General features: G+C 40.4%; 6 protein-coding genes across 6 annotated transcripts; 2 read left to right on the top strand and 4 right to left on the bottom strand.

Annotated features, from left to right (window-relative positions):
• Positions 1-6,038: 6,038 nt before the first annotated feature.
• On the bottom strand, positions 6,039-15,696 carry ufm1 (ubiquitin-fold modifier 1). Its single transcript, XM_083889888.1, has 6 exons — positions 15,643-15,696; positions 15,482-15,538; positions 13,641-13,698; positions 11,413-11,452; positions 9,088-9,120; positions 6,039-6,928 (listed from the first exon to the last, which is right to left on the bottom strand). Coding segments are annotated over exons 1-6 (264 nt in total). The 5' UTR covers positions 15,645-15,696; the 3' UTR covers positions 6,039-6,854.
• Positions 15,697-59,123: 43,427 nt separating this feature from the next.
• LOC310927361 (short transient receptor potential channel 4-like) lies at positions 59,124-82,679 on the top strand (the record flags this gene model as incomplete). Its single annotated transcript, XM_083889656.1, has 14 exons — positions 59,124-59,282; positions 60,992-61,210; positions 67,059-67,199; positions 67,741-67,917; positions 68,912-69,112; positions 77,222-77,567; positions 78,300-78,439; positions 78,517-78,717; positions 78,801-78,922; positions 79,811-80,006; positions 80,096-80,290; positions 80,794-80,835; positions 81,101-81,190; positions 82,089-82,679. 14 exons carry the CDS (start codon positions 59,124-59,126, stop codon positions 82,677-82,679), a joined length of 2,820 nt encoding a protein of 939 aa, XP_083745782.1.
• Positions 82,680-87,099: 4,420 nt separating this feature from the next.
• Positions 87,100-108,666, top strand: postna (periostin, osteoblast specific factor a; the record flags this gene model as incomplete). Its single annotated transcript, XM_083890426.1, has 23 exons — positions 87,100-87,218; positions 88,329-88,427; positions 95,529-95,593; positions 95,734-95,891; positions 95,988-96,152; positions 96,241-96,387; positions 96,511-96,652; positions 97,581-97,793; positions 97,884-98,018; positions 98,213-98,361; positions 98,701-98,837; positions 99,432-99,562; positions 99,749-99,879; positions 100,498-100,600; positions 100,688-100,755; positions 100,844-100,889; positions 100,969-101,004; positions 102,269-102,730; positions 102,825-102,860; positions 105,478-105,522; positions 105,769-105,855; positions 105,936-105,965; positions 108,096-108,666. 23 exons carry the CDS (start codon positions 87,100-87,102, stop codon positions 108,146-108,148), a joined length of 2,757 nt encoding a protein of 918 aa, XP_083746552.1. The 3' UTR covers positions 108,149-108,666.
• A 9,909-nt stretch (positions 108,667-118,575) lies between these two features.
• LOC310927595 (UDP-glucuronosyltransferase 2C1-like) lies at positions 118,576-120,813 on the bottom strand (the record flags this gene model as incomplete). Its single annotated transcript, XM_083889916.1, has 3 exons — positions 118,576-119,160; positions 119,704-120,417; positions 120,520-120,813. The coding sequence occupies 3 exons, from the start codon at positions 120,811-120,813 to the stop codon at positions 118,576-118,578; spliced, it is 1,593 nt and encodes a 530-aa protein (XP_083746042.1).
• Positions 120,814-123,358: 2,545 nt separating this feature from the next.
• LOC310927594 (UDP-glucuronosyltransferase 2C1-like) lies at positions 123,359-125,606 on the bottom strand (the record flags this gene model as incomplete). The annotated part of the gene is made up of 3 exons (XM_083889915.1): positions 123,359-123,943; positions 124,502-125,215; positions 125,313-125,606. 3 exons carry the CDS (start codon positions 125,604-125,606, stop codon positions 123,359-123,361), a joined length of 1,593 nt encoding a protein of 530 aa, XP_083746041.1.
• A 1,196-nt stretch (positions 125,607-126,802) lies between these two features.
• On the bottom strand, positions 126,803-128,852 carry LOC310927783 (UDP-glucuronosyltransferase 2C1-like; the record flags this gene model as incomplete). Its single annotated transcript, XM_083890175.1, has 3 exons — positions 126,803-127,387; positions 127,747-128,460; positions 128,559-128,852. The coding sequence occupies 3 exons, from the start codon at positions 128,850-128,852 to the stop codon at positions 126,803-126,805; spliced, it is 1,593 nt and encodes a 530-aa protein (XP_083746301.1).
• Between the last annotated feature and the right edge of the window lie 15,327 nt (positions 128,853-144,179).

Below are 144,179 nucleotides of genomic sequence, written 5' to 3'. Positions count from 1 at the left end.
AGTTTTCCAAACTTCACCACGTATACTGCAAACAAGCTGCACTCAGCCTGTGGCTGTTGTCTTCTTCAGACTCACTCTGCGAGCACTTTAGCAAAACTCCTCCAAGTCCAGGTTTAAGCACACTTGGTGCAGGCAGAGAACAGATACGAAGAAAGAAGGGATTAAAGAAAGATTAGCTCGAGGACCGCTTCAACAGATTTAAGAGAGCACTTACTGTAACTTGAGGGAATGAGGCAATTTTTTGGAGATGTTTCTTCTGAGCACAGATGCTTTAAATCTCAGCCCATTCTGGTCATCGACTGAAAAGGCATTTAATGAATCAGTCGATAAGAGGCTCATACTGTACATCTCCACAATGATGGACTCACTAATCATAATCTGAGGCTTACTGGTTAAAAACACCGGGGGAATTTTCAAACGATATCAGTGCTGCTTATTTCCTCCAACACAGCAGGTTATGTCTTCAATTGTTTTGTTCTTTTTGTGTGTGTTTGGAAGCAAGATTAGACAAAAACACAAGGGAAAAATGCAGTAGATTTTTAAAAATGAGCCAATTAAGGCCATGGATATGGAAAGTTTTAGTGAATTTCTCAAGAAATAACAGGCCTTTGCATAATATATATGAACAATACTTGTTTTAGTGTTGGTGGAATTTGAGCTCTGACTTCAGTTCCACAGGCTTATTTTGTACTTCACTGCAGGCCACGAGACTGTGATAGTACAATATCTGTTATAAATGTCCAGGTCTGAAGGGTTAGGAACTTTAAAATCCAGGCGTTACAAAGAGTTGAGCACCAGGGGCTTGGAACAAGGTGAACAACCGCACCACAGAAGGAGGTTTTCCACTCTACTGTTGTAAAAAAAAGTGTTTCTGTAACATTTGCAGCCACACAGCTACAGATAAAATAATATGCTGATGACACTTTTACAGACAAATATCACACACAGACCAATAATGATAAACACATGTCAATTCACTCCACTAAGCAGGTTATGTTTGAGCCAGTTTTTTGAGTTTTTGAGCAACATAACGTAATAAAAAGTCACAAACACGCTTTGATTCAATATTCAGATTTTGGCCCAAGGTAGAAATGTGAATGTTGTGCCTATCCAGAAACTGAAAGGAGTATTTTCTCTAGTTTCATATCACATATTTAATGTTTGTTGGTTAACTTCTCCACATTCAAATCAATGTTGCATTGCCTTACCTTGAGCTGTTCTTTGGATTCTTCTTTGCTTCACTGCAACTGGAAGGGTTCAGTGCTGCAAGGACAGGATTGGACCAAAATGAGAAACACCAGGAAACAATTGTCCTAAATACAGGAAGTGACAACAATGCTGCACCAACTCCTTGCCACTTATTATTATTATAATTGTGTCTTTCGTTTGACTTAAATGTTGTAAAAAGTTCCTGTTGTGACCTCTGAATTAAACATTACAATGGTAATTTTCCACTTTTCTGCTCAGTTAAGACGTTTTATGTAATCTCCTTTTTATGTGAACGGTCTTAATGAGTAATTTGTGTATATCAGGTCACTCCAGTTTCTTTGTATCCAAAGGGTCGTGCAGTTATTGTAATATCAGGACCTCACTTTAGTTCGAGGCACTTATTTCCTTCCTTCTTCTTTATGAAAATGGATTAGTTCATTTCACAAAGAAAAGATAACATTGTATAGAGAGAGAAATGTGAAAGTAGAGGGAACATTTCCCTCTTCAGCTCTAATGTCATGTTTTATTCTAAAGGCTTTAAGAAAATACAGCAGTGTCCATGCAGGAGTGTGGGTTTAAGGGGCGGATATCATCAAATGAATTTACCTGTGAGAAGAGAACTGCAAATGCTAAATGAAAACAATGGGAAAACTGGGTTTCTGTGCATTTACAAAGACGTATGCAACCCCTGCTTAATCTCACTTTAGCCCATTTTAGGTTCTCAGATTAGCAATAAAGAAATGTCTTCCCTCTGGCAGAGATTGTGTTTTCCATTTCCTGTGTCATTACTGAATTAGAGAAAAAGGCAGCACGTCTAAAAGACTTGCCTTGATATCTGTGCTCTGTCGAGATGAATTAACTGTCATTCTGCAGAGGGAGAGACAAAAGGACATAAATCAAAGCAGCCAAACAAATGTCTGCACTCCTCCATGGGATTTCCCCCACAGCTGCCATGCTTATTTCAAAACAGAAGGGGGCAGAATTAGGTCATTATTATGATTAAATAATCTCAATGTGGAGCCTCAAATGGCTTTTACACACACACACACCTGTGTTTGAGTGACAGATGTGAGGGAAAGAAGTCAAAATGAGCTGTTTCCACTCGCTGCTTTTTGCCATTCCTTTATATGGCTCACTGAGTTGTTGCCAAAGTGCTGGGTGTTATCTATGCTGTGTCTGTGGAGGAGCAGGAGATCTCATTTTAGATTCGCTGCCTTTAATGGGCACACACTCACCATGTCATTTGTAAAACAGTAGGGGCACAGAGGAATCGGAGCAAATGTCGGTAAATACTTTGAGATATCAGTGTCAGTATCCTGCTCCTCTGCATGTGAACCATATTTCAAATCTGAGTCACTTAAACCGTTGTTGAACAAGTTACATCTGAAAACATAAAATGTGCACAATCTGCACTGGATCGAAGATAATTTGCCAAATTGGCATAAGGTGCCAATTTGCCACCTTCTGTTAAGTCAGGCCTACAGATGCAACTCAAAACTATGTGTTACCCCAACATTCCACTTGGGGTTTTCCCCTCCTCATCTGTAGTGCCAGTGGCAGCAGGTTTTTAATAGCCCGATGCATGGCTTATCCATAGATTCCATGGTCTTTGAGCAACCTGATGGTGGATGAAGCAATAAAGTCCCTGCAGCACAACCTCCACTGGGCGGAGAACTGCTCTCCAGCGGCATTTGCCTGTTCTGGTTCTGATGCCAACTCTGCACTGCAGCCTCTTCCCCTCATGTTCTCTAAAAGTTTTGATGCAACAAGCACATTTAATATAATACCAAGAAACCCAAATGAACAGTTAAATGTACGATCTCTGACTATCAGAGAACTGCTGCTTGCTGGATATTTGATCATTTCCTGACCATTCTCTGCAAACATGGACCAGCCCATTTGTCACCATCAAAACTCCATGTATAAAATCCATTAAAACACATTTCTTCCCGATTCTGATGCTCTGTTTGAACTTCAGCAACTCGTCTTGACCGTGTCCACGTGTCTAAATACGCTGGGTATCTGCGTACGAATGCAAGCTGAACAGAGCAGAAGACAATGAACCACCCACAGTGCAGCACTTCGAGGACAAACCAGGTTCTGAATTTGGATAAAAACCATATGGGTGGTCTACCTCAAGTCTCCCATCTTGATGCCACCTTCCCTTTGAGCTTAGAATGGCCCAGACTGGACATGTCAAAGTGCGGAAGTCAGACGAGGCGAGAGTTCATGTCTTGAGGACGGGGTTTGAGCACAGGGCTAATAAATCAGTCCCATAAAGTAAAAAGAAAGCCTTGTTATACAAATGGCAACAAAAGAAGAAGTCAACAGTGTCAGCTGTGTGTGGTTTGGCAGGAGGAGAATAGCTTTTGTTGCTGCTCTGCATTTGCTGCCTGTCATAACAGGCAGTAGGGGGACATTAAAGGTGCTACATGTAAGACATTAAGACATAAAGTGACTGTGAATGCTACCAGAGAGAACTATGATGCAATGGAGCTGCTCAACGATATTGAACAGCCTTGTTACCCTTCTCAAAAATGTCTCGACCAGAGAAGAAAACTGCACATCTGAATCTGCATAAAATGTAGCTTCTGACTTCCGTATTGTTGGAAAATCTGGCAACCACAACCCTGTTGTTTAAATTTTAATTTTAGTCCGACTAAGACAATAATTGGATTTTCCTAATGTGACGTAAACACATTAGTCCTACTAAAATTGAGCTACTCTAAATCAGACTAACATACCTGGATAATGCGATTCATAGTCCAATTACTCCTGCATGCATACGCTTAGTCGGACTTGGCGTTCTGCACATGCGCCACAATTTCCCCGCCGGGATTTGACCTGGAAGTAGAAGGAGACGACATATAAACTGCAGCATTGTGGCCCGGAAAACAACAAACAACGCGATGGCATCTGTGAGATCTACGGATTTGGACTTTTCACGATTGTACGATGCACAGCAGGTGCGAAACACGAAAGCATCCACAGATCCGTTCACTGTTTGTTTTTCTGTGACCGAAAGGTCAACAGGAAACTCATATCACACTACCTTATAGAGCGATACAGTGCCACCTATGGAGGCGGAGTCAGAAGTGCATGGCCAGTAAACTGTCTTTCTCCTCCTTGTGTATACTTCGACTAGACAAGTTTTCCGGTTGCATCTCTTAGTCGGACTATGTCCTTAGCTTGATTAAACTGTGGACAGTGGTGGAGGGCAGAGCTGCAGGCATCATGTTGTACTTGCTGGAGACTGGAAATGTTTGGAGTGTGTGAGGGAGCTGATGCAGCAGTGGATCTTTTTGTGAGCTTCTCTGTGCAGCAGTTCACCCCGAAACTTGGCTCAGGAGTCAGGACAGAGAGCTCAAACTGAAAGGTGATTTGAGAGCATCTTTCTCCTCTGTTGCTCATTACGATTTTACTGCGGCATCCCTTTTGTTTAAGGGGGGAATTTTAATTTCACGCCTGGAGGAGCACAAAATCAAGGATGATGACACAAACCCTTTTTGTTCAAATAAATCCATGTTATCTTTAGCCTTGCGCACACTAAGCCTATAAAACAATCAAATATCTACGATAATTAGAGAACAATCAACCTGCAAATGATTTTAAATATATAACTTGGTGTCATTTAAAGGCACAGTGTGTAAAATATCAATATCCGACACCTCACCCTTCCCTTCCAAGTGCGTTGGAGAAACTAGAAAACAAAAAAACAATGCATTCTTTCAAGAAATGCCTTGATCCACACGAACCCCACCAAAATGACTCTATATGCTGTAGTATATATTACAGGCCTGCACGTGGCGCTGTAACGCTGCTACATTAATACGTCAAAACTACTTTTTTATACATTGAAATGAACAGAGACAAAATGACCCAAAACCAGAGTGACTAAGAAAATAAAAGTGATTGTGTCCATAAAGAAATCCAAAATATAGTTCCTCAAGTTTTGCCGAACGAGTAAGTTTCGGCAATAAGTGCGGTAATTAAAGATTTCTCCCGCAGCCACAGAGCCAGGACTCTGCTGTGATGACACTGCTGACATTTGTTCTTTCAGAGGAGAATATCTGCTGAAAGTGTCCAGCAGTGACTCTGATTAAAACAAATGAGAAAATGGAGTGAGACTCCTGCTCCTCCTCACCATCTGAGCCTGCATTCTAATGGATGATGATGAGACACAAATATGTGTATTGAAGCGGGCAAGCTCCATTATTCTCTTCTGCCCATTTTTCTTTCTTAAGTATGCTTTTTTTTTTTTTTTTTCAAACGACTCAGACCTTCTCAGATAATGAATAATGTGAAAGGGGTAATCAACTGCCCTCCCTCATTAATCAGTCAGCTGAACAACAACGCAGCCTCCTGCAGCTCTACCTGTCTGTCATGCTCTTGTACCGGAGAATTAATGGGAATTTATTTTCGATTTTGAGCTGTTTTTTTTTCTTCAAATTTGAAGATCCCAGGATCATACACGTTATCTAAGGTCACGTTCAAGCACAGCTTTTTTCAGCTCCTCTAAATGACATATTTATACAGTTGTATAAGGTCCATAATCTACATTGAGATGAGAAAAACACAAACAAATAGTCTTACATGTCTCCATTTAAGCAAACTATTCAGATACCGTCGCTATTTGTGAAAGAACTGCAGTTAGAATTTCAAGCATTTTCAAGCACTTGATCCAAAATTCACGGAAAAAACAATCCTTGATAACGCAACATTAAAATTCAAGCACTTTTCAAGGATTTGAAGCACCTGAAGAAGATGCCAATAGAGGACATAGGGGTAAAAACTGCACTGCAGATTTTTTATTTATTTCCAAAGTGAACACCAGTTGGATGAGCCGAGACGTGCTATGGATATCAGGTTATTAATCAGTGACTGATGTGATTTCCTCAGCTCCCACTTAAGTATATACTTAAAAAAGTAACATGTTGACACAAGATGATTTTTGGATGCAGAGACAAGGCATTGGGGTGAGTAAATACTGTTGCTGATGTGTAACCTGACAGAGGGCAGCAAAGATCCATTTGGCTGCACAGTGTGCGACAGCTGTCTTGCACAGAAATATGTTATATGTACATATGCAGAATAATCTGGTTTATAACTGGTTTGTAACAAAGATTCAAGTCCATTTAAAAAAAAAAAACAATTTCAGCTCACAGTTAGCGAGAAGAGCCGACACCGACAGAAACATTATGCAGAGATAATGGCCCATAAAAAGAATCTCGTACTCAGGAAGACATAATCTTTTACATTACAATATTCACAATGCTATAAAAACAAAAGTAAACATTGCAAATAGGCATAAACTGTTAGTCATACCGGTGTTTATTGTCATTTACAATTAAAAAAAAAAAAAAAAAAAAAGGCTAGAACTCTTGATTTTAATTTGTTAAAATGGATGCAGCCGCTGTGTCCGTCTGTATTAATTATTATAATGTGTTATGTCCTGATATTTTGAAGTAATTACACTAACAGATTCCAAAGAAGCAGGCAGGCATGCCAGAGTCATCATCAAATTTAAATATATATATATATTCATGTGAGTCACCGTCAGTTGTGGGCCCAAAAAATATAATTATGACCCACGCTGAGGAGTTTCCCGGGTCTCGAGTGTCCCGCGAGTCATTTCGCTGCCTGCGTCAGTCTTCACGTCCTCCCACTCGGTCTCTGGGAATGATGCGGAGCTCTGAGCCGTGTTTTAGAAACACGTTTCCTGCAACACAAGACAGAGCAGCACTTCGAGATTAGACAGTTTATAATCTGGCCTTTTGTTGGGAGGCTTTTATACACACAAAACAACATGTCAGAGACAAAAACACTTCAGAACACTGATACTGTGGATCATTAATAGTTAATACAAGGATTTAATATATATTTCTTGCCGTTCTTGCCTTTAATCTATAATTTTAAAGCACTTTTAATCTACATTTGAAAGCTTTTTCAGCTGTGGTATACAGTATAAAACATTCATACAAAGAAATGTTTCTAACTGAGGGAAAATATATTAAAGGAAAACGTGATGTCACCTGTCTGTAAGTGCTTTCTACATCGAATCTAATCTCCATCCAATTATTATGCGAGTCGTCTCTGGTATCGACTGAGGGATCTTCCGATGTTTGAAATTCTAGCGAGCCGACGTCCCTGCTAAGGATTTCAAAAAGAGCAGACGCACTTAAATTAAAGGGTAAAATCATTTTCTGGTGCATAATTTCCAGCCTGTTTGTGTGTCTATGGTAACCATTTTTTGTAAAAAAAAATCAAATAAATAATTGATAGTGATTTGGCAATTTGATTCATTAGTTAGTTCAGCCAGCTGTCAATCACGCTGGAGAAGTGCACCTCTGCTGCTCAACAGGAAGCGTGTGATATTAGCTGTGTAAAGATGTGGGAAGAGAGAGAAAAAATGTGTTGTAAGATTACGTCTGGGTTTCCGCCGTCTAAAAAAAAAAAAGAAAAAGGAAGCTGCTGTGAACGCAGAAGAGACGCAAACTGGTCTTCGGTCAAATCGTCTCATTCTGATCTTAGTTGCGTCGTTAAGTAGCGTCATTCAGCTGAAAATGAGGACTTACATAAGAAGCAGTGGGCTACACTCAATCCTCGGGGAAAGACTGAGGAGGCTGACGCGGAGAGAAAAACAGTGATTCACTGAGGCTCAGCAGTAAAGTGTTGATCTGAAGACAAGTTATCTCTGACTCGAGCGCTCAGCGCAAGGACTGTACTTCGCCTCCAGTCAGAGAGCACTTTTTAATTTCGTTTAAATGCTACTGCGCCTCTCCATTCACGACTGAGTAAACACAAATTTCATAGAAACAGCCGTGGACTGGGCTGAGCAATTAAACAGCTTCAAATATGAAACAAGGCAATTAATGAACTGCAATTGAATTGTTCTATAGTTGATTGTTAAAATGCTTTATACAAATAATAATAAAAAGACAGCACATACATGAAGGAAAACAAATGCATCTTTTAGTTCTCATGACTCAACATTGCATTAAAGGCTCATTGTGTAGAATTTTGGTGAGGCATCGTGCAGTTGGGCTGAAACATGTCATCAATTATTCATTGATTTTGATAACTGATTAATCGGTTTTAGTGTTTTTTCAAAGGTTTAAAGCAAGTTCTCAGATTTTTCCGCTTCTTAATTGTGAATATTTTTTTGGATTCTTTGCGCCATCATCATTTCCTGGTTTGAGAAACCCATTCTTTCAACACACTTTATGGACCAAACGATGGAAGGGTTAATCGACAGATTAATCATTGATGAAAAATAGCCATTAGTTGCAGCTCTGAAACAAAATGCTATTTTGTTTTATCCAGATAGAATTTCCTATAATGACATATTCTATTGGAGAAAAGCTGGAACTCGGGATTGAGACTATAAACCTAACCCTAACCCTTTTATTCAAGTTCTTTATGCAAACTGAGGAGTCGCCCCCTGGTGGCTGACTGCTAATTCCATCCCATTTCTTGGCATCACTTTTCAAAGTAGGATACTCCAATCTTTTTTTTAATGTGCAGTCTGTGGTTAAGCTAATGGCACATGTTGGATTTATCACACAAACCCGACTTGAATAAACTCGATCATCATCCCAGACTGATTTGTTACTTCAAGCAAAGCTTATGCCACAGCCTCTGGGAACTTTTATCAAAATAACGCCATTAACTTTATTATTAACGCACTGTCACCAGCATTACCACAGCACATTTTGATGCAGGCTTTATTTAAGCGTCTTTATGAATGCCTCAGGTTATTAAATTGATGAAAGCACAATGACACGTCACAGGGAGCTTAGCATCATCTAGCTTTGGTGTGATAGCACAGCAACAGTGTATTATTGTCTAGGAACTATCTTAAGAACCACAACAACTCACCTGCTGTCTGGGCAGGGTTGATTCCTATTCCATCTGCATGAAAGGAATGAAAGGAAAAAACAACAACACAATGTAAAATGAATTTACTGCCATGCAAATGAGAGGCACCGAAAGACAGGAGACAATTTACAGTATCACCATAATGATGTTGCATGCTAGGCAACAAAAGGGGAGAGCGTGCCTCAGCAGCAGGCAATTGCATTTGAATAAATAACCGGCAACCAGTTATTATTTCTGCACTGATAAAACTAAAGTTAGTACTTAACATGGCAGCTGTACGTCAGTCAAATTCAACACGAGTCCACTTTGGTACTATAACATAATGTCAAAAATATGAAAACTTCCTTCAAGTGATAAATGTGGATGTGGTTTTAATCTCATATCATTTTAAAAATGCACACATTGGTTACTTGAAAGAAATCTTTTACTGCATTCATTCATTTGAGCTGCAGCAAAGTTTTTCCTATTGATCATCATTCAAACATAATTAAGTCAATTATGGAAATAATATGGGGAGCAGTAATTTAAGTTCAATGGGTGACATATTTTTAAACGTCGTCATTGATTTTATGTTTGATTGAGGCTCTAATTTGAACTGAGCTAGCAAAAAACTCTAATTATAGACAAAGGCTTGTTAGTGCGCCGACTGTGATGAGCAGCATCAGCACTTATTTGATTCCCGCTGGTCGCCAGCACAGATCAATAAAAGGTGAAGCAGAATTAATAGCAGAAAATGAGCCGCTATTACTTAAATCTGTGACTCGTACTTGGGAGACTGGGTGGTAGAATCTCCCCAAGACAAAAAAAATATTTGAATTTTTTCCCTTTTAAAACCTCATGAACTGACATATTTTCATAATGTAGTACTTGAGAAACGTCATAAATATTCCTGAGATAGGCACAGCACCCGCTGCGACCCTCTGGTGGAGGATAAAGCAGTAGTTGATGGATGGATGGATTGATGTTTTTCTTTGGTGAGCTTATTTCTTGTCTTTTTCCACGGCATGGCAGGGTTTAGGTTGTTTTTTTTTAGTAGTTTTTAACTACTGTGATTTGAATCAGCTAATTAAGAATATGTGTTCAGTAGTTAACTAGGTTAACACATATTAACGCATGACCCGTTTCCATGAAGACTGACCAGAAAAAGACACATCTGACGTCATGTTTACGTGCCGCGACACCGGAGTCCAGGCACTGTTTACCAGTTAGCTCCGCCGTCAAACTGGAGCGCTCTGGTTATTAAACGAAAAGAGCAGCGCAACAAATACCCAGCGTACCTGAGTACTGCGTATGTGTGCCTCTGTTTTTAAAGTTTAACGTTACTTTAGAGACTCATTTTAACAATCTGTAGTCACATAAACATGACGCCAAGCGCGTCTTTTTCCGGTCAGTCGTCATGGAAACGTGTCATGCGTTAACATTGACGCCGTTAACCGCTGTTAACCGATGTTAACCCTTTAAGGTACGCACCAAGAAAAAAGCAAAGGAAACATTATTTATTTGTATTTTTTATTATTTTATTTTATTTCCTTGATAACCCTTTGGTCCCTACAGTATTTCAGATACAGGCCTCTACCAAACGGTTGAGACGTCTGTTCATAATAAACCTGGTTTTCATAATTCATAAAGTACAACATTCACAAGTCACATTAAGTGTTAGTGAGTTCAGATTGATGTATTTTTCAATGAAATATAGTGACTTAAAGTGTGGTCGACCAAATGGTTGAGTAGTAGGTTAACTATATTATTACTAAATTAATTGTCAACTATTTTGATAATCAATTAGATTTCTGATTGTTTCAGCTATTTAATTATGAATATTTTATGGATTCTTTGCTCCATATAACAAATCAATCATTTAAACTGCATGATTTTGGTTTGTGGACAAAACAAGATATTTGAGAATATCATCATTTTCCAGGTTTGACAAACACTGATCAACATTTGTGAAAATTTTCTGACATTTTAAGGACCAAACGATTACTTGATTAATCGATTCAGGAAATAATCGTTAGTTGCAGCTCTAGTACCATGTGCCGTCGCGACCATGTCACTAACATGCATAGTGTAACAGGCAGGAGGAGCTTTCAATGATCACTCCAATCAGTATATGATCAAATGTATTGATTATTTACCCAATTACACCCCCTGCTTCCCTGACATTAACATAGTATTTCTGCTCAGTCTTCCTGCAGTTGAGACATTTCATGACTGAGGTTTTCTCTGGAATAGGATCAATCCTAATACTGTATCTAGCTATTTACAACAGCATTTTTATACTTTTTGCTTCAGAAACACACACACTTCCCCTTCCCCAGAACTCACCATTAGTTATAATTGCACTGGTTGCTGCTGGCACTTTGAACTGTCAACAGAAAAATAAATAAGAAAACAACTGTTACACTCAAATCCACAATAGGAGGCATGGTTTTACTTTTTTTCGCGATAACTCGACAGCTCGCAGATATTTTGGGTTAAATAATCAAAGACATGCTGGAGCCAGATTTAACTTCTAAGTATGAATAAATCATCAAGGCACAGTGTTTTTGGGTGACAACTAAAAAAATAAGAGTTGCAGTTATAAAGTCTTCAAAAAAGAAGAAAAAAAAACTTGGCAAAAAAAGGGAAAAGAGAATGCTGTGTAGGGTTTTGTATTCAGGCTTTTTGTCTGCCAACGTTCACGCTCATCAGACACACAGTGTTGGAGACAGCCTGAGGGAAAGATGGCCACGCATGAAATTCTGGAGGAAAATCACTCAACACGGTCACAATGCACATCCCGCTTCAGTGTTCGACTGAGGTGTTTGAGGTCCGCTGAGATTTGAGGTGAAAAGATAGAGGGATCGGCCTCTCACCAGGGAGACAGAGTGAGAGAATGCCAGAGACCAAGAGCAGCACAAGTGCGATAAACAGTTTATATCAAGAGTAAAAAGCTTTTCATGGACTTTTGTTTGAGGAAGCATTCAACTCATGGATAAAGTACAGCTCAAAAAAAGGTTACTAAGGATGCATACATTCACTGGCTGTGCTGCTGCATCTGGAGTGCAATGATTAATCAATTAATGGATTTTGATAACTGATTTTTTAGTTTTCTACTTTCAGCTATTTAAAAGTGATTTTTTACTACGTCCTTGCTTATATGTGGCAATAAAACTGAATATCTTTGGTTTGTGGACCAAAAAAAAAAACACAGACTGTTAATTTTCCACCATTAATTGATTATAATGTAAAACTAATCTGTATTCGTCAAAAATCGCCGTGTTGAATGTCAACAGCCTACAGCCGAATAAGATGGGATTCAATGACACGGATACTGATGTTTATCTAGAATATGATTACTGAAAAATAAACAGCTGAATAAGAGATTTAAAGATAATGTGATAGTATAGAGTGCCGTCTTTTCAAAACATGTTTCAAACTGGTTTTTTTTGTAATGAACAGTGTTTGCTTAACAAAAATGACAAAAATACAACAAACTAAGAAACAAAACATTGGTATCAGTATCAGCTGTTAAATTATTATTATTATATATAACATATATAGCCATATTGTTTATTTTAAACACTGGTATTGATAGCGGCATAAACTTTCACACCAAGTGCATCATTTATGACGATTTCAAAATCATAATTAATGTGCGGTTTTAATGCAAAGAGGCTATTTTGCAAATGTCAGCTGTTCCTCCATGTCTTCATCTGGCACATTAGCCACCGTTATAATGACCAAAACAGTATTAAATTTAAAACATCTGCGAATAAAAGGTCAAATTGGCACCAGCTATTCACACACAATTTTACAAACCACTTTGGGAAGAGATCTATCTCCAAAAAACCAAATTAAAAACCCGGCTGCATCACAGTGACTGGCTTGACGCAGATGGAGCCTCCAACATTAGACGCAGCAAAGCCAGACACCAAAGGTGAAAATGAGGTTCCATCAGCGTGCAACAGAAGCACATTAACACCCTGTCTCCACCGTGGAAAATCATCAGCCTGCCGCACAGTGCTCTTACAGTGAACTCTGTATTTATGTGCATACAACATAACAGATGACAACAGTTGTGTGGTTTGGGCCTGCGGTCGCTCATGTAAAGTGCGCAACACATTGGACATTAAACATGCAGACAGCTGTATTGATTTATGTACGAACAAAGTGAGAAAGATGACCATAGAATGTGGCTGAAAAGCTTGCAATGAGATTTTATTTTAATTTCGGAAAAGGTCATGCTTGATTACTGACACCCCAGTCTGCCAATTAGCAAGCTTTGTTGGCCACATAGAAATCAGAAGCTGATGGATACAATTTATCATACTGAAATATTCAGGAGTAAAATACGACCATGAGTATGTATTTATTCCTGTTTTAATTTGCCATCTTAGATTTCAATTACAGGGAATGTGAGAACACACTGCATCGAAACATAATGATAATTGTGACAAAGTTATCTGTACTGTTTACTCATACACCGTACAAAACAATTTCAAATAGACATCTGTCCACATTTCACTTCCTGTTAGTCACTGGTTAGACAAGTAAACAAATCATAAGCTTACCTCCTCAGCCGCAAACTTCAACACTGCTGTGAATGGTGTGCTATCTGGTACACTGAGTCTGTAACAAAATAACACGTAAATATTTGTCTTATGAAAGCAGGAATTAACCTATTGAACCAGGTTTTGACCAGCAAACATCTGCTTAATCAGCCGTCTGACTATATATGGACCAAATGCTTTTTAGTTCCATGCTTCTCCAATAAATCCTGCTGAAACTCTCAGCAGGGAGTGAACGACTGTGTATAAAATTGGACATAGGCTTCTGTTCGCAGAAAGAAACTCCCAGTTTGAAGCTTCCAGATTAACACCGACGCCATCTGCATGTATTTCAAAAGCTTTATCATCTGGTTATTTACCTCCAAATGTGAACATACTTTACAAAACAGACATCATGTGCCATTGAAGAAGACATGGAAATAGTGATTGTGGCCATTAAAGCTAAAGTGTGTAACTTCTTTCTCCAAGACATTTCTCGTGTTTCTACCCCCAAACTTTATCCCACATCTAAAGTGAGACTGCAGAGCTTTCTGAAAGGAACGACACTGGTTTCAATATCTCGCTGCCTCACTCACGTTTCAGAGAACCAGTGATAATTCCTTAAGCTAAAGTTCACTGCTGCCTCACTTTAATATTATAACTGTTATGATTCAGCCTTTCTGTTAGCTGCAGTGTAAGACACATAACTCTGTGTCTCCACAGACATGAAAACACGGAGAGGGTCGCGTGGAGTGGGCTTAATCAGCATTGTCTGAACTCATTTGACAGTGGCTTGAATATAGCGGATATTTGTTGATATTTAAAAGTCGCACAGTACAGCTTTAACTCCACAAGAAAAAGTTTACTGATGTTATAAATCAAGTGACGACTAGGCTCATTTCCCATAGACTTCCAGTCAAAGTAAGTTATATTTGTACGCTGCAGAGTAGGCCCCTGGTGACTGCTACTTGTTTCTAAATGTTTCTTTTCAAACCAGAAAGCTACGTCCATTTTAATAAACAGTATGTCTGTGACTGACAGGTTGTAGTGAGTATTGGGAACGTGATTAGTGATTATAAAAACAAAACCCTGCACAGACGCTTAGTCCTCTGGCAGAATTAATATGATACCTCATTAGCCATCATTGTAATGCCTCGATCCATGCTGACATTCACAGCTTCACTGAAACCTTGTCGCGTCTCATTAGAGAATCAACTAACTGAGCATTTTAAAGTTAGAATAATCAGCATGGTGCCATCATTACTCAACTAAGAGAAAAAAATGGCTGTGGAAAAAAGCGACACACGATTTTTGTCGTTTGTGTCAATATTGTTTGACCTATTATGTTTTTCTGGAATGTGTCAAATTAAGGAAACAATATATATAAATAATATTACAAGATCTACCACACATGATGTTCAGTCATGTCTGTGATTTGATTTAACAACAGGTTTACCTCAGCTAGTTCTTTATATTTCCACATACAGTTTTTCTAGAGCTGCACAATATATCAAAAATGTATTTCAACATGCTCAATATATTATAGCCCACTTTGTACTACTTAGCTCAACGGCACACGTGTAAGTATAGGTCCATTTAATGCAACTGTGATCAAGCTTTAGCCATTAGAACATAACATAAAAACGTTCTCATGTTAGTTGTTGACATCTGTTAGTGAACTCCACTAACAGATGTTCTCTCTTTTCCCATAGTTTTTGTAGCGCTCGTCAAAACACGTCACAGTAGGTTTACACAGCGGAAAAAAATAGGACTTTGTGATTAGTGTCCAGTAAATCATTTAATAAAGAATAAAAACGTGTAACGGTATAAAGCAGTGTCTGCTGCTGAGCTGTCAGTGTACTCACACTTTGTATGGGAGCCGGGGATCCGACGTCAGCGTGATTTTAAACGTTACTTTCGACCTAAAGACCAACACGAAACGAATTCAACATCAACGTCGTTATGCTCAACAATTCATGTAAAATATATTCGGGGACATTGAACACGAAACAGGGTTAATACTCACATTTTTATGAAGCGGCTCCGTTAGCTCACTGTTTATCCAAACCCGGAAGTCCGAAGGACCCACAATATACACGTCATCCACTTAGTGTTATTATGTTTGCCTTATTTGTACGCGCTTGCTGCTTTTATATATATTTTTTTTTGTTATTTACGAAGATACATCGCTTATGGACAAAAATAATGTATTAAAAATAATAAATAAAAAAGCAGTCATGACTAAAATGGACAGGCATTCACGCCAAACCACTAACATTTACCGTAATTGACAACGGTAAGGCGCACTCACATTGACAGCCTTTTCAAATCATGGAAGATGAACTGAACCTGCGCCAGTGGAGCATAAAATTAGGATGTGTCCTTATATGTATACTTTATAATTGTATACGGTATAAGTATACAAAAGTAAATAAGTATAAAAATCATCAAACATCTGATATTGTACTGATAATGTTGTAGCTGAACATGATAGTGATATGAGAAATGTTGAAATTGGCCAAAAAATGTAGGAGGCGAAGATGCTGTATTTGCCATTTATCTGTGTATCCTTGTCTGTCAGCCGGTGTCCAAGTCACTTTGATGTGAGAGAAGTGCAACACATATATTGATGAATTTGACCTGATATAACCCACTGGTCTGTGATCATCTTAGATTATTAAAATTCCTTTGGTGGAAAATGGACATCACAGATGACATCACATATGTCTATTTTGATAAGTTAGACTCACACGTATATCTGCAAGTCATATGTCTTGTGAAATACTAAGGAACGAATCATGCGAATTGCAGTCCAGTTTAAAAGCAAGATGGATGCACATGACAGGAACCTCCCAGTGGATCTCCGTTTTCACATCAAGCGAGAGATTACGTCAGATTGCACAAAGAGTGATGTCTCACATCTCGTGCAAGAACCGTGAGGACAATAAATACACTGAATATACTCTCGTGATTCACATGAAAAGATCATATTATGCAGTGGAATCCTTTGAAAAGTTAGTGATTGAGCCTTTTAACCTAGATGATTAAGATAATAAATTAGCAATTTACATCCACATCAAAAGATGACAAGTTTGTTTAATTTGCTTTAGAGATACTTGAGATTAACTGCTTTAACAGGGAGAGAGATGTGCTGTATAATGATGACTCAGAGTTACAATGTAGACTCTCAAGACACACAAACACCCCTGGGATTTAAGTGTTGAATGAAGTACAAACACAGATTAAGGCGTGGTGTGACTCAAAATGATCAAAGTGAAACAACTTTTTATGGCAAAGATGTGTGGAGAAACTGGAGTGAGTAAGAATTACTACTGTGTCCTCTCAAATGTTTTATTGAATTGGATTCCTCCATTGAAAATATAAAAAGTAGAAATTGGCACAAAAACAGCTGCTTAATTGCAGTCACAGCAGAACTTTTTAATGAAGAACTCAGTTTGAAGTTTCTCACTGAATCTCCTTCTTCTTCTCTGTAAGGAGAATTAGACAACTGGAATGAGCCTGGCAACATGTTTTGTTTTGTTTTTCCCCAACAGAGACCGTCTGAATTCTTCGTCGTAGAAGAGCAGGAATATTTGCTTTGAAGTATAAACTACAGATTGAAATGTGGCTGTCCCATCATTCTGGTGGAAGAGGTCTGAGAGCGCGTTCTAAATGCAAAACGCAGCCGATGCATTGAGTGCACTCTGCAGCCTCCACTGGAGCTGTATATTAACATACCAAAAGCAGGTCTTGTGTGTGTGTGTGTGGAGAGAAAGAGAGAGAAATGCCAATTACCTGCAGAGATATAACAGTAATCAATGCTAATACAGCTGATTATGCAGGCAAACATGAGCAGGCATGCACATATCACACGTGTTGGTGTGCATACAACTCACATCATTTTCCGAGTGGAACAGGCCACTGACAAACCATCTGTATTATCCTTTCACTGGCTCAGCGCTACAATTGGCATTATTGCATAGACATGCATCAACGGAAGAAGTAAAGCAGCATGACTGGTTAAGTGTGTGCAAATATAATGTATTGTCTCGTGGCTGCAGAAGAAATCAGTCACTTACAAATGTACATAATGCTCTATTCATATGTGGGACATTCTGTTGTTGCAAATACTCTGCAATCTCTCCTCAATCGTCGTTTCATACTGTATTTTAAAAGACATAAGGAGAAACATTAATACTAGAATTAACTAAACACAACAAAGTTGCTGAGAGTTCTGTGTCTCTGATCAGATTTACTTTTTACAGTTCATCGCAATTAATAATATGCTGTAACCCGAATAAATAATAGTGTGCTCTCTGATGAACAGCCTTTGATGAGCGTTCACAAAAGACGCTATTAGTCTCCCATTGTCATTCTTTGGCAGGGAAATAAATCTGCAGCGACAATGTGACGAACACGTTCAGTGAAAAAAAAGCTCAATATATGACTCGAGCCCATAGAACCAACATAATAGTCAATAAATCTAGTGAATACATTTGACACTGCCCTCAGTTTCCTACCACACAGTGCAAGTTCAGCTCAGCTCAAAACAGTGTGGTTTGGAATGAAAATGGGTGGAGGTGAGGGTTAGGATAAATATTCAGGTTGGCTCACAATCAGACAGACTTGTATTTTATTCATATTTCCATTTCCATGACCAATAATACATCATAAATACCTAAACTATACCATAATATATATGATTTATTATACCATAAAATCTAATATAACATATTTTCCATTTGAATGACTGCTTAGTACCTGGCTTAATGCTCACAGTGACACAATTGAACAGTGTTTACTGTGAAACAAATAAGACACAAGTGCAGTAAATCATAATAAACCTGGTTTGCATAATTCAGTACATTCAGAACAAGTCAAATTCATTTAGTGTTAGTGAGTTCAGCTTGATGCATTTTTCAATGAGATATAGTGACTTAAAGGTGAAGTAAGTAGTTTATAGTGCCATCTAGAGGAGAGGCTGAAACTTACAACAAAGAACTGCTCCTCTGCTCACCCCCTCCCTTCCCTGAACGCTACGGTATCCTCAGCTGCTCAAATGTCGTCCTCGTCGTCTTTCTCCGTGTCAGCAGATGAGGTTCGTGAGGCGAGGGAGAGGGCGAGCTACCACGGCCGTAGCAGACGAAGCGGAGAGAGTTGAGCAAGACTTCCGCTACAAGTAAAGCGCAATTGATTTGTTCCCTCGCGTTTGTCCTTACAGGCTCCGGTAGAAACATGGCGTCTCGCTGTGAACAGTGGCTATGCAACCACGGCCCGCGACCATGTTATTTTACATGACTTTTTGAAACACTATGAAAATAAAACAAAAACTATTATACAGCGACTAGACAATGCAGGAGCACATAATATGTATAAAAAAGTGGATTTTGGGTCATATAAACCCATAAATACTACACTGTGTCCCTTGGGTTAGGGTTAGGGTTAAAGTGTGGTCGAAGTGTGGTTGAGTAGTACCTTAAAGGTTAAAGGGGGAATGCTCCAGAATGCTACTAGAATGCTCCAACAGTATAGACGTGTCTCTTTACAAGCTGTTTTCATTCAAAAAAAAGTGAAGATGGTGGGTAGGTTTTGCTCTTCGGGGCTGACAGTCGAGGAGAGCAGTTAACAGAATTCCAAAAGCTCCCGGGAGATGGCAAAACTGAATCACTGCCATGATACACACTCACAATGGGATATGCCAGCATTCCCTATAGAGTAGAATGAGGGAAAGTTTATCAGAAAGTTGAAGATGTGATGCTGCAGATCTGGAATAATGTCCACTCCACAAACTGTTCCCATGCTGAGATAAACAGAGATATTGTAAGGATCAGATAACGGGCAAACTGAGGCAAACCAAAAAACACCAGTAACAAATAACACAACAGCAAGTGTTCGTCTATACTGAACTGCTGCCCGGATTGGTCGCCAATTTATGCAAAACATGAATAAAAAGCCGTGACAACGCTTGCACAGAGACTTTAGAGTCGACCCCCATGTCGCAATGTTTACTCACATTGCATAATCCCCGGCAGAGTGAGCTGTAATTAAATTTGAGCAGGGGAGTAAGTTGTCTGGACTGCGTTAAAACACGTCGAGGGGCAGCGTGAGCAGAGCTGCTTTCCTCAACCTTTTAAGGAGAAATAACACAGTTACATGAATTGTTGCTTATTTACTATGAATATGGAGATGCTCGGCACAATACTGCTCCTGTCTCACCTTCCTGCTCATGAGATGCTCTGCAGCAGACATCATTATCCTGGTGGTAAACCAGAGCCCAAACAAAATGAATCATAGATGCAAACACACACTTGTTTGCACAGCGATTCTCCTTTGGACACCGTACTGACTTCCACTCATTTGGACCGAGTGTTGTTGACTGACTCAGCCTCCTATTTTTAAGCTCCAGGTTGTTATTTTAGGTATTAATTCACAATCTTTCACACATCCTCAGGGAGCTCTTATTAGCAGCCTCCAATCCATTTTGAATGAAGCATGTAATTCTAATCTTGCCTTCTCTCCACTGTTGCCCTTTAATGCCTCCATTTATATTTACTCACATCACCACCTGAACACCAGTTTGCTGACAGACATATGCTGCTGTTGCTGTCAGGAGGCCTATGGATCACTCTGAGACATAAAAACAAATGTTTAACGTTGCATAATTAACCATCGAGTGTAAAACACTGCATTATGTCAAATGATTATTACTGTAAAATACACATTTCCTAAACACACACCGTTATTATTATTCTGTCACGTGTCATTACATTTCCGTGTGTGTGCTTGTATTTGATACCTCTTTAGGACCTTTTAAGACCATTTCTGAGGGTTTAGAACTAAAATTTTAATTGTGGTTAGGGTTAGATATTTACTTTAAAGGTGCATTATGTAATAAATCTAAAGCAACTGACCATAAAATCCTGCTAATATGTCACAGAGACTCAGGAATAATGTTCATATCACATACTGAAATGTAGTAACCGTTTTTATAATAATAATAATAATAATAATAATAATAATAATGCATTATATTTGAAGGCGCCTTTCAAGACACTCAAGGTCGCCACATTCTTACGGCACCTATAACGTTATTGGTTCAACTTTATCAGTGAATGAAAGTCATAAAAAAACAGTGGTGTCCTTCCTTCTCCTTCTCTTCCCATTTACTGTGAGTCTTTTCAAAAGTCTCTTCTGCATCTCCTCCTCTGCCTCTGATCATCCTCAGAATTCTGCATCCAATTTGTCATTGCCCGTCTCTCTGTCGCCCTTATTTTTTTCCTCTCAAAGATGGAGACCGGCTGTGGCTCCAACAGTCCTCGCAGTCGTAATAGCATTAAGGAAGCTGTAATGATGGCTTCCTCCTCCTTAGACTCTCCAAAGGTCATACAGAGGCATCGGCAATTGAAGAATCAATACCAATAAGACCATTATATGTGACAGGAAGCTCTCAGAGGTGAAGATAAGCAGCAGCATCATAAACCATTTTACAAACCATAAACTCCTCTGGTACTTTTGAGCAACTGTCACGGATATTACCCCCCGAAATATGTAAATAGGTGACACATTTCTCAGAGTTTGCGAGATAAGCATCAGCAGTGCATCTATTTGTGTCCCATCTGCCTATACCACTGCAGACGTGGCCTAAAGCACTAATTAGAGTGTCAGTGATTGTAACTCAGTCCCTCTTCTCTCATCACGCTCACGCTTCCAGAGATAGTCAGCTACAGTATATTTAGAGGAGGAATATCAGACTTTCTGCCAGAAAACACTTTAGTCTTGGATGTGCATCTTTCTCAGGCTTTCTTCAGACTGACGCATTTAGATCTTGCTTTGCTTTGAAACGTGATTCAAATCAGTCTGAACCCTCCGGCTGCTCAAATAGGATTTGAAATTGTCTTTTGTGTAACTCATAATACAACACCCAGGGGTGTCAGGTGCTGCACCACCTGCTGCCAGGCAAAGCCAGTTGTGATGATACAGCACAGCACAAAAACTCTTTAAAAGCCGTGCCACAAACATGGCTACACCAGTATCGTTACCAAAGCAACCCAATGTGGATCGATTGGTTATGTCTGAGCACACAAATTAATTACAGTCTACCTGACCAGATCTGGTTTGAGAAAAAAAACACGACAAGCCTGCAGTCTGAGCATAGCCTGTCAAGATATCGCTGAAGATTATGCAAACAGACCAATTTTACTGTTTAGTTTGCATCAAATTAAGTCAAAGCATGACAACGTTGTGAAATCAATACTGACCAAATACAGTAAGCTCTTGCCAGAAAATTTGTAATGACTGTGACTTTAAAAGAAGGGAGCAGTCTCCTGTGCAGCACGTCAGACAAATCACCCGCTTTTAACAAATCTCTTTTCAACTCGCAAGGACGTTTTTGTTCATCTGCACAATACTGACTCGTTTGCCTGATGAATGGAGCGTTCTGCAGGTTTTCATTAAAGCCAAAAATAGAAGAAAAATACAACCCTTTTCAAATGACACGGCAAATCTCATTATACATGGAAAACAACGCGATTCGCCCTGTGGCCATTTACGCTCTTCACTGTTCTGCATGTTGGGTTTGCAAATGTCAAGTGACTTAATGAAACTGCAGCCGATGTGTACAGTACATTTACTGTGTATGATTCTGCAAGCTCAACCATCCGTGGAGGACTAGTGATTTATTCACACTGGGTGACATATTATGCCTATTTGGTAGATTATATGTTTATTGCAGGGGCCATTAAGGGGATGAAATACCCACATCAGCTAAAACAATGTAAATATCTGCACAGCGTATAGACACTTAAGTAAAATCATAGACATGCAAATAGACAGACATGTTACAACAGCAGCAAAAGCTTATTTCTCCGTAATTATTTTCCTGAAGTTTAGTTTGAGGTCTTCTTCAACAGAGAATGATGTCAGTTTTGTAAATAATGTTCTAATTTAGAGGAAAATAGATGGCAAGGCATGGCGCATATGAGCACCTATATGGCTAAGGTAACGTCTGTGAATTTCCAGTTAGAAAAACTCACATGGCAAATCTTGAATCTTCAAAATGGGATTTCGTGTCAGAACCAACCGTAAGGTTATGTCCATTCCTGTCTATGACCTTACTGTAAAACACATTGAAACATCGATTCAATACGTGCGGATGACAGAAGACATGATAATAGAAGACTTGGTTATTTATCAATCAATCAAATTCGATTCATATCGAGCAATATTAAATTGGACACATAGGCCTGCAGGGAAACGTTATAGGCGTCTCATGCTCACTGTGAGACTCTCAGCTGTGTTTAATGGTGATGGAGCGGTCACCGCGTTATGATTAATTCTCTGTGTTTAGTTTCAATCTGTCTGGCGGTAATATCTCATCCGTCGCTCCGCCATGTAAACAGTGGCCAGTCATTGCAGATGGCCAGTGTTCTGTCTGGCACGTTGAAAATATCCCACTTACGTGCGCGCACACGCGCACACCACATGCTTTCCTGCCACTCATTAGCTTGATAAATCGTCGCCATGTTCCTGTCACGCTCATAATTAGTTTCACGGATGTCATTTTCTTCAGCTGACTCTTGGTTGATCACCTGCCGCGGCATTGTCACGTCATGCCTGAATGTACATATGTATGACGCATGCTAATGTGCATGGAACGTGGGCTACACACTGCACGTTTTCATTATTTTATATGACTTCCTGTTTCTCTCTCGTTTAATTTGTGCCACTGTGGCGCCATGTGGTTCGTTAATATGTTTCTGCGCCAGTTGATATGTTTCCTGCAGGACACCAAATTGATGTTGGGGACACATCAGAGTCTGTCATGAAATTTTAACACTTGACAGTGGTTAACCTGGGGCACAGATAGAGATTTCCAGATGAGGGGATCTTAAATTGAAACCCTGTCAGTAATAGTGATGAATAGTGATGCTGCAGAGAGACGGGACACACAAATGAGGCTGAGAGGGGAATCATCTCTATGCCTGTAAAAGAGCCACACAGGCTGTGCTTGCTGAATTCAGTATTGCGAATTGCACTTCAATGAATTTTAATAAAACAGCCAGAATTTAAAAGGTAATAAAAGCTCACAAGAGCTCTTTTTCTCTGGCTCTTATTGCAGAAGAAACCAAGATACAGCTACTTCCTGTTGAAACAACTTATATTATAAAATAAGTAATGTTATATTTAATTTTAGTTATTCTTATAAAAATACATAGGCGTGATAGTTAAGGTTGGAGTAAGAGTTTCTTTTTTCATTTTACTGGCAACAACAACAATAGTGGAGACAGGAAGTAGCGACACTTTTGCAAATGCATAGAACAAATCAGGTTCCTGGTAAAGATCAGGGAGTGACAGGTAAAGATTGGATGCAGCAGCACAAGGGAATAAGGCATGACGGAGGCAGATGTTCCGCTGTGGCGCCCCCTAAAGGGAAAAAAACGACAGAATAATAAATTGCATGTCTTATTTATTGCATGCGTGGGAATATATCTTTTTGTGCACCTGATTTCAAAACAATCCTCCACTAATTCCATTGTCTTCTATGGTGAGACTTTATATTCTATTCTATTCTATTGTGTTTTGTGGGTGCATTAGAAGGGCAGCGCTAACAAATGATGAGATGCAGCAGCTTAACCCAATAATAAAGCGAGGAAGAGCGAGAGATATGGGGAGAGAATGAAAAACAGTTCGGGCTGTGAAGCTGGTGATGATCCGCCTGCTGTTTTTGACACCAGGGTGTCAGTACAGAATGTACCCAGGGCCTCCTTCAGCAATCAGAGGCTTAATGGATGAACGGCTGGGAAACTGCAGGCACTATAGAGAAGTGATGGAGCTCTGACTCAGGTCGTGCTATTTTCACAAACTCTCACTCTCTCTCACACACACACACACACAAGCACACAAGCACACAGGGGTGTGGTGGGATTCTTAAATGGCTTTCCACAGGAAAATGACTGGGCACAGCTGGGCATTGGGTTCTCACACCAGCTGGTGCGTGTCTGCAGTTTGCACTGCCAAAGTGCCATTTTGGTCGAATCCAGTCCCCTTTTTGTTAATCGTCAGTTTATATCTGCTCATCGCGCCTCATCTCAAATAGAAGTCAGGGTTGGAGCAAAAACCCTGACTTCACAACCTCTATAAGTTTTTATATATTTGCTTTGAATAAGAGATAATAATTGCTTAGTTTAACCCTGAGAACACAGAGCATTTCAGCTGCTATTTTCCATTACTATGTTTAAACATACAGTACAGGGAGTATAAGAATGTGCACTGTAGAGTGTCTTATATCCTTTTTTTAAAAAACACAATCTAGATAAGATGAAAAATTTATGAAAATTTCATTTTCACCTTTAAAAACACACCTGGCCCAAAAAGTACTCAGTTCAAGGTTCACTTGGCTCGTTTTCATGAACAAAAGTAAAGAAAAGGTCTTGAAAGGATTGTGGCAACTTTATATCAAAACTAAAAATGCAATATAAAATGAATCATAACTTTGACTCAACACATAAGAAGACATTTGTTAAAGCCTGTATGTGAGGGGTGTGTGTTTACCCCCAGGATGTCCATATAAGGAGTTGTGCACATTACATTGCACGTTGCATTTATTGCACAAAGTCAAAATTGCTAGCTCGCTTTCAGATACTTAATAACAGAGACATTGCTCGTGCAGAAAAAAAACACTGTATTTCTTTGACGTTAATTTAAACATAGCCTTTCTTTGTCTGGGCTACTGTTCTCCTTGGAGGAACTCAGTAAATAATTGTGTTATTCTGTACTCCTACCCCCTAAACTAATTTAATTTTGGATGTAGAACATAAGCCCATGGAATTTTTCCCACTCTCTAAGGACCAGGATGTCAGTTTTATTGCAGAGTAAGCTTTAGTAAGCTTCCTTTTAAATGGACGTAGAGAGTCATGATACAAAATTCCTAAAAAAAAATGTGTTCCTCTTGATCCAGATTCTGCCCTGAAAGCACCAAAACCCAACACGGTGATGAAGATGAAAAAAGCCTTGAGAGTCTATGGGAATATATTTTTTATGAATCTGTAACATGAATAGAATTTTAAATAGGCCCATGTTGTCAGTTCTCAAAAACAAAAACTTTAATAACTACTTTAATAGCTGCATTTATTTCCTCTCTAAACTTTACAGCTGGCTTGTTAGGAAACTCAATTTCTGAGAGCTGCGGTCAATTATTACAATAACATGGCCTTAATTATGACAAATTGTTCCTATTTCTCTTTCCCAGTGATATGCAGGGAGGCACAATACTGGATTACCTTATCAAGCAGAAAAGACACGAGGTGTTTTGTTCTCAATGGGAAATTGTGCTGATTTAATTTTAGCCCTCTGGTCTTCGATGATGAGTCACAACACTGTGTTGGTTGAGATTAAGGAGCCATCTGTGCGCGCTTCTTTTGGAGCTGTTGAGTCACATTATGTACAAGTTTCTAATGTTTAGGCAAGACCCTGTTGCTGCCTCATGCACCTGCCTGTCAAGATCACTGTGCATATTCATCACAGCAGCAGTGTATGATGTTACCACAAACATAGCTGTAGTATTTTTTGTTTCTGTGTTTGTCTTTGTCTCATTATAACGTAACAAGTATTACAGCCAAACAACAAAGAGAAAAACAATCTAATCTTTGGGGAATAAAGTTGTAATATTATGAGAATAAAGTTGTAATATCACAAGAATAAAGTTGTAACATTATGAGAAAAAGTCCTAATATGAGAATAAAGTAATGATATTACAAGAATAAAGTCGCACTATGAGATTAAGTTGTAATATCACAAGAATAAAGTTGTAATATCACAAGAATAAAGTCATAAAATTTCAAGAATAAAGTCATCATAATAAAAGAATAAAGTCATAAGATTACGAGAATAAAGTCTTAATATTACAAAATTTTGTATAATATATACAAATGTATATAGAATGTTGTATAAAGTTGTAATATGAGAATAAAGTTATGATTTTACAAGAATAAAGTAATATGAGATTAAGTTGTATTACAAGAATAAAGTCATAAGATTATGAGAATAAAGTCTCAATATTACGAGATTATTGTATAAAACAAATGTACATAATATGAGAAAAAAGTTGTAATATTACAAGAATAAAGTCATTATATTACAAGAATAAAGTCATATGATTACAAGAATAAAGTCTTAATATTACGAGATATTGTATAATATAAACAAATGTATATATTATGTTGTGATATGAGAATAAAGTTATGAAATTACAAGAATAAAGTCGGAATATGACATTAAATTGGAATACTACGAGAATAAAGTCATTATATTATGATAATAGTCGAAAGATTACGAGAATAAAGTCTTTTATTCTGAGATTTTGTATCATTTAATTGTATTTTAAAATGTAATTGCGCCACGTTTGCAGCTGATCGTCTTTGCTTGATTAATTACGACTTTATTCTCATAATATTAGGACTTTATTCTCAAAAGATTAACTACTTTTTTCTTTTCAGTTTGGCCCAAATACTCAATTGTAACACTGATTAAATTCCAGAACTCAACAAAATACTGCATATGACATTAGCCTCATTGAGTTAAGATGCCCAAATGTTACATAATCTTTAAAGCCAGTAACTGTTTATTTTTAATTCAGTATTCTGCATGTTTGTGCACTGCCATGTCCTCCTAAAATTCTCCGTAAACATGTTTTGATTCTTTGGCGAGCCACATGCAGAGAGCCTGCGACGACGACTAAACTAAAGCGATTTATAAAAAAAACCCTGCGGCCGTGGGAGCTTTGCAGTGGCTGAGTTCAGCGTTTCTGCCGTTTCTCAATTCAAGCAAATCTCTAATGGCGCAGACAGTAATGAGCGTCCTGATATAATGCGTTTCCTCTATATGTCGTGTGCCCTGTGGGGGAAAATAAAAACCACTTGAGAGAAACCGGAAATTGAGGAGTGTGTGTATGAGAATGCTTGCATTAATGCATGTGTGTGTCTGTGTTTGTGCACAATAGGCTGGAGTAGAAGTTGATGGATATTGCTGTAGATAATGCAGATATAGAGAGACGAGGGGGTCTGGTATAGATTGTGAACAAAGCTCATTTGCCATATTTAATCACTTATGGACAGACTCCCTTCATCTCCATAAAGTAATAAGTCATCGTTTAACCGATTTGCCTGGTTATACTGCGGTGAGGTCAAACCCAGTCGATACCACAGTGTACTGTAAATCAAGCGGAGCATAGCTGAGTTTTAATTAGCCTTTATGTGTAGGTTTTTGATTGTAAATGGAAATCTAACTCTTTTTTTCTAGCTTTAGAGCTAGTAGGCAATGGAAAAGTTGGCATATCAATAAAAGTTGCAATGCTGCAATGGACAAGAACATGAAAGGATGAGGAAATGTGCAAGAAGCACATTATTCAAACCTCTTTTTAACCATTATTTCAACCTCTTTTTAACCTCTTCATCCCTGACCCTCTTTTTGAAGCCCCTGCTCGGAAATGCCATGCCCAAGCTAAATAGAGTATGGGCCAATTCCAATTCCTATCTTAACCCTCAATCTTAACCCTCAAGCTCAACCCTTAATCTTAACTGGCCCTCAAAACCAAGTGTTGAGGGTTATTTTGTCACTTAGAAATGGGACACTCCTTAAATGCAGATACGTCTTCAGACTGTAGGGGGCAGAATAACGCGAAAGCTGCGTCCAGTCTGTCAACCCCTTAAAAAAGAAGAAGAAGAACACATTTTCCGTCACGATTATTTATTTATTATTTTATTTCAGTCACGGGACTTCACAGGGTTGGTAACACCATCTGTCCTTAGACCTTCCACCAGGGTAAGGAAAAACTACCCTGGAAAAAAACCCTTATAACAAGGAAAAAAGGTAGAAACCTTAGGGAGAACCACAGGTGAGGGATCCACTCCCTGGACGGACAGATTCCATCAAAAGTGTAATCATCACTGTAGATGCCACTAACCTCATCCATACAACTTCATCACCTTAAAATTTTTCTTTTACATTATGGGGACTCCATAATGAAGACAAGTCCCCTTAATGTGACAGTGTCAACAGAACACCCCCCCCCCCCCAAAAAAAAAAGAGAACCAGTAATTAATTAAATTATTGACACATCAGCTTCTCCTGCTGTGGCATGTCCACAAAACATCTGCTGTGGGAAACAGGCCAATTAAGACAGCTCAGAGATATCCGTCACACACACACCTGATAACCATGAAAACTATTTTTAGGACGAACAATGAGGGGATTAAAGGAAACAGGGCAGGAGGAAAAAAGAAAAGGGAGAGGTGGAATAAGCGCCTCTGAAAATTATCATTCTAACCTTTATTTAACCAGGAAATGACTTACTGGCACTGGAAATCTCTTTAGCATGTGGGTTCTGGCAACGCAATCACACAATTAGTTTGACCAGGTCAAGAGGAAACACCCGTACAGTATATAGTGAAGGACACTCTCCTCTCAGTGGAATGGGAGGATGTGGAATGTCAAGCACACTAATGAGAGTGGGTAACTTCAAGCATCATCCACAGACATCACTGGGGGGAACATTAATTGCTTTTTTGTGTGAAGTCGGGAGCTTTTATCTTTGAGGGGGAAACAAGGTTTCACATTAAGGTCACGAGTGGCAAAAAGTGAAGAGAACGTGATAGTTGCAATAAAACAATATTGGACAACTGGAGGTACTGAATTTCAAGTCGTCGTGATACATGGAGCGGTAATGTACACATACAGATGTCCACATTTGATCATGCTTTCATGCAAGTAAAGATGAATTTGACTGAATATAGCCTGAAGAAATGTAATATTTCTGTAGAAAATCTCATCAAAAAGTATGGCATGCACAAAAATGGGACACTGTATTAACTCCAATTTATCACATTAATCTCCCCTTTGACACCTCAGCCTCAAAATGTCATCTAGACCTTTTTTTTTTGCTTATTTTAACCATGAAGGAACAGAAAATGTGCGAGATGAGGAGCAGCTGTGATCACAGGTGAGTCGTGTTGCCTTGATTAGGAGGTGTGTCCAGTCAGGTCAAGTGGGGTGGAGTCAGGTGAGTGGAAAACTGCCTGAATGAAGTGATTTTTGCCCATTTTTCCAGAATAACTTTCAATATCTGGCATTTATTTACAATTTTACGAGGGTATTAACAATTGAAAATGGGGCAGTGCCCCCCTCTGGAACGGTGGATGCACTGCTCCTCATTATCAAAACATTGTTTTAACAGTGTTTAAAAATAGCTTCGTCACGACTCCCCGCCACGGTCCCTTTTATGACTTTAAACCGGAGTCAGACCCAGAGTCAGAAGACACTGTTGCTTGTGAAACACCTCCACAACGGACGTTATTCTTCTTCTGCGGTTCAATGTACGCAACTGGATGTGCCGGACTACCGCCCGGAGCAGGACGATGGGTTGTTCAGGAGAACCGCTGCTTACGCAACTATTACGGGATTTTCGGTGATCTCGTTGAGCCCCGAGATTACAATAAAACACAACGTTCTCAGCAGTGGCTGAACTGTTTGTTTCGAACCGTCAGGGCTTCATAAACAAGGTAATGACGCAGATACACACCAAAAAAAACAGCGTTAATAGGAACTTCCGGTCTAGTTCCGCTTTAAGTTAATCAAAACCACAGGTTTGAATGTGACTTGAATGAAATCAAGAGCAATGCACATGCAGGGATTTTCAATCAGCTGCAGCTTCTGATGAAGGTTCGTGCAGAGCAGCAAAATGTATGTAAGCCACTTCATATCAAGGAGCAGGTTGTAGCTGAAAGGGCAGAATTATACATATGGATGTCCAAAGAAAATGAAGTGTCTGGATTGACCTCCTTTGAAGGTTTTGACATTTCCATATCAGATACATGGAGCTAAAATGCAGATTCGGTGAATCAAGGATCAGTTTCGCTTGTGCTCGATGTGAAATAATATTTGATGTAAAGTGAGATTGCAAAGGTTGAAGGCAGTGCAGACTGAAAGTCTGTGCTGTGTTACCATATCGGGCCTCACCCACTGGAGTTGGCAACACGTCTGGTGAGTCAGACGTTTGGAAGGTAGATGAGGTATTTTGACGCGCTGTCAAACTTCATGGCGAAACACGCATATGCTTGAATTTTATTCGTACTAGTTGGAAGAATAAATAAAGGAACATACAGTTTACAAAGTAAAGCAAACAAATGTACCTCCTTGTTTTACACGGAGTGCAATGATTCTCAAAATGCACAACTTGCCTGCTGACTTGAATATACACAGATGGTAATATGCAACCTCAGGCTCAATCAGCACCTTGAGTTAATTAAACCAGTTTGTGTGATGGCTCATTTTAGGACTGAACCAAATTAGGGGGCATGTGCAGCAGAAGCAGTGGGATGAAGGTTCTGGAGGTCGTCGTCAGTCAGTTTCAAAATACAGTTTGATGGATCAGTGAGGATGTCAGAAAACCAGCGGCTGCAGCAGTGACTTCTGCCCTTATCGCTACGTTTCAACTGCCTGATGACACATCCATCCATCCATCCACCAAACATCAATTTTCCAATTAACCTAACACAAAAGTCTCTGGTTCTGAACCAAGAACCTGCTTACTGTGAAGCAGCAATGGTAGAAGATCTAGGATCGAAGCAAATTATTACGATGAAGAAAATTCATCAAGCTTTGATGCACAACAGAAAGAACTTTTCTTCCTCTAAAATCGATGGTTTCTTTTTATAGCGTCTGACGCTGATGTTGTCTGCAGGTTTCTCCGCTCAGGGCCCCTCTACATTGACTCACCTTTATGTTTTATACCGAGTGGTAATTTACCCAGCCGTATTGGGTGTTGTCTGGTGGCAGCTGTGAGATGTCAGCAGCGGAATATTTATCAGAGCAAGGCATTTCAAAAACTCTATCAAAGAAAACACAACACCAGTCTTCCAATAAGCTCGGTTGGACGTTTAATAAAAATGAACCAATGCCATCGTAAGCTTTAACAGATTGTTGCATGAGATTGTAGATGAATAACGGAAACGTCATCATAACTGATGCTCCCTTTAGCCCAATGCTTCACCATCCATTGAGGACTCAGTATATCAACCACATTCACTTCCTGACTGGTTCTTATTGGCCAAATTGGTACATTGGTGAAGCCATATGTGTGTTTTTTGTGATGTAAGTTTGGAACCAGTACAAAATGTACAATTCTTATTCAAATTAAAGTTAATCTTTGTGCTGGAGTACCTGGTGAGAACCCACAGAGATGCAGCGAGACACCACACAGACAGCAGAGCCTGACTAGTAACAGCTAAAAGCAGAAAAGAAAACACTTAAAAACAAAACTCCCTATGAATTACAACCTTATGCCTCTCAAAGGACAAGTTTCCATAACAAACCACAGCACAGCAGAACCTGGAGAGGACGCACACAGGCTCTATTCTCGTTGATGAAATGCCAGCTGAGGCAAAAACCTCTGTATATATATATAGTCGATTCATTATTGAGAGAAGTCTTCTATCCTTATAGCAGTTAAATTCAGTCATGAAGCCCAAAGAGACTAAAGAGAGTTTGAATGCAGCAGGTCAAAGAGTAAAATGACAAAAAAAATCCACCATACTGGAACGGTATTTAATATGATTAAATAATTCATATAAATAATAACAAAAAAACCCATAATTTTGGGATATTTATGTTCACTTATACAACCAACACACACCTTTGGAAAAACAATAATTTTGTGTAGCATGCAAAGCTTTTTATGAACAAAAATCAAAGGTTTGCATGGGTAAAGTTCTGTTTCTGTGTGGATAAGCCCTGAGAGAGTTTATGCCCAAACTCTAATCCCGGTGTAAGTGCATTGCAACAGAAAGCGAAATTGTTCATTTCACTTCTGCAGGGTAAACCAATTAAGCTCAGTGGTGGCTTGACATTTCTCCTGACAATATAGGGCTTGTAGTGTCAGAATGGCTCCGCTGAATGCTTCCTCTGGAAGAAGCTCATATCCAAAATTATGGGCACTTTCTAAAGCAATTACAACCACTGCGATGGCTTTAAAGTGTTGTGCCTCGGTGTGTCTGAGCAGCACTGGGACAGAAAAGCTCCCTGCGTGATTTGACATTTCTTTGACCACAGTGCAACACAGATTTCTGCTTCACTGTGTTTATTCATTAGGAATAAAGATGTGCCAGAACAATGTGATTAGTGCAAATGGGAGCCATATTTTCACGGACATCTTACGCGCACAAAGACACACAAAACCCCACATAATGATCTCCGGTGACAAATGTAATGGTGACATCGATTTCCTGCTGTTTGGAGCAATAGGTTTTAGTGGTGTTGAGTTAAAAGATGATGCGGCCAGATGGGGAGCAAATTTAATTCAAGGCATGACTCCCCCCCCCTCAAGGTTTTTATTCCTTCAGAGCAAGTGGGGCATGCTTTTCCATACGCTCGGACTCAGGTTACACAATGATTTGTGATTCTTTAACAATGTTAGAGACAACACAATGGGAGAGATCATGTGTGTCCAGCCTCCTTCAGCTTATTTAAAAACCAGAGCCATGAACAAACCAACATGATAATCTTACACTGCAGCTGTCGTCTAATTTCTCTCTCTACAGTTCTGCCCTATTCTCCAACACACTATTGTCTTCACCCTGATCTTAGAAGTATTGTTTTCTTTGTAATTACACAGCTGAGGTTGGACCCTAGACAGAACAGGGTCTTTTGGTGCCACGTCCATTTTTCCCATCAGCCGACCTATTGATTGTCAACTCTGGGAGAAGACTGCGGTTTATAACTCACTATCCAGAGTTATAAAGTTTGCGTTATTGGTGTTTTTCTCTCTTTAATTACATTTTCTATGAGTTGGTACATACAATTTACAATGAATTCAGTTTGAATTAAATCCGGCTATATGATGCAGGAAAGGCGGACATCGTCACACATTTTTCTTAATCAGTGTTTAGTGATGCAATGTGTCTGTGGTGACACACAAACTTCATTTAAAGACAGTTTGACATTTCGATTGAATTATTTGTCCCACAGTTAGCCAAATGTTGCTGTGCCATTAGTAACACACAGAGGGACTTCAGTGCTCAGCGAGTTAGCCTTTAGTGCTCACGCAGCACAGATCTGTGCTAGGGAATAATACACAACTCCTTATATGGACATCCTGGGCGTGTTTTTTTAGGCCACATATTCAGGCTTTAAAAATGTTCTTAGTTATGATATAAAGCAGTGGTAAGTGTGCAGAAGTTCAAATTCAAATTTTTGACATTTTGAGTACTTTTCACGAACAATAAGTTTGAGTTATTGGTGTTTTTCTCTCTTTAATTCCATTTTCTGCGTACAATTTACTAAGAATTCAGTTTGGATTCATTCTGGCTATGATGCATGAAAGGTGGACCAAAAAATAGGAAGATTACATTTCTTCTTCATCAGATTGCCTATAGGTTGTGCTGAAAAAAAGGACATAAGACACATTCTTATAGCCTCTGTATATACTGTATGTTTAACCATAGTAATGGAAAAAAGCTACCAAAATGCTCTGTGTTCTAAGGGTTAATTGCAAGACTAAACTCTGCTGATATCACTGGAGTAAAACGGTGACCTTTAAGAGCCGAAATATGCAAATCAGACACGATCATATAGAAACAAAACGATGGGGAATATTTATGGATTAATTTATGAGAATCAAATGTGAATGTGACCTATGGCTATTTTTTCTTATTCACCCATGCTATTAAAGTAACTGCAAACAATAGGTGAGTGAAAACAGTTTGTCTATTTCTTTATTATTTTATTCTATCCTTGTATCGACTCTCCTTTATGCACAAGTAAAAAAAAAAATCCAGGTTTCATTCTATTAGATGATGGGACAATTATGTTATTTATCGTTTGAATTATGCCTCAGTAAATAAAGCTGTCATGTAAAACCCTGTAGAGTCAGTGTCTGACACCATATGGCACAATATCCTCAAGGATATGAGATACAGATGATCATGTACAGCATGTGTGACATTACACCTTTCCCCCCCCCATGCATCCTTCTAATGTGTTTTCACAACCCAGCAGAAAAACAGAGCCGCAGTTAGTTCAAGACCTGAGGTCAAATAATGCAGCAGGAGGTCGTTCAAAGATTGGATCGTCAGCGGTTTGAGTCGACACTGGACCTCAAACTCACCCTGAAGGCTCTGCCGCAAATGTGTGAGTGTCTGAATGTGTTAATGAACGCTTATGACCTGTAAGTGCTACACAAACTCACCCTATACGTTCTGTTCAAATACAGTTTCTCGATGTGTTGTGTACGAGTGTGTAGAGGTCAAATCTATTTATACAGCACGTTTAAAAACGAGCCCTGTTGCATACAAGTGCTTTACATAAATCCAATAAGGAAAGTCATAAAGTGAGTGGAAACAGGATACGAAATGATACGAGCTATTAATAATAAATAAGAAAAAAAACAAGTGGTAATAAAAGCCAAAGCAAATATCAGAGACTTAAAACTTCCAAGGGACAGTTCCACACTGTCACAGAAAAGGCTCCGTCTCCTCAACTTTTTTAGTCTGGAGCTACAAATGTGCCAGTGAAACTTACTGGACTGCACTGAAATTGTCCCTCTGAGATTAATTAAGTGTTCTGTATCTTAATCACCATTCAGCATCTCCTGTCTCTGGGTGTTTGAGTTAAAATTCTAACATGTAAATTGACAGTTTTTATGAATATTTGCGTCTCTGTGGTGCTTCTATCATTTGTATGATTAAAATGCATTAAGCCTTAATGGATCTGATGGAAACTCTGAATATCCCCTTCTTTCTATTTCTTTGTGTGTCTGCCTTGATACAACACACACACTGTAAATAAAACTCACATAAGACTTGAAAGCACATACTGTATTATATTCTATAATCAGAAGACAAGACGACAAAACTTTCTGTTTTTGCACCTTAAATGTGACCGTAATACCTCTACGTATTCTTTCAGTAGTCCTTAAGATTGATGCCAAGAGCGTTTACTCTCTATACAATCAATGCTATTCAGTTTTTTTTGTGAACGCCGGCCAACTGCCCTCATGTGCTGCACCATATTTAATCTGTTGTATTCCATTTAACTTCACCACGCACCATATGGTTCAGCGAGCACAGCGGGGGCGCTCTCTCTCACACACACACACACACACACACGCTACACCGAGAAAACAACAACAACAACAACGACACCACGTGCTAATGTGGCACGTGAAAGTCATGGAAACGTTGGCAATAACAAAATAGATTTTTATTGATTATTTCATCAATTCATTGACATGTGGTTTTTGTGGCCATATAATCTTAAATGTCTTGTTTTGTCCAAAAACCAACAAATATTCATTTTCTTTGTTTTAATATGGCACAAAGAAATCATACAATGCTCACATTTAAGATGGTGAACAGTCAGAGAACTTGTTGTAATTGTTAAAGGTGCCATATGTAAGAATGTGGCCAAAAACGGTTACTACTTTCTACGGTTACTAATTCAAAATTTCTAGGTATTTTAGGTTTCGTTTTTTGATGTAACTGGCAATCCGTGGTTGCTCGGCAGCTAAGACTCTACTGACTGCAATGATTGGTAGATGGTGGCGCCACATGCCAAAACATGATTTGCAGTCTGCAAAATATTTTTTTTAATGCAAATATTTTGTCTGTACTGTTGTTGTTGGTGAGTTCAGTTTGTTATATGAACATTATTCCTGAGTCTCTGTGACATATTAGGAGAATTTTATGGCCAGATGCTTTATATTTATTACATAATGCACCTTTAAATTAACACTCAATGAACAGAATAGTTGATTCATTCAACGACTAATAATCCCTTGATCGCTGCTGCACAAGAAAGTGGACTCATTCAAACTAAACCAAGTTCGACTGCTTCATTTATAGGTGTTACCAAATGAACTATTTTCTGTAACGCTTCTCAACCAAACCTTTTGTTGAGTGGAAAAAGACATGGGGATATCGACCTGTGCGTGAAGCTAAATGCTGTGACATTCACAGACTAAGCCTCCAGGGCTTAAGAGTTCTTTTACTCCTTCTTAAAGCTGAAGAATTAGGAGCCTTGGAGACATTTTCGTCCGACCTCGCTCAGCTGGTGTCTTTTCACAACCACTTTCCCTCTGTCTGGCTTTTCTCCCATTCCTCTTGGCGTCCTTTAGTCGAGGCTGTTGACTTGATGTTTATAGCAGATCGGAGCGACATCTCTGCTAATGTTCCGGGGTCATTTTCAGATTTCAATAATCAGATGGCGATCAAATCTTAATTTTCCCTCAGGATCATTTTCAGTGGCCTATCATCAGCTTCTGCTTCACATTTTGTTTCTGTAATCAGCTTAAGTCAGTTTATGTTTGCAGGTATAAACTTCACCAGTGAAAGACTGACCTTTTACATATTGCCCGTGAGTCATGAGTCAAGCCTCACTGATCCCACTGGTCACTGTGTTTAAAGGCATTGGAACACAGGGTTATAACATCCAATATTTTCATGATTATATATGGACAATCAGGTACACATGACTTTCTATAGGTTTCTAAGTATTTAGATTGTGTGTTGGCTGCAGAATACAGGAAGGTGTTTGGAGGAAAGGGCAACATTGTGGTCATAAAGAGACGCCTGAAAACCGGTCAAAATATGAAGTGCAAAAGAACACACCGAAAGTGGTGCACTGCAGCTTTAAATGAATGATTTATAGATTTTTTTGTGTGTGGAAGTAAAGACATATTGAATACACACTGGAAAAATAACTAGTAAAAGTACTGACTCTTATGCAGAGTCAAAAAGCATCCTTTCAGATTCAGATGGTTTTCTCATTTTGTCATCCAACCAGATTAATTTTCACCCGCTTGATTCCTTCAAACGTCACCAACATGGATCGGTTTCTAAATATGGATAAGGATAAAACCTTGACTTCTGGAAAACGGGACAATAGAGGGTTTCCAAATCGCACTAATGTCTCTTTCACAATAAAAATCAGTGAGTATATTCGGGATTTTTGAGCCAGGCAGGTCAAGGAGAGGAAGGGTCAGCAATCAGAATTCAGCACAGAAATAAACACTGGAGAGTCTTGCATGAGGGCTAAGAACAATCTGGCAAACGAGCGAGTGAGTGAGGAGCTGGAGTATGTAAGGAGGGCTGATTGCAGGAGACGAGGAGCAGCTGCGATCACAGGTGAGTGGTGTCGGCATGATGAGGAGGTGTGTCCTGGCAGGTAGAGTGGGGCGGAGTCGGGCGAGTGGGAAACCGCTGATTGAAACGGGACACGTGACCAACAAAACAATGGAAAAACACACCAAAATTTGTGCACTGAAGCTTTAAATGAATGATTAATAGCAAAAAAAAAAAATGTGTGCAAGTAAAGACATTTTGAACTTTTTTGCATGCATACTGAAAAAATTCAGGATAAAGTCATGATTTTTAGGAAAACATATATACATATACTGCTGCTTAAGAATTGAGGGGTTCCACTAAAGTCTCTAAAGTCTCTTTCACACTAAAATCAGTGGGTATACTTGATTTGTGAACCTGTGTGAACCCATTGCCAGTGGCTGGTCTGCCCTGTCATGTTTTTTTTATTCACTCCTGCATCACAAGTGCCTAAACAAACAAGTTATGATGCACTTCCAGAAGACATGCTCCATATGGTGTTTGCTTAATAATTGATATAAAGCAGAAGCATCCAAAAGCAGTGCCGAATGATGTTATAAATATAAAATGAATCTTGCATTGACACTCCACAACATACTTTATATAAAATTCAAATAATATGCCACATTGTTTTCATGCTGTTCTTGTGGATGATGCATAAAAACCAGCAGCTCATATCACGATGTTTCCTTTGACGACTCACAGTCTCTTCAAGAAGCTGAATACAGAGACAAATAAATTATGGAGTGCATGTTTTTAACACCTATAATTAGAGTGCATTGATAACTTTGGTTATTCTGTCATTTCCATGGTGACAGTGTCCTTTGAGGGGCTTTACACAACACTTTCTCCTCCCAGGATCCTAAATATACACATTTTGAGGATTTTGCTTTTGTTTCATTTGCGCAGTAATTACACAGTACATCCAGCTTCCTATCAAACAAAAGGGGAAGATAGAAGCAGAACACATGCATTGTTATTTCTCCAGTACCTAAACTCAGTGACTTAGCAAGAGAAGTGTGCAGCCATAAGTGAAAAGAGAATGTTGTAATGGTAATCTTTTTCTTTTAATGCTGGCTATAATGAATCGGTGCAAATGTCAAATTGCTTTGAATGTGTCTTGGCTCCATTTCAGGTGATCTAAAAATGTGGTTCCGGACACCAAAGAGCTTAAATCACTGGCACAAGAGCAGATATCCTGCGTGCACTATGGCCATTTATGGACTCCTGAATTCTTCATTACGGTCATTATTTTTGAATCATTCTCCTTCCCAGCTGCTCTTATGCCATCAGTAGTGCACTTTAATACTCATAACCTCCTTCAACAATTATTGTGCTGTCAAACGAACCACTTAACCCCCCTGACACAATCTCATAAGTCTATGACATGTTAATCTCAATAAACACATTCTGGATATGAACAAGCAATTATGTGAGGGGTAAAATTTCTGGTTTCTCTTAGTTGATCAGACTGTGGTAACTTTATAGGCTATTAGATTTTTAAATGATCGTACTCGAAATCCAAACACCCGCTAGTTGTGGCTTGTTCCATCTCATCCCAAAAGGTGGGACATGATGGCACCCTCTAAATGTACATTTAGAACAGTCCAAAACCTTGGTCAGACAAATTCTATTTTATATTAGAGATATTAAAATATGGACAAAATATGAAATTTCCCTGACTCAAATGGGGAACAGAAAAGGATACCAAAAAAAATATGTCATCTACATAAATGCCCATATGTTGCCCTATGATGTATAAGCTGGCTTCTGTCACAGACAAAATACATCATCTATATTGTGGACATGAGTAATTTGAAGATCATATTCTCAAATATGGGTGGGTTTGCACTTTGTCTTTATCTAAAATGAACAAGTTAATTACTCAGATGTTCCTCTGTGTGACATCTCAACTTGTGTTTGTATCAGTACAGAGTGCCTTAACAGTAATCAGTGCAACAATATAAAAATAAATACAATATGTCAGCAACATACCTTTTCCCCTGCATGCAATAAGACATTGTTATAAAGTTATTAATATTCAACGGATGGGGGTTTCTGCTGTCGCGCTCTAAACGCAGACCTACGAGATCCGAAGCCGCTTTCACTGATGTCTCCTTTTTCCACTCACTTAGCCAAGAACTCCAGGCTTTGCTGCATAATTTATAATCTCAGGGAAACTCATAACTATATAAGTGTAAATACAAGTCTGTTAACTCCATAATGCCACAGTGTCAACTCCTGTTATCTGACTGCAGAGGTCTTTTTTATTGCTCCTTGTGGAGCAACAGCTATTGTCTCGCACCAGAGGAGATAATAATAAACCATCATTATGTGCACTGATGACAATACACCTGTATTGTCATCAGTGCACATAATGATGCATAATAAACAGTAAAACTGCATGTACATGTATGTTAATCCATAACAGCAGGTTTATGTTTGAATGGATTGATGTATAGCTAATGTGTCGCTGAATGTGCTGTAAATCAGGGAATTAACCTTTTCGACTGTCGTTACCTGAATGCTTCAGGAACGACGTCATCTTACAACGGCGTGTTTTGTCTGTGTGTTTTCCTGCCATGGACTCAACTGCATTTGTAATGTTTTGATAATGTGTGGCCTCTATCCTGGTCATATATGATAAAGTACATGTAACAACTGGGCTGTGTAAGATTGGCGTATAGGGCATTGTGCAGGCCCTTGCAGATGCCGCCCTGCCAGCAGGTGTCGCTATGCCCTCGACTCAGTTTTCATGTGCTGATGTTTTGTGGCTCGGGTCTCTTAAATCACAGGTGAAGTTTCGAGCAGATCGTTCAATATACGGGAACGTTACAGGCCACTTCCTGTTTCGTGACAAAATTGAGGCTAAATTCAAAATGCTGACTTCCTGTTGCGCCAAGTTCAGTCTCTCGTATCACATACTGTATGACTTTTCGAACAGATTGGTCACTGTAGCCACGGCAAAGTTACAGGCCACTTCCTGTTTTGTGGCATGGTAATGGTAACATAAGGTATATAAATGAACAAACAAGTGTACTATTCAAAATGGACAACTTCCTGTTGGGCCAAGTTCACGTTTGTAGACATGTTCAGGGTCAGTCTCTCGTGTCACGTACTGTATGACGTTTCGAGCAAATCGGTCACTTTACAGTAAAGTTCCAGGTCACTTCCTGTGTTGTGGCAAATGGTAAAATGAACAAACGTCAAATTCAAAATGGACGACTTCCTGTTGAGGTGAGGCCATGGTCCCAATATACTTTTTTGTTTGTTTCTGGCTGTTACATGGTTCCACCAATTTTTGTGAAATTTGGTGCAATTTAGTTTAGGCTTTGTCCTACTGGGTTTCACCTTTAGGGGAGCTACTTTTGAGCCATTATTTTAAAATCTGATTTGCCTGGCAATTTCCATCCGTTTTTCACCAGCATTTAATGTCTAAAAAATGCAATCCCTTGGAGAGAAGAAAAAAAAAATCCAGTCAACACGGATCCTAAATCATTAAATCTTGCAACGGATTTTCACGAGTCATGTGTTTGATGTGGGTGGGTGTTTGCAAACAAACCGCTATCAAATGCCTGCATGTCACACAACCTCATCATAACAGCCATTACTTTGTGTTGCCCATGTTTGACATTCACTGAATGTCTGATATACAGTACGCAGTGTGTATATGTGACAAATTGGCACATGTAGCAGGTATAATTGCACAACTGGTTCAAACACTGAATGATAATCAAAGGAGCAGGACCAGCGAAATACGGGAGGATGCAGAGTGTCTGATTGGATGTTTTGTCCCATAAAAGTCTTTCCTCTTTGCCTCCTCACAACAGGCTATTATTTTGAGGGAGACACTGCCAGCACTTTTCCCCTTAGGTTTTTCTTAATACCCTATTAGGGGAGGACACAATCAATGCAGGTTGAGCTAATAATTGGATTTCTCTGTTGTTGTTTTTTTCACCTCAGGCAAAGACGGAGAAGGAATCAAATACGAGACATGACTCCCGTCAGTCTGCTCGACTTATCTGTATTTGCATTGTGATTGGATTCTTTGTCTGATAACCAAGGACTCCGATACCTGTGGAGAGGTCGATCAGGCTAATTACCGCAAGCCTCCCGAGGCATTAGCCCGAGCAGGAGTGGAGGTAGCGTCTAGTAAATGTATACGACGGTGTTTGTGTGTTTGACCGACAGATCGCAATCACACCCGCAATTAGATTACGAGAGCGTAGGATTAATGTATTATGTTGAAAAGCTGAAAAGACAGTGATGAGTAATGTGTCAAAGTACATGAGGAGACAAATACAGGCATTTATTTATTTACTGCAAACACAGACACAATAAAACTGTGTATTAAGCGATTTAAGTCCCACTGGAAATCAAAATTAAAGCCTTACCCTCTAAATCTGCTTTTGTAAAAGCACTTTGGCTCAACTCTGCTTGGTTTTAGTGCGCTATACATTAGCAAAACTTGATTAGATTTCTTCAATACAGCACGATGTGCATTAAGTTATGGCCCCAATTAGAGTGAAATAAAGCAGCGTACGCGTCGCGGCATCCCCATGGAGTGATTTGCAGCACGACGACTTGCGAGTCATCGCGATCTCATTCCCTTTCAAGCGCAAACCATTCGTTCAGATAGTGGTTGTCTCGGTTGATTTAAAAAAAATAAAATAAAAAATAAAACTGGCTTGGCAGGGGACAAACTGCAAAACTGCATTTCACACACTAATGAGAGATGTCCCAGTGGGTCACCTCTTGGTTTAAAGCAGTGGCACAGAGAGAAGAGGCCTCGAGTGCAGAGAAGGTTTCACATCATATTTCAGTCGTTGTTAAAGGTGAAGTAAGTAGTTTATAGTGCCATCTAGAGGAGAGGCTGAAATTTACAACAAAGAACTGCTCCTCTGCTCACGCCCTCCCTTCCCTGAGCACTACGGTATTCTCAGCCGGTCAAATGTCGTCCTCGTCGTCTTTCTCCGTGTCAGCAGATGAGGTTCGTGAGGCGAGGGAGAGGGCGAGCTAACGAAGCTGTAGCAGACGAAGCGGAGAGAGAGGAGGCGGGACTTCAGCTACAAGTAAAGCGACGATTGATTTGTTCTCTCGCGTTTGTCCTTACAGGCTCCGGTAGAAACATGGCGTCTCGCTGCTAACAGTGTCAATGCAACCGTGGCCCGCGACCATGTTATTTTACATGACTTTTTGAAACACTACGAAAATAAAACAAAAACTATTATACAGCGACTAGACAATGCAGGAGCACATAATATGTATAAAAAAGTGGATTTTGGGTCATATAAACCCATAAATACTACACAGTGTCCCTTTAAGACATACATTAGAGCATTTACATATTGTGCCGTTGTATAGTCCCTAAGGTTTAATATGGTCCTTTCACCATCACTTCCATCAAACTTTCTCCCTCACAAAGTTTGGAAAAGTTCCGGAAGAATAACTCAGAACTAAACGCTGCGTCTCTGAACAAATTAAATTCATAAGCTCCTTAACTACGCGCAGCAGACGCTCCCTGAAATCATCCATTATGAAAAACCCACTGCATTGAACACTGTGTTCTTGCGACAACAAATTCAATTTCCTCTCAAAAGAGGAAACAAAAAGCCTCATCATGAAGAACAGTTTGGGAAAAACCCCTCTTGATATAATAAGATGTAATAACTCAACATCAAACTAGAGCCTGACTCAGCATTTATGTCGTAAACCGGACTGATTTGTGAAAACACAACAAAATGTATCGTTCTGCAATAGTAAATTGGACTTATGTCGGATAAAGTCGTTTCACTTAACCGATTTATGTTGCCTCTTTCCTTCAGTTTGCAATGGCTGCTGTTATCATGGCCTGCTTTCCATATAAAAAGGTAAAATTAAAGGTGCCATAATATGGCACCTTTAATTTTGGGTCATGTAGTGAGTAAACGGTGACTCCAGTGACTGGAAAATGATTTCTGAGATGGATGAGAGGGTGGAGAGAGGGGACAGTCACAAAAAAAAAAAAATCAATAACTATAGTGTTAGTTGGAAGAAGGTGACAAGAAAACTGTATGTCTGTCTGTACAAAAGCCCAGGAATATTTTTATCAGCCTGGCCCCTTACGTATGGTGAAGAAGATGAAAAATAGGGTCCCTTTTTCATGATTTCCCTTCAGATATGTCAACACTCTCACTCTCTGTCATCTCTGTTTGGGCATGGAGTGGCTCCAGGACATTGTTCAATATTATTTCTCCCGCAGAAGCCTTTTAGACTTCTCGTCTGGTTTCCTCCCCCCGCTTTGATAGAGTGGCTCGGTCACAGAGGAACACCTGGTTTTCCAGCAGTTCCCCTCAGGGACGTGAGGGCTCACACTGCGACTCGCTGGAGTGAGAAGATCTGTCGTCAAATCAAATCCACACACTGTGATGTAAAAGCACACATATGGGCAGCTCCCTCACTGCTGCACTCGGACACACTGAGCTGCATCGCTGGGGGATGACGGTAACCTTAGCAACAAGAGTTACGCCTGTTATTTCTCCCCTCAGTTTTACACTGCCCTGTCATTGCTCTCACAATTGATACTCAAAACAATCATGTTAACATTTGTTTTTGGGAATTCAGAACTTCGACATGCATTCCTACATGTTGGGGTGTGTGGATGCTTCCTCTTCCCAACTCCCAAGAAACCACCAGTAACACAATAGCTAAACAATTGTAAAGGTTTGTTAAAAACAAGCATGGTTTGTATGCAACGGTTCAAAGGAAAGCCACTGCAGTTGTGAGGATCAGGCTTCTTATACTGTGCAGGAGCAATCAGCTCATCACCTCACACACATGTTCAATCAAACACCTGAAACCAATCACACACTCACATGCAGACACACCGTATGTGTTTATACCCAGTAAGACTTGTGCTTGTGCTGCTTATACTTTGAATTATGGCATCTGAATATGTCTGATTTTAGCAGACTGAGGACTCAGAATGTAGACAAAAAGGCTTTACGTTCCACATAAGGCTTGTACAGGGCTGGAGTCAATCCCAGCCAACATCGAGGGTCCAGTCCATCACAGGACCAGCGTGTAAAGATGAACAACCACTCACTCTCACACTCACACCTACGGTCAATTCAGGGCGCTTTCACACCAACAGCAGTTGGTGCGCACCAAACGATCCATTCCAACCAAAAACTCTAGTTCGTTTCGTTTTCGTTGGTGTGAAAGCATCAATCGCACTCGGGTCCGCACCAAATCAAGCAGACCGAGACCGCCAAAAAGAGGTGGTCTCGGCCACATGACCACATTCATGAAAGTAGCGCGTCTCCTCTACCTGAAATGACGCGCTATACGTCTACGCCGACTCCAGCGCATCAGCAGATTGTTCTCCAGACGCAGCCGCGACTCATTCTCAAATTGGATATTTTGCCAAAAATGGCCAATACGGAGAATGTAATAAACGAAGATCAGAGCAAGTAGCAATGTGCGAACGTGTTGCTCCATAGTGAGTCAAAATTGGCGCTTTTCTACCGGAAGATATATACACATTGATGAAACGTCAATAGGGCCAATTTTGGTTTGTTTGCTGGTGTGAAAGCAGACCACACTGGAGTCATATGTTACATAATAACAATTGTATTGCCTGGTGCGGATCAAATAATCAAACTAGTGGTGTGAAAGCACCCTTAGTGTCCAATCAACCTTATCTTCCTTGCACTTCCATATTTAAAAAAAAAAAAAAAAATATTCAAAGGAATTATTGCATCACACACCCGTCCAAATATAAACTCATGCACACATACAACATATTTTGAGATCTATTCTGTATTTGACTCAGAGCCAATGAAGAGATCGGAGTGTTGGGAGTAATATTATGTTCCGTGTCTCTTGTCCCAGTTAATAGTCTGGCTGCAGTGTTTCGGGTGAGCGGAGGCGTCCCGCAGTCTGTTTTTTTGGAAACCCAGCAAAGAGGGCATTGTAGTAAAAGTCTAATCATGGAAATGACTGTTTGAAGTAGCTTTTCAGCAGCTGACTGGTAGATGATAGGTCTAACTTAAGACATGTTTTTCAATGGTATCTCAAACATATGGAAAACTGGTATTAAAACAGACTGTCTTGTCTTGAACAATGCTTTTTGTCATCCAAATATGAATTTTAAAGGATTTATAGGATTTAGAAAACAGAATTATACAGTTATGTTGTGTATAAAGATTTATTGTACTTTTGTATGATGGAACCAAGTTGCACCATAAATTGATTGGAACCTAAAATTGAGCCCAGTAGCAGATGTTGAAGAAACCAGCTTAAGCAAGAGTTACTCGCTCAAATACGGACAATGTGGCTAAGATGGTGTGAATAGCTGTCTAGTTATATACTGAGGGAGCAGATGAATATGATGGGATGAGTTCAGGCAGGTGTGCTGCTGCTGATCAGGTGGTGTTAAGGTTCCAGAGCTCCAGTATAGAAGGAAACAGACAAGGGACCTTGGCCTGTGCTCAATACACCGAGAAAACACGCAGGAGAGAAAAGAGCAGAGAACACAAAGAATCTGCTTTGAAAAGTAAAAACTCCTTCAGTCCGTTTTGTCCTTGAAGCTTCATTGAATGGTTAGGAAAACAGTTGTTGGATGACACATGCATATAATTATAGACGAGTGCTTTTCAGGCCTCCAGCCCTGCTGATTTGCATGTGTTTGAGATAAAGGGTGGATATTGGAAAGGAAAAATATATTTTTCTAAATGAAAAATAGACGAGCCACACATCTAGAGTAGTTTAGTTTAGTTAGGCAAGTGCATTGGTTGTTTCCTTTTTATAATGTAGCCTGACCTCTATTAGATGATAAAGAGAAGGAAAGACTACCGACACTGTTGATTATAAACACTAAATAAACTGAGAAACAGCTACATTGGAGCTGAAATGCAACAATTAAGAATAAGGAAACTGATCTGATGCTTCTAGAGTTGGGATGATTACTCTGCCCCTGGGGTCACGCAGCCTGCCACAGTAAATTGGTTAATTTCTGGTGCCGCAGCACAGAAATGAAAACAACTCAGACAAAATTCGATGTCACTTCCTGTTCCATCCAAACGACTGGCACAATTTTAGAGTCTGTGCTGTGTGATAGCTTTGCCAATGAACTGCTGACAGCCTGACAAATGGGTGCAACATATTGGAAACAACAACTGTGACAAGTTTTTTCTTCAGGTTCTTCGGGGTTTTTGAAGTTGTGTATTATTGGAGAAAGATGGGGTTAAAACAGTACACTCTTAGAAGGGTTCCAAAAGGGTTCTTCTACAAGGGCTGAGGTTCTACCTGGAGCCATTTGCTTCTGAAAAACCCTTTCACGAAGAAATGGGTTCTTGGTAACACTAATGGTTCCAGTAAGAACCATTTTGATCCAGAGAACCCTTTTAAAACCCTTTCCTGAATAAAGGGTTGTAAAAGGGTTTTTGGTATCACTAAGGGTTCCAGGTTGAAGATGCTACCTGGAACCAAAAAGGGTTCTTCTATGAGGACAAGCCGAAGAACCTTACATGGTTCTACTTAGCACTTTTATTTCTAAGAGTGTATCGTTACTAATTAGGTACTTACTACTTACTTTAATTAATCTCTTTACTGTCACTTCCTGGCTGTCACATCCCTTCATTCTTCACCAACCACCAGTGTCTGGTTTCTTCGTTGCTGCTCAGACGCAGGTGTCCTCAGCTTGGATACCTTCCCCTTGTGTCCACTGTTAAAGACTCAGTTTTTCTTCATTGCAATGTCTATGTTTACGTTTGTTTTGTACACAGGGCTCTCTTGAAAGAGAGATGTTGATCCCAATGAGACTCCCCACTGTAAATAACGGACGAATAAATGTAATCTTTGCCTGGTGACTAAAAGCCAGGATGTCTCATCCGCTGCTTTATCAAGTGACCATATACGAAATTGTCACTCATATCTCCCCAACAAAGTGGATCTGTAATAAAATGCTGTAATAATAGTACCTCGTATTTCTATTAGAGGGCAGACCAGCGAGGCCAGTACTAGTGCATTTTTAATGTGTAACTTAGCAGCATTTTGCACTGTGTCCTCATGAGCTTCTGTCTTTCTTATTTATCCTGACACACTCAGATCTGTTATGCTGCACTCACAGTGTCACTGGGACGCTTGGTGCTTGCGGGAACTATCAACATTAAGCAGAGGAGTGTTGTTTTTTTTTTGTCAGAGAACAACTTGTCTACAAGATCCCCAACAAGTTTTGTGATGTTTGAGGTAAAAGCATAAATGTGATTTGATTGACTCGCACCCGTGTTGGAATATCTGAATGAGTCCACAAGAGGAGTGAGGTTAGGCTGGTGAAAACCTTATTGGGCGACGGTTGCTCAGTGGTAGAGCGAGTCGTCTTTCAGCGTAGGTTGTGGGTAAGGGCTTGTGTGTCCACAGCAGGATGTGTGGGCCAGATACATTAATTGCATATCAACATAATAGGCTTTGACTTTGTAAATAGCATAGCATCATACCAGCTTGACAGTGCAGCTCGCCAACAATTTCCACAAAGAAAAAGAGGGCAACAGAGTAAGCAAAAAGCAATAATGGAAGACATCCAGCAGTACTTTCTTCTTGCCATGTGGCTGTTTATCACAAGAAGAAAAAAACGCTTTTTTTGAGAGAGAGAAGAGAATGCTGCAGGCTGCATGGAAAAAAAAAACACAGCTCTTTCGCTTACTGTTGCACGTATAAGTGATGATTCTCTGTATTCAGATCTATGGACTGCAATGTGTCTTAGGTTCTGCGATACCCCCGCTCTTCCACACCCCATAGTTGTGTGTGGGGGGGAGATGGCTTTTGATTTGTGACAGATTATGGCCATAAAGAGATGCACATGGTCAGCAATGCAACCGGCTGTGGAATCAAATAATGATTGACTGTTGATGCCAAACACTGACCATCTGCACTCTCAGCAAAAAAAAAAGGATTCAGAAAATCAGGCTAGGTTTTTTTAGTCTGGTATTGTCCAGGTTTAATGGGCCTGCAGCCTCTACCTAAAAAAAAAAATCTAAAATATTAACTTTAATTTTACACTTCTTTATCTTACTTGCTCATGCCAATTCACAAAGGAAAGAATGCGATGAAAAGAACAAGCATTCATCAAATTGTATGACACGGTATTATCTTTTATTCCTTGTGTGATGTGAAGTGATGCACTCATGTGCTTCTATGTGTGAAATGAAAGTCCTCCACAAACTTCAGAGTGAAAGCTGCTGTTTATTATTTTTTTATATATATATTCACCATCTGTAAAGTTATTATAATGTCATCTGCATGAAAGGCTTGAAAACTGATTTTCCTTCATCTGTCGTCTTTTTCTTTTTTGTGCAAATTAGCCTAAAAGCAGAGAGTAGATATAGCAGCAGGCCATTTCAGTGAGTCAAAGGTGCTCCTGAGGGTGATAGACAAAGGAGAAAGTTGACATATAGACACACGGTATTGTGGTTTGAAAGCAGGTGACATTTCAGCGGCAGCCGCTTTAATTTGCATTCTGATGATAATAGCGTCGTTATTGCAAAAAAGGGAACATAATTAAAAGATAATCACAAGTATATTTTTAAAGGATTCCGACACTGAGCGTTTTATAATCATCCAAATGAACCCATCATTGATCTTTAATGAGCAAAAAGAAAATTAATCTCGGATTTGCACTGAATGTTCTATAAGCCAAAGATAACTGCAGATAACTGCCAAGTGGCTGACAAATCACCACTGCTGAGTCAAAGCCTCTTTTTCAAACAGAGTATCGGTGGAGAGACTCCTGCACAGTAGCACAGAGCTTCGGGGCGTATTTACAGAGCGCACGTGTGCACTCTGTTTATTCTCTCCGGGGTCTGGACAAGCAAAGCCCTGCTACTGTTGCTGAGTCTGCTGCAACCTGTGGTTCCTCACAAAAGAAGTGTTTACCCTTTGAGTCACTCACAAGGTGAGATATTCAGCGACAGTGTTTTAGCAGAATGAAAACTCCTGTCAAAATAGCTGGAATGCATATTCGCTCACTGTATTTATGTCTGGGAGGAAGTGTCCATTAATTATAGGACGTGAACTTGGCGTGTGACTACAATAGTGATCAGTTGTTGTGATGAAACAAACTAGACAACACATACAAGAATGTTCAATAGACTGTATATAAATAATATTCATTTGTGTATTAGTAATAGTGGACATACTGATCAATCCAGTTTGTATTTTTTGGACTTTCTGTTTTATATTTGGGGTTGTAAATAATGCGGGTTATGTGTTATTCATGTTCCGTCAACCTGCCTGGGACAACAGTTGGAAACTACACTCTTAGAAATAAAGGTTCCAAAAAGGTTCTTCTTCAAGGGCTGGAACCATTTGCTTCTGAAAAGGGGTTTTTCAAGGGTTCTTGGTCACACTAATGGTTGCAGTAAGAACCATTTTGAACCCTTTAAAGCCCCTTTTCTGAATAAAGGGTTTTAAAAGGGTTATTGGTGGAACCCCCCAAAAGGATCCACCTGGATCCAAAACGGGTTCTCCTATGAGGACAAGCCGAAGAACCGTATATGGTTTTACTTAGCACGTTTATTTCTAAGAGTTAATGGCCAATGGCTACACTTTGGCACATTAACATGTACATTTTGCATTATTTTCTAAATAAGCATTTCAGTGCGGCTGTGTGTCCTAAAGACGTTGTTCATAGACAGACGCCGGTCACCGCTCAAACTCCCGGTTTCACTGAGGGTCGTTCTGTGCACATGCAGAGAGTAATTGGACACTCAAAATTGCCCGTAGGTGTGAGTGGATGATTGTTTGTCTCTATGTGGCCTTGTGATGGACTGGCGACCCCGCGTTTCACTCAATATCGGCTGGATTTGGCTCCAAACAGACAAGAGTGTATTATTATCATTTAATTCAAGGAATTTGTTGGAACATCCATGTGTGTTTATGCATATGATGGGAAACCTGGCTGCTCTCCAATTATTATGTATGGATGTATCAACGTATTCTATGATAAACTTTAATAACTCTGTTATTGTCCTGGCTGATCTTTGTGTTTTGTTGAAAAAAGGATGTAATATATTTAAAATAAAATACACACTTCAGATATCCAGCAGGTTCCTTCCCAATTGTTGTTCACATACAGATATGAACTGTGTCTAGAAGACTCTGTGGCCATCACTGCCTCTGTGCATCTCCGGGGAGGACAGAGAAAGATCAATTTTAATTACCCTGTAGCCTCACGGAGAGCATGGGAGCAATGGGGATTTAAAAAGCTGAGGTGGCCTCAATAACCTCAGGAAACCCACAGATACAAAATATAGCTCGACGCCCACGGATGCATCAAGAAGAAGACAAAAGGAATGTGAAAACCTGCGAGTTATTGTGATGTTGACTGTGCAGCTGCCTTTTGAATAAAAGGAAAAAATGATTCCGTATATGACATGGGGCGACTTTACAAAAGGTGGACGAGTCTCCAAAGCTCAGGACAGCATGGGGAAACTGTGTTTCCATGGAGATGAAAGAGAAACTCTGGGTTCAGTTTAGATTTCGGAGAACACAGAAAGCACTCCAACTCTTTGTCAAGCGCTCGACAAAACGGGTTCAACCTGCAGCTGTGTGAGGGAGAGATTGGCGAGGGGAAAGGGACGAAGGTTGAGGAGTCACGTGGACAGAGGTGATTATGCAAAGGGTGACGTCACTGCCAGCTGGATGTGAGTTTTGGACAAGACGGCATGTTACATTTCACTGATGCACTTTGAAGCCGCACTGACATCCTGTGACACAGTCTCTTGAGTCTTCCTTTAGCTTCATGACAACCTTATCAACTGGCTCTCTCAGCACTTCAAATATGGATGTTTTTACTCTGACAAGTTTCTGCACAACAATATAGTACCGAGGGTAACAAATCACACTCCTACAACGTTGCAAAGGTGCAACAGCAGCAGAAGCAAAGATGGTGAAATAAATTCACTGCATTATGCTCACTCTTCTGTTGTTTCCACTATTTTGATGAGTTGGGGGGCAAAAATTTTCCCTCGCTCAACTTGTGACCAACACATACGTTCTGCACCTGTATAAAATACCGTATGAGACAATTACTGTTTTGGTCAAAGGAGACAACAACGAAGATTATGACCTAGAAACTTGTTGAAGGATACAAGGATGCCTGTTATATCTAACCCTAACCCATATGCAAATGTATCACTTTAAGAATACATGGATGAATAAAGGATGAACCCCAGGTAAGAAATCAATAGAGAACTGTCAAATGACATGGAAGACAAGTTAGGGTTTCCTCCAGCTTTCTTAAAGTTCAATTGACACAAGCACATGGTTCCCTTCTGCCTTGGGCTGCCAAAAACTCCTGAAAACAGCCCTGCTTGGTTGAATTGTGTTAATTATTAAATATTGAGTATTTAGAAATGTCCTTGCTAAGTTGGCGATTAATGCAAGTTTTCAGGATTTTTAAAGCTCCCATATTATTTTTTTTTGTAATCATTTAAATACTAATATTTGGAACTCTGGAGGCCCTACCTGTCAGAACGATGTCGTGACGACCCAGGATAGGACACAAGCGCGGAGACTCAAGGTTCAGGCAGGTACAAAAACGTTTATTCAGTCCAGGTCATAAACACGGGAGATCAGTCCAAACAGGCAGAGATATCAGAATCGCTAGGCAGAAGGCAAGGTCGGACAAAACAGGCAGGCAATAGTCGAAACACGGGAAGACAAAAACTATGACAAGGATCGTGGGAATTAAGCGCTGGAACGCGAGACAAGGCTACAAATGAACTGGCAACGAGACAAGACACAGAGGGGGTTTTTGAGCAGGGCTGATTAGGGGACAAGTGCATTCAGGTGAGCAGGAACAATCAGGAAGCAGGTGGACACAGACGAGAAGGGGGCGGGGCGAACAGAGACAGGGGTGAGTGGTCACAAAATAAAACAGGAAGACAAGACATGAAACATGGAGGAGAAAACAAAACCATAATCAAAACATGACAGACAAACCAAACCATGACACTACCAGTCGCCAAAGTGTGAAAAAAGATGAGTCACTCACAATGTTGTTGTGGTCCAAGAGTGCTGGCGAGGGCAACGGCATCCGAAAACCGGAAGTTCGCGAAAAGTTCTATTCTTGGCTCCACATCGCAGCACAGAGTTCTACACAAGCTTCCAGCCTCAGAGGATTTATCTGTCCAGTGGATACATGTTATATATGACTGCAATGTGCCTGAGTAGAGTCTTGCCGAGTTGTGCTGAAACTGTGTATTGGAAAAGCGGCATATGGCCACTGGTTCCAAACTGCTCCGAGAAACCATGTATTTGATTCCTGGAAAACATCACCAACATAAACATACACTGATTGATTATCTGCTGCTTTGCATGTCCATGAGTATGCATGTTCTTAAATCAGTCCAATTAGATTAACTGATATCGATCCGCAAAATGGCAGATGAAAAAGAGGTGCCCTTATGATAATAGATGACAACATGCTCTAAAAGAGTCAGAGTCAGACTTGAGAGACAGAGAGTGGGGTTTGTTCATGCACACATTCAGGGAACCTCATTATTACACTGGTGTGACCATTTAATTTGAGTCTGCGGAGAACATGAAAGGAAGAACAGCAGCTGCAGGGATGTGATGCTTTTAAATGACTTTTAATTAAGAAATCAAGAGGCAGCCAAAAGTAGAAACGCAGATTTTGTTTCCTGTATTTGCTTCTGTAATGAGAAAACAGTGTTTGAAATCTATAGGTTTAAAGCACAGTCATACTGAGTGACGGTAAAGTGAGTAGAACTTGGAATTAATATCCTGATTAAGTAAAAAATATATAATAGAACAAGTAAAGGTTAAGTGAGAGTTCAAACTTATAAATCCATCTTCTGTCCTATAAATAAAACAAATCCATCAAACAATCATTATCATTACATATACAGTCAGAGGCGCTGTGCATCCAAAAATGTGTCCCCAGCGACATTACACTGCAACTGGACCTGCAGATGAAATGCAAACACTGCCAGCGTGACCTCTTCGAAAGAGTCTGGCCATGGAGACTATATAAACACGTCAGTGGATATTCAGCAGCGTTACACACTATTAGGAAGAATTTACAACATCAACAGGGAAAGTCAGCAAACCAGAGAGCGAGAGAGAGTTGTGTTCACACTGAGTTTCTCTCAAATAAGGGTCTTAACACAGAGGTCATGCTTTAATCCTGATAAAGTTGATCTGTTCTGAGACAACCTATTGTTTCTGTTGTTTTTTTTTAGCAACATAATATATTATTTTATTGTATTATGTCTTATTTTCTTTCTAAATTAGTATTAAGTTAAGTTGGCCTTCCTTAAATGTGTATGATTAAAAAAAACACTGATTTTTATAACGACGTTGTTATTAAAATGGCACAGACAACAGGAATTCTGTTTTGTGTGATATTTCTGTTTGAAAATAGACTCTACACGTCTGAGGCTGAGTTATTTTGTTTAGACGCCTGTTCCTCCTCTTGCAGTGCCACGGCGTCCAATGCGTCTCCAAATGCGCACGACCAATCTGCAGCAGCAGCAACAGCAGCGCGCCGCAGACCGCCTGCTGCCAGGCATCTGGCTGCTCTCCGTTTATTCCCGCAGGCACCGCTTCTCGCTCAGTCTCCCTCCCCAACAGGTGGATAAGTCGGACATTGGTGAAAACACACGCCGGGGGAAACTGGACCTGCAGCCGCGGAACCAGGAGTGATCCAGCAAAGAAACTTCATCGCTGCTTATCTTGGATTTTTTTGTGCGGTGAGCTGAATACAGTGTGCGCCGGTCTGCGTTTTTTTTCTTCTTCTTTTTCTTCCTATCCAAATTTGACCTGATGGAAGTCGTGATCTCAACTCATGCAATCTGGATCTACGGGATGCAAACTGCAAAGTGCAAAACATGATGAGAAGAAGGGAATCAGACTAAAAAAAACAAAAAGGACAAAACGCAACATTAACGCGCAGAGTCCTTGTGCAGAACCACTGCAGTTTCCACATCTGGGGGATGCCACGTTCAAGAAGTTTAAATCCTCTTATATGGCATTAGTCCTCCTGTGCTCTCGGGATATTTTCTAAAGGAAGAGCAGCACTGATCTCCCTGAGCGAAGTTCCAATGTCCAACATCCCAAAGGTTAGTTTTCCGCTCCATTGTGCTTGAAAATTCACGTTTCTTTCGTTTTAATGCCACAGATGAGTGGAGCGCAAAGATGGATACATAAATGATATAACTGTCCCTCAGTTTGTAAAGGGTATAAAAGAGGACTCATTTCTTATCTCCACTAAGCATTTTTATTTTTATCCACGCGGCTCCCTGGCGCATTTCTCGCCCACAAACACAGAGATAAACATGTCCAAATGCTCACCTGTGAGTTTACGCAGACGACACTCGCCACACATGGCGCTGCTGCTGCCAATTTACATAGACCTGTTGTCTGCTCGTGAGTGATAGTGACAATTTTATGACTGTTTTCCTCTCACAGTGCAGGGCAAGATGTTCTCTAACTGTGCTGCATGTCTGCAGGAGCAGAGCTCCTCTATGAAGGGCGCACAACTTTCAAAATAAAAGACCGATCAGACATATTTACTGCCATAGAACATGTGTGATGCTGGAGCTCTCTGCTCAAAATCACCCCCCACCCTTGTTGTGTGTTTCAGTAATAGCACATATCAGCAGACTAACCACACATCTTCTACTACTGTTGTTTCTGCAACCAACAATTAACTCAGTGTGGATTTAAAGGTGATTATTATGCAATACTATAAGAACAGAGAAACAAAAACGTGTCTGAATAAAGTGTGGGGATCATGACACTAAAACCACACATTTAATTGATTTTAATTCCAATTCAAATGCTTAAGACTCATCTAACCTATCATCTTAAGTCCATTATTTCTTAATAATATGTTTGCAGCTTTATCTTGATATTATATGGCCAGTCTGTGTCAATTTTGTAGACCACTTATTCCTCACACCAAACTCCATTGGAAAAATCATCTATTTTACATCACAGCACACAGAAGTCGTTGATCCACTGCTGCCTCCATCAGTAAGTTTGACTGTGCTATTCTGCGACTCCAGTGTTTGAAAGCCTTTGTTGAGATTTACTAAGTGACATGAACTTAACCAGATGAGGCAGCAGTAGACCGGCAGCCCACTTGTTCCCTTGAGCTAAAAAGGATGATTTTCTGTATTGCAATTTGGTGAAAGAGTGAGTGTCATTTAAATGTTGGTGCGATGAAACATATTCTTAACATATTTTAGATATGAAGAGGTGTACATTTTATGATGCAGGTCTTTTCTTAATTGGCTAAAATAATTTTTTTTGTTGTGTTTTTGCTGGCAGCCATGTTTTCACTGAAAATGTCTGTCATATGCCGCAGAGGGCATCAGGGGCCAAGCACAGCTCAGACGGTGCTGACTATTATGTCACTACCTCATACAGCAACACTTCAAAAAATCCTGATCTATTACCTTTAACAATCTGGGGACGGTGGGGTGTGAATTTAAACATCCACTCCTGTATTTGCACAAAAAAGTCCATACATGGGCTTTCTCTGCAGAGTGGATGATGTTTACTCATGTTATTCAGTGGCGAAAAACACATGTAATCATTAACTTAAAGGAACTTAAAGAAAAAATGAGTGCGAGCATTGTCTACTTGTGCAGAGTTTGCATGTTCTCCTCATGTGTATGTGGGTTCTCTGTGGGTTCTCCAGCTTCCCCCCACTGTCCAAAAACATGCAGACTGGGGAATAGGTAAATTAAACACTCCCCAACTTTGACAGTAAGAGTGAATTGTTGTTAGTCTTTATTGAGGCTTATCCACTACATGGTCCTGGCATGACTCCACTCGATTCTGCAGTACCTGGAACCTGGTACTTTTTTTTTAGTACCTGCTCTTGTTCCAAGCGTGCTGAGCTAATACTATATGTGACGTCATGACATACTGCCATCCACTGATTGGTCAGATAATGCCGTCACTGGAAGAGTCATGAGCGCCGAGGTCCGACGCAAGAATCAAACCTAACAATGCCAAACTGTAGATCAGTTAAAAAGACTCCCATAGAGTGGTCTTGTTGCACATATATGTGAGTTATGGAGGTCTACTTACATACATTAACTTGTTTTTATGGTCAAAAACCTCAGAGTTCCTGGAAACTAGCCAATAGAAATCTCTCCTCACTGAAGCTCTCCTCAGCCAGGGTGTTTCAGACTGAAATCTCACCCCCAGAAGACAGACTGTGTTGTGATTGGCCAGTCAACGACAGCTTTCCCAACTGTCAACAATGTGTTTTTGCACTTTAAATTCACAAGAGATTGCGCGCTAATTAGTGCGATTTGGAAGATTCCACCTGCTTCTCGTAGAGATTAGCAGTTTTTCCTTGTTCTCTCTTCTTGTTCGTAAACTAACTGGGCTGCCATGAGTCCATTAACCCGCTCATTTATCGTATCGAGATACAGAGCAGTAATGAGTTCTCCTGAGACAGTGGTAGGAGATGGATGGGAACATTAGATGCTAACCACTTGAACTTTTCCACTTTATTTTGTTTTGTGTTATTAAACGCATCTTTTACTCTTCCCCCGTCCTCTTGCCCTCTTCTTGTTATCTTGTCCTCACTTGTATTCAATGGCTCTTGAAGCAACCAAGCAATTTTGTGAGTACATTGTTTCAGTGAAGATTGTCAAACCCTTACATCCTTTTGAAAACAGTCGTGCAAAGAAGTCCTGTTGGCCCGTTGATACGAGGATGTAGGAGGATGTCGCTTGCGCTTGTGACTACTACTGTATTTCACATGGTTGCCACACATGATGTGGAGAAGAATATTTCTGTCACCAGGCAACCACAAAGTCAAGTGCTGTCAATCAATTATGGAGCATCACTGATGGCATTAGGCAAATATATTGAGACAGTTCAGAATTATAATTATCCAGTGAAGCTGTCGTCGTTGTATATTAAGACATATCGTTAGGTTGAGGTTTCAGGTTTAGTTTAAACACACACAACAGCTTTTTCTCTTTGTTGGGCAATAAATGCTCCAAGGTCATGTATGTTAGTGTAGTAGCATCATGATGGTGGACTCTTGTGCTGTGGGTGGACACTTGGGAGTTGGAGGCAGAATTGCAGTCAGCGGTCTCACTGTAATTTCGTAATATGGAAGTATTATGGTAAATCATCTTATTTATGTTGCAAGCACCATGTTTTATGTGATACTATATCGTACACTTTAGCCGAGACAAATTCTCATTATCCAGCTATTATCAGGATGTGGACTCAAAAGCACGACGTCTCAGTTTGAACGGAACAATACTTTTTACTGGTCTTGAACAAAAACAGGTTTCCCAAAAAGCACAAGGCAACAAAAGATATACAAATAATGATCTTCAACATGGGCAAGGACTCGCAGGCTAAATACACAGGTGGAAACACATCACGTGATCACAGAGGAGGGAAAGCAGACACTGAAACGAGAGGCAATGGCAATGATTTCAAAATAAAACAGGAAACAGAACATAAGACTACTCAGGTAATAACAATAGCTATTACCTGGAAATAATGCAGAATTATTGTCATATCTCCGCATTTTACCATTGTTGCTACCGAGCTGAACATTATATTAGAAATTAAACATGATTACCTTGATATAACGGTGGCCCACGGTTGTGGTTAGCACTCTTGCCTTTGCAGCAAGAAGACCCGGGTTCCTGGGTTCGAGCCCCGTTTGGAACAACTTCGGAACAAGGGCCTTTCTGCAAGGAGTTTGCATGTTCTCCCCGTATGTGCGTGGGTTTCCTCCGGGTTCTCCGGCTTCCTCCCACAGTCCAAAAACATGCGATATGGGGATTAGTTGAATTGGTCACTCTAAATTGACCGTAGGTGTGAGAGTGAGTGTGAGTGAATGGTTGTTTGTCTCTAAATGTGGCCCTGTGATGGACTGGCGAAGTGTCCAGGACGTACCCCGCCTATCGCCAAATCAGCTGAGATAGGCCCTCTGGTGGAGGATAAAGCGGTAGATAATGGATGGATGGATGGATACCTTGATATTACTTCCTTATTTTGAAATTATTACCATACAAATGAACATGTTGTTACTGTATTTAAGTGATAACTGGGTCACACTGAAACTTTTATGCAAACTATGACCAGTAAACACAAAGTTTTCTTACACTTATGTCCAATTTACAAATTGGACACATTCTCCTTCACCCACTGCTCTTGTGTTTCTTTGTAAAAGTCACCACTAACAACAACAGGTACCTTCTTCCCTGGTATAATGCCATCATCTCTGTCCCCTCCAGTGTGAAGTCCCCGTACCTGGCAGCAGCTGTAGCAGTGTGAGCACTGTGCTGGTGAGCTGAAGCCCGGGGAGATGTCACAGCTTTACTATCGGCGCACTGACAGCTCCTCGTATCGGGACCGCATCCCACTAAGGATTGTGCGGGCCGAGTCGGAGCTGTCGCCTTTGGAGAAAGCCTATCTCGGAGCTGTGGAGAAGGGCGACTATGCCAGTGTCAAACACGCCCTGGAGGTGTGTATGCAAGACAGTGTGTTTGTGTGAGAGAGAGAGAGCAGCTATAAATATGGAAAATTGATAATTCGATTGGTGAGTGGATGAATGAATGCAGCCACTGAAACACTAAATTATGGATGGATATTAAATCCTTAATCTAATTGCTTTGATTTAAAAAGGATTAGGAGATTGATTGGCTCCATGTGCAGCCACAACGTTTCTCATTCTCCTCATTTTCAGAAACATCTGGTACTTCTATTTACCTTGATAAGCGTTAGTTCTTCAGCACACACACACACACACACACTATACTGTGCACTTTGGGTGCCTACAATGTTAAATGAAGTTAACAAGTCAATACAGCAAAGCACGGGCAATGTTCTGTGACAATGACAGATGACACTTAGGGACTGAATTAGCCTGTCGATATGAAGACGGACGGTGCTGCAAATAATATATCACAGCTCCTGATTTGTCTGACAGAAATGGTATATGCCAAATATATGTCAAAGATGCACGGAGAGGTGATTCAGTGATGTGGGGAAAAATAGTTGTTTTAAAGTCAAGCTACAGTGATTTATGCCTTTAATAAATGACACACAATCAAACTATTCTACTGTATATTATAGTTGTATCCAGTGTATGAATGAGAACTTAAATAATACACTGTTTCCAACATCTTGTATGTCACATCACACAATCCTCAGATCACTACACTGTCTCTCTTGGTCTACAAAGCACTGAATGGTCTTGGACCAAAATACATCCTAGACTTATGAGTTCCCTATGAAGCATCCAGAGCGCTAAGATCACCAGGGACAGGTTTACTGTGTCTGTCCCAGATGCAGAACCAGACAAAATCACCTGTGGAACAACAACAAATGTCCTGAATACCTGAATCTGCTCATTTAAATCAGGCCTGAAAACATTATTATTTACTGCAGCTTTTTTCTCTGAGTTATCAATTCATTCTTGTCTTTTAAATGCACTTTGTATCGGCAAATCACACCTTTAGCTCTCGTGATTTGAATGATGATTTTCATATTAATGTCATTTTAATGTCTTGCTTTTATTCTGTGATTTTCTTAATGTATTTCTGTGCCCGTAGCACATTTAGTTGCCCTGTATGAACAGTGCTATACAAAGGACAATGAAGAAAACATCAAATAAATTGCAGCCTTGCGATTTGCTAATTGCTTTGTCTCAAATTTCCATCTGAAAATGCTTAATTGTTTAGCCATCACGGCCCGGGCCATTAAATAAAACAATATAATCAGAGTCTAAGCAACTACACCAGATATTGTCCCATTGATTTTACCCTACGCTGCCTCCTCATCTGAATCAGACCCATTTGAGAGAGATTAGCTGAATATTCAGGTGCATGTCGGCAGCAGCCTCAAGTAGAAATAGGGAAAATTGGGCAGTCCCCATGCAGATTTATTTAATTCCAGCGTGAGGTCTTCAGGCTCAGTTGACGATTACTCAAGTGACATAATTGGGTACAATTTGGCACATTCTGCACAGATAAGCAGCAGCACTCACTCTGATCTGCACGCTTCGATGTGTAAAACTGGTCGCATCGCTATCATCGTTGCTGAGATCTCAAAACAACGTGTGGAGAAAAAAAATCAATGTGGTTATTTTTTCTTCTTATCAGTAATGTTGTTGTTGTGGCTCTTTAAAAAAAACAAACCCTTGCCATCCAATCACGGCCTTATTTTCCTCAGGAAGCGGAGATCTACTTCAAGATCAACATCAACTGCATCGACCCTCTGGGCCGCACCGCTCTGCTGATTGCCATAGAGAACGAGAACCTTGAAATTATCGAACTCTTGCTGAGCTTCTGCGTCTATGTCGGCGATGCCCTGCTGCACGCAATCCGCAAGGAAGTGGTGGGAGCTGTGGAGCTGCTGCTCAACCACAAGAAACCCAGTGGTGGAATGCAGGTGAGGAAGCAGCGGAGGGGAATGGAAGTACTTTCAATTTAGGAGTGCTTTATTCATGAGGCTGTGGGGCATCAGTGAGCTGCTGACAAGGCTCGGGTAATAGAAGGGGACAGGAAACAAAAGAAGAACATTCAGTTTCTTTCACTTTTCCCACACAACTAAATTGCATCAGCCTGTTTTTTTTTTGTACTTTTTTTGTTAAAGGAATTCCGTCTTTTGTCCAACAAACATGGTGCTGTACAGACACAAGTAATAAACCTCATATATTGTTATGCTTCCACACCAGTGACAGCAGTGGCCAGAGGCGCTATTATGTCTTCAGCTTGTCTGTCCGTCCAGCTGTCCCAATCTTGTCAATCCGAGAAGGTCTCGTGGGAGTTTGGCAATTGGCACAAAATGTTCCCTTCAGCTCAAAGACGTGATGAAATTTTGCCGGGCGCAAAAACACGTTTCTTGGCCTCTTAACCCAACACGCTCATGTTCTGCATCAGAAAAACTCTCCTGTAGATTGAAAATGTGAGCCAGCGAACAACCAAGCAAACAACCACCCGTGTTAACAAATGACAGTGTTCACTATAAATGCGTCCATACAGTTTTGAGTTCATGCGTCACGGCTCAGCATGATTTTGACAGTCTACAAGCATGATTACATAAAACTGACACCTCTTACTGCAGTGTTAGTGTTTAGTCTCATCCAAGTACATGAAAAACATCAATATTATATTATTGAAACTCTTTTAGGCCTGGTTACATGGCGTATTCCATGTGTGTTTTCTTTTAGCGGCCATATTAACAACTGAGAGTCTTCATGCTCCTTGAAATATGGGTTCCAAAAGTGTTATTCTACAAGGGCTGTGGTTCTACCTGGAACCATTTGTTTTTCAAGCGTTCTTGGTAACACTAATGGTTCCAGTAAGAACCATTTTGATCCAGAGAACCCTTTAAAACCCCTTTCCTGAATAAAGGGTTTTAAAACGGTTCTTGGTAACACTCAGGGTTCCAGGTGGAATGTTTATAAAAAGGTTCTACCCGGAACCAAAAAGGGTTCTCCTATGAGGACAAGCCAAAGAACCCTATATGGTTCTACTTTGCACTTTTATTTCTATTTCTATTTCTATTACAGTTCATACTTGAATGATTGAAATTGTAGATGCCACAGATGTTCCTGACCTTTAATCCAAACAAAAATAAAGCTTGTACGCCACCTTTCGCCATACGTCTGCTGGGATTGGCACCAGCAGCCTCGCGGCCCTCATGTGGTCGATGAAGTTCACAAACAAACCCCTCTAGAGGTGCTTGTTATATTGCTTTAATTACTGGAATTGGAAACAAACAGTCTCATTTATTTCCAACTGGCGCTCTCTGCACTGATTGTGTTCCACTCCAGGAGAGTTTTCTTTGCATCTACTCTCTCCTGTCACACATGTTCTGCGCACGCACCGGAACACGTGTTCATCCTCTTTTCTGCCCATCAACAGTAATGCTCGAATGTTTTTTGGGGGAAAGATGGTGTTATTGCTGCTCGTGTTGCTGCTTTGAAGTGAATGATGGAACAAAAAAAAAAACAAGCTCAAGAGATAGTTTGGGATTTGACATATCAGCTGCTGCATTGCCTCTTTACCTAATGTCCTTCTAAGATAGTGCCTTTCCCCATCACATGGGTAGATTGTGAAAATAGCTCAGTCCAGTGTTACCAAGTCTCCCCAAGAGAAGCTCAATGATTGTATTAAAAACGCTGCCTGGGAAAAGTGTGTTTTAATGAGTTCCATTTTATGCTTTGCTGGAATTGTTTGTATTATTATTTTTTCTATTTCTCCAGCTGTCTGAATGATGTGTTTGTAAGAATCTTGCAACTGTAGTGGATTATTTGTTTTCCACCCAGGAGTGCTGGCATTTGTAAGTAGCTTAATGCATTATCTGCAGAGTCTAGATATGCATCCTGCACAAACACTGGAGCTCAGTTTTTCTTAATTAGAAAAAGCCTGTGGGTGCGTTTGTGTCTCCTCCTTTTTCGTCTTTCTGTCTTTTTCATAGTCCATATTTTTCCATATTGGTTTTAGGTTACTGTGCAACCTACATACGGATAGTTATGTAAGGGAATCCCTCATCTTCCCACATGTAACGCTGCAGAGCATAAACAGGCGTTATCACGTCTGCAGTGAATCCACAAGGACCTGGAGCTTCTTTTTTTCGCAGTGTCATTCAAAAAAAAAAAAAAATGGCTTTGCTGTCACATTTTGTAGCTGCTTCATCCAGATGTGTTTGATGTAAAACCAGAGGGGAGGCTTTAAAACGGGGGCACGGTGAAAACAAAAGCAATAGCAAACACTGCGGAGTCTCACCCGCAGCAGATGCTAATGTTGTATATTTAATCAATATGCTGATGGCGAACGCATCAGAACAGACATGCATTACACCAGGAAGAGGGACACAATTCCGTTTTCCTTTCTCCGCTATTATCATAGCTGCACATCTAGCAGCCGAGTAGCACTCATGCTCCATTGCTTGGGCACGGGCCAAGGCTGTTTGATGTCGACCATTTGATGCCCCTCCTCCTCCCACACGGAGAACAGAGCATATAGCTTATTAGATCACCCTCCTCTGCAAAATATGACAACGCTCACACTCTCTGCTCCCTGACACTGTTTTGGTTCCTGCAGCACTGCGATGCCTCTGGGAGTAGGAGCTAATGTCCACATGATGAAATGACTTCGGGGTGCAGTAAATACATGATGAAACATTTTTGAGAAAATGAATCAGGGTCCTTGATAACAATTGTTGAGGCACTTTGTTCCCTGGAGAGCCTCGCTGATTCTATTTCTGTTTGTACCTATAATAGACGCCTTTGAAGCCAAGTCGTTTTTAGAACAAGCGACAGCTTGAACTGTCACTTGTGATGTTTGGGGCGATTTGGCGTTTCCAGATAAGATGAATGAATTATCCACATATTGATGGCACAGCTTGTTCTCATTAAAGCTGCTCTCACGCGCAGAAAGAGACGAGTCTGTTTTCAAATGATGTAACTATCTCGGCCCACATGCTGACATGCATCTTGCACATCGCCATGGTTTTTATGCAATAAAGTTTTTTAAAAAATGGCAACGGTGGAGGAGGTTGTGATAATGTTCCTCTTAAAAGGAAACGTTTTTTTTCTCTTCTCATTTACCCAAGATTTTGAAAAAGCTCATCGTGTTTCCACAGAAATAACTTTCACTCACAGAAGTACCTACTCGCGACCAGGGACTTTTCAGATTACCAGGAACTCTGGAGAGACGGGGCTATGTACTGAAGGGCGCTGATTGGTGGAACACATTTTGCAGCGGTTTAAGCCAGTAACTCACCTTTAACCCTCTTAACTTAATGACTTTCTGTATTTATTACTTATTCAAGTTACAAATACGATGCATTATAGATGTAACGCGGTCCACAATGATGTTTCTTGACAAACTAACAGTTTTAAGAGTCTGTATCTGGTCGGGGCAGACCTGGTCACACACCTGCAGCATGCACTGCTTCAAAAACGTACCCGCGATTTCTTCAGCCACAATAAAGCGAGCTTTCACTGCCTCACCGTTTTTGGTTGTGGCTTTTCTGAACACATTCTGCTGCGATCGGAGGCTCAATCTCAATTTCTCTCGTCGCGTGATACATATACAATGATACACTGCCATCTAGTGGTGGAATGCTGTCACTTTGCGGGCAACGCAATCGCCATGCAATATGGGAAATGTAGTTTACGGTCAACGCACGCCTTAAAGCAGCATAGACATAGATACATAGTATGTATGACAGGCGGACAGTGACGATTGACAGTGACAGATTACACCAGGAAGTTTTTCCCCAACTAAATCATTTCTCTGTGATAAAAGTTCATGGACATGTTAGTGGAAAAGGAGCTCATAAGTATTGACTAAAAGTTCGAGATGAGCTCGGAACATGGGTCCAGGTTGAAAAAAGAAATTAAGAGGTGCACATTGTTTTGTTGAATTATCCTCCTCGTTTTCTGTCAACCTGCTTGAAATATTGCTTATGTTACGCTCCTAGAAATGGAAATCATCTTTGCATTATCTTTCAATTTGTCACCGCTACACTGCTCCCCATCCCATGACTGGTATTACCCCATTAAGTATTTCTGCACGCTTCAAGAAGGATGTGCTATATATATATAAATACATACATATATATATATATATATATATATATATATGGATGAAATTAAACCAGAATACAGACTGCAAGGTCCGTGCATTTCCTTTTGTAAAAGTGGTCAGTCCACTTTTTTTGGTTCAGACTTAAACATTTGAAGAAAGTACAATAAATTCCATTGATCACCACTCAATGTTGTACAGACATACTGCAGGTGCTCTCTGGAGAATTGGTCCTACTTGACTTTTTTAAAGGACTGTTTACTTCGAATAAGCCGAGAGTAGGTATGGGTTTGTGTGCTTTCCCCCTACAAGGCCAATACTACTCGTTGTTTTTAAATCCTCCACAGTATCTGTTGCACAGCTACTATCCTTCAACCTTTAGATTCTATTTCCTCAGCTTCCTTGGTTGTGCAGTTTCGGAGAGTTCCTTCTCTTTCACACCTCTAGTCCACCCACACCAGTGATTTCTTTTTTTTTTCCTGATTAGACCTCAAGACTGTGTGGGTGAGGATAAAACAGACTTAGCTGACATCTCTACTCTCCCAAGGTTTGTGTCATCAGCATTTCCCAGTCACTTTAAATCTGACCCGCTCTCGTCAGCCAGAGTGTGTGTTCATGTTCAGAGGCTAAAAGAGCCTCTTGTTCCCAAAGGATTTCATATGATTTATTTATTTGGATCAACTTTACACTTTTAAAGCACTTTCAACATCCATTTTCCAGCACCTTACAGCTGTCGTAAAGCTAAAATCATACATACGCAGAATGATTATGATTTCTATGACAAAAAAAGATATATTATTGCACTTGGATTTGTATTCCTCCATCTAATGAGTTCAACATATCGCAAAGTACAGTCACTATTTTTAAGCTTTTCAAGCATTTAATCGAAAGCTCAATTAGGCTACTTTTTAAACACATCATTAAATTTCAAGCACCGACAGAAATCCAGCTTTTAGCTCAACAGCTAACTTACCAAGAGTTATTATACACCTATGGTTTTAACACACACATAACGTAGATATAACCGTACATACACAAGTCCTAAAATATGGCAAAAAAAAAACAGAATTGCAACTATAACGTGAATCGAAATACCAAAATAATTTGCCTGACCTCTCCCTCCGTTCACTAGTTATCCTTCAGCCCTTCTTTGAGCGTCCTGTCTTTCTTGTCTCTCGCGCCCACAGCACAGAATCAGATAATGTGCTTTCAATTAAAAAATAAAAAAAAATGTTAAGCTCATCTCTCTGCCGCCTGTAGCCGCCTCTGAAAGACATGGGATGAGTTAAAGGGCCGAGCTGGAGGAGGTGATAAGAGGATCAGGTGCAAGGAGCTTCGTTTGTAATGATTTGCTCTGTAATGTGTTCAATATTTTTACCACACTGACACCTGTTTACTGTGGTCTGGGTATGGATGCCATTTTGTCTGCAACTTTGATCTGTTTTCACTCCCCCAAACTGCACAAGCGTTTCCTGTCCTCCTGCGTCTTCCTTTTAAAGTCACTGTAAAAGCTCTCTGAGCTGCACTCTGAAGTGAGCAGAGACTTTTTCAGGCTCCGAGTGCAGAGAACGAACACTCAGATGAGTGTAAATTGGCAATACTTACAGCACCATACCAAGGTCAGACGTTGTGCATCGAGGGCTTCATTGAGTGCAAAGTACGTGTGATTCAAGCGTTTCTTTGCTCCTCTGCTTTCACAGGTTCCTCCTATCTTATTGGACAAGCAGTTCTCTGACTTCACCCCTGACATCACTCCCATCATTCTGGCTGCACACACCAACAACTATGAAATTATCAAGCTTCTGGTGCAGAAAGGTGTGTCTGTACCACAGCCACATGAGGTCGGTAAACCAAGCGCCCATAATTGGTTTTGTGTTTGTATTTTGTGGCAGCATGAAAACAGTGTATCACCAAAATGTCAGCAACTGTTCAGGGAATAAATGTGTACACTCTTAGAAACAAGGGTTCCAAAAGTGTCCTTCTACAAGGGCGGAGGTTCTATCTGGAACCATTTGCTTCTGAAGGGTTCTTGGTAACACTAATGGTTCCAGTAAGAACCATTTTGATCCAGAGAAAACCCCTTTCCTGATAAAAGGGTTTAAAAAGGGTTCTTGGTGGAACCTTGATAAAAAGGTTCTACCTGGAGCCAAAAAGGGTTCTCCTATGAGGACAAGCCGAAGAACCTTATATGGTTCAACTTATCCCTTTTATTTCTAAGAGTGTACTACTTATATGATGCTTAATTTTGAGTGAACACTATTCTCGCCTTATTGTAAGATCCATATCATACAATATTTGACATTGGGTCTCATTTGTTGAGTATATATTGAAATATCAAAATGCTAAAGGTGGATAAAGCTCATGCTGTGTTTGATGTCGCAGGTGCGCTGCAACTGTGTGGAGTGCGTGTCCAGCTCGGACGTGGACAGTTTGCGGCACTCGCGCTCTCGCCTCAACATCTACAAGGCGCTGTCGAGTCCCTCGCTGATCGCGCTCTCCAGCGAGGACCCGTTCCTCACCGCGTTCAGGCTCAGCTGGGAGCTGCAGGAGCTCAGCAAGGTGAGGCAGCACAGAGTGGAGGTCAGCCACTTGTTTGGCAGTTTTTTAGGTAGCTAGATTAGGATTTTATATAGAAGGCATGGAAACTAAGGGCCAATTCCAATTCCTATCTTAACCCTCAAAGCTCAACCCTTAATCTTAACTGGCCCTCAAAACCAAGTGTTGAGGGTTATTTTGTCACTTAGAAATGGGACACCCCTTAACTGTAGATACGTCTTCAGACTGTAGGGGGCAGAATAACGCCAAAGCTGCGTCCAGTCCGTCAACTCCAAAAAAGAAGAAGAAGAACACATTTACGTCACGATTATTTATTACGATCTGTTTGTCAGTCAAGTTATTAGGTTGTCAGTTAGTTATAAGATGATACTCATACAAATACCACAACCACGGACATATTCAGCTGACAGTTACCACACACCACGGCTTATTGAAAAGTAAACCATAGCAAACGATCGCTAGTCCGCACCGGCCGGCTATTGACAAAATATCGTAAAATAAAAATAAATGTTACGCAACAATGACGTCAGTAATCCATAATATGGGCCTAAACTAAGATAATACAATGGTTTTCATCATTTTTATATCTCTATTAACAAAGAAAATACTACATTTGTAGCGTACTCGCTTTGCTGCCTTCGGCGCCATCTTTGTTATTTGAAAACACGCAAAGCATTCTGGGTAGCCCTTGCTCCCAAGGCTGGCGATACAGCCCTTAAACTTGCCCCTCAACTTCATTTCTGAGAATCGGGACAGCACTAGAGGGAGCGCGCATTTTTGAGATTAAGCAAATAATTGGAATTCACCCTAACTCATGCAGGTGGTGGGTTTGTAAAAAGCCTCTTGGCACAAAACAGTTCCAAGCTGAGGTTTGATTTAGGAACATTGCTTTCAAGACAAACCTGCACTCTGAGATTCTCATGGTTTATGTCTCAGCTGCCAAGTTCTTCTTGCTGTTTAGGGACTTCTGTGCTCCGTGTCTTTTTTTTTTTTCAAGGTGGAGAATGAGTTTAAATCAGAGTACGAGGAGCTGTCACAGCAGTGTAAGCAGTTCGCCAAGGACCTCCTGGACCAGACGCGGAGCTCCAGAGAGCTGGAGATGATCCTCAACTACAGAGACGATACCAACATATTGGAGGAGGAGAGCAACAATGACCTGGCGAGACTCAAGCTGGCTATCAAGTACCACCAAAAAGAGGTAAATATGAAACAGTGCATGAAATTGAAGCAATACAATATAACTTAACTTTTAAATCATTCTGGGCTCAGCTCATTGACCCATAGGAGCGAGAATGATGCCTCTTTATGTCCTATGCTCTATGGAAGTTTGGTGAATGGGTAGGAACAGAATGCCAGAAGTAGATATATTTGTTTTCAAAGAACCTCGGGCGCCACAAACAATACTTTCCCCCACCACTGTCTCATTTTATGACGAGACACTGAAATAGTGAAGCTTTTGATAGCAAGGTAATGACGTCAGGTCTTGTTAGGCGTCACTGCAGTTCTCTATATCTGGCTATTTATAGGATCTTTTCATAAGATTGTCATTGCTGTTGACTAATGTAATCAGCTGTTCTTAATACAAACCTTTCAGCCTGGTGCCCCGGGGAAATGCTGTGTTTCAGGAACGGTCATTTATCAGCCTTGTGTTAACCACTTTAAATTTTTACAACCACTTTAGTGCCGTTGGATCATACATCAATACGGATGAAAACAGTGGAAAAGACAAGTGAGGTCGGACAGAGTCAGTCAGATATCACCTTTTTAGCAGCACTTTTTAGTTAGCATTTAAAGGTGCATTATGTAACAAATCTAAAGCAACTGGCCATAAAATCCTCCTAATATGTCACAGAGACTCAGGAATAATGTTCATATAACAAACTGAACTCACCAACAACAACAGTACAGACAAAATATTTGCATTAAAAAAAATATTTTGCAGACTGCAAATCATGTTTTTGTTTTGAAATCATGTGTTGGCATGTGGCGCCACCTACAGCCGTCTACCAATCATTGCAGTCAGTGAAGTCTCAGCTGCCGAGCAACCATGGGTTGCCAGTTAGGTCAGAAAACGAAACCTAAAAGACCTCGGTATTTTGAATTTGGATGTAGTAACCGTTTTTGGCCACATTCTTACATATGGCACCTTTAAACATTGTTTTCTTTATTATTATTATTGCATTCTGCAGTTTTAGCTGTCGTATCACCATCAGATTCCAACGTTTCACACCAACATCAAAACCTTCGGCTTATTCTCCTGTTACTTTCACATTTCTTCTGTTTTTAATGGAGTTTTAAATATTCTGCAACATCTTTCTCCACAAATTCACAATTATTGACTCATTTTGTTGCGGTGTGTGCTTTTTGTTGTTGTCATGATTCACGCTGCCTTCACTTTTCATTTTATAATAACACAATTTCAGAAATGTAATGGATTGGTTTTGTTTAATGCTGTTTCAATACTCTTTTTTTTTTTCCCGTCTGCATTGTTTACTACTTTAGCGACTTTAGAGCCACATGACTTCATTCTTTGTGTGTTTGCCTGGCAAGGAAACCTTTGCAACATCAAGCTCAGCACTTATGGATCTGTTTAACAACATTTAGATGTGTGTCAGGATCTCCTCTTTTTGTTGCCAGGCACTCGTTTGGGGAAGGATTTTTTTCTGCATTTGCTTTGGCAGCTTTGACAGATTATGCACAGAGGGAAGCTTGAATTCCAAAATCTGCGAGCAACATAAAATAGTGATCTTTCCGCTAAAAATTGCAAAATGCAAGGGACGTCTGTCTGGCCTTTAATCGCATAACTGTCCAAGGAGTGACTTGACAGGCGTCAAACTTAACAGGTGACTGGCCAAGGGCAACAGTGTGTGCAGTGTTAAGTTTGAAGTTCTCTGGATAAGAAATATAAGAGATATCAGGAGAAATGTGATAGGTATATCACTAAACCAGGCACTTCCATTCCTTTACACACTGCTGTTGTGTAATAGTAACAATGACCATTTAAAGACAACAAAAACACACACAAAAACAGGCACATATTGAATGAGTTCTGCACTAGTCATGCACTTCAATCAGATTGAAACAAACTGAACAAAAATGTGTGTTTGTTGAGCTGAATAATTTATTGAAAATCTGGAAAGAGACAGTAAATAAAACAGAAATAAATCCTTTATTTCGTGCTTCGTCGGGTTGAAGTGACATTGCAACACTCAGTTGTGCTGAATTCAAAGGTAAAGGATGAGAAAGCAGTCACTTATGTCTCCGGAGACTTTTGCAGTGAGCTCTGACTGTCTGTCTCTTCATCCAGTCCTTACGCCTGACGTGACGTGGTTTTGCAGATGTTGAGTCATTAAAGAGCAGGCGAACATGTTGTCAATCAACCTTTTCTGCTCTTGGGAATAAAAAAAAAAAAAGTTGATCTTTCAGTGCGCGCACACTGTCAAACATCAAACATCCCCTTCTATCGCCACCACTGTCCCTTCTGCACATCGCATCTCCCCGGGTGCGTTTAAATTATACAGCCGATGTCCCAGCATGCTCCTCTGCAGCATCTATAACACCCATCGATTGCCTGCGGACTTTGATGGAGGACGGTGTCCCGTGATGTGGGTAACAATCCTCCCAGCTGCCCTTTCCAAATGATAAATGTCCGACTCAGCTAATTTGACTAGTTAGCGGTGATTTCAAGGTAAAGTTATTCTGCTGGAAATGCTCTGTCTTTCAGCCTGTGTGTGTATTAGTCATCATTATAGTGTGAAAAAAACCCTCTTCTAAAAACCATTGCTCTTTGTCACTAATGCGGAAGCTTTTTTCAATTAGATAACCTCCTAGAAGATCTTTTTTTTATCCTCTCATTTACTTTTCTAATGCTTGTAAAGTGACTCTTTAAACACCATCTCACAAGAGAAGAGGTTGATGTTTTTTTGAAAAGAGTTAAATAATAATCATCTCTCTGCATTCATTGATTTTAGTTATTAAGCAGAGAAATAGGATTGTATATAAATGTTACATAAAGGCATAAACCGGCATTTATACTTTAAATTTCTCCATCTGGTAACATTTACTCTGCATTCAAATTGTATATATTTAAAATGTGTGTTAGTTAGTATATTTATTGTCTTATTGCTCTATTGTCGAACACATATTGTTAGATAACACCTAAGCCTCATATTTTTTTTTTCTTATTTTAACCATAAAAGGGGCAGAAAAAATCCCACAATAGGTGCTTTTGCACATTTTTCCAGAATAACTGTCAGTTATTTGCAATGTACTGCATGTTAAAATAGTGTATTAACAATTTAACAAAAAAATTTAGCTGTACATGAACACCAGATTTCGAACAGTATGCGTTGAATGGAAACTATGTACAGGCGTTTTTCCAGCCCTCTCTTCCCCTGGTAACACAGACACTGAGTGATTGGGCAGCTTTCTGCAACAGCGCGAGTGGAATTACCGTAATAACCAACATGTTAGCTTTGACGTGCGACTTCTCAGCCTCCAGAAACAGTTGGAATAATTTATCCCATGGCACAAACCGTTGTGTCATTACGGTAATGCAAAAAGTGGCCGTCTGTGCTCGGTGTTAAAGGTTTAACTCTGAAATAAAGACAATGGATTAGTAGTAGTAGTAGAAGTACTAGTATTTGTTACTTTAAATGAGAATTTGCTTTGGACATGTTTGAACACTCCAACACCGTTTCATGTCGTCCCCGCAGAATTGAGAAAAATCTGTTCTGTGCAAATTGACACACATACACGCACACACACACACTGAGGTAGTTACACAGATTGCTTTGTGCAGATGTGACAGATGATCTTTAAACCAGACGAGCTTTTTACTCCTGGTGTGGCTGATGGTTAAGTGGGCGCTTTGATGGTCTGGAAAGGCTAATGTATTTTTCGCAAAGTGAAGGGCTTGTTATGTTCAGCACATGGTGTGATCACCTCTCATCGCTTTCTTCAGAATCGCAGACAAACACTAAAGCTGTAATTTGTTTGCCACTCATATGTGTGTGTGTGTGTGTTAAGGTCATGGCTATTGATTGAGTGTTCCAGTGAGTAATGTCGAACCGGTTTGTGTCCCTGTTCACTGCGTATGTGTGCGTACCTGTGTTTGTTACCCATTTTAGACATGTTCTGGCCAATAGTCCTCATGGAGACCAAAACCTGGTCTAAGGATATCGCTTTGGTTCGGCTGTCCAAATTGATGGAAGTCAATGCAGTGTCTGTGCTGTGCAAACCCTGTGAGAGAAAGAGTGGGTGGGTTGCACATGCCTGTTGGTGTTTCTGTCTTTATCCTTTCATCTGTATGTGTGTTCCAGTTTGGCTGATGCTGTGCTCTCAGGGTTTATAAAGCCAATTTAAAACGGGCTGAGGAGAAATCTCCACAGGCTCGAGCATCTGAAGAGCTTAGCGAACAGAGCAGTCGCTGCTTTTGATGCAGTGGGAGGTCAAAATCAGATAAATATGATCAGTAGCATCATTTGCAGTTTAGCCCCTTCATCATCCTGAGGGTTTAACAGTGGCTTACCCTCATTTCACTAACAAAAAAAAAAAAAACAGACTGTCTCTTTAGTATTTGAAATGATTACAGGCGCCTAGGGAAACGATCAGTTTTACATGCTGTAGTTTGACGTTGCCCCCTTGTGATATCACATAAAAACTGCAGTAAAATATATTTCATTTAAACGGAGATGGAATCGGCCTAGCATGAGTAAGTGTTATGTAGTGAAAGACCATTAGCACCTCAGTGGTTTTCTGCATTTGCGGCCAATATCTGTCTCCATAAGTGAGTCTCCAGTGTTCACAATTGCAGATTTCTTAAACAACACCATTCATTCCCAGCTCAGTGGATTAAATATGCATTCATAAGTGTATTTGCATTTAAATCATTAAAATAATAACTGGTTCCATTTACTACCAAAGTTAGACCTCAGGCTGTGTTGATAGAAGTTGCACCGATTCTGACTCACTTTGAAAATAGACATTTCAGCACCACCTCGTCACATTAACTCCGTTTTTTTGTTTGTTTTTTTAAATCGATGTTAGATGAAAGGTGACAGACAGGCGACAGAGAGTGAGACCTGAATTGATCGTAGTTGCGAATGTGTGTGTGTGAAAGTGTGTCTTGTGTGATCACACTCACTGTCAGCTGGGATTGACGCCATCTTCCCTCATGACTTGCAGTGTAGATAATAGATGGATGAATGAATTCACTATAGAGACACTCTTTCTTTCTATTCTACAAAGGCTGTCGACTAATTCTTACATGCATGCATGGTAAACTCTTATGATCTCAGAAAGTGAAACGATGTTCAGATAGATGACCCCACAGAAATCAAGACCACACAGTTTTATTCATAGAACACGTTGCGTACACAACGGCAGACTTAAAGGCGATTAAAAGTATTAAAAGAGGTCAAATGAACCAAATAAAATAAGAGTCAAATCTAAGGAAAAATCACCACTTGAATGCATAATGAACGAGTCAAAATAATATGGCTGGACAAAATTGTGAGATAAAAAAATAAATAAATTAGGGTATCTAAAAAAAATTTTTTTTGTTTTTTTGAAAAAAGAACATCAGATCGTGTCAAATAGTTTTTAAAAAATGACCAAAAATCTGTACATGTGTATAAATGATTGGCTTTTATTTTTGAAGCACAGACTTTATTGTTGTTGGTCTTACACCAGTAAAGAGTTTTACAAAGCAGCTGCATGTATTGGGTTGTCAGTGTATGTGTGTGAGTGAGAGTAGACTTTTATTTTGGTCAAAACATCAGCTCTTGCTCTCGCTTTCCCGCTTTCTTGGCTTTATTTTGTTTTAGCAGCCGAAAGAAAGGTGAGAGACACTTTCACAAATGGACTTGAGACCTGGAATGATTTGTTTCCACACTGCTGGAACAAGTCACTTAACTGCTGCTGAGCAGAAGTGACTTGTAATTTGTGTCAAAGAGAAAGGGAGGATGCGTCACAAGAGCCCGTGTCGGGCATGTTTGGGCAGAGGTTTTTAAAATGGGAATTCGTATGATGAGCAGAGGATGAAACATTGATTTAAAACTTGAGCCAGGCAATTTATCCTCAATAACAGTGATTCACAGAGTGTGTGCTGCACACCTTGGTTGGCTGTGATTACTGTTCTTGGGCCATGAGGTTAATAATAATAAGATTGTGGGATTTTAGAGTGCAGGGGGTCGCTCCTCGAGACTTTCTCTGGGGTGGCATGAGCCATCTTTTTGTTGGAGTGGTTTGCCGGGGCAGTGGTATGTCAACAGCAGACAGGAAGAGGCTGATAAGAAAAGAAAGCTCAGTCCTGGGATGCTCCCATTGAGCTGGTGGGGGAGAGAGGAGAATGAGTTATGTCCATCCATTGTCTGCTGCTTTACCCTCCACATGAGCTGATATAGGGTTCAAAGCTACACCTTCTTGGAAATTGCTGAAATATTTGCATCACTCATTCTAACCTTTGACGGTGTCCAAAGCACAACACTGCATGTTGTGTAGAATTTGCAGACGATTTATTACCACAACTTCATTTCATAATGTTAATTGTTCTAATTTGTGACCTCACTGGCATCAGTGTCAGTTTTTAATGTGCCGCAGTGATTAAGGTAAAACATTAGGCAGCTTGTGTACCTTTTGTTTGGCATCATTAGTTTGACATAATGTCCCGACAAGGCTTTTTATTTGAAAGCGTGACGATGAATGCATCATTTACAGCAAGTTAAAATGCCTGTGGGCAATTCCTTCCATGTAGCTGCTGTTGATTTTTAAAACAATAGCTTTCAGTGTAAGACTAAACCTGGACCGACTGTTCTGCTTCAAACTTCGGATGCAACTTAATGACATTTGATGTTTTCTTTATTCTTAAGTAGTGAAATGAAAGGAGAAAATCAGCAGTTCTTTTATTTCCTTCCCTCTTCATTCTTTAATCCATCATCACAGTTTGCTGGTGACACAAAGTCCTTTATCGTCCCGAATATCTTAATTCCCTCTGTTTCATTTGGAGAAAGGAAAGGAAGGTGTGCTCTTCTTCTCCACTCATCCATATGGAAATATGAGCCATTCTGCTCCGGTCCTGGATGCACATAGGGATCTCTGGTTCCCATGGTAACACGGCTGCAGAGTTTTTTTTTTTGTTTTTTTTTTTAAATCGGCACCCTCTGGAGCCGGTCAACACTTTGACTCCGATATCACTCCGATAAAATGACGTGAAATTTTTACAGCACCGTGCATGATTGCGTCAAAAAAAAGCAGTGCGACACAGATTTTTCATTATCACCACGGGTTGAGAGTATCTCGTTACACAGCTGCAGTGTCAGAGCATCGATGTTGTGTCATCCCTGCTCGCTTGGTTTCAAAAAGGCATCGACATCACCACAGAACAACAGAGCGTCAATGTTTTACGCATGCTATGCTTGAAGCTTTTTTAAAACATCTGCTTTCGATGAAGCGCCATATTCACACAGGGAGAGGATCTGATTTATTCACTGCAAATGCAAAGCTGTCATCTGAAGTGGACGGACATCCTGGTCGAAACAAACAAACGGGATTTCCCCACTTAACTGAATATAAAACAATCTAAACCGAAATCAAACAAAACACCTCGAAAATAGAGCCTCTGCAGATGTCTGACACACTCCTAAATAGCAAAGTGAAATAGGGAAAAAGCCCGACATGAGCCATTTAACAAGAAAAGTCTGTGCTGTGGCCTCAAGAGACGAGACGCAGCCCCATTTTCTTTTGCCTCCACGGGTTTGACGTACATTAGAATGAGACAGAAGGAAGGCAGAGCCATGGTGTTCTCCAGCTTTTACGGCCAGGTAGCAGGTCACAAGTCTGTAGTAGCCTCGATTAAAATAAATTAATAAATAATCAACCCAGCACTTTTTCTGTTTGGATGATCGGACCTGGAATTTACCACTGATGCTAATTGCTGTGCGTAATCAGAGCGTTTATTATATTATTAAACTACTACACAGCCTCAGGCAGAGGATGCTGTCTCAGCAGGCTTACACGCTGCAGCCATGCCTTAAATTAGACCATCAAAGCTTCTCTTTAGTCATCTATTTTAATCTCCAGGAGTTCAAACTGTACTGTGTCCATTGTGAAAATCTGGTTAGTCAGCAGTCTGCCACTGTGTACACACAAACGCTCCCTTAGGTCTGATAGTATTGCTTGACAGAGTCCATTTTCAGATGGAGGACGCAGCAAAAAAAAGAATTTCTGTTCTCAAAAACATCAGCAGCAAAAATTCCTCATGACAGCTTTAAGTACAACTCTTTCCTCCTTCTATTTCCTTTTCTAGTTTGTTGCTCAGCCAAACTGCCAGCAGCTGTTGGCGTCGCGGTGGTACGACGAGTTCCCCGGCTGGAGGCGGCGACACTGGGCAGGGAAGTTCTTCACCTGCGTCTTCATCGGCCTCCTCTACCCCATGTTTGCCATCTGCTACCTCGTCGCCCCGAAGAGCCGCTACGGCCTCTTCATCCGTAAGCCCTTCATCAAGTTCATCTGCCACACGTCGTCATATTTGACTTTCCTGTTCCTGCTGCTCCTCGCCTCCCAGCACATCGTCACCACAGAGCAGGACAGACAGGACAGGCAGGGCCCTGCGCCGACGACAGTGGAGTGGATGATCCTGCCCTGGGTTCTGGGTGAGTAAAGTGCATGAAAATGACACCAAGGTCAAGGAAGATAATTTAAAAATCTTCGCTTTTGCAGGATCACGCTATTCATCACTGTTTTGCAGTGAGCGGATTTATTTAAAATGATACTCATGAGTCTCAAGTGACCTTGAAGAAGACAAATCAGCCCTGCAAACAGAGCTGTAGCAATTTTAAAACACCTCTATGGCCTCAAGTTTGAGTTTATTATATTTTTAACCTTCAAAAGTATTATATGAGGGCATCACGCACAACACAATTAAGAGAATAAATCATCAAGGATGCAAAAGATGGAGTCACCATCTTGCAATGACGGGCAGAAAAATGATACAGCCAACAGTGAAGAAGACTCGATTCTGGAGCAGAAACTGTATTACCTCATATCAGGACAGACTTTAGGGTGTTTTCAAACTGTCTTACACACACATACATATCGCCTGAAGCTACATGTCAGTATGACAAGACAGAAAAAGTGTGTCTGGAGTGCAAAGGCATTTATTCCTCTAAATAAAGCAACCATTGCAGAGATCTGATCTGTCGAAGTGATGACTCAGTCTGGGGAGTTTCAGCGCTCATCTTCATCTCCCACTCACCTTAAATGTGTCGATACAGTAAATAATCTAAATGCCCGGAATAACAAAAGACCTATTATTCTGCTGAACCTGCCAGAAGCATTGTTCTGTTCTTGGCAGACGATGAAAACAAATCCCTGTCTGTTTCTAGGATTCATCTGGGCAGAAATCAAGCAAATGTGGGACGGCGGTTTCCAAGACTATGTCCATGACTGGTGGAACCTCATGGACTTTGTCATGAATTCGTTATACCTGGCCACCATTTCCCTCAAGATTGTAGCCTACACAAAGGTAACCACTTATCTATGAATGGCGGCAGGATCATCAGGGCGAGTGTGTTCTCATGTTGTCCGTCTTCCCCCGTTCAGTACAGCGGCAGTAAACCGAGAAACCAGTGGGAAATGTGGCACCCAACACTGGTGGCTGAGGCAGTGTTCGCCATCGCAAACATTTTCAGTTCCCTGCGTCTGATCTCGCTCTTCACCGCCAACTCTCATCTGGGGCCACTGCAGATCTCGCTCGGGCGAATGCTGCTGGACATCCTCAAGTTCCTCTTCATCTACTGTTTGGTAAGCACGCGCAGTGTTTGCACGTGAAGCTGGAGCTCGGGGAAGACACATGCGTACTTGATCCCATATTTGCTTATCCGCAGGTCTTGTTAGCCTTCGCTAATGGACTGAACCAGTTGTACTTCTACTATGAGACCAAGGCTTCAGATGAGAAGGGAAAATGCAAGGGCATCCGCTGTGTGGAGCAGAATAACGCTTTCTCTACGTGAGTTCACACCATTAGAAACCCGCTTGAACATGTTGAGTAGATGTGTGCTGTTGTTCAAATTAAGTGGCAAAGAGAATCTGATTTATCAGCAGCCTATTATAAACCCATGGGTAAGAGGAAGGTTTGTATTCCTCTGCGCTGGCAGCAGCCATGGCCAGAGGCAGTGAATTGTCTGGTTGTCCATCTGTCCTTCCATCCGTCATAATGAGATAACTCAGGAGCGCCATGAGGGGATTTTCTCCAATTTGGCACAAACACTCGCATTCACTCAAGGATGAACTGATGAGATTTTGGGTGTTCAAAAATCTTAACGTTATCCTCAAAAGACAAATATTTTGCCTTGTGAATGTTACATCTCGGAATAGGCCATGATGGAATTCATTCAAATTAGAGGAATGGATGAACTGGTTTTATTTTAGTAATCAGGTGTTGTAGTTAAATGTCAAGGTCATGTATTTGGCCTTTTGAATGTTAAATTCACTCACAGGAGAATGCCGATTTCCAAGCCCCTAAAGGCTTGTTTTTAGTTTTCATTTTCCTTCATATTATCATGGAGTCCCTCGGTTCGAGCCCCGGTTGGAACAAGGGCCTTGGCCTGGGTTTTCTCCGGGTTCTCCGGCTTCCTCCCACAGTCCAAAAGCATGCAGATTTGGGGATTAGGTGAATTGGTCACTCTAAATTCACCGTAGGTGTGAGAGTGTGAGTGAATGGTTGTTTGTCTCTATGTGTGGCCCTGAGATGGACTGGCGAGCTGTCCAGGGCGTACCACACCTATGTCAGCACCCCCCACAACCCTCCGATTGAGGATAAAGCGGTAGATAATGGATGGATGGATGGATTATCATGGAGGTATATTGTACCTTTTGTTTTCTTTCCTTCCTTCAGGTTATTCGAGACACTTCAGTCTCTCTTCTGGTCAATCTTTGGCCTGATCAGCTTGTACGTGACCAACGTGGACGCGGACCACCAGTTCACGGAGTTCGTCGGCGCCACCATGTTCGGCACCTACAACATCATCTCGCTGGTCGTCCTCCTGAACATGCTCATCGCCATGATGAACAACTCCTACCAGCACATCGCTGTGAGCGCAGACGCAAACCAAAAATAAACACACGTGTGTGCGTGTGTGTGTGTACAGTATAACATGTTCTCTGCCGTCCCTGTTTTCAGGACCACGCCGACATCGAGTGGAAATTTGCCAGAACGAAGCTGTGGATGAGCTACTTTGAAGAGGGAGCCACTCTGCCAGCCCCGTTCAACATCATCCCCAGCCCCAAATCATTCTTGTACCTCGTGTGTTGGATTAAGAAGCAAGTGTGCAAGAGGACGAATTCCAAGCGGCCGGAAAGCTTCGGATCTCTCGGAGTAAGTCTGCTGTCAGACACTTCTCAGTAATGAGGTTTGCAGTGAAACATGATGAGTGGTTTGGTTGGAGAGGAAAAATATATGGTATATTTTATGATCCGTGATTAATATGTGATATGTTTTGCAATGGTAGAGCTGAAACAATCAGTCATGAGTCAATGATTCTGTGACTAAGCAAATATTAAGGACTTTTCAAATGTCAGGGTTTTCCCATTTGTCTGAAAAATAAATAATATACAGTTTGTTTTCAACTGCTGCTGAGATAAATCAGTAAAAGTTTGAAACATTTTCCATTGACATTACATAGAGACAATGATTGATCTGTTCAAAAGAGTAATGCTTTCTTTGTAGCCCTAACTGGTGGAATTAGGTTTGTGTTTTTCCAGATAATAAAAGCGTTGAGAAAGTTTTGAGCCGCAGACAGAAAAGAACAGGTTGCTAAAAGACATGTTCTTGTCTTTTCTTTCATCTCAAACTCTTCTTCTAACTCACTCACCGTGCAGAGGCGAGCGGCGGAGAATCTGAGAGTAAACCATCAGTATCAGGTAAATGTAGTCTCTTTCAAAGCAACATGAGCTTGTGTGTGTGTTCTTTTCCAGTCAGTCAATAGTGTTTTGTCTAACACAAAAATTCAGTGGGCTGCTCATCACTATTCCCTGTACGGTGTTTTGTCCTCATCTGCAGGGGGTTATTGTTGTGCTCCTCATTATTGTAACTCTCGCCGGAAACAACTTCTTCGTGACTGACTGTGAGCACAATTTGAATAAAACTGTCATTTTTAATTTTTGCCATTTTGTGCAAATGTTGTAGGAGGTGCTGAGGAACCTGGTGAAGCGTTACGTGGCTGCCATGATCAGAGATGCCAAGACAGAGGAAGGTCTGACTGAAGAGAACTTCAAGGTAAAATCGCGTTCTACATGGAAATATGAATCAATATCTGTGTTTTGACAATAGATCGCATACATAGATGTATTCACAGGGTTCTCTCCACAAGGAATGTGTATCATTTTTGGTACCTTATATGAGCAGGTGAACACATTGGAGCATTTAAAAGCGATAACTCTTCCCTCCTAATGTAATTGGATTCATACATTTCAAACAACAGTCTGGCTAAAAATTACTTATATTGAATTATAATGTTGCACATCCCAGTGGACATGTAACTAGGCAACTGTAGTGACAGTAATTTAAAAAAGAGTGTTGTGTTTCCACTGTGTTCCTTGGTTTATTCATGATTAAGTTGTGTTAATACCTGATTGTTTTTAACAAACACAAGTATAGAACCTTTGGCTTCGATTCTGTCTCATTTATCAGCTGTGGTTTGGAGATCAGGTCCAGAATGTAAGAATTAGTGCCATCTAGTGGTGGAGACTGCAGATTGTCACGGATGGACGAATCGCAGCTGCCTTTCTCAAGCACATCAGGGAACTGTGGTGGCCGTCACATCATCAAAAAGGATGCTTGTGTAGCCTGAAAGCATAAAACACTGCTGTAGAAACATGGCGGTGCAAGATGGTGACCTGGGTAAAGCAAAGTGAGCCCTTGCCTCAAGGACATATAAATGGTTTAGCGTGAGACTATGAAAACAAATTATTTGACACACTTTTCCAGACATACTAATTGGTGACTTAATTGTATGTTATTGAAGAAAAGTGTCATCATTCTATCATCTAATGAGTCTCTCTTTATCCATTTAGCACAGACAATGAATTGACTCTCTATGCAAAGCTCCACAGATACCAATAAAAGACTGGTGAGAGCAATCATATGAAAATCATTTATTATTTCTTTTTCACAGGAGCTGAAACAAGACATCTCCAGTTTCCGTTATGAGGTGATGGGCATGATGAAGACAGGGAAGCCCGCCCTCCAGGCGGCAAAGGCCAGCGGCAGCGGCGTGGACTCCAGTCTTGCCCTCCTGAATCCCCCTTGTCCTCAGAGCAGCCAGGCAAAAGGCAAACTCAACAGATTCAAGATCGCCGCCTCCATCCTGAAGCTGGGCACTTCTACAGCTTCACCCAGACCGCCTGAGGCCTCCAACGGTCTCCCCAACGGACTGCTGTCCCTGGTCCCAGACAAAAGCCCCGGTGAAAAGTCAAACCAGAGGAGAAGCTTCCCCAAAGATATCGCTGACTTTGTTCCAATTTTCCAGAAACATCACTGGAGTGGCAGTGAAGCCACATCAGGTGAGGAAGACATATCCAGAAGGATGTACTCTTTGTCAGAGGAAGCGGTGGAGTCTGGAGGCTCGGACGCGGAGGAGCAGGACAAACGGGCTGTGGCTGCAGACGAGGGTCAGAGAGGGCTTGAAATGGGAGAAGAAGCTGCGGCGATTGAGATGAAAGTCTCAAATACCAACTGCTGCTTGGAGGAAAAGGAGGAACAGTAAAGGACAAAGATCCGGCATTGACCCAGTAGCTGAGAAATGTTCAGTGACAATCAACGTGAGATAAGTCAGGAAATGTTGCTGAAATAGAGTCAGACTTTTTCCAATAATTACTACACGAATGAGCAGCTTTGATGTTTTGGAGACTCAGGGAAGTCTTTGGTTGAAGAGTTTTAAAACGCAGCAAAGGTGAATGGAGCTGTGTGGTAACGTCACAAGGATTTAGATTTCAGGATAATCTCATCTTATCTCTTCCCCTGCAGACGATTAAACAGCAATTATGGCCTGAAAATTAAACCTTTTTTTCCCCTCCCCTCTCCTTTCCTGACACGTGAACTGCATTTAAACTTTAACCTATAACCATCACTCGGATTATTATACGAGTGCCCTCTCCTTCATCACTGTTCTCTCTCTACCTCTTTTTAATTTCCATTTATCTCAATGCCGCTTTATCTCCCTCCCTCCGTCCTTATCTCACCACAGCAATAGATAACGTTCTGTTTTAGACCCAATTCTCTGCCTTATTCTGTCCGTTTCTGCACTTTGCACACTTTACACCGGCTTTCAGTACGTCAAAGATGTGTCGAGCTCTGATCATGCAACAATTCTTTCGATATTTTTCTATGCAAAACACTTGGGATGGTGATGAGCCAGAGACGCGTGTACATTTAGCTGTGACAGGAAGGGTAAAGTGTGGTCGACTGCCAGGGGAAGAATAATGAGGTATATGATATAAACACAGCCTATCAACCATATAAAGCCACATATTATTCAAGTTTTATCACTTCTACAAAAAAAACGAGCTGTTTATTTTGAAAAGTGTTGCTGTTTTTAAAAAGGTACCTTTAGACGTAACGTTAGTTTGTATGAATGATGTTCTAGAGACTGAAATAAACCTTACATTTCACTCTTTATTCTGCATTCTTCCATGCGTGATCTTATGTGTCTTCAAAATCTGCCATTAACTCACGGACAACGCAGATTATTTCGTTTCCATGACTCGTTTCTGTCTCTCGTGGCCTGTATTTATTAACAAGTCACAGAGCGGAGATGAAATATTCAGCGGGTGATGAAACTGCTCCATGTGGGATCAAACAGAGGTGAAGAGCTTCAGGGTTTCTGATGGATTTTCCAACTGGATTGAACAGAGATGTCACAGGTCCAGAAACACATAAAAATGTAAGCTCTCAACCTGTTTTTTTACATATTTATACATGCTTACACTGATATTTTCAATGTTAAAATGCATGTTTTTATTCAGTAATATTAGTATTATGTTGTATATGATAATTATATTTGAACTAAAATCATATTTTTAATGTTAAAATATAATTAGTATTGTTATATATGAATTAAAAAAATTTGAAAATAAAAGTAAAAATGACAAATAGTTTTTTTTGATGAAAATTTGTTTAAAGCATAACTTCGCAAATGTCTTTAAAAAATCAATGAAGAAATGCATAAAAAACTCTTGAAGGCTGCACTGACATGTCTCATACACTAGGTGGAGGTGTCACCATAGGAATGATACCTTTGTTTCCACACAACAAGGCTCTATCAGCAGAATGTGAGTACTTTAGTCTGAATAAGACACATAAGATACTCATTATATGCAGTTTGTGCGTCTGCTTGTGTACAATTACTGTGTTGTCATTTGCACACTGTATGTTTTCAGGGTCTGTTTTCGAAAGGTCACGCAAAAGGTCACTTAGAGACGCGTGAATCTGTGTTATTAAATGTGCTTTTTCATGTCGTTATTTAACAAAACAAGCTGATTTTATTCTCCTGATCATAGCATGTCATGTTTAATGTTTTTGCACAAGGTTAATACAGGGGAACTTGGATTAAATTAGATTATAGATGACTATTGGTTCCACGTTGAGAAGATTAACTTGTTACAGCAGCAAGAAAACAATAAACTAAACAGTGATGTACAAATTAATGTAAAACTATTGCATAAATGCGACAGATTGTTAATAAAAGTATCTATAGAAGAAATATGAGAACATAATACATGACTGTAAATAATGTTTAAATGTACAGTGTGTGGGAAATAGCGACATCTACTGGTAAAGTTGCACATTGCTGCATGTCTCACACCTGTGGTAGCCTCCACTCTGGAGTTTAAAAGTGACAAATATGAAGGTATCATTTTAATCACATGTAATCTATATATAACAGGAATATAATAAGACTATATGAGAAAGTAGTAGAACTATTTCAATGTACAGCCTTCACTGCATACAATGAAACATAAAAGAGTGCAGCGGCTCAGGATTATTGCACAGATAATCTGCCTGTGGTCACATTTTGTGGAGTAAATCAAAGGAAATCACCTAATGAGAAATTCCTGAATCCTGACCTGCACGTCTCCAGTTTGGAAATCTACCTTTTAATGCTCACAAGTCAGAACACAGGACGGGGGGTGGGGGGGGCGACGTCTGGGTGATGGAAGCCTGCTGCTTCATGATGAATTCTCCTTTGAAGCTGTATCAGATTTGGCTGCACATTAAGGAGACGGAGGCAACAGTTGAAGGGGGGGGGGGGGGAGAAGCTGAGGTGATGAACGATGAACAAGACAGCAGAAGGGATGAGGAGAGAGGAGAGCAGCTGCAGCATGAACAGGAGTTTAGTGGAGGGTGAATCCACATCGCAGGATTAATGAGGGGGGGAAAGTCGTCACCCATGGGGACGGATGAGAGAAAATAAAGTCAGGCTACTGTCAAGGAAACTTATCTCTCGTCTGAACAGATCCATCATCCTGTGTTGCAGCACTTGAAAAACCCACGACTCAGCTCTATTTACAGCTGAGTCGTCCAATATCATTATACAGCAGGAATATTTGATTTGATTATAAAAAAAAGTTTGCCCAGTTAATGTAACTATATGTGATTATATCAAAAAGTTGTACCAATGATTGCAAACATTTCCCCTCCATCTATTACCACAAGGTGGCAGCAGCAGCAAGCATTAGTTGGTGAACTGTTTGCAGAAGTGATGACATTTACCAGGGTCACTGAATGCATCTCATTGGCTGCAAAAACTGCATTCCTCACATTTCTTTGAGGATGTTTTTTTTTTCGTTCCTTTTGATTAGATATCTTTTTTGTCCACAAGGGAAGTACATTTTCCATAAGTCGGTAACACAAACAACAAATAAAATAAACATATATGGACAAAAAGATGACTTCGCAGTTCACTACGCAATTTAAATTCTCAGAGATCGAGCGATTTACCGCTGAAGTTTTCCAGACTGAACACAAATGACTTTTGGATTGGACATTATTCCAGACTTGGTGGTTTTCCCGTCATCTCCATCTTTATCATAAACTTTCCCTCATCCTGCTCCAGAGAATGCTTAAAATAAAAGCACGCATAACTAGAAAAGGCAGTACACGTTAACGCTAAGCTCGGAAAAAGTCCAAAAACTTGATAAAACCAACTTGGTTGGTTGAAGTTGATCAATTTCAATAATGTTGAAATGTGAGGCATTTACATGCATGAACATGTGTGAAAGTTTGAAAAACTTTTATTCATTCATTCCAATGGGGGAAAAAAATTAGTGGAAAATGTTGAATAATTTGAATAATATTCAATATTTCGGAAAACTGAATACCTCCGATAATGTTTTTATTGAGCTGAATGTGTTGAAGTTGAATGGTTTGAATATCTAGTCAAAAAAGGGCGAGAAAAAATAAAGAATCCGTAGACCTGATATCAAGTGATCACTACACCTATGGATTCCTATTGATCCCTCTTCTACACACATTTTGAGCACATTTTATTGCAGTGATCCAACTCTGCTGTCTTTGAGGATTTTTTTATGGATGTGGTACAACACTTTCCTCTAATGTTTTCAGCATCCCAGGACTCAGTTGCCTGGTATATATATGCTGCTGCTTATACACATATATGAATTTAAACAGTGGTTCCTCCCTGGAAAAATCGTGTTGCATGACAAGACTGATGTGGAATATTCAACTTGTCATTTATTTCATCATCAAGGACCATGTCGTATTGTTGTCTTTGGTCTGAATATTCCTATGAAATAGTGTGTATATTGCACAGGACAATCCACAGTCACAAGACAAGCTGCCATGACTCAGTGCAGATTTACAAGGGTGTCCTCGGTGCTCTGGGATGTGATGGTGGTAAAGAAAGTCGTGTGTGAGAATGGGAGTGAGGGAGGGGTTAGAGGGAGGATTCAGAGAAGGGCGTGAGTGAGTGAGACCAAGACATAATGGTATGGAAAAGACAGTGAGGGAGTGGGTGTGTGTGGGAGACTTGTAGGTATAAAAGCCTCTCTTTTTCATGTGCACTGCCATTTGTCCTGGTGTATTTTTGGGGAAATTTCTACATATATATATATACACATATGTATGTGTGAGTGTTTGTGCAGCAAAGAGGATCATAACCGTCCAGGATGCATCAGCTGCTCATCGTGACCTCAGTGCTGGTGGCACTCTGCTGCCTCGGGAGTGTGGATTCATCAGCGTACGACAAGATAGTGAGCCACAGTCGCATACGCGCCAGGAAGGAAGGGTGAGTGAGAAAGTGGGGATGAAAGAATGAAAGTGTGTGAGGGAGGAAAAAGACAGATGACAGTGTAGTTTAAAAAAAAAAAGAGAAAAAGAAAGATGTTTTGAGGCACTGAATTAATCCAGGCCTGGTTTTAGACTCTTTTGGATGGGGTGACATTAAAAACTTGACGACTTTGTTTTTGGTGTGATAGAAACAATTGACCCAAGTCTAAAAGCTAAAATCATATAATCTTTCAAATAGTTTGCACCTTTAAAGATACAAAATTACATAATAATTTAATCTGCTTTTTTTAAAACACTACATTGTGATTTTAGAAATAGCTCAGTCTGCAATGGCCTTGGTGAACATATTCATTCAAACCAAAACTTGAATATTGTCTTCTTTTTTTTTCTTAATTTGAAATTAATAAATAAAGAAATTAAGAAAACAAAGAAAAGTGTTTTTTATTTTTATTTTTCAGCACTAGCACTATTCACTTCATCAGTGAATTAAAGATGCTGTTGCTCTTTAATATTTATTTATTATTCTGCATTGAAAATCATTTTAAAAGGAAGATAATTTTGACTTTGGAATTAGGCGTCATAGAAAGTGTAGTTTGCCAACTGATAATCTGAAAGGGTTTTAACAGTATTTAAATCTATATTATTTTTAAAAAGAACAGAATTTTCACTGGTTGTAATGTGAAACGTTTTAAAAGAATGGAGATAATATAAGGAGAGTTTATTGAAGCTGGAGAGAAACTTTATTGAGGGTTAATATAACCGTTAACAGTTGAGTCTTGTGTTGGTGATTATTGCTTGTTCCATTTTTATTGTGTATTAAAAAAGGGAGGAAAGAAAAATCCTATTTGATGGAATCATTTTTGTTTGCTTCTCCAAACAAAGTGATTGTGTACATAAGCAGTGACATGTATAAATGACAGATTTGTCTTTCCCTGCATGCACCCCCTCCCTCCCTCTCTCATACCCTCACTCAACAACTAATCCCCCGCTCTTCTTACCTGTCTTTCTCTCTCACCCACTTCCCCTCTTTGTCCTTTCTTTCTTCATGTATCTCCTTCATCACCATCCCCCAATCCCCCCCCCCCCCCCTCCTCCCAAATCTTCACAGACCCAACGTGTGCGCTCTGCAGCAGGTCCTGGGGACCAAGAAGAAATACTTCAGCACATGTAGGAACTGGTACAAAGGCTCCATCTGTGGCAGGAAGGCGTAAGTCTATTTTCCCGTCATTTATGTCACTCCCAGCTTCCACACAGCCCCCCCACACAGTTGCGGTAACACATTAAATTGCAGCGACAGCAACAACATGAAGTAGTTTCCAGCTTGGTAAAAAAGTTACTGGAGGAAACCTTCACATGTGGGTTTTTTTGTGGATCAATTATCAAGTTTGAGAAGATTCTCAGATTTTCCAGTTTCCATTTGAATCTTCGGTAATTAGCTGAAAGCAACTGCTTTTGTGGAGTGGAAGATTGATTGGTTTTATGTCCCAAAGAGACATGTTGCTACTACAGGGATACGATGATATTATTCATTCCCTAATATTAAATGACCTGTTATGCATAGTTATTGTAGGACATAGGTTTTGCAGACTGTGGGTCAGACCATTCCAAAGAAGCCAGATAAACATCAGAAGCTCAGTTTTCACTCACCTCCTCAACTTCCCCCCCTCCCCCCTCAGCGTGTCCCATCACGTCTCGTGTTGCTCTCAGAGACATCTTTCAATCTCGGTTGAAGCCCAGTTTTGATTAATTTAATCTCTTTTTAATTTATAATTTTGTAGAGGACTCAACTTTGTGCTGCATTTTAGTTTAAAATCTCCATCATCATTTATATCTGCTTCCGTGGATACATCAACCCCCTCCTCCCTTTAAAATAAACCTATGTATGGGCTTGCTTTGCGTTGCCTCCGGCTAAGTTCATTCTCTATTGTATTGTATGTATGATATTGTAAACCGCGCTCAGCAGTGATTGATGCCTCACATCCTCTCCGGCAGATTTCAGGTGCTCAGGGAAAAAAAGTCAGTCTCTATGCTTTTAAAAAAAAAACACTACTTCCTTTTTAAATAAATAAATAAAATCTAATTATATAATAGAATAGAGTAGAATAGTGTCCCAAATGGTAAAATATTTGTTTAACACCAACAGACTAACAAATAAATAGACGTAAAATACAAATACAAGATAAACTAGCACTTTTTTTTGCGTCACGCTTTAGCCCCTCCCAATTTTCCACCGAACCTTGTAAATACGCAGATTTTCACCAGGATTAATGTGGTCGCAAACATCTGTTCAGGCCAAATGCGATTCATTTGGTGGAAAAAATAATACTAATTCCTTGCATTTCAATATTCCTTAATATATATATATATATAAAAAGACAAATAAAAACATACATCAAATATGAATTCAGTGATCGTGATGATTTGGAAACAGTTCATTCAATTTTCTATTAAATTACATTTTTTGTCATTTTTTCACACTTTAACTTTACTTTTGAACTTTACTTCTCTATTATTGTACTGTGCTGTATGTGACAATTCAACCACTTTAATAGGCTTAAAAGGGAGGCTTTTTTGTTCCATTGTTGGTGTGATGGAAGATTTGCATCAGATGTAAAATGACAGTAAGTCCGTGATGTGCAGATGACGTCAGTGTGGAGTTTGTGGAATACAGCTGCTGCTGTTGTGTTGATGGAGTGTAAGGCTCGGCTGGTGCCGCCCTACCTTGTAGGTGTGTAGTGTGCAGAGAGGTCGGAAAGAATCACCTTTTTTTCCCCTCCTCCCCCCACTTACGCTCAATATTCCACAGACACTCGCACACGAGAACACACACAGTTGCTTTGTGTCATGCAGTCAGCTCAAGGATGAAGGCTCCAAACATTTGAAATAAGTCTTTGCTATTGTAAGATGAGATTTATTTTTCTGAGATTATTTTTTTATTTGACAGAAATTCACATTACCATTCAAACGTTTGGGGTCACCTATACAATTCTTTAGTGTTTTCCATTAAAAGTCACACTTTTATTCATCAAAAGAGTTGTAAAATTAATAGAAAATATAGTCAAGACATTGACAAGATTAGAAATAATAATAATAATAAAAAAAATATTTTTGCTTTCGTCAAAGAACCAGCTGTCAGCTGTGCTAACATCATTGCACAAGGGTTTTCAAGGGTTTTCTAATCATCCAATAGCCTTCTAACACGATTAGCAAACACAATGTACCATTAGAACAGTGGAAATGGGCCTCTACACACCTATGTACATATTCCATTAAAAACCAGACTAGAATAGTCATTCTATACATTAACAATGTATAGATTGTATTTCTGATTTAATGTTATATTCATTGAAAAAAAAGAGTGCTTTTACTTCAAAAATAAGGACATTTTTAAGTGACCCCAAACTTTTGAACGGTAGTGTATATGGTGTGATTCTGAAACTTCCAAAATTGCAATTTAGTCCGCTCCTTGTCAATATTGGACGATACCAAGTGTCAATCACACTGGTGTCCACTCTTACAGTATGTGATGTATTTTATTGTCTGTTTCTCCCTAAAAAAGGAACATAATTGACACAAAAGAAGACTTGAAAGTTGTGATGGAAAACTTTAGCCCCTCAGTAAAATGTTTAGGGGCGTTATAAATCAGGTTTTACCATAGAATTCCATTCAAATGGAGTTCTTTTTGTCATCAGAGGAGTCGCCCTCTTGTGGCTACTCAATATAACGTAATTTCCTGGTTGGCCTCATAATGGACTCAAAGTCAAAAGAGTCTATGAGACGGACTTTAAAGTAAAATAAAAAAACGCTTGTTTTAAATAATAGGTTATCACAGTAGTCAGGGTTATACTACTTTTTAGAGGGAGAAATAAATACTAAAACATGTTAAAATGGGAATGTTCAGCCTTAAAAACCTGAATGTAACGAAAACGGGACATTCTCAATTCATCTCCACGATGCACGGACCACACATAATCACCAAAAATGGACGAAACAGACACCCAGCTATGAGAACACTTGCTTCCCTCTATGGTCACAGTGAGACATTGTTTGGCAGCAGTGGAGGAAATCCACCCAGCTGTGATTCTGACTTGGATTTAGAGTTGTTGAGTGATTAGGAAAGGGCGTTCGAGTGAGTCTGTGTGCAGCATTTGAAGAAATACCTGCAGTCCTGTTTCCGAAGGTCCAAAAAAAAAAAAAGCAACAGTGCGCTTTGTTCCGCTAATTATCCACCGCGGAGTTTAAGTGAAACCATTTCTTAACGCCTCAACTCCCACAACGATGTTTTGACGTGAGCTGCTGGAGATGCAGGTGGAAACAATCTTCCGCGGTGTTTTGATTTGCACGAGGTGACGGACACAATATGAAGGGAGCAGAGGCTAAACGCTTATGTGTGGTTATTATAATAACAAGGAGAAGACGAATAGACGAGACGTGGAAAGGCTGCACCATAGTTGAGTTGTTCGTCTGGTCATTGTTCTTGTGTAATCCGCACGTCTCTTTACACTCTGCACATTAGAGTATCTCTATTTATTTAAGTTCATTTTTATAGCTTCATTTAATCCTGCAGCATAAGCCCTATAAAATACATTTACATAGTCTTCTGGTTTGCAGAAAGAAGCCTTGGAAGTAAGATGGAGTTGCTACCTCCGTCATTTGATTTCTAACATCAGAAAAAACATTTTCCTCATGAGTTTATGGTCTATATGTACTTTCAGGTCCTCTTCAATAAAATAGGAGGTCAATTTTTACAAAATAACGTTGCCATTTAGAGGAAACAGACTGTTTTGTCCAATAGGTGCCTGCTTGCAGTGTTGTAATGTACTGTACTTAAGTACAAAATGCACGTTTCTGTACTTTACTTTGTTATTTGTATTTCTAGCAACTTTTACTTTTACTCCAGTACTGTTCCTCGAACTCATGAATACCAAATAAAAGTAGAAGAGTTAAAAAAAAAATTACTTCAACTTCTACCAAAGTCATTTTCCAGTAAGATACTTGTACTTTTACTAAAGTATCCCTTTTAGCTACTTTATTCAACACTTCCTGGTTGCAGGTGATCTCTGTGGACTTCTGGTTGCACAACCTGACATGACACTGGTCAATTTGTGACAACAAACCACTCAGTTTTGGCATCAGGAGGTGAAAAATACACTTTATAGGAACGAAAGAAAGAGATATATTTAACTGTTGATCACAGAATAGAAAAAAAAGGACTGATGTTTGCACCAGATGCCGCTGTTTCTGTGTGTACAGTATGTGTGTGTTTGTGCACTCACGTCTGCACATCTGCTCATCTTTTAGCCCCCACTGCGTTTGCTAAATGCAGTGACACTGTCAGACGCCTGTGCATTGCCTTGTTTCTGTTTTTGGTTTAAACTGCATCCATTATCCTGTCAGAGCGCAGCTGGGAGTGCAATGACTTCATCCCCCCCTAGACGTCCAGCTCTGCGTGGATTCTTCATGTGCGTTACACGATACCAATTAGTGTCAAAACACATCACGATTGTTCTGTAAGCAACGCAGCTGCTAAAATAGAAAAATTCACATCATTTATTATCACGCGGAACATTTTCAAACACTGATTTAAGTGGATTAGAGCGGGTCCATATTACTCGTGAGTCATTTCAGGGAGTTGACGGGAGAAAGTGAAGTGATGTTTGAAGTGGGCTATGAAAGGAGTGATCCACTCTTGAAGAACATACCACTACTGTTCATCTCTGAAGTGGCTATTTGTTTTGGATATGTATGTTGCAGAGGAAGAGAAAACATGTAAATGACCCCATATGCAGTGAAAAGTGGAATAAGCTGTGAGCGAAACCTCTTTAACAAACCCACTGAATGATCCAACTGGAATCTATGAAGTGTTTTTGGTTGAAAACCAATAAAATGTATTCCAGCATTGAGTGAATTTGTGGCTCATACTCTGGTGAATCATTGTTGAGCGTCCTGTGTTGACTCACTACTGTATTTATATTTGGAAGATGTGCGGTAAACTTTGGAGTAACTCCGAAACAAAAGTCTGCTTGTAGTTTTACAAAAAGGATTTTATTGTAAACCATAATTTAATCCTCTATTAAAAGTTGCAGTGACTGGCATTTTGTAATATTATATTTGACGTTGGTGATGTTATTATTCTGCCTCTGTTTGGTTTTAGCCAACAGTCTTTCAACTGAAAACAGGCTTTGTCAAGGTCAAAGTGTCTTTGAATCTTTTCATGGGCGTAGTCATTTTTGCACACACACCAATAAGTGATTGTGAATTTGGCGACCTTGAGTGTCTTGAAAGGCGCCTTCAAATATAATGCATTATTATTAGTATTATTATTATTATTATTCATTTGACCTCTGCATTGACGCCATCCTTTTAATACACCAGTAGTAAACACACACACAAGCTGGTTCCGAGCCCAATTCCTGTCCTCTTGGCCATGGGCTGCGAAGTTATATAAAAGTGATATAAAAACTAAATGAACTCCTGTTTTGAAGCTTTAAGATTCTCTATTTGTCAGCCTCACCTGCAACTGGTCATGTGTTGCACAATAGCTTTAATTTATCAGTGAGAAATCGGCAAATTTTCACATCTATCTATTAAGCAAGTGGTGTCCGTGTGTCTGTCTGTCTGTCTGTGACGGGCATATCTTGCTGGCTGTTAGCCAGAGCGCCCTAGGACTTTGGATATAGGTTGAGCATGGCCCGATGGTGTGCATCCCTGATTATCAATATTTTTGGGGTTAGGGTTAGTAAACTAGCATAAGGAGTAAATTAGCATTAGCATGTTACTATTTTCAGCTAACTTGGCGAACCTGTTTCCAAATGTAAACTAGCGAGGCACCAATTAGCATTAGTGTAAGGCTAACATAATACAAACACTGTGCAACCTCATTAGGTATTTTTGATTACCATTAGCATAGTTAGCTGTTGTGACTGTCAGCCATGCCACTGGTAATACAGTCACACTGTATTATGTTAGCATTAACGTTCCTTATCATGCATTATCATAACTGACAAATCTTCTTCAGCTCCCACTATTGGAATACATACTTCCTACAGGCACTGCACTAGTACATCTTAATTTAAACCGAGTTCTTTTCCAGCAGGGTCGCCTCCTGGTGGCTATTCAATATATTTTTACTTCCGAGTTGGCCGCAGCAGAGAGACTATTTACTGTCGAAGTCAAATTAATTTGCAGTGCTTAATCTAACACACACGTGTGAACTCATTCGACAGCGGTTTACATGTAACAGACATTTGTTTATAGAGTACTGAGAAGTTGTAAGTGGAATTCATATGGACTATTTAATTATAGGCCTCCATACTTTATTGTGTTATTTATAACACAAACTGAGGAGGGTCTGCTCGTGCAGCTCCGCTTCTGTGAGCGTGTTCCTCTCGGCTTCCTGCCTTAGTGTTTCTATTACTATCTCCAACATAATTTCCATAAACTGTCTCTTCCGCTCGCCACCCAACCCCCTGAAATGTTTTAAATGGCCACAAGAAGGCAATTGTACATCAAGAGCTCCATGGAAATGAGATTAAATCACACAGACACGCCTGTCTGCTTCTCTTGTGAGTATAAAATACACAAGCGGCCATTCCTCATCTGCACTGTGAGTTTACATCAAAGTATATTTGTTCATATTTTACTGAACATTAATTGCAAAGTAAGGTATTTATTTGGAGCTGCTGGACCAAAGGTTACGCTTCCTGATCCTGTCATAGTTTATTCATACAGCTTGGAAAATTGGGGGATTTTGACAGCATGTGTAATGAATGAAAACATCCAGGCCTACTTTGAAATGAAACGTCTGTCAGCCAAGTTTAATACAAATGCTGCATCCGACAACACACACACTGCATTGCATCGCTGAGCTCATAAATCTCATGAACAAATAAATCTGTTCTTGAAACCTTTCTTCTTCTGTCAACCTGATGAGGCTTGTGCTTTCATTCATTATGATGTTTATCTTATCTTATTTTTTCCATCCTCCCTCAACTACCTTGCTTTTTTTGGATGTCCTCACACCATAACGTCTTCTGCCCTACGCTTTCAAATGCACTTTGCCCAATTATGGTTTTGTAATTTTTAGAATAAGAATCTGTTTCATTTCACGTCTTCACTGCTCTCAGTCCAAACACAACGTCATCCTCTCCCTGCACAGATCCACACATTCGTCTTGTTCCTCTCATTTGTCAGTTCTGCTTTGTGGACCTGAGGGATTTCCTTGCTGGGATGAAGGTAATTCATGTCTTTCATGACCAGCTATTTCACTGAATCACTCACGGTGTGTTCATGTTCTTTATTTTGGCAGAATGAATCTGTACGAGTGCTGCCCTGGCTACATGAAGCTGGAGGGTATGAGAGGATGTCCTGCAGGTGCGTACCTCAAACCACACTCTCAACTAGGGTTAGGGTTAGGGGTTAGGGTTAGGGTTAGCTGTGTGGGCTTCAAAGTCAATTCAAAGTTTCAGCTCATTGGTAATATTGACTGAGCTTGAACTGTCTCCCTCCCATAGTGGCTCCCATTGACCATGTCTATGGCACACTGGGGCTCATCAAGGCTACAACCACACAGCAGTATGCCGACATGTCCAAGCTGAGAGAGGAAATTGAAGGAAAAGGCTCCTTCACCATGTTCGCCCCCAGCAATGAAGCCTGGGATCAGCTTGATTCCGTGAGTAGAGGCGATGTTTACTTCCAGGAGGGAAACATATACAACGATACAGGCTTTTTTTTTTTTTTTTTAAACTAATGCTCTGATTTTTCCCAGAGTATGCGCTCAGCGCTGGAGAGCAATGTGAATATCGAGCTGTACAATGCCCTCCACTTCCACATGGTGAACAACCGTCTTCTAACCAAAGACATGAAGGATGGTATGCATGTCAAATCCATGTACAATGACCTGGGCCTCTACATAAACCACTACTCAAATGGGGTCAGTGAATCCAAAGTCTGAAAATACTACCTATGATGGAATTAAATGTGGGAAAAAAAGGTTATATTCTTCTTATTCTTTGTTAAAGATTGTGACAGTAAACTGTGCCAGAATCATCCACGGTAACCAGGTGGCCACAAACGGCGTGGTGCATGTGGTTGATCGAGTCATCACCTCTGTGAGCAACACAATCAAAGAAGTCCTGGACGTCGACGATGATCTCTCCTCCTTCAGTGTATGTTTAAAACGCACAATGTTACGTTTGTCAAACGGAATTTAAGAAAATAAAGGATCAAGCTAAATGTTATGAATAAAAACCACATTAATGTGAGCACCACTGTCCTGTCTTGTTTCCCAGGCTGCAGCGTTGACTTCTGGTATGATGGACAAGTTGGACAAGCCTGGACAGTACACTCTGTTTGCCCCCACCGACGACGCCTTTGCCAAATTGAGCCCCGGCTACCTGGAGCGTATCATGGGCGATAAGGCTGTTATTGCAGGTACTGTATATTGTGTATATTGTACAACACATGATAATAATGACATTTAACATATGTGTGTATGTGTTCTTTGGATGACTTGTGTGCACAAGCAGTTGCCGACTCTTCAAGGGTTGGACGTTTATCGCAGCAATTTGGAAACATCTCAACAGCTGTTGGATTAACTGCTAAAGAACATAGGAATCCTACAAGTTTTGGCTTTTGTAACATGATAGATGGATTGGCACATACGTTTGTAGAGGTTTTAGAATTGACAGGATGATGTATGTGAGTTTAATGATTCAGGATAATGTGGCAGAGCTCCTTACTGTAGTAAGTATACAGTATTATGGTGCATAACTGCACCATCGTGTATACTTCCCCTGATACTGCATTCTCATTATTTACTGTAGATTTTATAGTTCACCATTTTGACCTAAAGTTAAATTAAATCCAACTGATACTTTCACACTACATATCTGCCATATTTCAAGGGATAAAAGACACCATCTCACTAAGTCCTCATACCATGCAGTGAATGCAGGAACCTCATGTCTCCACAGTAGCAGCTTATCTGCTTATTTGCTGAATCACTGTCCAGGAATGTCTCTAAACACACACACACACATCCACAGTCAGTTAGCTGCATCCTCAGTGAGCGGCTTCCTCTGGGAGCGCGATATAACCCCGGATACATTCTCAGACACTTGACAAACAAGATTTACTGACGACCCATCTTATACCAGCCACCACAGTAAAGATAATGTAGAACCCAGTGTCTTATTTCTACAAGAGAATGTAATTCGGACTGCACTGTGGACAATAATGGCTTTAAATTGGAATTTTAGTGGGTTTCCACTTTGACATGCCTGTGTAGTTACAAAACAGAAATTTGAGTGTAATTTCATCAGGTTTATTGGCAAACCCTCTACCGCTTGTTCTCCATCAGCCCTGGTGAACTACCACCTGCTGAACAGTGTTCAGTGTTCTGAGGCGATCATGTCAGGGTCAGTGTACGAGACCGCAGAGGGCAGCACCATAGCGATCGGCTGCGATGGTGACAGCCTGACAGTCAACGGCATCAAGATGGTGCTGAAGAAGGACATCGTCACCACCAATGGCGTCATCCACCTCATTGACCAGGTGCTCCTCCCCGACTCAGGTATGAACACAATCAGGATTTTATTAAGTCCTCACTATGTCATTGTTTTGTCCTGTTTAAGTCACGTTTATGTGATTTTTTTTTACACAGCCAAGGAGGTGATTGAGATGATGGGAGAGTCCCAGAGCACTTTCACCGACATGGTGTCTGAACTGGGCTTAGCCGCCGCCATGCGTCCAAAGACGGACTACACGATTCTCGCTCCTCACAACAGCGCCTTCACCAGTGAGTTGATTTCCAAAAAGAGTTTTAAAAGAGCGCCTTTCTATTTGTCTAAGATTTTCCAGAAAATCCAAAAGACATCATTCACCACACACTGATAGGACTACTAGTTTATTTTTGTCTTTGTTTGTTTGAGTTCTGACCATGAGTAAGATGATAACCTGTCACTCTACATCTGTAACTTCTGTGTTTGTCAGCTGAGGTGATGTCGACGGATCAGAACCTGCTGAGGATCCTTTTGGAAAACCACTTCCTGAAGCTCAAAGTTACACTGAGCGAGCTCTACAATGGACAGATGCTGGAAACACTGACCGGCAAACTGCTCAGAGTCTTCATTTACCGCACTGTGAGAACTTTGAGCGTTTGTTGCGTCAATGTCAAACCAAGTGAATAAAGACCAGGATAGAGAAATAAAGAGTTGGCTTCCATGCTGTAGATTTGAAAAGCTAGGCGCTGTATCAAGACCTTACATGATTTGGTTGTTGCTCTGAACAAAAACTAGCAAATTAGTTCAGCTTTTGGCAGGTGAAGTATGATTCTGCTTAAGTGGTTCAAATATTAGAATCAGATGGGTTTGGATCCTGAAGCAAATGTATTGTAGTGTCTAGTGTAATTCATGCAAAGCTCCCTCTTACTTTAAAAACTTATTAGAAACTCTCCACTCTTTATGTTTCTCTTTTGTTAGGCTGTGTGCATAGAAAATGCTTGTATGATGCGCGGCAGTAAGGAGGGAAGCAATGGAGCCCTCCATCTCATGAGTTCCCTCATCAAACCAGCTGAGAAATCGATGTATGAGCTCCTGATTGCTGACGGACGTTTCAAGTAAGAGCTACAACGTTTTTCATATTATTAATCTAACAGACATAAGGTTCCTGGAGTGATGCCAAGAGTTTGCCGAAGTAACATAAGGAAATAGAGAAAACAGTTCCTTCTCCCCAGCAAAATTACCAAATGTTGGTGGAAGTGCTTCACCATATAGATTTCACATTTTATAGCTCTGTGACAAATACTGCCTCCGGGAGAGAAGCTCTTGGTGCATAACTGAGGAAGCAGATGTGTGAACAAGTGACCACAGAAGCCCACATGTCTCACACAAATCCCAACATACACAACTTCACCATGTCCCACTGCCAAATCCACAAATCCCCCTGTTGATAAATGAGCAACACATGACCTGGTTTGTATCCAAATGTGACTTAAAGTATAATTTATTCTCAACAACAGTCCTGTTATTGTAGTTATTCTCTTTTTTAAAAATTGGGAAAGGTGCAGAGTTCATGGTGAGGACATTGACAACAGAGAACTGTTGTTAAAAACACATAGTTGGCCACATAGTTACAAAACAAGATAAGGTTTCACAAATCACGATGTCTGTCTTCTCTCCTCATTTTCTATTGTATTTGAATAAATATGTAGGATTTTCCTGACACTGATGGAGGTCGCGGGTCTGACTGACCTGCTGAAGCAGGAAGGCTCCTACACCATATTTGCACCAACTGACGATGCCTTTGCTGGCCTCAGTCGAGAGGACTTGACTCTGCTCAAAAGTAAGTGCACAATGTCATACATTTTCTATGTTATGACTCTTATATGCCACTTTATTAGGTACACATTATCACAGTATCAGGAGTAGCCCCTCCAAAGTGGTGAATTGAGTTCCTGTTGCAATAGGCTGGACAGGCCATCATTTGCACAGGCAGTAAATATCGTTCTCTTTTCGTTGACATTGACAGAAGATCTAAACGCCCTGAGAACCATCCTGCTTTACCACTTCAGTAATGGCGTCTTCATCAATGGAGGTTTGGAGGGAGGAGTCACCAACCTGCTCAAAACCCTCCAGGGCAACAACCTGCAAGTTATGTCTGTAAGTACAAACAGCCTTGTATTATATGGAAAGGTAATACATTTCTGTCAACACCTCTTAATTTTCTTCAGTATTCATAGCAGTTTTCTTCTAATTTCACCCATTCCTTCACTTTTGCCCTCATTCGTATTTCCTATTATATTAGCCAAAGTCACAGTTTAGGCCTAAAGGACATAGGAAAACGTGTTTGGGATAATACACTCATGTAATTCAAGCCTAGAGTCAGTAAGAAGGACGGGACAATGAATCATTCCATTATTTCCAGTGAAATGGAAATGTGTTTTTAGTCTAACAAAACAGATTCAGGCTAAAGGAAATGTGGTTCAGTTGGGTGAGTGAAAGGGAGTCAGAGGAAGCAGAGGGGAGCTTGTCCACCCATGTGCTCAACTGTGGAGATAATTAAATCGCAGGAAATCAAAAAAAAACGGAACGCCCCCAGTTCTCACTTCCAACAATGGAGCACACTGCCTGGGATTTATATCACGTCCCGCATGTGGAACCCTTCTGAAAAAGTGCTTATTCAGATGTCTTAGTGTGTGGGGGAAAAAAGACAAAAAACACTTCAGTAAACTGTTTTTTTAAGACAGAAGTTGATGTGGTTGTTTGTTTTTTCCTCAGGTGAACAACTCTATCCATGTCAACTCCGTGGACGTTCCCAACAGTGACCTGATGGCAACAAACGGCGTGATCCACATCGTGAAGAACGTTCTCTATCCTGCAGGTATGAGAACAATGAGCGTTGCAGTGATGAGTCTGTGCTCGACTGCAGTACGTTTGCTTACTTTCTGATTTCCTGTTTTCCTCACAGACCTTCCCGTGGGCCGTCAGGACCTCCTGGTCCTTCTGAAGAAGCTGATTAGGTACATCCAGATAAAGGTAAGGCAAGAGAAAACACCTTTGTGTGTGAGCTCAAATTTTCTTGTGTCAACGTTTCCCTTACACCTTCCATTTTGTCGTCCTTTAGTACGTTTCTGGATATTCATACTCCGAGATCCCTCTTACCTTCCTCAGTAAGTTTCCTTCGTGTCGCCATCACTCGATTATTTCTGTCTCTGCAGTAAATGAAAACCTAATGTTGTTGCTTCACAGAGAGGACCATCACAACTACGCATTATTTCGAAACAGGTAAGATCACTCTTTTCAAAACTTTTGAATAGATTTATCATTAGTAGTGTTTATTATAATAATAATAAAAATGTGGCTGGTCTGGAAAAGAACAGATGTCCTTTGTTTAAAAATCCGCCGATAAGTAGGATAACGAAATCCAATCTGCAGCTACCTGAGTACATAACTATTATTATTTCTCCATGCTGGCGTCTTACACGGCCACTCTTTCTTTGTTCCTCTAATGTGTATTTAGTCTCTCTCCGGCTTGAACCTCTTGGCGTATTTAATCTGATCTTTTCGAGATGAGGTAATTAGGCTGTCGAGGCAGAACAGGGTCCAAGACTGTGCAGAACTCTTGGACACCGTTTCTCCTGTTTGGCATTTTTGAATGCATTTCCACACGGATGGAAACTAGCCTCAATGTATTATGCAACATAGGACACGTACAGTTTGATTATTCAAAGGTCATCCAGCATGTACAGAGCTATTTTTCTATATTTTCCTCATATACCTTACTATTTGTTTACAGTTTCATTTATTCTAAAGGTTTGGCTCATTAGCAGATCCCCTGCATGCAAATACTATCTTTGGTATCTGTGATACCTTCTGATATATGTGGTTGCAAGGTCATGGTATGCAATTGACTCTTTTACACATACGGACACAATGTAAACATACTATATTATCTCAAAGTGAGATAATGCCTGGAATGGTTCATCGCCCATTCAACATTTTTAAACATAAATTGACCAAACACTGCTAATTAAGCTGTTGGTGCTTATCAGTCTGATCGAGATGTTTTGACCTGAAGCAGCAACAGTTTGTTATAATGACTTGAACAAGTTTGTGTCCTTATATTATAGTGTGTTAAATATGGATAGATTAAACTATACTATATGTTTAGCAACTATTTATTGCTTGCAAAACGTCTTCACAAAGGCTCATTCAGGAGCAAACAAGTAAAAGAATGTTCCTGGCTGTTTCTGCATGTCACAAACCTGAGTCCGTGTAATGCTTTAACACTGAAACTCATAAACGATGTGTAAAGTATGAAGGTGAAATGTGATGCTTCGAAAATCAGCAGAGAGGAGAAAATGAAATGTGTCCACAGAGGAGAGCAGCTCACTGGACCATGGAGTTTAAAAGCAGCCTCCTTTTCTTCACTGGAGCAATTTAATATCCCACACACATAAGCCTCGATTTGTTCTTCAAGTTCTCATAAAAAGTTCCAGCAGACTGATTCTTGGGTTACACTCTCCCTCCTCTTCCTCCCTCTCTACAGTCCCTGAAGTGACAAAGGTCATCAAAGTTTTTGAAGGAGAACCAACCGTCACCAAAGTGACCAGAGTCATCGAGGCCGAGCCTGTGGTCACCAAAGTAACCAGAGTCATCGAGGGCGAGCCTGTGATCACCCATGTAACCAGAGTCATCGAGGGCGAGCCTGTGATCACCAAAGTGACCAGAGTCATCGAGGGCGAGCCTGTGATCACCCATGTAACCAGAGTCATCGAGGGCGAGCCTGTGATCACCAAAGTGACCAGAGTCATCGAGGGCGAGCCTGTGATCACCCATGTAACCAGAGTCATCGAGGGCGAGCCTGTGATCACCAAAGTAACAAGAGTCATCGAGACAGAACCGACCATCACTCAGGTGGTTGTCGAGGGCGAGCCGGTGGTCACCAAGGTTACCAGGGTCATCGAGACTGGGGAGCCTACCGTTACCAAGTATACAAGAGTTATTGAGGGTAACGTCATGTTTTCATATTTTAATATATTTACACTATATAAAAGTTTCTTTTGTATGTTTTTGATGATTTCATGCATTTTATTTTAATGCAGGTGTAGAGTTTGATGCCGAAGGAAAGAGAATTACAGGTAAGAGTTTGTCCGCGAACAGCTCTCTCGACAAATGCGTCACTGACCGCAGTTAACCGAGCATCTTCATCTATAACGTCATTATCATTACATCGCCTCAGTAATCATTCATTAAAACAGACGCATCGTTTTCATGGTGTGCACCATTTTAGCCTGGAGAGAACTCTGATATCACAGTTTTTAGTTCATACTATGAATACACATAGGTCATTCTCTCTTGCACAATGTGGAACCATGGTTTTATATGAACTTGTGTTGCTCAAAATGATGAGCATTGTCGTATTTAACTGAACAGAAAAGACCAGTGTAATCAAATCTGGTGGGCCCTTTACACGGCAGCCATTTTGACAGGTCCCCACAGGCGTAAATAATCAAATTTTGATTATTTGCAATTATTATGGCCGAGTTCCATTTAGCTTCCGGTGCATGTTGGTTCACTGTCACACCGTCCTGATTCACATGAATGAACAGTCATCATGAATGAGATCAGTAACGTGTGCTTTCCCTGCTTTAACACGTCAAAATGGCTGCTGTGGAAAGAGGCCATACCCACTAGTGTAACTGCCAATATTTTAAACCACCAAATATGAGGTCACGCTGATTACGTTTATTACATTTTAGTTTCTTCCTTCTTAACACTGACATTATATGTGTTGCCTATATTTTGAAGTAAATTGGCTTGGGCCAGAAAACCATGGGGAATTAATGTTTCATAGCTGCAGCAGCAATGTCACTTATCCGTAATGACTTACTGTGATAATGATCGCTTGGCAGCGTTTTACACGGCAAACTCTGTGGCACAGAGGCACACTTTCAAGCTTTGGCCAGATACCATTCCAAACATCACAAGCTCACTCTTATGTTTAAGAGGAAGGAGGTTGAATTGTACGGTTTGTCATGTGGTTAGAAACACACACACACACACAAAGCGACACAGAGACAAAGCCAAGTTTCTGTAAAAGTTGCCGATGGTGCACCATGATTTGGATGTCTGTCCATGTCATCACTTTAACCATCTGTTTCCACCTCTTTGTCAGTGTTATTGTCTCTCAGATGACTCATACTCTTGTTCGCCAAAGCTCTTTTGTATCTGTGAGGTGAACATCGCCAAAATGCAACTGGCTTGTGTGGTTGCAGGGACAGTGAGCGCATAGCTACAACCGCATCTCTGGTGTCTTGCCGCTTTGTTACTGTAACCGGCTAAGGATCTGCTCTCTGCTCTGTCTGTGAGCTGTATGCCCCCCTCACACATGTGTGAGTGTGTGTTTGTGTGTGTCTTAGGCCACCTTTAGGGACGGAGGTAAACAAAAAAAAGACCCCTTAAATGGGGACAGCTTGCACAAGTGAGGAAAAATGCCAAAGTAAGGTTGAATTTTGGCTAACTGGCTTGGGTTAAGGCCTTTGCACATCAACACAGACTGAATTTGTACACATAAGGACCAAGAAACAGGTGGAATCAGTGTCCCAATGAGGTTCTGCAGCGTCAACCATTGTATATTGACAAAAAAAAGTATCATTTTGAGCCAAGAATAAAAGCCTTTCCAGTTTTATTCTGGTTTCTTTTCAAAATTAAGGGAAGGAAAGTATGATTTAAGAGAGTTGTGTAACAATGAAACATGTAAGAATGTATGTAAAATATAGATTTTACATCAATTTAAATTTTTTAATTAATAAGAGTCCATCATTTAGAGCAATATTTGTCTTTGGGTTTTTTCCCCTTCCAAATTATAATGATATCTCATGAAATGCAAAAATAAACTCCTTTTGTTTGGTTAGTGAAAAGTATATGTAAGTATATGTAAATGTATCTTTTCTTTCCCCTTCCTGTCAGATGCATAGTCACACAAATTGGCTTTTATATATTCATTTAAATTAAAGAAATATTTGAGTACAGCCAAGACTGAGGAAGAGCGTTTAGTGTGATAGTGCAGGACACAAATGCCATTTCTAATGAAAAAAGTATGTAAATTTTAACTCGAAAAACAACAACAAACAAATACAGGAGGGTAGGGTTTGAGGCAAAAGACAGAAAAACCAAGGAGCAGGGAACAGAGCAGCGCAACGCAGTTCAACTGACTAGATGAGCCATCTGAGAGAGTGCAGAGCAGAGACTAAATACATGAGGAGGGTGGCTGGGATAATTGCACACAGCTGAAACTAACAGGTCCCAGGTGGAGCCAATCAGGGCAGAGGCAGACGATCACGATGGAGGGAAAACAGTGCAAACATGCTGTAGGAAGTAAAACTAGACTAGGGGCTACTAAATACAACAGGGAACTTGGGAAAAACAAGGAAGAAAAAAAACTCAAAATTAATGTTCTGAAAAAGTAAAATCTGCAATCACTCATAGAGTCTGTGTCTGGTGTCCAAAGGCCTTAGGTTTTACAGCAAGTCAAGGTTAGGTTTAGCAACGGGCTTAAGGATTATAAGTCCAGGTGACGTCCCTAAAAGTGACCCGTGACATCATATCTGCGTGGGTTCACAAACACTGCACACGTGCGCGCGAGCGTAGGAGGTGTTTTTGTGGTGTGTGTGTCAGTCTGTCCGTCTGTCAGTCAGTGCAGTTTGCGAAGTCGTTAATTGACTTTCAACGCCCTTCTCCGCTGCCGGTGTGAAGGTGGATCCAGAATCACCGCGGAGAACGAGCCACTTCTCATTGAGGGTAGGCTCCTCCTACATGAACACTCCATGAACACTTACATCAACGGGTTGCTACTTTTAAGTTTTTGCCCTTTCCTCCTTGAAATAATCAGAATCATCATCACTTCACAGATAAGTGGTTACTTCAAGGTTGGGAAAGAGACTGTGGAGCATTTTGAAACTGTAACACCATACATACCTGATTTTGTGCGTGACGGTCAAATAGTTCTGTATCTTTTGAGCTAACGGTTTTATTTCAAACGCTCAGGCCCAGACTTCTCGAAAATCACCACCATCCACAGCAGCCCCGGTCTGATCGACGACGAAACAGAAAGAATCGCCAAACTCATTAAAGGTAAATACTAATCCGTTATTAGAGTTTATGCTCTTCTGGACGGATGCAGTGATTGACCATGATTTCTCCTTATTTCACAGAGGGACGTTCAGCTCCCAAGAGACCAAACAGTAAGTCAATGACACTGTCAAACTGCCTTCTCAGCCCTTTCACCTGTTTGGACCTGCGTGTTTTTACAATAGCCCGCAACGCACAATCTCAACAGATCTTGAGTTTTGATGCTTAAGGCCTGTACATACTTCGCAAGAACAGAGAAATGTATTATTTTCTTTGGCAAGAACAAGACGAAAAAGTTATTTCTGGCCAGGACATTTCATACTTACATACGAGAAAATCAAGTGCAGGACTCCTGGGAAGACCTTAATGACAAGGTTTCTAAATTAACCACGGCTACTTAACATTTCTGGCCAGATGATGTGTCAAGAACAAGCTCCAAGAACTCCCAAATGAGGGCTGTGATAGAATAATGACTGTATTCTCTCAGCACTTGAGAGAGAGAACACATTTCTCTGTTCTTTATCATATCCAAGCAACAATGGTAATGTCGGTTTACCCTTTAAACTGTCGCTCTCGTAGACACTCTGGCGGGAGTTGGTAGCGTTCAGTTGGCTTCAAATCAAGTAATCCGTGATCCTTCATTGGGTGCAGTCGTTAAATGTGTGATCCCCGGTCTTGCAGTCCTTGTAAATGAAATTGGAAACCAGTTGGTTAGTGTGCACTCTAGACTAGGAGAGTTGTGTAGTGTCGTCTTGATTGAGTTTCTCTGGTGGTCCTTTTAGACCAGTTTCCGGCAATAAGGTGACATTTCCATTTCAGTAACCCTGCAAATGTACTCGGTCATCCAGGTCATGGTCGTCTTCAGTAGTTTGTTGTAGGACTTGTTTGAGTTAAGTTGAGGACATTTCAACCCTCATCCAAGAGGCTATAGCAGACAGTGTCTCTCAGGTCAGGGGTTTTATGACCTGCAACCTGTCATTTTTATCCACATGGAACCAGGTTTTGGGGAGCCCTGAAATGCAATTTCATTTTTAGACCGAGTCCCAGAGTGAAAGCAACCTTAAAATGCCACACCAGCATTTCAAAGTACAACCAATATGCAACTTTGGGAGATTTATGATGTCATTGATGTCTTTTTGTTTTGGTGTTTTGACCACATTCTCCAAGTCTTATTCTCTGTGGAATTGTTTACTACAGCATTCAGAGTTGTTTTGAGGGGTGTTGTAAGGAGGAAAATACTTCTTTTTTTTTTTTTTTGAAACAATGCTGTGTTTACAGCAGTGTTTCCCAACCATGGTCCTCAGGGAACACTACCCTGCATGTTTTAGATGTTGTCCTGCTCCAATACACCTGATTCAAATGGTCAGCTCATCATCAAGCTCTGCAGAAGCCTGATAACCAGTTGTTCATCTGAATCAGGTGTGACATGCAGGGCTAACCCTAATCATAACCCAACCCTAACCCTTCCTGAGGAAACACTGCCCAAGCCCCTTACCCTGTTACCCATAACAACTAAATGCCAAACCCTTACCCTAACCTTAACCCAATTCTAACCCAAGTCTTAACCCCCAAAAAGCCATTTGAAGGGGTGACAGAATGTGAAGACCCAAAAATGTCCTCACTTTCCCAAAATATCTTCCAATGTGTGGCAACATCTAAAGCATGCAGGACAGTGTTCCCTGAGGACCAGGGTTGGGGAAACACTGGTTTACAGAAAACCTGTTAAGAACAAAAAAGAAAAACCTCATATGGGGAAATGTCTGTTTCTGTGTGGACAAGGCCTAAATACCTTGATTTTTTTCCCCCACCAGTCAGTCAGAATAAGAGGTAAAACCTCTCCAACTTAGCTCAAGCAATATCAGTTGATTCGAGTTTACTACTGAATAAATACAATTTTGATTTTTCAATCAGATTTGTGTCACTTCATTGTGTCATCCAGCATTTTATATTAGATTATGTTACACACTGTTATCTCGCTCTTTAATACAAAGTGGTCTCACAAACTTGACGTTTGCTGAGTGCCATGTGGGAGGGCAGTTGCGTTCAGATGCACCGTTAGACACTTGTAGTGATGAATGTGAACCATCTGTTGTGAATTAGATTTGAATCAGATTTGAACAATGTGACTCGTCGCCTTGACACAGTTTGAAAAACACAATATTTATGCTTCAGGGAAAATTGTAAAAATCCATCACATGAGACCAAACACTTGAGTAAGATTGACTCTGTCTCCCTGTTTACAGCTGGAATGAGGAGAAGAAGATTGGTCAGGCGCCGCCACAAGCCAAGGCAGTGAATGTGGCAGAGAGTGAGAGAAAACACCATCAAGCTCACCACAGAGACTGAATGCATCTGAAACGCTCCTGGTTGAGCGCTGGCGGGTCGGAAAAAAAAATAATTTGTGGACCTACAGGGAACAATCAGATCAATTTAGATTTGTCCAAAACAGCAAAGATTGTTTACTACTATCTGTGGACTAAACTGTATGTGATAGGCATGATGTGTAATAGCAAGGCAATGATACAAGTATACAATTCATGTAAGTAATGGGGTGTAAGTGTGCATGGGAAATATGGACTTGCCATGGATTAGATGTTGTGTAAGGTGAGATATATTCTACCGTAAAGATTTCTTTTTATAATGTTTGCTTTAAAAAATAATAATAATGATAATGATAATAATGTCACTTTGCTAACATGGCTTTGGAATATTTTTGTATGCTTTTTTAAATGGTGCTCACATCCCGTACAGTGGATGTATTTGAAAAGAATCCTACAAATGAAACAGTGTCAGACAACATTTTGCAACCATTCGATGCTGTACCACAATTCTGTAAATTATCACATGGTTATTAAAAAAGAAATTCATTTTTACACAATGTGCAATGTTTTTTTTTCTTCAATTTATATGATGACGATCACATGCTTTTGATCGGGAGAATGCTGTTTATAACCTGAATAGGAATCATTAACTCCATGGAGATGAGCTAATACAAATGAAAGGAGAAATTAAATTAGTATATCACTTCTTTCAGAGGTATAAACATATACCTGGTATATGTAGATATAGATATTGACTCTAATTTGTTTTGACACTGATATGGTCGCCGAACTGAAATGAGACAGGAGCCTATAACAACAAAAATGTCATGAAGATGCTTCATACTGTTTTAGTTAAAACATAAATATAACACAAATGCAATGCACTTTATTCCCCTCCTGAGAAGCGAGGGAGATGCAACCGAGACTGAGCTCGAAATTGTTAAATTCTTGGTGTGTGTCGTAGTTATTTCACAACATGATTAATATGATCCAGAGCAGCAGCAACAGCAGCAGAGGGGAGTTAGGGTTTGAACGAGGAGGACCGCGGGCTTGACGTCACAGAGTGCAGATAACATGGTGACGAAAAGAGGTCATGATCGTAAAATCTTACAAGTTGTGGTCATGTAGGAGCCTTTTTCTTAACTTCACAAACACACAGGTTCATGCTACTGTTCCTTTTAGCAAAGTGCAGTAACCGCCATTGATTTGGAGAGCTTAAACCAAGCATTATCCTAAACCCTTACCGTAACCACTTAATAACTAACCCTATCCTTAACCGTTGCATTTCTGGACCTTCGGAAATTCAAGTATTTAGGTTCTGAGATTCAGGCTGAAGGTGGATGCTGTGGAAATGTGCAGACCTGGATCAATTCAGGATGGCAGAAGCGGAAGGCATTAATGGGTGCTCTGGGACCGAAGGATATCCGCAAAGGTAGATCATACGGCATTGCATTGTTGCCAGCCAGGTTCGCTAGGACTAACACAACTGGACAAGGTTAGAAACAACAATGTCAGGGTACAGCTTAGGATCAGAAGAGTCGCAGAGAAGGCACATGGTAGAGGACTCAGATGGCACGGCCATGTGGAGCAAAGGAGCCCAGATTTTGTAGCGCATGTCGCAAACAAGATGAGACTTGATGAGAAGGCATTAGAAACGCCATGAAGATACTGGCAACACGTAGTGGTTAGCGCGCAAGAAGACCCGGGTTCGAGCCCCGGTTGGAACAAGGGCCTTTCTGAATGGTGTTTGTATGTTCTCCCCGTGTGTGCATGGGTTTTCTCCGGGTTCTCCAGTTTCCTCCCACAGTCCAAACACATGCAGATTTGGGGATTAGGTAAATTGGTCACTCTAAATTGACCGTAGGTGTGAATCTGAGAGTGAATGATTGTTTTGTTTGAATGATTGTGGCCCTGTGGTCCGCTGGACTGGCAAACTCTCCGGGGTGTAGTCCACCTATCACCCTCTGTGAGCTGAGATGTGCCACAGCACCCCTGTGACCCTCCGGTGGAGGATAAAGTGGTAGATAAAGGATTAATCGATGGATGGATGAAGAATCTGAAGCCCGAGGATTCCAACTGACTTGCAATGGCGGACCCAATCAAAATGGACAACCAAGTGATGATGATCCTCAACCAAACCAAGATTCAAATCTTTGCCTTAAACTTAACCACTTCCTCAGAAATTAAGTCCTTCCTCATGAGGACAAGGTTTTGGTCTCCATGGAGGACTAATGGTCCTGATGAAGTGGTACAAGTCTGGATGCAGGGAATAGGATGCATTATATACTATATAGCTCCATCGAACAAGTCTGGTTCGATCAGCTCATCAGCTGAAGGTTCATCAGGCAGGGGAGTCTGAGTGCCAGCCTGTTCGAGGGTCGCCAAGTCTTGTGCAAGGCTTGGATTACTATCCTTGGATACTATTTCTTCTGTTTTCTGCTTGGTGAGCGGTGCAGTTGTTTACGCAAGGTTCCAAAATCTGGGCTACAGGTGCAAATTGCAGCATGCACACACGTTGGGTCTGCTGAGCGCGGAAGTATACCAGCTTCACCTCAACCATCACCTTAACCCTTACCTAACCCTAATTCTAACCCTGAAATAAAGTTCTAAAGCTTGCATTACACTTCCACAACTGCATAACCACGGAGACCCCTCGAGCCCTGATAGTTCTCCGTCGTGGTGCCGTATACGCAATGCAATTTCCCGCCCGTCAGTATAGGTCGCTACACAAGACTGGCCTAGTCCCATGGCGCAAATGGTCGGTAACGTCATTGGTTGTTGTGCTTTCGGCTACAGTGAGCAATCGTGCCCGAGAGAGAAAGACTGCTGTTGAAACACAGATTCTTTTGATACAAAAATGCCGGGAGTGACTACTTCAACTACAAATGAGCTCACTCTATTGTGCTTATGGCCAGGTGTGATGCCTTATGTGAGGCATAAGGACGGGAGACCGACAGCGGCGACCAATCGCAGCCATTGCCTTGTCTCCATGGTGATACGGATACTAATGCAGCAAGAGGCAACGGAGAGGCTCTCCGACAGGCTCTCTGGCGATGAAGAGGGCTCTCCGTAACCGACATAGAGCACTTCCGGTCTTCCAGATACTATTTCCCTCGCCGCCTTCTTTAGGGACAAAGCAGAGCTCCGCAAGACACAATTCCAGGAATGTCGTCATTGACGTAGCAATCAGTGCGCAAGTCAACATTGCGTGTTTTACCTCCTGCACTTAGACTGAGGCGGACCACAAAAACATGAGTGAGTGATCTTTTTTCACACTTTGCCTACTCATAGGGCCTCCAGAGTCCCAAATATAATTATTAAAATGATTAAAAAGTAGATTTTTCATAATATGTCTCCTTTAACACATGAATGTAAAAAGAACTTTCTTTCCATGCTGATTTATGTGGTGCAAAAATGTTTGTGGTGTCTTCACTGGCTGCCTGGCAACTGCTCAGAGCCTTGTTTGTGTAAAATGCTCACCATGATGTGTCAACGATGAGCGGTACAGATTGAAAACAAAGAAGAATTTTATTAATGTTGGTCACAAAGACAAAGCAACATGCAGTTGTATTCACTTATTCCATGTTTCCAGAGAAACATCTGCCTGTCATTCCATCCATTTGATGTCATGAGTCATTGCCCAGTGTGAAACAGGACAGATGTGTCACATGTCGAGGGGAGAGTTGGCAGAAGTGCCGCTGGTATGTTGAGCTGGATTTCAAACTTGGGACCCACACACTGTGCGGCAATTTTGCTCAACACTTTAACACCCTAGGATCTGGTGTGTAACAGAAACAGCACAATATTTATGATTAAACTAACTTGTGCTGAAATCAAATGTTGTTCGTCGATGTTTATTATGACAAAGGAGCTTTTGTGCTCTCACTCTGGCAACTGCATAAATAAAAGTGATGGATGAATCTCACAAAGTCATTGATACGATTTAGCTCATGTGCATCTCGTTCCAGAAATTACGGCTGGCCAAGTATGAACTCACTCGACTTACTTATTCAGTTACTAAAGGGGGACAACAAGTGAAACAAATCAAATAAAATGGAATACAAAAAATCAGCCATGACATTGTTTATGAATATCCAGTGGTTAGTGTCTTTGTAGATTAGCTTTAATTGTTTTAAGTATACTTTTCTTTGTTTATTGGAAGATATTATGAACAGCCCCATGGACATTTTGGGAAAGTGAGGACATTTTTGCGTGGTCTTCACATTCTGTCACCCCCTAAAAGGGCTTTCTGGAGGTTAAGACTTGGGATAGGATTGAGTTAAGGTTAGGGTAAGGGTTTGGCATTTAGTTGTGATGGGTAACGTTAGGGTAAGGGGCTAGGCCAGTGTTCCCCAACCCTGGTCCTCCGGGAACCATATTCCGTTGCACTGTACAAGAGTGTTTCTGTCGATTCAAAACAATTCAGATAATTCAGAGACAGAACATTTTATTCTTATTAGACTTAACCAGCACGGCACAGATCTATGCCACAGGTGCACCCATGGTAATAATACACAACTCCTTGTATGGACATCCCAGAGGAATGTGTTTATAGGTCACAAATTCAGGCTTGAGTATATTAAAAAATGTGGGGGTTTTTCCATCTTAAAGTTATCATTCATTTTATATCACATTTTAGTAGTGATACAAACTAGCAATCATTGTGCAAAGTCACAAAATAGACCCTTTTTTGTTTCCTTTGTGTTCATGAAAGTGAATCAGATTTTAAACATTTTAAGTACTTTTCGCTCAGGTGTGTTTATACAATTGGTCAAAATAAATCATTTGTTTCATCAGATTGCCTAGGTTGTGCTGAAAAGGAAAAGGATATACGATAATCTATATTGCACATTCTTAAACCCTCTGTGTTTACTGTATGTTTAACCCTAGAACACTATCGCTCAAATTCAAAACACCATCACTAACGTCGGGTGATTTTTACCCGAGATAATAAATACACCCAATAAAAAGTACTTGTCATCAAAATATACCAAAACATGACAATACATGACAAATTTAAGTAGTGTTCTTTTATTTTAAACTGTGTCATGTCTAACAAAATGCAAGAAAAGCATCATGAGGGGACCATATAAAAATGCTCCAAAATAACTGGAAAATTAGGAATTTGGGAACAAAAAAACCGGCAATGGTGATCTAGGGTTAAACATAGAAATGGAAAAAAAAAAGCAGGAGGAGAATCAAAGTAAAAACATTAAGTAGATCAGCAAATAGTGTATATTTACCAAAAAAAAGAAGAAGAATCCACCAAAAGGACAGCCTTCAACAATGTTCCCATTGCAAACACACATGTGATGGTTTGCAGGTGTGCCAGAGACAGGAGGTCTCCACCAGGTGCATCTCCTTTACTGCAATTAAGTCTCCCACATATAGTCTGCTCGTCCATCTCCACCCCGCCACACCATACGCTTCTCACTCACTGTCTTGGAACACATCCAGAATATATGGGAAACGTGTACACGCGGTTTTAAAATAACATGTTTTTCAGGGGGGAAAAGAAACAGTTTCTACAGGTGAAAGTGTCAAGCTTGACTTACTTAAACAATAGCGTGACTGTGGCTCTCCAAAACCTCGAGTGAAGGTCTATTACCCCAGGTTAATGCAAGACATGCTTGAGCTTTACAAACCCATTGACAGTTTGCTGAAAACAAGATTGCAATCATATCATTCCATGCTAAATTTGACAGACATAAAAGCAACAAAAGCTGGTGGTGCCTGAGACCTTTGTACAGTACTGTGTGTGTGTGAGAGTGAATATAAACCAGTTGGTTTTTTTCCTTGACCTGAAATCTAATCTTGGTTTTCTGTGTTTCCTGTTTTCCTGCTGTAACCTGACTCTGACCACATTCACCCTCATCAGGGTACTCAACAAACAAAAAAAAGAACATCCCCTCTCTCTGGACTCTCTAACCCCCTCATGTCTGTCTCTGGCATTAAGTTCCTGTCAAAACGTTTTATTTGTAATAAATCCTTACCGATTTATTGATTTCTGTTTCCTGATGTCTGTACTGATCTCACTAACATGTATATATTCCCTTGTGGGATCAAGAAAATAACCTTTATATGTGTTTATCTCCAATATGGTTGCTGTTGCCCCATGAAGCAGTGACCATATGGTGTATTTGACGCCACTATCAAGTCAGAAAATGATGCTACATATTGCAGTATTCATTGTAACATTATGAGAGAGAAGTTATGGGCAGGTAGTCTACATATATGTTTATATAAAATAAAAAAGAAGTTTCAAAACCAAGTTTGCAATTTCAGTTGAAGACATGTCATTATTCTTTGTGACACGTGTATTTAGGAACTGATGACACCTGTAACTACCACCACTTCCCCAGAATAAACACATGGCCTGTGATGAAAGTGCACAGTGTCTCCTCCCTGGCTTTGACTCAGATGCTCAGTACACTCCTTAACCTCCCAGCTCGTTGCCAGACAGCTCTGAAGTCTGTCCTCCAACTTCAAATTAAACCCAGCTCTCTGTGGCCACAGATCTGAAGTTTAAGGCGCTTGAGAGCAGGCTGCAGATAGAGACAACAGCACGAGAATCACTGAGGGTTTGCTTTGTGATTGATGCACTCTGACAGAGAGGCTTTATCACAATGCTCCAAATGTGCAACTTTCATGTGTTGGAGCAGGGCAGTGTTCCCTGAGGACAAGGGTTGGGAACCACTGCTCTGAACTGCCCGTAGGTGTAAGTGAATGTTTGTGTGTCTCTTTATGTTGGCTCTGCAATGGACTTGCAACCTGTCCAACCTAAGATTGGCACCAGCAGCCCCTGTGACCCTCATGTGGAGGATAAAGCAGTAGATGATGGATGGATGGACCTGACACACCTTCATGGAATTCATTTAATCAGAACAAAGGTCAATGAGGATGCTGCAGAGTGGAAGTAAATGTGACCGACAAGAGTCAAACAGGGATGTCCGTTAGCCGACCGGTCAAGCATGTTTTATAGAAAGTGGCGTTTAAGCTAATGAATGAGTAGCCCCCAACTGACACCACAAAGATTATTTAATATCAAGAAATTCAGTACAACGCGCTCTTTCCACACGGTTCCAAAATCTGGGCTTCACGTGCGCCATCTGCACGATCCACTTTGGGTCAGAAGTATACCAGGGCCTTTAGCGTGGTTCAAGAAAGTTGCCAAATGTTACAAAAACACCTAACCCACAGCACGGAAGAATAATTGCATGATGAAAGGAGACAAGGCAACAATAGTAGACCTTAAAGGGGTCATATTATACCCTATTTCCCAAGATAAACTAGTTCCCTGGTGTCCGAATGAACATGTCTGTGACATGCGTTGGTCAAAATACCATAAGGATGAAGCATCACATCAGTTCAATCACCCTGCCAAAACAGCCCTGTTCAGAACGCTCTGTTTAGTAGTATCTCTTTAGGTCCACCTTAAAAAAAAGTAAAACAAAACTTAAGGGACAGGAAATGACATCAGCCACAGAGGCTACTGGGAGCTAACAGCAGTAGCATTTGGAAAAGTGATCATTTTTGATGGATTCTTCTTTGATCATTGTACTTGGAGTCATCCTTTTTCACACTTTGCCGACTGGTAGGACCTCCAGAGTCCCAAATATTAGGATTTAAATAATTTAAAAAGTTGATTTTGCATAATTTGTCCCCTTTAATGTTGGGTGACACATTTTCATCAAATTTACAAATCCAGTTGCTACTGATTCAGTGGTGTTTGAATACAATGATGACCTAATATAGTAGCAGTATTTTCTGTCGCAGCTGGGAACCAGTTTTTCAGGTTCCAATCCAATTTATTTTTCCGTGTAAAAAAGCACCTTCCAGTCAGAAATTTGGGTCAGGAACTGAAACCATGCTGGTGCCAGTGTGAAAGAGAGCCCCCAAGAGAGTGTGCCACCATGTTTTCAGCCAAATGGTCCATCAGATTTCACAGTGGATAACACGATTAGTCTTGGAGGATTTCACATTGCTGAATTATGACTGTGATTTATAAGACCAAACACAGCAATACGTGGAAACGGCCAAAATCGGAGCAGAGTCTGTGCAGATTCTTCGATCGTTACTTTGCTTCTGGCTGGTAGTTCCTCCAGAGAAAAAGAGCAGTTTCTGTGATTTGTACGTCTGTGGAGCAAATGACGTCAGGTTTTGCAGATGCCCTTTGGGAACTCGAGCCACAGAGGCTGGAAGTGTGAGGGTGTGTTGAGTGATTAGTGGAGTACAGTGACTGTGCAAGTGCACTCAAGTTTGCTTTTTCATAGCAAAATAAAATCTCTCTTGAATTATATTTTCCAAGGAAACGAGGGGTGTGAGATCACAAGGGGGGAGGAAGGCTGTGTTTGTGATCATCACAAACACATTTGCTGATAGCGATGAGACAGAGACTTGCACATGTTTAATGTGAGTGGGCTGTTTCCACAGCAGATGTTTGGGTGTCTGACCTTATGTCTGGACAACACTGCGCATCCCTCAGTGCAAAAGTAAATGAGGGGGTGTAAGAAATGGAGCTAAGTGACAAAGTTCCAGTGATGACGATGTTGTATCTAAGCCCATAAAACCAATGTGCATTGTTATTTGACCTGAAAGTGAATACCAATTAAATGTATTCCCACAGGTCAAAAACCCAGGTTTAGGCTTTTGACGGAATATGAAGTCCTTCCTCCTCGTGTAACACTATGTAGTCAAATAATATATTATTTGTACAAAGGAAACCTCAGCAAATTCATGTCAACAGAGACAAAACTGCACGGTTTAATTCCACACGAGTATGTTGGTGGACAAATCCAAAGATAAGAAAAGAAAACTTCATATACACTCAGGTGATCACTCATTGTTTTTAATGGATTACAGACACAGTTTGTCTGGAACAAAATAATCTCCACCATGACTGAGTCACGTGCAGCATTGGTGTCAAGACACATGCAAGACGAGTGGATTGTTGCTGAAGCATCTGTTTTGTCAACTATTGTGAATGATATGAGGTAATTGCTTGCAATAATGCCAAATCATAATCAAATTTAGATTTTTTTTTTTTTATGATTTACATCATTAAATGAAGGGAGACTATACACAGATGCTACTATATATGTATGTCCAGACGCATTACTTGTGCAAACCACACACATAAATCCACCGATGATTCTTTACGATTACTTAATGTGGTTTCAGGGCTCATAAATCACCACCCTGCTTTGCATATATGCTTCTCTCATCATCGTCTCAAGCAGAGCCTATCACTGAATAATGAATTGAAATGTGATTTAACTAAGATTCAACGACCTCACTTGTCTCATAAATAAAAACCACATGAGCTTTTGCTTTATCAAACAGAGATTTCTCCTCAAGCCTTTGATTATATCTAAGCATCTGTTTTTAGACTATTTGAGAAGGGAACAGCTGGTTGACTTTCTCATTGGGGTATTTTTGTCCTGAGTTTGGTGTAAACGATCATGTGATTTTCATCGATCAATATTAAAGACTAACGTGCAACACGAGTGAGTAATACGTTTTCCGATATTTTGACTGAGCTTAGATTTGAATCACATCATCTGGCGGAAATCATGCAACATTATCTCCTGTAACAAATGTAAAAATACAAAATCTGTTTTTTTTCTTTCAGTTTTCTCCAAAGGTAAAGTAGTACCATATAAAATCTAACCAAAAAGATGATTAACTCTATTTTTCTGTCTAGTCCAGTGGAAATCTGGTCTCATAGTTTTTTGGGGGGTTTTTTAGGAGGAAACTTATCCCTTTCAGTGCACAATATTTCTTGTATTAGTTCTTTTGGAAAGGGGGATGTGGAAATGTGAGACGTCAATAAAGAGGACAGATTTTGATGCAATAGTATGTCAACAATAAAATATTTTCCATATATGATGAAAATGCATTTATCTTTTGTATCGAAATGGCACATAGAACTATTCGTAAGAGTATACAACACTGATTAATAGAGATTAATAAATATTGCCAAGAGTAACAGTGAATGTAAAATTAAAGAAATTACTCAGTGACATGAATGATTTCATCACCACAAATCTGCCATGATGGCAAATTATTTTGAAACCGAAGAGACCTTGTATTTATTTATACATTTTATATGGTAGCTTAATCATTTGTCTGATCGTTATTTTACAAAGACCTGAAAATGACTGAAACACCTCAAGACGTAAATAAGTGATAAGACAATCGAAAATTCTACATTATTATTCGGCAAATAAATACTGGATAAGATGTTGGTAAACTAAAACAAACTCCAATGATCTCTGAAAGCATAAATATCACTTGAAATGGTCATACACGACAAACCAAAACATGAAAACTTGGTTGTATTATTGTAAATGCAGATCTTCAGAGAAGCTATTGAGGCATATTTCTACACCAGTTTCATGTCTCAGTGTTGTTTGGCTTTGGGTTTTCTTCTACTTCTGCAGCACAGAAATCTGAAAAGGACAAAAACAGAGAGCAGCAACACAGCCACTGCAGTCAGCAGTACTAGCAGTACATCTAAACTGTAGTACGAGTACCAGGGCATCTTATAAGCCTCTGTACGCAGGTGGGGAGCTCCTTTATGGCGCATGACAAATTCCACCCAGAAGATGGCCGCATCCATGGGTGCTATTGGCTGATCTCGGTGCAAACGTGAAAGTCTTTGCACGTTCTCTCTGTAGCGCTCTTCAAAGAGCACCTCCTTCAGTTCTTGTTCAAACCTGTGTCCATTAACTTCGCCCAGCTGAATGATCTTTGCAGCTCCTCTCTCCTGCAAACGCAGAAGGTTGTCAAACTGGTCAAAGAACAAGGGAATCCCCAAGACAGGGACACCATGGTAAATGGCCTCCTGAACACCATTGGTTCCCCCATGAGCTATAAAGACTTTGGTCTGTGGGTGACCGAGGAGGTCCTTCTGCGGCATCCAGTCAACGATCAGTGTGTTGTTGCCCAGAGTGGAGGGTCGTTCCCCTTTGTGCCTCCAGATCACCTGGTCAGAAAACAAGAAGATTCCTTCAGACAGCAGAGAGACAGTGGCAGAAGCAGCACCATGTGGTTGTAGTTGTTGCTGCATGAGTCTTGTGTACAAGATGATTTGCAGAAGAAACCAACAACCTTTGCTTTCTCTAAGATTGTAGGTGTTTATATTGTTTGGTCGTTTGTCATAAAGATATAGCAGTAGCAAGAAGCCTATAAAGATCACAGATTAGATATAACAATGGCATAGTCTTTTGGTTTCAAATGTGAAGCCTATGCGGAAAGTATGATGAAAGTAGAAGTGAACCACCAGGTGTGACTTGACGAGAATAGAAGTCTATGAAAACAATTGCCTACCTCTCACTTGATTTATAACATCAGTAAATGTCAAATCCATTATTTCAGGTCTTCTTCGATAGCACATAATGTCTGTTTTGTAAATGATGTTCCCATTTAGGGGAAAATGGACGATAAAAACGCAGCACATGAGTGCAAATTCAGTATACAAACCTTGCACATTTTAACATTTCACATCGGTGCATGTGCGTCACTTTACCTTCTGAGGCAACTTGGCGAAGACGCCGGCAATTTCATCTGCCACGTCTTTGGGTAAAGCATTAACAAAAGTTCCCAGAGTCATGATGATCACTCCGTGTTCCCCAGCGCTCTGAACAAACTCCTCCAGATCTGCTGGCAGAGGTTGGGCCGGTTTGCACTGAAACCCACCAATGTAGACAATGTTCGGCATGGTGGGCCGAGGAAATTCAAACACATAGTCTGACCTGAACAGCCAGATGTCTGCTTCCTGAAGAAGTGAGATGACGTCACATCCGCCCTCGAAATATTTATCACAGATGGCATCATAGTGGGGCCCTACCATGAATTTCTGCTGAACAACTACAATGCTGTAGAAAAACATGTTTTGGATCCTCTGCATGAAATTCATTTTGTCGGTTAAACCCGATCCTGGCACTGGGATATAAGAGAGTGGAGTGGGGGCGATTGCAAAGTGGCCTTCTCCACTGGTGATCCATCGAACATTGAGCACGAGGGGCAGTTTGAGATACTTTGCAAGTAGAACTCCTGGTGCCATGGCTGGATCAGTGAGAACAACATCATACTGAGAATCCGTTAAGCTTTTGATCATATTTTTATCATCAAGCATTTTGCCAAGGGCCTCTGTCCATTTTAAATGTGCTGCAGATATCATAGACATAAAATCCTTTGTGAGTTTAAAGAATGCAAATACTGAACCCCCATCTCTCTGCAGCTGAAAAAAATAAAAACAACAAATGTGGTTATTTTATTTAATTTGTCAAATCAGCATATTCCAATAATTATGTTATTATGTGAGGCTTCCTGGATGACATACCCTCATATGCTCCTGTAGGTACAATTCAAAAAGGTCTGTGAAAGTGTCATCCATTTCAATTGTTATTGGTGTATAGAGGGGAGACTTTTCTGGAATGTACCAGCTGGTGGACGCCCTCATCACAGTGATGGTGTGTCCCCTGGCATGAAGTTCCTCCAGTAGAATCTTCATATTGATCCAATGGCTGCCATCTACTGGGAACACCAGGATGTTCCCCCCATCACAAGGTGGTGTGAAGGAAATCAAACCTACGCTAAGGAGTACAAATATTCCACACACGCGGTACAGCGGCATATTTCCTGAAATATAGGAGTGAAGAAAATTTAGTGTTTTAAGACATTCAAAACAGATGTATATAAGTTATATTTAAACCATTGTCAACACATCACTGATTAAGCCCCACATGACTCTCTGTATGGACATTTTTGCACTGCAAACAGGAAGTGATTTATTTTGTCAACACAGACGGAGGCAACAGCAACATTGCGCTAGTAAAGCAAGATGACTGCAAAACGAGCCCACGAAAAGTTTCAGAAGTTAATTCTACTGCTAAAAAAATTGAGCAGTTTGAAAGGATAAATCATTAAGAATACACGCAAAACGCTCCCTCACTCTGGTATTGGTATTTCTTGACAAAGCAAAAATGACACGTCATACAAATCATTTCTGTTCACAAAGAACAGAACCCGATTCCTCACACTGCAGCTTTAAACCAGCAGAGCAACAAAGCACATATATCCCTTTTCACCAGAAGAAAGGAGGAGTGGGGAATACTGTGTTCGACTTGAGGGAAATTCTGCTCATTGAATAAACACAAAGACAAAAACATCATGAAAACAATCCTGAAATTCACTTACCAAGGCTGAAGCGTGACAGCTGCTGTGCTGCTTGCCTGCAGACTGACATTCCATCAAATGGTTTCTTTTTCTATTTGAGTTCAAACTCCAGAGACGATTGGTCCTTTTCACATGGATTGCGTTACACTTGTTATGTCACAAAACACGTGCTATATGAACGGTGCACTAATCCTCTGCAAATACCAAACGGTCATTATTTCATACTTCACCTGACATAATGGTTCTGATACTTCATTCAATCATGTTGTAAACCTATGAGTAGTAAATCTTAAGTATTGTAGAAGATTTTCTGCATCACAAGTGAACTGCTTGCATCACATGACGTTCTGACCTCTTTTGGGAGCACTTACAACTGTGCAATAAGTGAATCAACACATGTTTGCACTTGGCATTGTAAAGAAAAGGAAAGAGACAGTATTTTACCTGCTGGTTTATTTACTACAACTTACTATTGCCAGATATGACAACTGTGGCTGCCAGTTGAATGGAGGCTGCAGGTCTCAGAACTTTAAGTGGTTGCTGTTGCAAATTTTCAAGCTGCAGTGCGTCATTTTTGGTGGAGATTGTTTTTTAATTATTATTCTGCCTCTGTTTCGCCTTCATGAGCAGAAATTACATAACATCATTTGCACACTTCATCCTTCATTTAAGAATAAGCTCTGTCAAGCAATACTACCAGACCTGACTGAGTGAGCGTGTGCAAACAGCAACAGTGCAGGGCTGTGGTTTTGGGGCAATATAATTAATTTTTCTCCTTTGTGTTTTCTGTCACACTCTGACCTGTTTGCAGCTGTCTAACTTTCATAGAGCAATGCTGCTGTTGCCCCCGTCTGTCACTTCCTGTGTGCAGCTCCTGAGTGTCGGCAGGTGGTACGAGATCTACACAAGAAATACAGTTGTACAGAGTTGTGTGGAGCTGATAGGTGTAATCAGCCTTGTGTGAATTAATTTGACATTATTTATGTTTAAAAGATGCAGACTACAGTTTTAAATTAATTTAGATAGGGCTGCAACTAATTAGCATCTGCAAACTATTACCATGATTAACCGGCTGATTATGCTTGAAACCAAAATCCTGCAAAGCTAAAATGACACCTGCAGTCATGGAAAGCCTGGCACATTTTTTTTTCTTTTAAAACCTATTGCAAAGTATTGAGGTGGTCAAAAAAAACAACAGACATTTAAATTAAAGCCATACCTTCTCTCTTGGCCAACGGGATGTAGTTTTAATGGAAAAATGTCAGATTGATTTACGGCAAAAACAAACTGCGTCATTTCTCTCCATATTTTCTCCATACTGTGCCCCCAGAAAGTTGCATAATCTTTCTGCTCACACATACATGCCTGTGGTTCCGTTCTTCATGTGGGACCAGTGTGGAACAGGCGGGGTAGCACCCGAGTGCCCCCTATTGATGATTTTACATGGGTAAAGTTGTTGTGACTAAGCCTGCAAAATAAATCATTTCCACATCTGTCATAAAATGTATTACTTGAGCTGACTGAGGGATTTATAAACATGTTCAGAGACACTTCTGCACAGGGTGTGTGCGTGCCATCAGTGAGTCTGCCAATAGGAATTACAAGCTTAACAAGAATTAATTGATAGCTTTCATCACCACAAATTTGCCATGATGACAAATGATTTTGAAACAGGAGAGAGCCCGTATTACTTTATTTATAAATTTTATATGGTCGCATAATCATTTGTCTGATCATTATTTTACAAATACTTGAAAATAAGACACCTTAAAATGTAAATAAGTGATAAGACAATAGAATACTCTACGTTTGTTATTGGTCCAATAATCACTGAATCAGATGTTGGTAAACTAAAACAAACTCCAATGAGATCCTAAACATAAATATCACTTAAAATGGCCATACACTACAAACCAGACATGGAAAAGTGGTTGTATTATTATAAATACAGTTCTTCAGAGAACCTATTGAAACATACAGTATTTCTACACCAGTTTTATCTCTCAGTGTTGTTTGGCTTTGGGTTTCCTTCTACTTCTGCAGCACAGAAATTTGAAAAGGACAAAAACAGAGAGCAGCAATACAGCCACTGCAGTCAGCAGTACTAGCAGTACATCTAAACTGTAGTACGAGTACCAGGGCATCTTATAAGCCTCTGTACGCAGGTGGGGAGCTCCTTTGTGTCGCATGACAAATTCCACCCAGAAGATGGCCGCATCCATGGGTGCTATTGGCTGATCTCGGTGCAAACGTGAAAGTCTTTGCACGTTCTCTCTGTAGCTCTCTTCAAAGAGCACCTCCTTCAGTTCTTGTTCAAACCTGTGTCCATTAACTTCGCCCAGCTGAATGATCTTTGCAGCTCCTCTCTCCTGCAAACGCAGAAGGTTGTCAAACTGGTCAAAGAACAAGGGAATCCCCAAGACAGGGACACCATGGTAAATGGCCTCCTGAACACCATTGGTTCCCCCATGAGCTATAAAGACTTTGGTCTGTGGGTGACCGAGGAGGTCCTTCTGCGGCATCCAGTCAACGATCAGTGTGTTGTTGCCCAGAGTGGAGGGTCGTTCCCCTTTGTGCCTCCAGATCACCTGGTCAGAAAACAAGAAGATTCCTTCAGACAGCAGAGAGACAGTGGCAGAAGCAGCACCATGTGGTTGTAGTTGTTGCTGCATGAGTCTTGCATGAGTGTACAAGATGATTTGCAGAAGAAACCAACAACCTTTGCTTTCCCTAAGATTGTAGTTGTTTATATTGTTTGGGCATTTGTCATAAAGATATAGCAGTAGCAAGAAGCCTATAAAGATCACAGATTAGATATAACAATGGAATAGTCTTCTGGTTTCAAATGTGAAGCCTATGCGGAAAGTATGATGAAAGAAGTGAACCACCAGGTGTGACTCGGCTAATAAAATAGAAGTCTATGAAAACAATTGCCTACATTTCACTTGATTTATAACATCAGTAAATGTTCATGGTCTCAAATCCATTATTTCAGGTCTTCTTCGATAGCACAAAATGTCTATTTTGTAAATGATGTTCCCATTTAGGGGAAAATGGACGATAAAAACGCAGCACATGAGTGCAAATTCAGTATACAAACCTATCACATTTTAACATTTCACATCGGTGCATGTGCGTCACTTTACCTTCTGAGGCAACTTGGCGAAGACGCCGGCAATTTCATCTGCCACGTCTTTGGGTAAAGCATTAACCAAAGTTCCCAGAGTCATGATGATCACTCCGTGTTCCCCAGCGCTCTGAACAAACTCCTCCAGATCTGCTGGCAGAGGTTGGGCCGGTTTGCACTGAAACCCACCAATGTAGACAATGTTCGGCATGGTGGGCCGAGGAAATTCAAACACATAGTCTGACCTGAACAGCCAGATGTCTGCTTCCTGAAGAAGTGAGATGACGTCACATCCGCCCTCGAAATATTTATCACAGATGGCATCATAGTAGGGCCCTACCATGAATTTCTGCTGAACAACTACAATGCTGTAGAAAAACAGGTTTTTGATCCTCTGCATGAAATTCATTTTGTCGGTTAAACCCGATCCTGGCACTGGGATATAAGAGAGTGGAGTGGGGGCGATTGCAAAGTGGCCTTCTCCACTGGTGATCCATCGAACATTGAGCACGAGGGGCAGTTTGAGATACTTTGCAAGTAGAACTCCTGGTGCAATGGCTGGATCAGTGAGAACAACATCATACTGAGAATCCGTTAAGCTTTTTATCATATTTTTATCATCAAGCATTTTGCCAAGAACCTCAGCCCATATTAAATGTACTGTAGATATCATAGACATAAAATCCTTTGTGAGTTTGAAGAATGCAAATGCTGAACCCCCCTCTCGCTGCAGCTGAAAAAATAAATATCATTCTGGTTATTTAATTATTTTTTTAAATCATGATATTCCAATAATAATATTATCATGTGAGACTTCCTGGATGACATACCCTCATATGCTCCTGAAGGTACAAGTCAAAAAAGTCTTCTAAAGCTTCATCCAGTTCAATTGTTATTGATGTATACAGGGGGGACTTTTCTGGAATGTACCAGCTGGTGGACGCCCTGATCACAGTGATGGTGTGTCCCCTGGCATGAAGTTCCTCCAGTAGAATCTTCATATTGATCCAATGGCTGCCATCTACTGGGAACACCAGGATGTTCCCCCCATCACAAGGTCGTGTGAAGGAAATCAAACCTACGCTAAGGAGTGCAAATATTCCACACACGCGGTACAGCAGCATATTTCCTGGAATATAGGAGTGAGGAAAATGTAGTGTTTTAAGACGTTCAAAGCGGACGGTTGATATTGAGAAAAAAAACATTTTTCACAAGGAGCAAGCACTGAAATCTGTGTATGTGTATATGTAATGTTATATTTAAACCATTGTCAAACAAGTTCAGAGTGCTGATTAAGCTCCACATTACTCAGTATCTAGTGTTAACCAGGAAGTGATTTATTTTGTCAACACAGACGGAGGCAACAGCATCATTGCGCGAGTAAAGCAAGATGGCTGCAAAATGTTTGTGACATGACTGAAAACCCAAAGAAGAGCCCACGAAAAGTTTCAGAAGTGAATTCTACTGTGAAAAAAATTAGTGATTGAGCAGTTTGAAAGGATAAATCACTAAGAATACCCACAAAACGCTCCCTCACTCTGGTATTGGACAAAGCAAAAATGACACATCATACAAATAATAATTTATGTTCTCAAAGAACGGAACCGATTCCTCGCACTGCAGCTTTAAACCAGCAGAGCAACAAAGCACATATATCCCTTTTCACCAGAAGAAAGGAGGAATTGGTAGTACTGTGTTACACTTGAGGGAAATGCTGCTTATCGAATAAACACAAAGACAAAAACAACATCATGAAAACAATCCTGAAATTCACTTACCAAGGCTGAAGCGTGACAGCTGCTGTGCTGCTTGCCTGCAGACTGGCATTCCATCAAATGGTTTCTTTGCCTATTTGAGTTCAAACTCCAGAGACGATTGGTCCTTTTCACATGTATTGAGTTACACTTGTTATGTCACATAACACGTGTTATATGAACGGTGCTCTAATGTCACAGTCATTGTTTTTTACTTCACATGACATAATGGTTCTGATACTTCATGTAATCATGTTGTAAAGTGACTAGTAGTAAGCCTTTTGTTATTGTTTTATGATTTTCCGCATTACACGTGAACTGCTTGCATCATATGAACCTCTGACCTCTTCTGGGAGCATTTACAACTGTGCATTAAGTAAACTCACATGTTTTCGCTTGCCAGTGTAAAGAAAAGGAAAGAGACAATGTTTTCTCCGGGTGTTTGACCTGCTGGTTTATTTACTACAGCTTACTATTGCCAGATGACATGGAAATGTGGTTGTATTATTGTAAATGCTGATCTTCAGAGAACCTATTGAAGCATATTTCTTCACCAGTTTCATGTCTCAGTGTTGTTTGGCTTTGGGTTTTCTTCTACTTCTGCAGCACAGAAATCTGAAAAGGACAAAAACAGAGAGCAGCAACACAGCCGCTGCAGTCAGCAGTACTAGCAGTACATCTAAACTGTAGTACGAGTACCAGGGCATCTTATAAGCCTCTGTACGCAGGTGGGGAGCTCCTTTATGGCGCATGACAAATTCCACCCAGAAGATGGCCGCATCCATGGGTGCTATTGGCTTATCTCGGTGCAAACGTGAAAGCCTTTGCACGTTCTCTCTGTAGCTCTCTTCAAAGAGCACCTCCTTCAGTTCTTGTTCAAACCTGTGTCCATTAACTTCGCCCAGCTGAATGATCTTTGCAGCTCCTCTCTCCTGCAAACGCAGAAGGTTGTCAAACTGGTCAAAGAACAAGGGAATCCCCAAGACAGGGACACCATGGTAAATGGCCTCCTGAACACCATTGGTTCCCCCATGAGCTATAAAGACTTTGGTCTGTGGGTGACCGAGGAGGTCATTCTGCGGCATCCAGTCCACGATGAGTGTGTTGTTGCCCAGAGTGGAGGGTCGTTCCCCTTTGTGCCTCCAGATCACCTGGTCAGAAAACAAGAAGATTCCTTCAGACAGCAGAGAGACAGTGGCAGAAGCAGCACCATGTGGTTGTAGTTGTTGCTGCATGAGTCTTGTGTACAAGATGATTTGCAGAAGAAACCAACAACCTTTGCTTTGCCTTAGATTGTAGGTGTTTATATTGTTTGGTCGTTGTCATAAAGATATAGCAGTAGCAAGAAGCCTATAAAGATTATAGACTAGATCTAAAAATGGCATAGTCTTCTGGTTTGAAATGTGAAGCCCATGCAGAAAGTATGATGGATGTTATCGTGAACCACCAGGTGGGTGTGACTCAGCTAAAATTATTAACATTTCACATCTGTGCTTGTCGGTCACTTTACCTTCTGAGGCAACTTGGCGAAGACGCCGGCAAGTTCATCTGCGACCTCTTTGGGTAAAGCATTAACCAAAGTTCCCAGAGTCATGATGATCACTCCGTGTTCCCCAGCGCTCTGAACAAACTCCTCCAGATCTGCTGGCAGAGGTTGGGCCGGTTTGCACTGAAACCCACCAATGTAGACAATGTTCGGCATGGTGGGCCGAGGAAATTCAAACACATAGTCTGACCTGAACAGCCAGATGTCTGCTTCCTGAAGAAGCGAGATGACGTCGCATCCGCCCTCTAAATATTTATCACAGATGGCATCATAGTGGGGCCCTATCATGAATTTCTGCTGAAGAACTACAATGCTGTAGAAAAACAGGTTTTTGATCCTCTGCATGAAATTCATTTTGTCGGTTAAACCCGATCCTGGCACTGGGATATAAGAGAGTGGAGTGGGGGCGATTGCAAAGTGGCCTTCTCCACTGGTGATCCATCGAACATTGAGCACGAGGGGCAGTTTGAGATACTTTGCAAGTAGAACTCCTGGTGCAATGGCTGGATCAGTGAGAACAACATCATACTGAGAATCCGTTAAGCTTTTGATCATATTTTTATCATCAAGCATTTTGCCAAGGGCCTCAGCCCATATTAAATGTGCTGTAGATAGCATAGACATAAAATCCTTTGTGAGTTTGACGAATGCAAATACTGAACCCCCATCTCGCTGCAGCTGAAAAAAAAGAGTAAAATAAAACAATGTGGTTATTTTTTTCAAATCATGATATTCCAATTATTATATTATCATGTGAGGCTTCCTGGCTAACATACCCTCATATGCTCCTGTAGGTACGAGCCAAAAAAGTCTTCATAAGTCACATTCATTTCAATTGTTATCGGTGTATAGAGGGGAGACTTTTCTGGAATGTACCAGCTGGTGGACGCCCTCATCACAGTGATGGTGTGTCCCCTGGCATGAAGTTCCTCCAGTAGAATCTTCATATTGATCCAATGGCTGCCATCTACTGGGAACACCAGGATGTTCCCCCCATCACAAAGTGGTGTGAAGGAAATCAAACCTATGCTAAGGAGAGCATATATTCCACACACGCGGTCCAGCGGCATATTTCCTGAAATATATAGGAATGAGGAAAATGTAGTGTTTTAAGACGTTCAAAACAGATGGTGCTTTCTAAATGTATTGAGAAACCAAACATTTTTCACAATGAGCAATCACTGAAATCTGTATGTGTATATACATATAAGCAAGATGGCAGAACGTTTGTGGCATGACTGAAAACCCAAAGAGCCCACAAAAAGTTTAAGAAGGTAATTCTACTGCTAAAATAATGAGTCATTGAGCAGTTAAATAATTAAGAATACACACAACATGCTCCCTCACTCTGGTCTGATACTATTTCTTGACACAGCATACAAATAATAATGTCTGTTCTGAAAGAACAAAGCACACGTCCTTTTTCACAAGAAGAAACCTCTGGCAGAAAAGTGGGGAATATTGTGTTGATCAAATAAACACTTTGATAAAAACAGCATCACGAAAACAATCCTGAAATTCACTTACCAAGGATGAAGGGTGACAGCTGTTGTGCCACTTGCCTGCAGACTGGCAATGGATTATTTGCAGTATTTGAGTTCAAACTCCAGTTTGAGGAGTTACACTTGTTATGTCATCGTCGTCTTGTCTTGTTTTTCTTTACTCATTTTCCCTTTTTCTGCCAGTGTGCAGAAGGTTTCAGCTGGGACACATGGAATGAGCGATGAATTCTAAGGGAATTAGGAACTTTTAATTTAACCACAGATGGATTGATGATTTCCAGGAAGGGAAGGGCCCAAATCTGTCTGGACTTGCCCATTGCTTACTACAAAACCCAAAAAATGGACTGTCTGGGAATGAAACTTGCATTTCTCAGGACATTCATGGAGAGTTTATTCTCTAGTCAGCGATGAGAGACATATCTAAACAAATCTAAATATCGTCAAGATAAACAAATATGAATTGGTGTATAAAGTCCCCAAGTACGTCATTTATTAATGACTGGAAAATGGAACACACGACAGGAGGTTTATGCTGGGTGCTAGGAGCTCGCTCTGTGCTACTGGTTGGGGTGACAGCAGACTGAAGGCAGGAAGAGTGACCTAAGTTAATCCAACTACTTGACCCAATAAATTTGTGGATTATGTATTCTCAAATGTGGCCAAAAACGGTTACTACATTCAAATTCAAAATACCGAGGTCTTTTAGGTTTCGTTTTCTGACGTAACTGGCAACCCGTGGTTGCTCGGCAGCTGAGACTCTACTGACTGCAATGATTGGTAAATGGCGGTAGGTGGCGCCACATGCCAAAACATGATTTCAAAACATAAACACAATTTGCAGTCTGCAAAATATGTTTTTAATGCAAATATTTTGTCTGTACTGTTGTTGTTGGTGAGTTCAGTTTGTTATATGAACATTATTCCTGAGTCTCTGTGACATATTAGGAGGATTTTATGGTCAGATGCTTTAGATTTATTACATGATGCACCTTTAAATATTATCATTTAGCTGTGATTAGCCAATAACATTAAGGTAAGTGGTTCTATGCAGTATTCTATACAATGACCTGCGACAACACCTTGCAGTCAAATGCAATCACTGTGAGTGGTTCCCTTCATTATTTCAGCCGAATCCCAGATTGCTTGGCTTGCCCCATGTCCAGAAAATGATCCTCTGCCGCAGAATCCACTGAAGCCTGAAGTGGAACATTTAGCCGACCTAAGCACAGGCAGGGCCGGAGGCAGGGAGTTGAAAAAGAGGCAACAATGAGGAGTTGAGAGCTGCCTGATCCACCAGTACCCTCGTATCTACTGGCACCGCAGTACCCCTGATTTATGAGTTTAGGTAAAGCTGTTGTGACTAAGCCAGCAAAATAAATAATTTCCACATCTGTCATAAAATGTATTACTTGAGGTGACTGAGGGATTTAAGATCATGTTCAGAGACACTTCTGCATAGGATGTGTGGGTGCTATGAGTGAGTCTGCCAATAGCAATTACAAGCTTAACAAGAATTAATGAATAGCTTAGAATCACTTTGTCTGCGCTGGCATTTAAACTCGCCCCCTGCGGCACAGGTGTTATAAGGAAAGTACTCCCCATCAGCTTTTATAGCTTGTGTTCCTTCCTTCTCCACAGAATTTAATCTATTCTCACCGTCATTCAGCGCACAGGATGAACATCCATTAAACGGTCGGTTTGACATGAATTTCCCATCAGCTGTTGAGTAATTCACATGAAACTTCTTCTAAAATGATTACGATTGAAATGTAAACAATCAGAAGAACATCAGCGTACAAACCTGCTCACAGCAGTGTGCCATGTTGCATATATCAGGTGAAGTCTGTGAGAGTAAGCATTGCCATTACAATATCAGAGGAGTTATTTTCGTTGCAAACTGCACAAGGCATTTTCATTTGTCAGCAGGGGTCTGGACAGGATAATGTGGAAACTCAGGGACGTCTGACTCATGCAACATTGAAGCGTCCGTGCAGCCTTGCATTCGATGAATAGGAGTTTAAAAAAACACACACAATGTGCTGAGTTTTAAGAGCATATGGACAAATGAATTCATTTTTCACCATTAAATTTCATCTATTGTGTTTCTGGAGCTTAATTTTCTTTTCCATCTGGGAAAAAAAAACAATGACAAAGTGCTATTGTGATCAAATGAGGCAAGTCATGTAAATTGGTAGAAGAATTGTTCAAGGTTTTTTGCCCCAGGGTCTGTAGCAAAGTATTTACATCAAGGAGATATGAATTAGAATCTTCTGTCTTCCTTACATTTTAAAGAACTAACCCTTCAGAGGCTCCATCTGAGAAGAGCGAAGAGTCATTGAAGCTTGATTCAAGACACTGAACAGCAACTGGGAAACATATGCAGCTTAAACAAATGCAAAGCTGTGATTCCACTTAACAATTAATCCTGCACGTACATTTGTCAAAATCTGCAACCACGGACAAAAGCTAATGTAAACATATGGAGTATTCAACAGGTGCCAAAAATGTCAGCCTAATATGTCTGCGTGTCACCATTACTCACATACATTACTTACATTATATGTAGCAGAAGAAATATTTAGTAAAACATGGAAGATCATTGTTGTACCATCATAGTTGAAGGAAGTGTCTGAAACAGTTTTTACCATAAATGGAAATATGTGTGCAGGATCAACAAAAAAGTACAAAAACAAATATTCTAAGAGAACTCCACTGTGCGTGTAGGTTTTGAGAGTATTTTTTTCAGATTTGATAACAATGGTGATCACAGACAGTAGCTATGTTGGACACTAAATGCCAATAAAAATAAATTACAAAAAAAAAAAAAAAGAGGAGGAGAACTCCTCTGGAAAAGCACTCATTGGCCCTTCAGTCACAATATTCTGGTGAAACCTGGGTCAGTGTTGAACAGGCTCTTACACATCCCTCTGTTTACTTTTCTCCATTGAGAATGAGAAGGTGCAGGTACACACTTGCCTAATCACTCTATCAAATTACCAGTGTGCGTGCGCACTCTTTCTATGCTTGTGTGGACCAACCCTGTGGCAAAACACCTTTTTTGTGGGGACATTTTTCCTTGTGAGGACATTATGCCCAGTCCCGAACGTGGTCCCCACAATGTGGTAAAGACACGTAGATGTGTGTGCGCTCTTGTCTTTCTATGCATGTGTGGACCACCCCATGCAAAAACACCTTTTTTGTGGGGACCTTTTTACTTGTGAGGACATTGTGCCGGGTCCCAAACGTGGTCCCCACAATGTGGTAAAGACATGCAGATATGTGTGTGTTTGTGTGTCTGGTCTTGTCTTTCTATGTTTGTGTGGACCACCCCCTGGGAAAACACCTTTTTTGTGGGGACATTTTTCCTTGTGAGGACATTATGCCCGGTCCTGAACATGGTCCCCACAATGTGGTAAAGACATGCAGATATGTGTGTGCGTGTATGTGTGTGCACTCTTGTCTTTCTACGCATGTGTGGACCACCCCATGGAAAAACACCTTCTTTGTGGGGACCTTTATCCTTGTGAGGACATTGTGCCGGGTCCCGAACATGGTCCCCACAATGTGGTAAAGACATGATAGTGTGTGTGTGCGTGCACGCTCTTGTCTTTCTATGCTTGTGTGGACCAACCCTGTGGGAAAACACCTTTTTGTGGGGACCTATTTCTGTTGTTAGGACATTGTCCCAAACGTGGTCCCCACAATGTGGTAAAGACATGTAGATGTGTGCGTGCATGTGTGTTTTGGGGATAAAGTGGCGTTTCAGACGTTTATACACTGGGTTTAGGTTATTAAATTGTGGTGGAAGCTATGGTTAGAACAAGTCATCATCCTCTGAGACCATGCAGACATGACCGTGTTCATATGATGTTCAACTTTCCTTAGGGTGGAGATGATGATGATGATGATGATGATGATGATGTAAGTGTGTTATGGCAGGATCCTGCAGATGACAGATGAAGACCATAAAAGACAAACTCAAGATACACCCTGATGAAATTTCCATGTCTCATGTGCCAACCTGCTCTTTGCAAGAAATGTACATCACATGCAAGCTCCATGGTGCAGCAATAGATAAAAGAATATACATTTCATACAATTCTTTGTCATTGTGAATAAAATGGCAGTAGACAGGACAGTCCTAGTTGGTTATTTCTAAGTGCACAGGCAAGTGAACTGACCTGTAATTTCTCTAGCTCCCTGACGTCTGAATTGAAGGACAGATTAAGCAGATTACAAGCTCTACTTAAGACCCCTGGCTTTGATTCATCCTTGCTTTGTTTCAGGTGCTTATTTTAATTACACCTTGGAGGATAACATCAGTTTGATTGAACTACAATCACAGGGACTTTATGGCATCTGTCATTGTCATTGACAAATTAGAAACGGCTACAAACTGGTTGTACACAGCGCAAAGTAAATAGATAATATAAACTCTGTATAATAGAGGATTATACCACCTTCATTCCACATGCAACGCTCCAATTTTCACAACACAAAGGTATTTTTTCTGAACACTTCTTGCTCAAAACACTGATGTAGCTGACAGAAAAATGACTAAATCTTACAAGTTTAAGCAAACATGTCAAATGAATTCCATGCTGACACTATGCCAGACATGTCTTCCTTGATCAGAAAACAGGAATCCGTTACATTACAAGAATGTAAACTGCATAAAATATATCTTTAAGGGAGTCATTATCTTGTCAGATGGCCGGGGGTTCAATTCCTACCTTCTCCAGGCTGGATCCCAAATTACTCCAAACAAATAACTGTGTTGGCACTGTGTGTACAAGAAAGTGTTATATATTTATAGATGTGCTGTTACAAAATGCATATAAATGGGTAAACTCTCGTGAAAAGAGCTTTTAATGGCACTTAAATACAGACAATTTTCCCCCGCCATAAGCAAATGTGAGCCAAATAATAAATATAAAAGTCCAATTATTTACCTATGTAAACGCAAACAGCAGGATGTCAGATTTCCTGTCATGTCAATCAGCAGAACAGTGGAAACACACTGACCTCACCAAGTCAACAATCTGTGCTGCAATCCATCAAACAGTCATAACACACACCAATAAATGCAAACAGTTTGGCATTTTGGACTGTTTCCATAAGGACCCCACACAGTAATGGGAGTAATGGGGTGTTGTTGCATCATTTACAGTCTATAAACTGCGGCTGTTACTATTACAAAGCAGAATCTGTTAGTTTTCCCTCAGTGGCTGACTTGTTTAACGGGTGCGGTTGAACCCAAACGCAGCACACGACACCACAAGAACAGCATATTGAGTTTCTTTTCATAAAGCATGAGCAGTCTGGAGGCAAACAGATAAAAAGTATTACAGTTCAATACAGTAATAGAGTCTGAGAGTCAGACCGACATGCAACAAAAGTAATACATGGGTCTACATTTCACTTCGGTTAACTTCATGGACTTTTCTGCTTTCCTGTCTGCACCATTGAGTCTTTTCACTCATCTGGAAGAGATATAAATAAAAAAAAAATGCATGATGATTTATTATTTCATTCTCCTCTGCCAACTTCCACACTGGATCAGATTCAGCTCAGGTACCTCTCTGACATCTGCATGTGTGCACACAAATGCGCAGCCGCACGCACATGTGAATGCAGTCATTACTTTTTCCACGACTAACGTTCAGTTTCACCTCCACTCTAGACATGGAGATCGTCAGTGTTGTGTTGACAGGTTCTCTGAAGAGGCCGCTCACATGAATGCTTAGAAAGTGCGTCAATGCAGATGATTAGGATGATTGATTGGTGATGTCTGATTCTTAAATTCACATTTGTTCTTTGTTTTTGTTCATTAAGAGGAATTTGGACGGTGGCTCAGGTGGTATAGGTTAATAGACTCATTAAAACTGATGTCTGCAGAGAGTTGTGCACGTGCTACACTCATGATGGTCTGTGTCAGTCTGGCATTCAATCCCACATACCAGCCCCTTTTTTTCTGCCCATTATTATGACCAACATCAGTATGATTAACTGTAAATTGATGGACCCCATGATTCTAATCAATCATGAACATTGTTTTTCAGAGATCCGGTGTTTGCTCTAATTAGCAGTCAGAAACGCATGAATTAAAATGTATTATGCTGTCTGTTGATGACAAGATAATGGCCCAAAACTGTCTGACAGTTTGTATTTTAAAAAAAACTTGGCAAATGTGTTGTGGATTAACACCATTTTCCTCAAGAGCAGCATTGTTTTTGTGTGTGGTTTGTGTGATCATCGTGAGGTGGAAAAAAAAAACCAGCGAGGTTCATTAGACACGCTGGTCTCATCAGTCCATTCAAAGAAAGCCTGCGCAGCAGATTACATTTGTACCATAATCTCCACAGACAACACTGAACTCTGGCCACACTTGCTGGTGAACAAAGAGCACACACGGGAAAGAGGAAAGGGCATGTCCGACATGCGTCATCCCACGGGGGAATAAATCCACCTCTTTCTGGTGAAGTTCTTCTTTGCTGGAACACTTTAATCACGTGAGCTGCATCCTTTAAAAAAAACTATCTAATGCCAAATGTGAAACTCTGCAGTGCTCCAGCTGTCAAACCTGATCAAACCCTGAACTTACGGTGCACTGTTTGCACTGTTACACTCCACTGATTATTCTGCATATTTCACTTTTCTGTCCACTGATTTAGATGATAGGAATCCTTGCGGAGGTGGAGGATTTCTCAATACACCCAGTGGACACCTGTTCAACTACTTGTTAAAACGTATTATCACCCAATCACAATGCAGCAACTCAACACATAAGGCACGTAGACATGGTCAAGATCTGTTGAAGTTCAAACTTGATTGAAATGCTTTGGTAAGTGACTTTAAATTCTCTGGGTGAGAATTCCTTGTTCATGACAGAGATCAGAGAATAATGGCCAGACTGGATTAAGATGATAAAGAGGCAACAGTAACCCAAAAACCACTCAGTACAACCAACGTAAGCAGTTGACCACACCGGCTGCTACTTCATAAGCACACATGAGACCATGAGACCCCTTATTCGTTACATAAGGCAATTGGGACCAAAGGCAAGTGGGAGCAAAGAGACTTGATAAGAGTCCCTGTATGTATGTGAAAGGGCATGCACACTTATCAAAGAGCCATAACTGATATTTCCTTTGCTTAGAAAGGGTGATTGTATTTTATTTGTTGTAAAAGAACAAGATAACCATACATACTGAGATTAACAGCTTCATAAACAACCACGGAGGACACAAACCAAACAAGTCAGGCAATGTACTGTATCATGGGAATTTGTAGGAGACGCTGAGCACACGCTAAAAATCCTGTATGTTTGTATGTTCTGTACGACTGTGTGTTTAGGTGCCAGAGGGGTCAGGTCCGTTTAACGGCATCCAGGGTTATATTAGCATGAAACAAGCCTGTGTTCTGCGTTTAAGGCCTCATGCAGAAAACATTCAGTCTCGCAAACTTCAAAGAACCTCCGGTGACTTCCCAAGGTTTCACATTTAACTGGAAAAACTTTTTGTAAACAGCCATATACAGAGGAAAGCGGTGGAGAAATGAACTTATGATGTCATCGACACACACACACACACACACACACACACAAACCACCGCTGCCTTTAAAATAATACTCTTATGACAATATTGCAATCAAGTAGAATTAAAAGAAAACAATTTAACTTAAAGGTGAAGATGTTTTAACATCTATTTAAAAATAGGTTTAATTAAGGTGATGTTACATTACTATAATGATGATGTCAATTTAACATCATGTGGAGGTTAAATCTGAAAATGGAGCATATTTTTATTGTATAGCTGCTGTCACTGAAATTAATACATTTAAATTAACCCCACAAAATTTGATCCAATCAGGAGCCAGAACTCCATAAAAAGGTAGTTCTCTGCTTCAGAAAGATGATAGGCTGCATTCATTGGTCAACATTTAGCTTTAACTGTTAATAACCATTCACTTTCTTCTCCTTCTTACTTTTTTATGTTGAATTTCATATACACACACATCCTCTGAATCCATTGAAACAATTCCTTGCCGAGTTTGTAATTGAAATTAATCATGTAGACTCCTCAGAGACTCTCCCTCAAATGCTGACACTGTGAATTGCAGAGTCCTTAAACACAAAGCCAGTCTCAGAAATACAAACTTGTCTATCTGTCCTCTCTACTCGCCCCGTAGCAATAATTACATCCCCAGGCTTCTGACTCAGACCTGTTCTTCCCACCCCCAGTGTCTTTCCGTAATTTCAAACGCCTTTTTAACTTTCCAGCCCTGCAGCAGTCGGAGCCAAACGTCTGCTTCGCTCTTTCGGCTCCAAGAGACCCGATATGTCATGATGTGTGGAAAGGAGACTAAGGGTGAATTCCAATTCCTTGCTTAACCCTCAATCTTAACCCTCAATCTCAAAAATGCGCTCCCTCTATTGCAAGTGCTGTCCTGATTCTCAGAATAGTTGAGGGGAGAGTTTAAGGGCTGTATCGCCCTCAATATTGAGATTTTCCGAGACCACCCTTGGGAGCAAGGGCTACCCAGAATGCATTGCATGTTTTCACATAAGAAAGATGGCGTCGAAAGCAGCAAATCGAGTGCGATACAAATTAACTATTTTCTTTGTTAATAAAGATATAAAAATGATGAAAACCATTGTATTATCTTAGTTTAGGCCCATATTATGGATTACTGACGTCATTGATGCGTAACATTTATTTTTATTTTACGATCTTTTGTCAATAGCCGGCCGGTTCGGACAAGCGATCGTTTGCTATGGTTTACTTTTCAATAAGTCGTGGTGTGTGGTAACTGTCAGCTGAATATGTCCGTGGTTGTGGTATTTGTATGAGTATCATCTTATAACTAACTGACAACCTAATAACTTGACTGAAATAAAATAATAAATAAATAATCGTGACGTAAATGTGTTCTTCTTCTTCTTTTTTGGAGTTGACAGACTGGCCGCAGCGTTATTCTGCCCCCTACAGTCTGAAGACGTATCTGCATTTAAGGCGTGTCCCATTTCTAAGTGACAAAATAACCCTCAACACTTGGTTTTGAGGGCAAGTTAAGATTAAGGGTTGAGCTTGAGGGTTAAGATTGAGGGTTAAGATAGGAATTGGAATTGGCCCTATACTTGATGTATACACATAAATCAGACTCTTTTGCAGGACATCAAAATTAGATTTGAGTTGGAAGCTGTTAACTGGAATCATGAGTATGCGTCACTTGGCGCTGAAAGAGCTTTGGTACTGTAGGCAAAACACTGCAGTAACAAGAGGTCCAGTGTTACTATCGACGCGATTTGATTGACCTACACACACTTTATTATCACTTTACACCACCATTCAAAGTGACATGACAAGCCTGAGTCCACTTTTATAGCCTATATCTGGATGTTTTAAACATACAAGTCAGGGTACATCTAGTTGGACTGTAGTGCACAATATTTTGACTCTCACAAAGATATTTTTGTAATATGAGGTGAAACAAGCCAGTGTGTTGAAGTTCTTCACAGGGAGGATGTGCTCTCTCAGGCTCACTGACTCTCGACATTTAACGTAACACAGACCAGAGTGAGGAAATGTTACCTAATATCATCCAACTTCAGCTACTCTTACCTAACTAGCAGATTTGATTCCCCTATTCTGACATGACAAATCGTGTTAAGACCAGAAGGACCTGGTTTTCTTGACATAACATATTTTATTTAAAAAAAAAATCATTTCACATCAGAAGATATTTATTAAAAAGTAAAATATAGATTTTTAATATACTTTTTAGGTCCAGTTCAAAGCTGCAACAGTAACTCTGTGGGTGTCTTAACCTCTGGCTCTTTTATTTCACCAAGTTTTGACTAGCATTAACTGCCAGTAACAACATCAACATATTCTCTTATTATTCTCTTACTCGGAGGCAGAGAGTACACAGGCCCATTGTTCTCATGCACCGGCCTCCATCAGTGTATGAACTTTCCGAGGTTTTCGGTCATCTATCAAACTGCCACATCCGGTTTATGTGGTCAGTGCATTTAGGTTTTCTGCCAACAGACTGAAGAAACATGCATGAAATCTCTCTGATCTGCCGTTGCTGGAATACTCTTCTGCACGCCTGACATTGACGCTTGAACACACATTGCCCGTGATGTCAAGATGCAGATGCAAACGCCTACACACATACTTCTATCTTTTTGAGGACAGTCGTTGACACAAAGCATTCCCCGCCAAATGACCTGAAACAGTACAGCTTAATAACTCAACCCTAAACCTAAGACCTTAACCCTTTAATGAGCCCTTTGAAGAAGCGAGAATCCTCACTTTCCCAAAATCTAAGGTCAAACAGTCAAACAGGTCAACAACCCTCCCTTTGTTCTGTCTTTTGTGACATAACCTTGCTCTGTTTTTCCAGCATCCCATATTTGACAGCTATGTTGAGAGGTTTAAAGGTGAGGAATTCACTATTAATCCTCCTCATCAGTGTTGGGGCTTTCTGCGATAAAAGAGATGGACTGACAGCTCTTTGCCATATTCCGCAAAAAAGTTGTAGTTTGTTTTTGTAGCAAATGGGGGTAGCAGGCGTCTCTGCCAAATATCATTGATATAAGAAGCAAGCACAAAGGTGTTGTTTTTTTATCATTATTGTTAAAGAGACATTGTGATGACTCGCTTGGGCTTGCTCATGTACAGGTGTTTCCTGCATTGCACTCCGTGTTTGACGTCAATCCATGGAGCATCTGATGAGGGGAGCCATGAGTGCCAAGTCTATTTATATTTCCATTTTGCATTAAATTGTTGAATTATGTCAAGAGTTTTCCTGCCTGAATTAATTCAAATCTATTTGTGTAGCGCCAAATCAAAGAAAAACAAATGCCTTTCAACGGGAATAAATCTCTGACAGACCCAAACTCAAAGATGTGCAGCCATCTGCCTCGACCGATTGGGGTGAAAGGAAAAATGGGGGACAGAAATCATCATCAAGATGATGCTAATAAATTGCATTTCATCAAAATATGGAGAGTGGAGTGAGCTCACACCCACATATAATAACATCCAGAAACAATAGGACCATGCATGATTCCTGCAAACTTGGTCTCACACTTTTTTAATTTACAATTTAATTGTAAAATATAAGAAATCTGAATAAGAGGCTTTAAAATTCAGTTATCCATCATTGTGTACAGTTTGGTCAATGCTCTAGAATGTACCGCCTTTTTCTTTTCTGCATCTTTTAAACGTCAGTCTGACTCATTGCCGGTTGGCTGCTGTCCGAAACACTGCACACCCTCACCTCTGCTGTGACGACAGACATATTCACATTTCCATTGCCTGTGTTTAGAGAAGAGCTGGCAGAATGTGTGAGCTTATTTTTCTTCTCGATGTTCTGTGATGCCGCATGAATCACAACAATGGCTGCTGACAAGGAGCAGCAGCTCATGGGTGACCTGTGTTTTTTATTAGTATTAGTATAATTTTTCATGAAATCACATTTTCCTACTGTTCTGCTGAACAGAGAGTGTGAATTTAACAGCCTGGATCGAGTCTGAGCTTCTGACCCATAACACAATCCACAAGTTCAGCCAATGGCCTCGCTCATAATAATGAAACTCATAAAAGCTACTCCACCACTTGGTTCCACCAAGAACCATTTTAAAACCCTTTATTCAGGAAAGGGGTTTTAAAGAGTTCTCTGGATCAAAATGGTTCTTACTGGAACCATTAGTGTTACCAAGAACCCTTGGTAACACTTTCAGAAGCAAATGGTTCCAGGTAGAACCTCAGCCCTTGCAGAAGGACCCTTTTGGAACCTTTATTTCTAAGAGTGTACTGTGTTCATTTTTCTAACATTGATGTTGACTGACACATTTACGCATGACATATTGAATTAGATGCTGTGAAGTGTGCGCACTTGGAAACACTGATGCAAATATGCGTATCGTACTGTAGAAGGTTTAGCTAAAAGCTGACAAAAGTGACCGTTAAAGTAGAACATGCATGTTTGTAGCTGAGGTATTTCCGCCTGTTTTAGCTTTTGCTTGTTTATTTGTTGTGTATCTTTGTTGAAATTTAGATTTGTATAGCTTGAGATCCTGTCACTTCCAATGACTGGGTTGATTCTGATATTTAACTAAATATTTGATTGATTTTAATTAAAGGTGCCATATGTAAGAATGTGGCCAAAAAAGGTTACTACATTAAAATTCAAAATACAGAGGTCTCTTAGGTTTCGTTTTCTGACGTAACTGGCAACCCGTGGTTGCTCGGCAGCTGAGACTCTACTGACTGCAATGATTGGTGACGGCGGTAGGTGGCGCCACATGCCAAAACATGATTTGCAGTCTGCAAAAAAAATGTTTTAATGCAAATATTTTGTCTGTACTGTTGTTGTTGGTGAGTTCAGTTTGTTATATGAACATTATTCCTGAGTCTCTGTGACATATTAGGAGGATTTTATGGCCAGTTGCTTTAGATTTATTACATAATGCACCTTTAAACTGAGATAACTTTATATTTTAATTGCATAGTCGGTTTGAATCCCCACTAGGGATTCTCGCCTGTGGGACTGATACAGGACTGATATAAGTCCCTATCAGAATCTACAGTAGGAGGAAGCAAGTAGACCGAAATAATGTTCACGTCAGACGCGAAACCACAGAACATAAAATGTGTCGCACTTAACCAGACCATATGTGAAGTCTCAAAAATTGTATGTAATCATATCCACATTCTGTACACACAGTGCGTGTTGAACAAAAGCACACAAAGTGTTGTCCTTCAGGAGATTGATGTGAAAACAAACTTCTGCAGCCACAATTACACACATACAGTTAATAATTATGCATCATGAAGCCAAACATTAAGTGTAGTAACAGTAAACAAAACATAACTCAGAAAGAAGTGTAGCAGAGCTGAATAATCATTCTAAATTACAGGCACCCACCATTACATTTTCTGGTTTATTTATTTTGTTTGTTTTTAAAGAGCCATTGTGATTGCTCCCGGCTAATGTCCAGGAATCTATGATCCCTTTGGGTTTCTCTCAATTTCTTCCACATCTGTTGAGCAACAGCTTCTTTCAATCCCTCTGCATTTTCATGTTGACTGTAGCAAACTGCTTGAACTTTCCACTTCCACTGGATTCGGTCGTGGATGGTAATGTGGTAACACTAGTGCTGAGCTCACATAATCCCTGAGAATGATAAAGTTGAACCAGAAACCACAAATCTATATCTGGAGGAGCTAAACTCTGGTATTAAATTCTCTGTTCCCAGATTATTGATTTAAATATTCAGGTTAAAAGTTTAGGAAACAAACATGGGTAAGCACATCAGAAATTGTTTCGGAATGTGAAATACAAGATTTAAATGACTCCCAAATGTAAAGTGAGCCTGAGTTTTATACTGTTGGGGTGATTTAGTGAAAAATTATGTCAATATTAAAGGTGCCATATGTAAGAATGTGGCCAAAAACAGTTACTACATTCAAATTCAAAATACCGAGGTCTTTTAGGTTTCGTTTTCTGACGTAACTGGCAACCCGTGGTTGCTCGTCAGCTGAGACTCTACTGACTGCAATGATTGGTAGACGGCGGTAGGTGGCGCCACATGCCAAAAGATGATTTCAAAACATAAACATGATTTGCAGTCTGCAAAATATTTTTTTTAATGCAAATATTTTGTCTGTACTGTTGTTGTTGGTGAGTTCAGTTTGTTATATGAACATTATTCCTGAGTCTCTATGACATATTAAGATTATTAGGATTGTATGGCCAGTTGCTTTAGATTTATTACATAATGCACCTTTAATCATAGTGAGAAACATTGTACACCAAAACACCTGAGTTGAATGAAATGTGCCAGCACATTTCTCAATATAAAAAACTCACAAATGCATATTGTAAAGATAAAATAATAGAATAGAATAGAATAGAATAGAATGCCTTTATTGTCATTATACAAGTTGTACAACGAGATTTACTTGACTTCACCTTGAAAGTGCATACAGCTAACAACGAAGAACAATAACAACAACAACAACAACAACCAGTGTATGGGTCAAGGACATTAAAAAGAAAAAGTGACCCTAGTTAACGTGAGGTGGGTTTTCAGTTGCAGCGTACTACATTAAAAGGATAAACAGCCATCAAATTCTTATTGCACAATATGAAATAGCAGGTCTGTAGCAGGGTTTAAATATAAAAAGTGCATTTCTATGAGACGTGACCCATAGCAGGGTATAAAAAATAATAAATAAGACTATTTCCACAGTATGAAATGTATTTTTTTTTTTTTTTTTTTTAACAGTATATGAATATAGAAATATAAATATCACAGTGTGAGATATGATTTAGCAGCATATAGAATATAAATATCACAGAGTGAAATGTAATTTTGCAGTATATAAAAATAGAAATATAAACATTTACACAGTATGAAAGTGATTTTAGCAGGGTACCATTTAAAAATATAGATATTGCACAGTTTGGAATGTAATTTAAGCAGGATAAAAATCTGTATATACAATATAAGTAGTGCACAGTATATAAGTATTGCATAGTGTGGAGTAAATTATTAATTAAATAAGCATTTCAGCATGAAATGTAGAGTATTGCACATGCCAGAATGTGTGAGAGTATGTGGTAGAGGTAGGATGGTCAGTGCATGTCCATGTTCAGTGTGGTTATGGCTCTGGGGAAGAAGCTGTCCTTAAGTCTATTTGTCCGAGCTCGGACACACCTGTAGCGTCTGCCAGAGGGCAGCATGTCGAACAGATGAAAGCCGGGGTGGGAACTGTCCTTAACAATGTTCCTCGCTCTGTTCAGGCAGCGAGAGTGGTAAATGTCCTTTAGGGAGGGGAGAGTGCAGCCGATGATCCTCTGTGCTGCGTTGATGACTC

This window comes from Microchirus variegatus (assembly GCF_963457635.1).
Source record: "Microchirus variegatus genome assembly, chromosome: 5".
NCBI classification, from domain to species: domain Eukaryota; kingdom Metazoa; phylum Chordata; class Actinopteri; order Pleuronectiformes; family Soleidae; genus Microchirus; species Microchirus variegatus.
This window is presented reverse-complemented; position numbering and strand designations above follow the sequence as displayed.

Coding starts and splice junctions, on each gene's coding strand:
- ufm1 (XM_083889888.1), bottom strand. Junction 11,453..13,640: donor TGAAGTTTGCGGCTGAGGAG/GTAAGCTTATGA, acceptor TTCTGTTGACAG/TTCAAAGTGCCAGCAGCAAC. Junction 6,929..9,087: donor CAACCCTGCCCAGACAGCAG/GTGAGTTGTTGT, acceptor CTTGTGTTGCAG/GAAACGTGTTTCTAAAACAC.